The sequence below is a fragment of the Hoplias malabaricus genome, chromosome Y (assembly GCF_029633855.1).
Source record: "Hoplias malabaricus isolate fHopMal1 chromosome Y, fHopMal1.hap1, whole genome shotgun sequence".
NCBI lineage: Eukaryota > Metazoa > Chordata > Actinopteri > Characiformes > Erythrinidae > Hoplias > Hoplias malabaricus.
The window spans coordinates 18819183-18941078 of NC_089820.1; the positions used below are offsets into that span (position 1 = coordinate 18819183).

Sequence of the window (121896 nt, forward strand, 5' to 3'; positions counted from 1 at the left end):
GAGATCCAAACTATTACTTGGAATGTGTACCTCTCCACACTTCCTCCAGACTCTAGGACCTTGATTTCCAAATGAATCTGAAAACAGGATTTTGGACACTGAGCAACAGTCCAGTCCTTTATTCTCCTCAGGTAAGATGCTTCTGTTTTTGGGCCATGAGTGGCTTACCACAAGGAATGCGACAGTTGTAGCCCATGTCCTTGATACGTCTGTGTGGTGGCTCTTGAAGCACTGACTCCAGCAGCAGTCCACTCCTTGTGAATCTTCTCCAATTTTTTTAATGGCCTTTTCTTAACAACCCTTTCAAGGCTGCGGTTATCCCTATTGCTTTTTCTACCACACTTTTCCTTCCAATTGACTTTCCATTAATATGCTTGGATACAGGAGGGTGTCACTGACTGCCTTTTGGACATCTGTCAAATCAGTCTTCCCCATGATTGTGTGGCCTACTGAACATGACTAAGGGACCATTTAAAAGGCTTAGGAAAATTTGCAGGTGTTTTGTGTTGATTATTTAAATTTTCTGTGATAATGACTTTTGGGTTTTCATTGGCTGTAAGCCATAATCATCAACATTAAAAGAAATAAACACTTGAAATAAATTCCTCTGTTTGTAATTAATCTATATAATATATGAGCTTCACTTTTTGAATTGAATTACTAAAATAAATGAATTTTTTGATGATATTCTAATTTTTTGAGATTGCTGGTCAGACCAAGGATCTTTTACTTGGATAATCTTAGAAGTTAAAGAACAAATATTGTCATCTGTGAGATAAAGAATGGTTAAAAGTGAATTTCATCTGGTTTAAGCATATGAATATACAGAGGTGTACCTTATCAAAATTTTGCTTAGGGCCCCAGAAAAGTCTGGACTGGCTTTGGGTGTCATGAGTAGACCTGAGTAGAAAAATGACTATTTATACTTATAAATGAATTGCTCAATATAGGAATACAGCTATATTTCTGATGCATTTAATGTGCAGTTGATACATTTAGATTCATCAGAGTGATGCTAAAAACATTTTATTTTCATTTAAAAAGTAAATGTAGTGGTTTTATCTAAAGTTGTAATGAACCATTTATGAAAAAGTTATTTTTGGACCCAAGATTTTATTTTCTTTACTTTTTCTTTTGTGGCATCACACCAAATACACATCAAGCCATTTAGTAAAGAAAAAAACTATCACACCATGATAAAAAATGGGCATGACTAATCACCTCATGCTTCAGATTTTAGCGTGTGTAAAAATAACCCTCCACTGGTCAGGGTGCTGGGTCTACATTTACCAAAACATACCTGTAAACCTAAATTAAATATAGTGTCTCGGTGTTAAACCATCATGATGGGGCAAATCCAGTGCTAGCATTGTACACGGTGAGATACTGAAGTGCTACAATGCTCAGCATACCTTTAATGGTTATAAGGCCCTAAAAACACCTTCTTTAATTCTTTTAAACAGAACGTTAGCTGCTATGTTTCACACCTAGGCACATGGGATGTTTAGAGCCATAAATTCTTAGGGCCAGTTTCTCAGACCAACGTTAAATTCAGTGTGAGTTAGAGGATCTTATGCTGATTAGTATCCAGTTGCAGTGTGCAGTTTGTGGTGCCCACTTTTTCACTGTGAGATAACTCAGTGCTATAGGTCTGAAAAGATGTAGAGGCAAAAAGAACATTTGTAAATCAAACAAATTAATGTAGGTGTTCTTAGAACTAAGGACTGACTACCTCAGAGCCCAGCCACCATCACTCAATGTTTCTAAAATTACTTGTTTAATTTATTCATTTTCTGTGACTGCTTTCTGGCCATGGTTTGGTGGGTCCAGTACCTATATTGGGTGCAACACATTAACACACCCTGGACAGGGCACCAGTCCATTACAAGGTATCACACAATTACACACTCTCTCACACACTCACATCTGTGGACAAATAACCGTACCTACTGACGTGTTTTTGGACAGTGGTTGGAAGATTTATTTCAAAATTACATTAAAAGATAACAATCAAAAATTACCAAACTCCCCTCAAAAATACAAAAAAAAAATAAATTGTGCAATGGTCTCTTCAGGGCTGTAGTTCCTAAATTCCTTTTTTCATGTTTACAGACATTTTACAGCTTTTACATATGTTGAATTTATAATTCTCACTTTTCTATGATAATTTTTACAATCAAGGGCACCACAAACAGCTTAAATGCTGGATTAAACATGCTTTACATTTCTTTTTACTATTTCTTCTTAAAATATATATTAGCCCTTAAAATAATTTTTGAAAGAGAGCTTAGGAAATAAAGTTTAGGCTGCTTTACCCATCCATCTACAGAAACCAGATAGCCATGCGTTTCAGTGGTAAAATCATTTCATTAAACGTTTGCCACTGAATTACAGAGTCCTTTATAAATAAGATTACACACCAAAGCAGCCAGTGCTGAATAAACATCTGGAGGCAGCAGGGTTCATAAAGTCCAGCTGGAAACAAATGAATAGTGTAAAAGAGAACCAAACACTGGGGATTTTGTGATAGTTTGTGAAGCTTGTGAAACAAAGTCAACGTGTGTATTAGTGTGTATGATTTTGCTAAACCAGACCTTGGATTTCAAGGCCTTTCATGACCAGAATATTGCTGCTGGAGTACAGCCCACCTGAAACTGGTACAATGTCCCATTGTCACTCCATTGTAGCATTATAGCTTCCTTAGTGAATCAACAATTGATTTATGCATCCTGCCCTACCACCACCACCCACTACCCCCTACATTCATCACACAATGCCACAAAGTTTTTAGGACAAGGGAGAAAATTACATAAAATAAGTGTGTTACACTTACATAAATGCTAAAATGCTAAAAATACATAAATGCTAAAAATATGTGAAGGTGATTCTTTTAAATGATGACATAGAAAAACTACTGGAAAATTCTTATGAAGTTGAAAGTACATATTATTATGCATTGTTTCTAAGTTACTTGATTATTATATGAGCAGATTTACTATGTCTTTTTGACTGAGATATCTTTTTAAAAGAGTCATTCACCAAAATGTTTTTTGAGGCAGTGTTTCCCAAATCTTACAAATCTGGTTTATTGGTGCATCTCTAATGACAGGTTAAGAACAGCTTTTTTTGGCTCTATGAGGAACATTTAACTCTAGAAGCTATACTCAGTTCTTAACTAAACTGGGCCTTAACACCCTCACATTGACTTAAGACCCTCCCAACTGTTGTTTCAGCTAAGATTTTTTTTCTTCAAAATTATTCACTGTGCTTTAAGAAATCAGAAGTGTCTGTTTTATATCATCATTTCAAATACATGTGTCATTTCTTTAATTTGTAGGAGTGTAGCTTCAGCTCAATATGAACACTGACAGTATGAGTCAGCTCCTCTTAATTACGATAAAATATTTGTTTGCTGTCTGCTGCTAATTGCACACAAAAACACAGTCTTGTCTCATGTACGGTGAGTCCAGCTGCTTCCCAGCATTGTGATGCTCCACCTACAGAGTTGCAATGTGAGGAGAGACACTGGCGAGCTCCACTGTGTTCCAGCACTGCCATAACTGCAGGAGGACTTGGTAACTGGCTCCGTATTTGGCCTCAGAATCACAAACAGGAAGTCACTTTGGACCAAGTCACACAGAGACACTTCCCCCTTTTGTTTGGGGGGAGGTTGTGTGAAGGTTTGTAGCGGAGACCCCATGTCGCCCGGCTTCTCTTAACCCTGCCCCTGCTCTCAGCACACCCACTATGGCCACATGACATCCGCTGTGCCAAACCTGAGCCTCCCAGCTGGGTCTACAGCAGCCGTATGCCACCAGTAAACCTGCTGAATATTTTAATACTATAGGTCAGTGGTCACTGAGTTGCCCTGTCCTGTACAATCTGGTGTTCTCTACTCTAGTTGGTAGTGTTTACAATATTCAAAACCAATATTTGGGTAAATATGGTGCCATTTTATTCAAGGAATTATCGTAGTTACAGAAGGTCAATCAAAAACTAATAATTACTGTCTTTTAATCTGTAATGGGAATACTTTAATTTATATCCTGGAAAAGTTAAAGAATCTCATTAGTCACTACTTTATTTCTGTGTTATTCTCTAAAGCCCACCCAACAGAGAAGAGGGTTATCATTTATTTAGACATAAAAAGCCATTCAGAGTTCATATTTAAAGGCACTGATTGTTATGCTGACTAAAAGCTCAAACTGACGAAAATCGTAAAACTTGTCAGCAGAATAAGTTGAAAGATATTAAATATTTAAAAAAACTGTAAAGTTTAAAGAGCTGTTTCTGAGTGAAACATCATGCCCTGCCTTTGTAAGACTTCTTCAGCAGAGAAACATTTATTGATCATTTTCATATTAGAATGCTTAGATATTTCAGTTTATAGCATTTATGTCTACTTTGTTTTAGGAAACAGGAATCAAAGGAAAAGCAGGTACACTCTTGCAACAATAACATTACATTTTATGTAAAAATCACAGATTAATGCTCTCTATTTAAAGTAAAGCAGTCACTAAAGTGTTTCTTTCATACATTACACAGTATTTTATTCTGTGAATGTGCAAAACTCCTTCTAGAAAGAGGACGTGGCTTTTGTTATAGCATAACAGGTCTGTTCCCCTCCATGTGGTAGACTGGGGTATATTACACCCCACGGCAAAAACATCACATCATTACAGAAACAATCACTGGGCTAGACTCCTGATGCCACATTCACCCACCTCTGTAATAAAGTTGTATTTGAGGTAGTCTATTAAATTGGCATATTAAAGGTGATGTTTGTGATTTTACTCAATAAATCTTATTTTTTAAATAAAATTCAGAGAATGTTTCTTTACTAGCTATGAGCAGCACTCTGACTGCTTGCTTTCTGGTCTGTTTGCATGCTCGAAAAAGGTCCAGTGCTTATACGCAGCTCTGACACTATAAATGGGAAAGAAACTAATAACTCTGTCTGAAATCACTCAGGCTTTCTCTCTGTGTGTCTCTGGGTCAGGCAATACCCAGAAACGGAATATATAGACATTTGGACAGAGAGGAGACCTCAGAACAATTAAAATTATTAAAAGGGTTAAAGATATTGTTCTATTCCCATTTCATACCAATTCTCACCTTTCCATTAAAATAAACACAGACTTGAGTTATAGATGAGTTTCTGTGGTAATTTAAACAGTGGATAAAAGCATACAAACTTTAACTACGGACAGGGTACTGTTCTTACTAAACACACTGTTCCACCTTACACGAGTAGGAGTCTGTTTTTCTGTGAGAATAACAGAATCATCTACATTGTCTTCAAGTTTATTATAAGAAAACTTGCCACAATTCTCCTTTAAGTAGACTGCGAAAGTTATTATCATGCCTGAAAAAATAATTATATTTTGCTTGAATGTGTTTGCCACCAACTGTTTATCTTTAATTTAGAGCACTATTTGACAGTAATCTAATATATCCTTAAAGAGCACTGTTTTTGTCTTTTGGAACTACCTGAACAGTGATACTATGGTGGTCATTTCTTGGTATACTACACTTCTGACCAGCATTTGGTTTTTCTTATAAGACCATCCATAGTTTCCTGTAAACTATAAACAAATTACATCAGCAAAGAACATTCTGTATATTCTTTTCTTAGACTGGCCTAATTTATATTTTCCCTCTACAAATTCTGAACTCTCTCAGGAGTTTCAGCTGAGACTAATATATTTCCAACAAGCCTCTGTGAAATCACTGATAATGAAGCAGAAGGTGAAGTCAGGGAAAAGTCCCGTCATGACTGGGGTGTTTGGGAACTTTGTGGCCTTTTTCCATCCACAGATCTCTTGGGACACAGCAGCACCACTCAGTTCCCCAGTTTATCTTCGCCTCCTTGTCTTATGTTGCTTCAGCTTCAGATCAGAGTGGTCTGGCATGTATTTGGTTCCTCCCTGTCAGCTTGACACAAACGCAGCACTAAATCCTAAGTCACTATTGGGAATAAAATGCCAAACAAATGGTCAGCAGGCCCAGTCATCAGCATGGATGATGGAAGATAGCTAACTTTAGGTCAGGGCTGGTCAATCCTGGTCCTGGAGATTTACCACCCTGGAGATTTCAAACCTAACTCACCCAGCTCTAATATTCAAATGCCCCTCAAGGCCTTCATTACCTGGATGAGGTGTTTTTTTATTAAAGGTGGAGCTAAACTATGCAGGGTGGTAGATCTCCAGGAACGGACCAGGATTGGGTAGCCATGCTATAGGTTGACTACACATCTCTTTTTCACTGCTATGTCCTCTTATTGGAACCTAAACAATGTGTCAAACCAATTTGTAAATTGCTAAAAATGTCTGAGATTCCACCTGCCATGCACACCAACATGCACACGACCTTCACACTAACATTGCTCAGAAGGCATCTTAATAACCACAGCAAAAGCCAGACAACAGGCAGCCTCAGGACCATGAAAGGAAACAATACTCTGTAGTGTTAATACATTTTAAAAAATGTTTTCCTTAGTTGTTATTACTGTTTAGGGCCAAATGTTCAATGGAATGGAAGGGGGCAGCTTTGGCCTAACGGTTAGAGAACTGGGCTTGGTACCGGAAGGTTGCCGGTTTGATCCTTAGGATGAGCAGGAACATACATGGCTAAAGTGCCCTTGAGCCAGGCACTGAACCCCCAAACGCTTCTAGTGTGTTCCAGTGTGTGTGTGACAAATAATTGCACATTATATTACATTACAAAAAGATTGTAATACGATGTGAAATGTGGCCCTAGAGTATTGTACTGATTCAGAATGGTTTACAGTGGTGGTGATAAAAACTTTAATTTAAAGCATTGAAAACAAAATAACAGAAATTTGTTTAATTTGCCATCATAAATCATTTTTAAAAATGGCTATGTATGCAGTGTAAATTACATCAACTATGGTTCGTATCACAATCACTGCAAAGGGAGTCAGTAATTTTACATTTCATTGATTATAATGAAGGTTTCCTTTTTAATGTTTGTTTTTAAATCAGAATCTCTTTGAAGTTATTCTAGCTCTATAACATAATATTCCTCTAGCTCTCTTCTGTAGGAGGCCAAGGATCAGTGATCATAGGGGGAAAGTGTGGCTCCATGCTCTGTGGAAATAGCTGCAGTTCAGTCATGGGAAAGAAGCTCATGGTCTGCTCTCTCCTTTAGTTTAATGTTTCAAATGAGGTACATATGCTAGTCCTGTGTATCCTGTCACAAATTCCAAAGCAGTCGGTTGTTCGAAAATGTCTGAAGAAGGTGATGAAGGGGCTATACTTTTAAAAAATGCCAAAATGCTCAGTGTTAGGGGTATAAATTCCTCCATCATTGGGCTGTAGAGCAGTGGAAGTACTTTCTCTTGAGAGATGTAGCATACCTTTGGAATGAGCTGGTGTGGTGTTTAAGATTCCAAAATAATTATTCAATCTCATTAAATACAGTGCTGAATGCACAGTGTTGAATTCTTGCACCAATGTACATCTAGAATAAAGCTTTACTGCAGCTTTTTTCTATAATAACCCTTTTTTCTGAAGAAATGTTGGATTTATAAGTTTCCACTAAATTTAGGTGCATTTAAAAGACCATTGGAATTATAGCCTACTCTTTCATACTTTTAAATATTTAACTCCGCATGAGTTGTCATTGAAAATCATCACTGTTCAAATAAAAAAATATGTATGTGCATTTTTGTTGATTTTTAGTTTACTGCGTAATTTGAGTTCACATTGTGTGAAAATTCCATGATGGATGGACCAATAGAAAAGCTCCAAAATGACTTACGATAAAATCATTATAAATTGATATCTATTGAAAGTTAAGAAGGTTTAGCCTTTCTCCTGTAAATGTACTCTTTTGGAGATAGATGTTTTTCTTCGGACAGCGATGATATAATAAACAACGACTGGTGAAATTTTTCATATCCAAAGTGTTAAAAGTCTAAAAGTCTAGTTCTCTTCATTATTCAAGATGGTTTCCCTGAATGTGCCTCATGTCCAAAAACATGTTTGGAGTCCACAGGAAGTCAGTGCTTTTATTTCCATGACCACATTTCCACTCTTATCCCAGCCCAGAGCCTATTAGCACCACAGCCACATACAACAGTGTGAGAAGATCAAAAGTAGCCATGTCCTTCCTGGTTCATTGTATGGCTGAAGTAAACATATACAAGGTGTTTGAGATCATTTGTATGTTAAACACACTTTGAAGTCCATTTATCTGTTCAAAAGCACCCCTGATGTAATTCACAACATGCTTAATGTAAGTTACAATAAGTAAAGAGCCTCAAATCCACATTTAACAAAGCAGCCCAAAGCAGTAGGTGGTTTTAAAGTCTGAGAAATCAATAAGACTATGTTATGTGTTTTATATATCCACATGTAAGTGAACATCTCCCCTGGCTGCAGTGACAGACTCTACTCTTTGTGAAAGGCTTAACACTGGATGTTGGAAGATTTCTGTGAGGCTTGAGGAGCACTCAGCTACAAGTTTATTTGTGATATCAGCTACTTATGGTCACATCAGCTTGCTGTATACAAGTGTGCACAGAAGAAAGCCATAAATCCATGAGGTTCACAGGCTCCTTAAATGTCTGCAGTGACACTGGATGAACGATGACAGTTTAAGTGTTGGGTGGCTCAGGTATTTTCATGTTGAGCTGGGAGGTGTCAAATCTGGCCTGCTAAAATAACAGTTGGATAGGAAAGCACAAAGGAACAAATCCATAAGTAAGGGTGTGGTGGGAATTCAATACCTAAAAAAGAGACAAATAGCTAATTTATGTCCAATAGTTTATCTATGAGAGCTTCTAATTCCAAAGAGTGGTCTAGGTGCTAGAGTGGAGCATGAATATAGAGGTCCTTTAAACATAACATTTCACTTTTTTAGGGAACCAAAGTGCTTCTTCCATTGAACAAAACATTTCAGAACCTTATACATTGACACATTTTTTTGATTTTCAATTGTCCATTTCTTGTCCAAGGAATGTCTGTAGTTTTCCCAGTCAGAAATCTCCAGCAGAGACATAAACACCACAATGGCCCTCAAAAGACAATATGTGATGTCACACCCCATAAAAACTACAGGAAGCAGCCAAAAATTCACAGCAACTGAGCTGAGACGAAGCTTATCAAACTGCACCAGAGCGTCCAGCAGGACCAGGATATTCATCCCAAACAAACAAACATAGTCCTTATGTAAGAACAGTTGTACATAGACAACAGTGTGGGGTCATTTGAGAATGGGATATTACTCTGAAAGTGGACCGATCTATTTAATTATTTGTTTGTTTTTTCCAGTATGATGAAAATATAAACATCTGTAGTGCCATAGTGCTAAGCATAACTATCCAGAAATAACATAATTACTTTGTCTTATTAATAATAATTTTTCTAGGTTGTGTTGTAGTCACACAGATCCAGGGACCTGGAGGTTGTGGGTTCAAGTCCCGCTCCGGGTGACTGTTCTCCCGTGTGTGTTCTCCCCGTGTCCGCGTGGGTTTCTTCCGGGTGCTCTGGTTTCCTCCCACAGTCCAAAAACACACGTTGGTAGGTGGATTGGCGACTCAAAAGTGTCCGTAGGTGTGAGTGCGTGAGTGAATGTGTGTGTGTGTTACCCTGTGAAGGACTGGCACCAAATCTAAGGTGTGTTCCTGCCTTGCACCCAGTAATTCCTTGCACCGTGACCCTGAACTGGATAATGAATGAATGAATATTTCTAATAAATACATTGTCTATGTGTCATACATTCATTCATACATAAAAAAATTTGTACATAATGTAGGATTTGGTTAAAATTTTAATTTAATTCATTTGTGATCATTTTTGCGGTTGTGGTGGGTCTGGAGCCTACACCGAACCATTGGGTGCAAGAAAGGAATACACCCTGGAGTGGACAGTTTCATGGGGAGAACACACCAGACTCCTCACAGACAGTTACCCAGAGTGGGACTTGAACCCACAACCTCCAGGTCCCCGGAGTTGTGTGACTCCGACACTACCTGCTGCACCACAGTATAATCAATATGTAATTTTGGAGAGTATGGAGGCACTGAATCACCTGGAGGAACCTAACACTGACACAGAGAACACACCACACTCTTTGGAGACAGTGACCCAAGGCAAAGATTGAGCTAAGCACCCCCTGACCCTGGGGCTGTGTGGCAGTGACACTACCTGTTGTACCTCACTGTGCTACCCTCTTTTAATATAAGGACATTATTAATATAAATAAAGTCTCTTTTTAAAATTCTAATATTTTGCAACAAAGATCAGGTTTGCCATACTAATTTCACACGTTAATATTGTAGTAATGATGACTAAATGTTGAGTCAACGTGGGTTGCATTTTTGCATTCGTCAAACAAATTTGAAGTGAATAAACTGAGAAAGACTGAATGTGAAAAACAGAACTAATGGCCCTTATTTTTACAAAACTGCTCTGCATTTTCCCACTAAAACAACTGCTGACTTGACCATCTCTGGGTAAGTGTGAGTGAGTGTGTGTTCGTGTTTGAGCTTGTACTCAGATTTCCCTCACCTGTCACCTACCATTAAAACGGATCACAACAAACCTTAAGACAAAGTGAAAAAGCTCAAGGACATTTGGTGTCCAACATGATCTCTCAGCTCTCAGCTTTCACAGTTTCTGCAGCAGCAGCGTTCCTCCAGAGGCCTGGGAACAGAGCCGTCAGTGGAAAATGATAACTATCCACACATGTCTGTTTACAGTAAACACTCAGAGAAGCCTGGGATGTTCTTTGTTCAGATGCTTGTTTTGGTTATTGGTTAATGGTTGTTGTTGTTATTGTCATAGCTCAACAGACATTTGACAGACTTTATGTAAAACTGTGTTTGTTGTATAAATGAGCTGCTGTCATTCAGGAGCTTCATCCAATGCAAACACATGCAAAACCTACCGGAGAGAGTGTGAGACTGGAGGGGGGTTGAACTTCCCCAGGGCCTGAGATGGAAAATTAATCATTTTCTAAGCCTCCCCCTTGGGACGTCTCAGTGGTCCTGAACAAGCTCCAACAAAAAAACACAAACTAAACACAAGATATTTATAAAATTACATATCTTAGTTAACCATGTATGAGAGGGACATAATGTTTAATAGAACTTTACAGATACTAATGTAAGATTTGATCCTAAATAATTTGTCTGTTCGTTAAGGAAATCAAAATGTTTACAAAGACAGAAAACAGAAGATTTTTCAAAATTGGTTTTAGAGTTTGACCAAACTAAATGAACTGTTTATGCTTGAAGCTTTGTTCAGTAACTCTTTATAATACAGCCCACATCTTAACGTGTACTTTCCTGGCACTTACTACGTATCTTCAAACATTTTACGGTGTACGTTCCCATGTTTTAAATTGTATTTAACGGGTAATCTTCTCGCTTACATTGGAAGGAATCTTCTCGCATTTTAAAGTGTATTTACAGCGTACATCTAAAATATTTACCATCCCGTGTTTTTGTATGTACGTCCCTGACACTTACTGCATCGTCTCAGCATTTTAAAGGTGGATTTAACTGGTATTTACAGTGTACCTTCCCATAACAATCAGATTAAGATTTATATGAAACAGTATAAAATACTTACCTGTTCCTACTGGTAATTTAACAATTGGGGGCTTTGTGTTACGCTTTTATTCAGCAGGCAAGTTTCACTCACATTCCAGGGGCTTATTATGCTTCTAATTGTCTTGTACTTCATTGTATCGTTCTGAATAATGTGATGAGCATTGGCTCCATACTTTTGAAATGTCCTCCCAGGTCTGAAGGTCCAGTTCTACAACAGCTCATGACAGGAAAAGTAGAAAGAAGTTACCTCTCAAGTGCACAGCTATGGAAGGCTTGTCATTCAAAGACAAATATATATTTGTCACAATAATAAGAAATGCAAAGCATTATACACGTTTTTATACAATAATTATAAAGAAACGACAAATTAAGTGTTGTTCTCTTCTTCTTACACCATTAATAAAGGGGAACAACTGGGAGCGGGCTGGATTATGTAGTTGCCCACAGTTCTCTCTTTCTTACACTGTAAATACAGGGAAACAACGGGGTGTGGGCTGGATTATGTAGTTGCCCACAGTTCTCTCCTTCTTACACTGTAAGTACAGTGAAACAACGGGGAGCGGGCTGGATTACGTAGTTCCACATAGGTCTCTGCTTCTTACACCATAACTACAATGAAACAACTGGGAGCGGGCTGGATTATGTAGTTGCCCACAGTTCTCTCCTTCTTATACTGTAAATACAGGGAAACAACGGGGTGTGGGCTGGATTATGTAGTTGCCCACACTTCTCTCCTTCTTACACTGTAAGTACAGGGAAACAACAGGGTGTGGGCTGGATTATGTAGTTCCACATAGGTCTCTGCTTCTTACACCATAACTACAATGAAACAACGGAGAGCGGGCTGGATTATGTAGTGGACAACTGTTATCCCGGTTTACTCTGTAAATACACAAAAACAACAGGGAGTCAGTTTTACTTCTGCGATTTGTTCAAGATTTGCTCTGCCATTGGATTGAAGACACAAACATATCATAGCATTTATTTTCCTCGTCTACACAAAGTGCACAAAAGATGGTTAAACAATGTCAACAAGTACCAATTTAAGATAATTACTTAAAAAAACATAAAACAATGTTCTACGAATAATTCAACCCAGTCTCACACCTATTCGTGATATAGTCACATATATAGGGGACTGCAATTTGTGACATAGTCGGATATTTTCGACATTGCGACAATTTCAGGATCATAAGTGAATGGGTAATTACCATAGAAACCGTCATATCCGTGCGCCGTGTAATGCGACAGTAACACGACAATACTTCCTCATTAAGGCGCCATTACCATCCGTTAATACCACGGTCTTATTTTTATTTACGGAAAATATAAAGTTACTAATTAATTATTTGCTAAAATAAGTGAAAGAAATGTTCTCGTTAGAGTTAAAGCTAAAGTAGGACACCAATAATAAGCATTGCTTAGAAGAAATATTATAATAAAATACTTTATGCCTTTGTTGGAATATAAACCTATGTTATGTAATTCTTATTATGTCCTTTTCTATTTTATGAGTAATGACGCCTGTAATGAGGAAGAGTTTTCGTATTACTGTCGCATAGTGTTTCTATGGTAATTACCCATACATCTATGATCGTGATATTGTCGCATAAAATGTCAAAAATATGCGACTATGTCACGAACTGCAGTCCCCTATATATGTGAATATAACACGAATAGCCATGAGACCCGGTTGCAATAATTAGTACCTGTAGTCTCACTTAATAATATAAATTCCACCTTAAATGACATCTTAACTCACCTCAGACTGAAGTTATGGGAAGGTACACTGTAAGGACCGGGTAAATACATTTTAAATTGTGGAAAAATACACCACAAAACGCATGAGGGTACATTGTAAGTTCTGGGTAAGTACAGGTTAAGACGCCTGCTGTATTATGAAATGTTACTCTTTGTTCCTGATCCTCTCTGTCTTGCATTGTTTGCACTCTAGTAGGGTCTTGCATATCCTTATGTGTACACAGGGTTATGATTTACATGTCATTATTGTTGCGTGTGTACTCTTGTCTTTGCTGAGTATGTTTCCCAGTTTGCTGCTGTTCCTCCGGATGACCTCTTTGTGAATGAACACATTGTTCTCTTATTTGATAAGGTGGAAGTCACTGGATGATAGTGCACTTCCATTTAAATTTAAAACTGAGGACTGATGTTTTCCGTCAGTAAGCTGGGGCTCTCCAGCAGGATATCAGTACTGCTGGGTGGTGTGACAGCTCGGTCAGTCAATAGCAGGAAACCTAAAAGCAAAATAAAAAAATAAAGTAAACCTTTGCGAGAAATATTATTCATTCAATCATTAATTATCTGTACGCGCTTATCCAGTTCAGGGTCGTGGTGCGTCCAGAGCCTACCTGGAATCATTGGGCGCAAGGCGAGAATACACCCTGGAGGGGGCGCCAGTCCTTCACAGGGCAACAGACATACTCGCACATTCACTCACACCTACAGGCACTTTTTTGAGTCACTAATCCTCCTACCGCAGGGGTGTCAAATCAAATCCACGGAGGGCTGTGTGGGTGCAGGTGTTCTTTCCAACCACGCAAAAGCCCCACACTACTGAAAGTCAAGATCTATTGATTAGATCCAATGATTAAAAACAGGTGGAATGAGGTGTGGCTTCTGCGTGGTTGGAAAGAAAACCTGCACCCACACGGCCCTCCGTGGATTTGGTTTGACACCCCTGTCCTACCGTGTGTTTTTGGACTGTGGGAGGAAACCGGAGCACCCGGAGGAAACCCACGCGGACACGGGGAGAACACACCAACTCCTCACAGACAGTCACCCAGAGTGGAACTCGAACCCACAACCTCCAGATCCCTGGTTAATCTGAATTCTCATTTACTCCGATTAAGCATGAAGAACAAGCTAACCTGCCTCAAATGTCCACTGGGAATTCAGGCAGTTGAATGAGAGGTACCTTTTTCTACTATTGGAATATTTTAATTCTCAATTATATATCCTATTTACATTTACTAGAGGACTCTAAACAGCAAGCACCCACCCACAATTTTGTTTGTGAAACATTGTGTCTAACATTTGTCACCTGTTCACTGTTAATATTCTTTAACCTGTAGTTATACACTTCTTATCATATCAGCTGTCAGACAGTGTCTTTCAGTTTGACCTCACTGACGTTCTTATGCTTGCTCCTCTGAGGAGTCCCTGTGTCCCAACGAGCTGAAACATCATAAATATTACTTATTACACGTTAGAGACTTCTGTGGCTAAGCCAAGTGCCCAAAGTTCAGTCTAGGTAGATGTTTTTAAATTTATTTTAATTTATTGCTTATGTATCACAAAATTTATATATTTGCTAAAATGACAGCGGTTTCAGTAAAATATTTTTAAACTTCCTTTTTGTCTAGCCCTGCTAATTGTAAATGGAAAAAAACAAACCCGACCATCAAAACACTGTAATACTGGAAATGGGAGTCTGGAGTGGTAAGTGGACATAAATGTAGAGTCATACAGAGGTCAAGGCCATTGCGACAGATCAAAAGAGAATACTTGGTCCGCACCTTAAATGAGCTGAGGATATGACCACAGTTGGATAGGAGGTACAGAATTTTTGTGTCAGTGTCTGTGCAGAGGTCCACAGAGTATCCTTATATATAACTTAAGTTAAAGTACTTGAGTGAAATAATGAGGTGAATAAAATTAGAACATTTTAATAGCTTTGGAAAAAAAACAGCATCAATAAAAGTACTGAAATGTCAGGGCCAGAGATGAGTAGAGTGTCCTACATTCATATTTAACTTTTATTTCTTAAGCCAGGCTTACCCAGCTTGACCTTTACTATCCTAATCATATTTGAAAATGGGGAGAATCTCACACGTGCTGTCAATTTTATTTGTTCCTTTTTCTTGTCCTTTTTGTTAAGGTTGGGGTAGACTGGGTATCACACCCCCACACACACAGTGACTATCCTTGAGGAAAAAATGGAGTGGGATATGTTGCTTTTGGCAGAATACTTGTTTGAGAATATTTAACTACAGACAGGACACATAAATTCTATACGTTCTGAGTCATAAAATTTAAACAGGTTTGAAAACATCAAGACCTCAGATCACTCCAGTCACTCTACAAAATTACAAAAGCAGAAGTCAAAAAACCACTCAAGCACTGATAAATATTTAGAACAGCACTGTAGTTCTTTCAGCACTCAACAGGAACATATGAAGTATATTGTTTGTTTCTCTCTTTGACTCATTTTGGTGTGCTCTGGACTGGAAGTCCCAGTATCTTAAGGATGTGATCTTTTTTGCCTGAATTCCATCACATTCTCAAGTTCCAGTATCTAGTTTAAAGATTTTTTAGAAGAGGAGAGACACCAGTAAATTTCCACCAAAAGAAATGTTGGATGAAAAGTTTTTGAAAACAATTGAAACCTTTTGTGCATACGGTGTAATTCCCTCATAGAACATTATACATATGTACACATGACAGCAGAGATGTGACTGTTGTACAGGTGAATATAGACTGATGTTTTTAACAGAGCTCTATATTACAGGAAAAAACATTTTTTTTCACATAGTTCCATTTGGGCCTCACTTATGGAAGTGTGGTGCCATTTCGGCATGCATTGTTTCATTGTTGTATTTTGTCACATGTTCGTGAGAGAGCTTTTAAGGAGGCTGCACTAAGCGGAGTTGTGTGAAAGGAGTGAAACGTAGCGGTGCATTGTCAGCATTCAATAAGCCGAGTAAGTTCATCACCTTTTGAGTGTTAGCAGTGTTGTGATTACGCAGACGTTTCTAGGTCTTGTAGATTTCACACGCAGCGGCTTCCTGGGTGTCAAGCTAATGTAATTTTACCGAAGGGTAAACAACCCACAAACCACTGTCCTGCAGCCCATGAGGCTTTTGTAACAGGAAATGACCATTTGCTCACAACAGAGAAAAAAATGTTTTTTTTTCTCGTTTCTATTTTTTTTCATATCACATCCTCAATTAGATGTTTACACAAGAGCTATCGAGGGGCAGAGGCTGGGAAACAGAAACGAGATGTGAATGTGGGGGTGGGGTGTTTTGGAGAAGATAGGTTGGGGAGGGAGGGTTGTGTACAAGACAGTGTGAGAGAGTAAGTAAGAATGTACTATGGGAAAAGCAGAAACACTAGTGAATTATCTTGTATATGAGCCATACATCTCCTTCATACAAGACATTTTCAAAGTATATAATATAATACACAGAAGTGATGCAGGAGATTTTACACCCTGTGTCCACTCACGGTCCACACTATTAGACACTACCTCGTTGGTCCATCTCATAGATGTAAAGTCAGAGACATTAACTTATCTGCTTCTGCACAGTTTGTGTTAGCCATCCTGTTGTTGTTCATCAGTGGTCACAGGAAGATGCTGGCTGGATACTTTTGATTGGTGGCTTATAGCACAGACCCTGAGGGGGGCCTGTTTGTGACACATTTTCAGTTTCAACAACCATCCCAATAAATTTGAACACATACCGCAGGACAACGAAGCTCTGTTTTTTTTTCTAGTAAATGTGCATATTATCTCTCAGAAGTAGTTTTGATTGGCTTTGCTCCCATCATTCAGTAGCAACATAAATGAAGAGGAAGTGCTCTTTTCTTAATACATTGTATATATTACATATGTTATATATATTACAAAATGTATTTTATATACATTAAAATAATATTTCTATCAGAGCGGGTGGTTGCACCTATTATGTACAAGCTGCACCTGCTAAAGGGTTAAAAAAACTTCAGTAGTACTGCTTGATGTTTTGATCCACTCATACTAGCACAACATGAACTAACACACCACCACGTCACTTTCATGTCAGTGACACGAAAGCATCATGCAAGTAATACCAGCTGTGGTGTCCTTGACCACTGAAAAACAGGGCGAAAGAGGGCAAACAGGTATGCAGAGCAACATATGCAAAGGTCTGTAATTGAATTCATAGTGGACTGACAAAAATCTGGGACAGTTTGTTGTAAAGAGCCATTTATCTCGGCAGCAGTAAAAATACTAACATTAGAAGAGAGAGAGTGAGAGAGAGTAAAGTGTATGGGGTATGGGTCTGAACTGGAGGGAGGAGGGTGGTTCTCATGCTCTGGAGCCTCAGGGGAGTGGTAGTGGCAGATGTGGCGTCTAGGTCACCATGATGGAAAACATTTGAATCCATCACACACAGGACCAAAGAACTGGGGGGCAACAGTGGCACATTTACACACTCCCAAAAAATTTCATCTTATCATCCTTCAGCACAAAACAAGCAGAAAAAACACAGCTCTCAATTCAGAAGCACACAATCCTGGGAATTTATTGAATAAACATAGTCCTACTGTGACCACCAAACCCAAAAGGTCGAAAGTTGGGGTTAAAAGTATCAAAACTTTCCTTATGATTACAGATCACTGCCGTTCATGAGAAAATCTCCATGTCTATTTTTGACAGATGTGCTCTCGAATGCCTATTAGCATAGTTTATTGTTATATTGTACTCAAATAGTGGAAATCCCTAATATTTTATTCCTTACACTGTGAGAATCTATGAAAGACAAGAACAAAAATGGAAGAAATGGGAATGATTTACTCATAGATTTAAATATCTAAGAATCTGAAGCTACTGCAAAATGCAGACAGTGAATATGACATTAGAAAGACAGAGAGAAAGTGAGAGAGAGAGAGCAGTTCTCTGCTCTGTATTTTAATATTGTTTTTTTCTTCATTCCTTTTCATCACTCTAACCTCTGCAGTACTGATTCAATTATTACACAGGCATATTCCTAATCATTATTTATTTATTATATTAGTATTGCAATATATAGGATATTATTCAAATATAACACATTCAGGTGTTAAAACTGAAATGGCCTGACTCTGAATGCTAGCTCTTACTTTTACGGCTTACTGAAGAGAACTGAGAACAGGAGTATAAAAGAAAAATAAATTAATTAATAAAAAGGAAGGAAGGATAAAAATTATGAGGCAGAGCTTCCAAGAAACTACACAAAAGGAAGAGAAAAATGAGAAACTGAAGGACAGTAAGAACTAATTAATGACAAAAAGGCAAAATAAAAGACACAAATAAGGATAGGAAAAGGAAGAACCAAATGAAAGCCATGGGTGGGAGAGTAGAGGGACAGAGAAAATGAGAGACAGATTATAAAAGATGCAATGCAGAGAGTGAGAGAGAGACAGAGAGAGTTTTTCTGTTTAGCTGTCAGCATGCAGCAGCTGTAAGGAGCAAGCCTTTATCTGTTAATGCAGTGCATTACAGAGTCCTTGGAAAAAGCTCTGCTGGTGTGAGGGCAGATGAAAAAGATCCGGATGAGATCCAGCTTTAAAGGGATTAGAGCTAGAGCAGTCACACATCTGCACGCGCCTTTGAAGCTCCTCCAGTAGCTGTCGCCGGCCATCAGATTCCTTCAGGCCTCAGAACCAGGGGAGTCCAGTACTGAAGAACCCAAGAGCTGGCCTCCGCATGGTGATTTGTAAGAGTTTTATTTGACTGATCATGTATTACTGGACAGTCCTCACACTGGCTCAGGGAAAGTCCAGGGAAAGCATGAAAATCATAGGGGTCATGGGATGAATTACTGCTGGACACTAAGTGTCAAAAGGGAACTTCTATCTTTAAAAATCTAGAGTTAAAATGTTATTATGCTTTCATATATAGAATTAAAAACAGATCTAAATCAGTGCAACTGATGTATTTTTCGGACAAATGTGTCATTTTACTTTCTTTAAAGTGTTTTAACATACACGGAAATTTGACAATTATATGATATTTTAATCATAATGAAATAGCTTTTCTATAAACTGAATTAGGGCCTATAAATATTGATAGAATTACAGTATGTACCAGCTCCATAACACTGCAGAGCAAATTAAGGTGGAATGGCTGAATTTCACTTGCAAAAAGTAGCTTGTTTCATTTTCATCATCTTTTCCACCACAAAATTAGACTTAAGTCAGTGTAGTTTAAATGTTTGTGAGCAGAGGTACTTATCTTAACAACCTCCTAAAATACACTTTAGCATATTTTTAATATATATATATGTTTATAGATGCACTACTTCCTTTACAACAATAACATCAGGCAAGGTCTCAAACCCAACATGACTTTAGCCAACTTGCTAAAGTCTTGCTGCACAAGCGTTAACGGCCTGTCCTTGCGCATGCGCGTTTCGGGTTCATCAATCAATCAGTCATTATAAATAAACGAAAATTGCAGTTTGATATGGTTGTTTTACAGAGGTGGAAGGGCAGCAACGCGGTAGCTCAATCTAGTTTACGAACATTGAGAAACTTTCACTTGTATAATGCTGTGCAACAGAACCCCCTTTCAAAGTAAGAGTGCTGATAAACTGCGTTCAGAAGCGTTTGGTATAATTATGAGCTGAACCCACCCATCAGAAAATATGAACCATATCAGACCTGTAAGTTAGCAGCAGTTAAAAAAAGCGCTTACAATAATTCTAAAGTAGTCCACATGTGTAATCACCTGTTTATGCGGGTTACTCATTAACACTTTGGCAAGAGATAGTTTACTGTAATGGATAACCATTGTGGCATCTAAGGGGAACTCTTGCCTCTTTCATGTTTTTAAAAACCACTGAGGTTTTATTTTATAAAACAAATATTTTATTTTAATATGTGTAGTCATAAATCTGTTCGTACTTCCAAAAACAAGCTTAAATACGTATGTTTTCATTTAGGTTTTGATGTTATCTTTATAACATTATGATTATGCTATAAAATTGTCTTTATCATGAAACATTGTGCTGTTGCTGTGAACTTTCACTGATGATATTTTGAGAATATGGCTTGAATACTAAAAACACTTTGTACTTGAATCTGTTTCACAGCTACACATTTATGCTGTTTGTACCTTTAGCAACAATAATGTATCTCTGTTCTAATTTTTTCTGAGGCTGTAGGGAAATGTTGCCCATTATAAAAACAAGCCTTTTTCTTCTTTGTCCAAGAGACTAGGTTGAAAAATGTTGGAGTACATCCTTTAAAACAAAATTTTGTCCTTTTCCTTTAGGTTCAGTTTCCCCTTATCATGTTATACCCCAGACAATTATATTTTAGAATAAATGTATTATATAATTATTAATAGAGTACTTGAAAGGCTCAGGAGAATAAGTCTTTCCCGATAAGCATGGGGGCCTTTTCAGAAATAGTCTAGTGGTCAATAGATCAGCATTATGGTATTTTAGGTGGGTGTTATCCTTTTCTTTTGCGCTCCATTGGGACCAACACCCCTCAAAACAGCACTACAACAAAATAAAAGCTCTACAGGTATCCCTCTAAGCATTCTAAACAACACATCAATAGTGTCCGACACAAAAGTCACGTATATAATTGCTTTGGACGGCTGATCATAGAGTGTCAGGGCACACAGCTACATTGCACTTTTGTCTCTGGACACCCTTCACACCCAGCTGATGGACAAAGCACCATCTCCAGCAAGTCCATCTCCTTTCAGTTCACCTGCAGTGTTGGGTTTCTCCAACCCTTCTCTAATGGCAGACGAGAGAGAATAGAAAGCTCATGTTGCTAAAATGTAGTTTGTGCAATTGTCTCATTGGATCTGACTTAAGTGGTGATATTCTTTTGAGTCATAGTTTGGAAATGATTTTTGAAATGTTCTTCAGCAGAGAAAAGCAGCCGAGACAGTGATACAGAACAGTTACTGCAACACTGCGCCCTACTGGAGAACCATATATACATTAGCATTTGTATTTCTATCTTTGTGGGGCATTTTTTATTAACTCCTCTAGAGCTGTATATTTATTCAATACAATGGTAACATATACAAATCTGATTCATGGGGAACCTTTTCTATTATATTCTTGTACTAACCTTAAATTGATTCTACCTTAATGCATTAGTTATTCTTAAATGCCATTATTGCTAATAGAAATACAAATAAATATATTAACATATTTTGGATCTGGAGGCATATTCTAACAATATCATGCAGTCAAAAGTATGTGAACACCACTTTATTGTTAATCAATTAATGTTCTGAACAATTAATTATTGATTGTGGCTGAAATGTTGATGTATATTTAGTACCAAATGTCAGTAAGGTTTTTTTTTTTGGCTGAATGCAGCCAAATCCTCATATAAATGTACAAGCATCTAGTATAAACCATTCCTAGGAATGTATAGGGTGTTACTGCAGCAAAAGGAGAACAAGCTCCATATTAAAAGCCTTGATTTCAGAATTCTATCACATTTGAAAGACAGATGTTTTTTGCTACTATTCTGGAACTATAAAAATACAAAATACTTTCTCTCTCTCTCTCTCTCTCTCTCTCTCTCTCTCTCTCACACACACACACACACACACACACACACACACACACACACACACACACACACACAGACTGACAGATTGGATTTCACATTCACAATTATCTCACACAGTCCATGAGTGTAAGGGAAATCCCAGGCTGGGCTGCTATTATCTGAAGCAGCTCCTCATCCCTGGATGGTTCATCTTTCTACTGACTCAGCTTTCTGTTGAAAGTCTTCTGAGAGTCCACCGTAACACAGCAGCTCTCACAAATCACTCCATGCAGCAAAATACGACTCACAATAAGTATAATCTACATCAATAATGATACACAGTATTGAATGTGGTGTAAAATACACTCACAATTTTCCTGCTGACTCTGGTCGACTCTTTTTCTGATCATATGCCCATTTGTGAGATTGTGATTATTAAACAACCCATCCTCTCACCAACAGACTCTGATTAGGGTCATTGCAGGTCACCAGTTGGTCAGCAATCCTGAAAAATAAATAAACTATATAAAAAATTAAAACCAGTCCCAGAGGTGAAGTCAAAATAAATTTCCCATGCTAAATATTTCAACTGAAAATGATGGGAACACGCTTCACAGGATCACATTTCTAGCCTTATTTATTACTTTCCAGAAATAAGTTCACATTCAATTATCAGTGGGTTTAAAACTGGAAATATTTAGCGTTTGTGTCTTCCTCCGGTCCTCCTCCTTATTATGTGGTGTTGTTACAAATGACACTTTGTTATGCTAGCGTCGTCCTGCCTAGCTCCTGGAGATTCTGGGGTCAAAGGTCATGTCAATAAAGCAAGTGAAATTCAGCTCTCTTACTCAAAGCCCTTGGACCTTTGGCTTTTGTTACCCCTTCACATTATTCTCATGGTAAAAACGAATGGACCATTCAAAGGAAAACTGTCTAGGGTAATTTGGTACTCACAGTAATTAAGGATGAACACCATATATCTTTGATTTCACTGTGCTCTCACTTTACTTTCTCAACTAACAATCCCAAAGCAAAATATGAAACTGTTAAAATATCTTTCTTGTTTTGTTGAGTATGTCTTCAGAGATGGGGTGTATACCTGAGCCTGGTAATACAGTGTGTAAATGAAGACACACCATAATTCCAAATGCCCAGTATACATGCTGAATAGAGTCTGGAGGGTTCTAGACATTTCCAGAAGGGCTGGTAACATTTTGGGCATGTAAGCATATGGTGACCTGTAAAATCAGAGTTATTAACCAAAGGAGTAATAAAAAACTGGACTATGTCACAGATTATGACACACAAACTGGAATTTGTAGGGTCAATGTTTGCAGTGGTTGATTTTTTTCCAGATTGTCAAGCTGAGAATAAGACTGACTGCATTGCACCAAATGATCAAGACGACTGAGTGCACCAGTACTCTAGAAAAAGTCTGCAGTAACAGTAAATCCCTTGAAATGTTGGTGTATAGTTTATATTACACATCTAAAATTGAACACAGCTGTGATTTGATGTTGGTTTGTGTGTATTTTTGTAACAGGGCAAATACAGACTGGCTTAGTTCTAGCTCAGAGACATAAGCCTCTATTTTGAATCAATGGTTTGTCTGTCTACATTATGGCTTATGGTAAGTAACTACACAATAGAGATATAACAGATAGAGATCATGTTGATAAATGCTTGAGTATTCCTTCAAGATCTGCCACCTGCTGCTTTAGATGAGCTAAAGCTATGGCTCACTGGGAGCATGCCCCCACGGGCTGTAACGTGCGCCTGGTGTGTGCCGGAGACATGATGGTGGGTGATTAAATGCAGAGTGGCTGCTGCTGGCACATGCAGATGTTGATTGCAGTTAGTCACCCTCTCTGCAATTCTCCTCTCCCCTTTCCACTTAATAACCCTGAAGGGCTTGCTCCGCACCTGCTACACTCTTTACTCAAGACAAACATTTGCAGTGGAGGGAGGCCTGCAGGGGTTAGTGGAAGGGCAAGGAAGAAGAGACATGGCCAATGGGAACTCAATCAGAGCAAAGGGTACTTTCCCCATCGTCACACACCTGTTGGAACGAGCTGAAGTAGTATCTCAGATCTTTGCCATGGTGTGTTGGTGGTAACTGTAAATTATATTGCTTAGGGGTAACTAATATTTTTGGAGATAGATCATATAAATCACTATGCATTTATTTCCCATTCTTGTTAACTGTTTCATGCCAAGTGATACACAGTAAACATTAAAAAATTAACTAAACCTTTTAATTTTTAATATGGGTTAATACAAATTGTGGCGATTACAGCCCTCTGATGTTAAAAATCAGCATGAGAGCTGTGTTTAGTCAGATGAATTTTATTGTCATAGTAAAATGTGTTACTTTGCTGCCTGAGTAACTTACTCTGGGCATTTACTTTTTCACATGGGTGATGAAGGCCAGTTTCATTATTATGTTAGAAAACCCTGAGGGGTGCTCTCTAAGGGCTTATGTCAAACAGGATACAGCTTCAGGTTTCTTATGAACTCATTAATGTTGAGAAACATTTATAAAATATGTCAGTAAGTTGAATGAGTCAGAATATCTGAATGTCCATATACTGGCCTTTAGGGTTAGAGTTAGAGCCTGTTTAGGAATTAAAAATAAATCATTTTTAGTGCCTTTGACATATTTGCTTCTGTTTGATTTCTGTATTGACATCACTGTTATGGCAATGGTTGGAGTGTTGGTTTTTCCCTCTCCTGAGGCAGTAACATGCTCATACTCGACCAAACAGAGCGCTGTTAGCACATGTCTCCACAATGCTCTGACAAAGACATTTTTTATTCAGTCGATATATATTAATATACTTGAGAAAATCAAGATAGTGGAGCAAGAAATTAAGAGGGTTTGCCCCCTCTTTTATAACACAAGTAAGTTTTATATGATTTATTATGGAAATTAAGGAAATACAAACAAAAAATGTATTATTAATAGTGAGGCAGCCCCTTGAGATATTAAAAATTTATTCATTATCTGTAACCCTTATCCAGTTCAGGGTCGTGGTGGGTCCAGAGCCTACCTGGAATCATTGGGCGCAAGGCAGGAATACACCCTGGAGGGGGCGCCAGTCCTTCACAGGCCAACACAGACACACACACACACACACACTCACCTACAGACACTTTTGAGTCACCAATCCACCTACCAACGTGTGTTTTTGGACTGTGGGAGGAAACCGGAGTACCTGGAGGAAACCCATGCGGACACAGGGAGAACACACCAAACTCCTCACAGACAGTCACCCGGAGGAAACCCACGCGGACACAGGGAGAACACACCGAACTCCTCACAGACAAACACCCAGAGCAGGAATCGAACCCGCAACCTCCAGGTCCCTGGAGCTGTTTGACTGCACCACCGTGCTGCCTGCTATTAAAAATGTTGTGTTCTATTTATTTTTTCAAATTTTGTTTTATGCATTCTTACAGCATAACATACTTGAAAACAAGCAGGATGCTTTCCTTAATGAGACTGAAAATGAGTAAATAATGTTTTGAGAGTATTCCAAAAACTGAAATAATTAATTTCATTCTGTGTGGTTTCTTTTTTTTAATTGTATGTAATAGTATTACAGTATGTAAGAAAAACAGACCATAGGATGAATTTTAACTGGTATATTGAATGAACCAGTATACTGCCTGGCATTTTAATGACAATTCCTGACATTCAGACTGAAAAATATCTGCCCCGTTCCAATCTTACACTCTCAGGAAAAAAAGGTATGGTAAGGTACATATTTGGCCACTAATTGTACAGTGTAAATGTACCTTTAAAGGTACAACAGTGGTGTTAAAGTCTAGTCGTGTTCGCTAAAGCTACATTACATTCCCTTCTTAAGAAGAAGTAAATATTTGTAATTTTTCATTATAGAACTGTTTAAAATAAATGAACATATATGGAGGTGAAATGGGGCATATGAAATCAACTCAATTTTAATAGAATATGGTACAATTAAGCTCCCTAATTTAAGGCACTGTATATATACCCGTAAGGTAACCACCATAGAGTAACAGGGTACCACTACTGTATTAGTTAAAAAAGTTATTTAAGCTGCCTTTTTGAACTAGGCCTTACTTACAACTAGGGCTATGTTGGTTTACTCTCCAGACAGGTTTGGCTCTTGTCCTGGAGGTCCAGTGTCCAGCAGAACTTCAGTCATTTGCCCTGCTGAGACTGGCCCTGGTCGACTGACTACAGAAAAGGGGTATCTATGTATAAAAATTGTACAAGAATTCATTGTACTGTTTGTACAGTATTGTGTTTCATTTATGTCAAAGATGCAAGGATATTTCAAAAGAATATTGTAGTTCTATTATAGATATTTTGAGCATGTTAAATGATCAGTGAAAGAGAGTGTATTTCTACATAAATCTTTTCATCAAGGGTAATCAGCAAATACAGCATCTGACATATCGACACAGCCACACAGACAACACAACCCACAACACAACGCCTGCACTTTAATGAAATCAAATGAAGGGTGTTAATGTTGGGCTGTGTACAAAAGAAAAAGCCTTCCCCCCTAGGCGCATGATGAAATGATTGGTGTGCAGTGAAGCTAATTAGGCCTGTGTAGGTGAAATGAGGGGGTGATGTTGTAGATTTAGGCTGATATAAATCTGCCCTGTACTATCAGAATAAACAAAAGAAACAAGGGAGGAGGAAGCACTCTCAACCCATTAGGGAACCCCTAACTGAAAAATCCTCCTGTACACTTCTGAATGCTCCTCACATATAATTAAGACAGGGTATGTAGGGGGGGGGGGCTTACTCTGTGTCTCTCTCGCTCCTGGAAGATAAAAGAGAGGTGTACCTCGTTGAATTCTGGCCTGAGGGGTAAATATTAGCATTTTCAACACATAACATCACTGGTAGAATCCCAATATTCTTGGGATGGTTAGAATATATATATATATATATATATATATATATATATATATATATATATATATATATATATATATATATATATCCAGGCAGGTGCTAGAACAGTAAATTAATAGTAAATAAGCTTCTGATATTTTCAGACAATAAAGTAAAAGTCTTAGAAAGGAACACTATGTAAAATTTGGTGTTTTTACTCCTGGGCTCCCCCTACAGTTTCACAGAGTGCATTATTTTTACAGCACTTTCCTGAAGTCCTGAGGAGGAAGTGGTGTTGGTTTTTATATCCTGCACAAAGTACAGAGGCTCTGTTCTCCCTGCTAAATACATTCACAATGATTTTGAAGCTGGTTTTTACAGTATTGGGGTGGCGCAGCGGCGTAGCAGGTAGTGTCACAGTAACACAGCTCCAGGAACCTGGAGGTTGTGGGTTTGAGTCTCTTTGAGTGATGGATTCTGCATAGGCTCCAGACCAACTGTGACCCTGAACTGGATAAACGGTTACAGACCATGAATGAATTCATTTGTTTTACAGTAAAAAAAAATACCATCTAGTGTTTGGGAATCGTTGAATGTGTTTGGGAGTACTTGAACCATGACAATCCAAGACTGAACTTGGGTACTGTGTAAAAATAGTCCTGGAAATGTGATTAATAACCTCAAAGCATTTCTTCTTTTGAGGGCTGAAGCTGTTACAAAGGCAAAGGTGGACTCCTAGTTTCCATTACTTAGAAGCATTAGACAAGTGTCCATGTTCTGTTATTAGAGACATGACAAAGTACTAACATTAACTTTCACAAGGACTTTTAGTGTAAGAACCATGTCCTAGTCTTTCATGTTCCACAGAATGTCCTCTTCATTTAGGAGTAAAAGTGATCTTCCACAAGCGTTCGGAAGAAAGGACGAACAACTCATTGTTCTTACTCTATGACAAAACATAAACCTCTCACTATTTCACACAGAACATCCTTTTTCCACCATGGGCTGCTCCCAGTTGGCTGAGAGTCATTAAACATATGTCTTATATTCCATTTGAACCATCTAAGACCATACAGTAGACAAAAGAAATACATTTCAAACTAAACCCCAACTCATCTCAAAGCCTAATGAGCAGATCAAATTGAACTGACATGAGACAAAGACAAAAAATATCAGGACCCTGGTGAGAAATATTTAAGTGCAAGAACAATGGCGGGGGATGAAGTGAGTGTGCCTTCATGATGAAGGAGGAGTTGTGAATGAAGCAGGAGCTGTAATGAAGGCTTAGAAGAGGGATTAGGATTCTTTATTAAGATGCTCTTTATCCTCATTAGACTGCTTCTTATATCAGCAGATCAATTCCTTCACTCACAGATGAGCGAGAGAGTGGGAGAGAGAGAGAGTGGGAGAGAGAGAGAAAGAGAGAGAGAGAGAGAGAGAGAGAGAGAGAGAGAGAAGGAAAGACTGTTGCAAAATTGTTTTATATTGAAGTATACTTCTAACATTTTCGAGACATTCACACTGTAACATGGTATAGTAGTTTGGCACTGTGAAATTATAAAGATTGTTTTAACCAGACTGCATTTTACTGAGTATTTTTGTAGAGAAAAAAATGTATATGGGCTCTTAAAAATATACAAATTCATTATGGTCGGACAGTCAAGTAGGACAACTCTACAAATCCTTTTTGATATTTTAATTCATTTACTGTCTGTAATCACTTATCACACGGAATCACTGGGTGCAAGGCAGGAACACTTCCTGGAGGGGGCGCCAGTCCTTCACAGGGTGACACACACTCACACATTCACTCACACACTCACACTTGTGGACAATTTCTGAGTTGCCACTAACTGTTGTGCCACCATGCCACCCCTTTTTGATTTTATATATATATATATATAGGTGGCACTGTGGCGCAGCAGGTAGTGTCGCAGTCACACAGTTCCAGGGACCTGGAGGTTGTGGGTTTCATTCCCACTCCGGGTGACTGTCTGTGAGGAGTTGGTGTGTTCTCCCAGTGTCCGCGTGGGTTTCCTCCGGGTGCTCCGGTTTCCTCCCACAGTCCAAAAACACATGTTGGTAGGTTGATTGGCGACTCAAAAGTGACCGTAGGTGTGAGTGAATGTATGAGTGTGTGTGTTGCCCTGTGAAGGACTGGCGTCCCCTCCATGGTGTATTCCCAATGATTCCAGGTAGGCTCTGGACCCACCGTGACCCTGAATTGGATAAGCGGTTACAGATAATGGATGGATGGATGGATATATATATGGATAAATCATGTCTCTGAAAAGAGTGTGTATTGCCAGCTGGTGAAGTCTTCACTGAGCTGGGATTGTGGTTATCTCTGCTTACTCAGAGAAGGAAAAAGGAAATATGGTGACCAGGACAAAGACAGACCATTGATTCTCTAAAGTCAATATTTAGCCCCCTATTGCCCAAATAAACACTTGAGGTGTGAACACCATTACAGAGCAGATCTCAAACATTCCAGTGTTTAGATGAAACATGTACAAACCCTCCAGTACAGTCACAACAATAATAATACACATAATACAGTTTATTGCAGGAGACAAAGCACCTACCTGGCTTGACAAGGAACGTTTGGACATGTTGAAATCTGTGTTTACTCTTGGAGAGACAGTTATGTTTTCAGGCAGTTGGAGGCCGGTGGCTGGTTTGCATAGGTTTGCATATACAGCTGAGATGGTGTGATTGTGAGTTAGATTGACTGTTTAGATAGGAGATGTGTGCACTTGTTGATTCCCACTATAAATACGGGCTCATATTTGAAATAGGCCGTCTTACTGAGCACATCACCTGTCACCTCAAAAAATAAATTAGAATTCACATATTTATACCATTAACTTTTTATTCTGGTGAAATGTTTGAGCATCTGAATGATAGAGGCACATTTACACCTTAGAGCCAGGAGTGCACTGTCATTATTTTCAGTAATGCTTTTTGCGGGTATACACACTGGAGGGGACGCCAGTCCTTCACAGGGCAACACAGACACATTCACTCACACACTCACACCTACGGACACTTTCGAGTCGCCAATCCACCTGCAACGTGTGTTTTTTTGACTGTGGGAGGAAACCGTAGCACCCGGAGGAAACCCACGCGGACACGGGGAGAACACACCAACTCCTCACAGACAGTCACCTGGAGCGGGAATCGAACCCACAACCTCCAGGCCCCTGGAGCTGTGTGACTGCGACACCTACCTGCTGCACCACCGTGCCGCCCTATGATTATTATAATTGTTGAAATTAAACATACATTTTTTGTGTGTGTTTTCACTGTAATGGTTCAGTAAATACATGTTTGTGTATTTCTGAAACCACAAAGCTAATGTTGCAAACCCCAGGCAAAAAAGGACTAAAATATCTTCCCCAACATCTCCAAAATGTCATTTGTCTCTCTCATATCACATCCTCATCTTTATTATAGTAGCAGGGAATTATCAGTGTGTTTTAGGGTATATTTTGTCACACTGTGATCTATGAATACAAATTTGTAACTAAGGGCAAATTAGCTATGAATTGTGCTGTTAATATGTATTCATTGTTGTTGTATTTCATTATGTTACAAATTTTTATTATTTTTATTTTAAATTGAAAATACATTAAAAACGTTTGTGCTGGGAATTCCTAATTTTGTGTTGTGATGAAATTGCTAGCAAGGCATTGTTATTGTACTTGAGAAATTGCTTAGCAGAAGTAAATAGCTTTGTTCCATCTTGGGTTTAAGCAGTACCAGCCAGTTTGGTCCGCACCTCTGATTCTGAAGAGAACTTTACTTTTTGCCTGTGAGTTCTAGAATGAAAAACAACAGTGCTCCAATATTTGGGATCATTGGGTACAAGCAGGTACACACCCTGGACCAAGTGCCAGAAGACACCACACACTCACGCATTCACTCAGTGTTCCAAGGCGGGGTTGGAAGCCACACCCCTGCACCCTTGAGCTGTTTAACAGTGACATTACCTCTTATGCCATAGTGCCACACAAACGCAAGCATCATTACCTTAGAAAATTCATTTTAAAAGCAAAAATGTTAGCATTTATTCTCAGACAGCTTCAAATTCATGGCCTGTAATAGGAAAAAGAGAGCCTATTTTGATATGACACCAGCACTGCAGAAACTGCACTATGTAACATTTGGAGAAGGATAGGAAACCACACCCCCATTTTTCTCCCTCCCCCTTTATTTCTGCAAGAGCAGGATTTACTGATATTACTTTTTTTGCTAGTTTTATAATGGAACAATTTTAAGATCAAGATTCAAGTCAAATTTTATTGCAATTCAATGTTTATTGCAGGTAATATATATTATCATTATAATTCTGCCCTCACAAAGAAGAGAAGACCATTAACAGTGAGGCAAAAGTGGCAAGATGGTCTCAGTCACTTTCAGCAGCACAGGGTTCAGCATCAGGGATGGGTTTACACCGTTCCACCACAGCGTTAATCTCTCCAATTTTCACTCCGTCATATGTCCCAGTGACCGTTGTCCAGTGGGTGTCTCCATTGATGTATGTCCGACTCAGGCGGGCTGTGAAAGGAATGTCAGCAGTCATTCTTTTGGCATCCATCCTAACGGTACAGGAATGATTGGGAGGAACCAGGACCTGCACAGACATGGAGTGGCTGATGGTCTCGATCATCTTTGTGCCCTCAGAAAAGCTCACAGTCTGTTCCTTGGTGAAGTCCACATTGTCTGGGTTGATGATAGGGATTTTCCCTGTCATGATTGAGTTGGTTCCATTACGAGTTTCTCTACCAATGTTCCAGAACTTCTCCACTGTGCTGCTCTTCTCCAAGTGGACTGTCTTTTCAACACTGTTACACTCATAATTGGTAGCCTTGGCCATTTGGATGGTCTCCGGAGGATGATGGAACAGCTCAATCTGGTCAATGGCATACTCTACATGGGAGATATGCTGGCTATACGTGTCCCTGTTAATGGTCAGTACATCATATTTCTTGTACCAATACTCCTTGCCCTCCCAAGGCAGGAAAAAGGCTTCATGCTTTGCAACAACCTTGCCTAACCCATATTTGTTCTTGCCAACGTAGATATCGAGTTTGGAGCATGTCTTGACTGAATGTTTGGGCACAGAACCATAGGAATCTGCTTTCCACTCTAGGAACTCGAAGTTGTCTTCATTGACCAAGACCTCAAACTTAGGGGCAGGATACTCAGCATCTGCATAAGGGTAGTTGCAGTATGGACCTTTGCTAGGGGTGTAGAACCCAGCCTCACAGTTGAATTTACAGATGTAATCTAGACGCCCTGTGTAACCGTTGTAGATGCCTGCAGCCCCATTTGGGAGTGAGCCATTCCAGCTAACCCACTTTAGGCTAACGTTGTCCTCAAACATGAACGGTGAAGATTCTTCTTCAGAGACTAATTCTTGGGGGGTTTCAGAGTGTTCCACTGGAGTCCAGGCATCAAGAGGAGGGACTACATCCTCCAGGTCAGGGTTTAGATGGACCTCTGGATGAAGATACACATTTAATGCATTAATTACTGTTGCCTGGCAGTTGCCAGTCAGCCAGTGGTTAAACTATTAGCTGCTGGAGAAATTAAAAACCCGTAAAATTTAGGTTACAAATACACTCAGGGTTACAAACACGGTTGTAAATTTAACTTACTCTCGGCTGAACTGAAGACGGGGGTAGGGATTGAGAGCAGTGGTGATATACAAAGCTGCAGTAGCACTAACACTAAGGAAAGTGCCGCCCTCATCTGGTGGGAAAGGAGAAATACCATTTGAACGATTAAAAACAAGTCCGTAAGCTGTTCATTTTTAAATCACTTTGCCTTTTCTTAATCCATTTAATTCCACTTCATTTTCTAAATGAAATAAAACTCTGTATCAAATACAAGTCCAAATTCTGTAAGTAGAGAGACAGAATATTAAAAGTAAGTATTTCAAGTCCCAATTCATTTAATGTAAATTAAATCCCAATAAACATTTAGCCGTTGATTCATCGTTGAAATGACGTAATGACTGCCGTCTAATCAACGTTCTCTTAAGGTTGAAAATGAAAGTTGAAAAGACGTCCAAACACAGACTTTGAAAAGACGACTATTAGACGTATTGTGGACGTCCATTGACGTTATTAATTGGTCCCGAAATAAAATACTTGTATAAAACGCATTTTGGACGTCCACTGACGTTATCGATTGGTCACCACTTAACTAACTTATTAAGAATGATTTTGGACGTCCATTGACGTTTAAAATATGTCCTTGACGGACAGACTACTTTTAGACCTATTTTGAACGTCCAGGGACGTTCCTTGTTTACTGGGATGAGTCTATGGCTTAATATAAATATGCTAGTCTATAGTACACTGTAAAAATCACCCATTTAAATATTACTAGGTGAAATTTGTGTTATAAATTCCCCTACGCATGCACAATAGCAATATTCTAAATAATTGTCAATATTTAATATTAGTGAAATATTTGGTATTCTATGTTTGAATAACATCTTTTATTATAATTCATTGCTCAAAAAACAAAACAGCAAACTAAAATAGCCGTGTCTTTTACCTTGTTAGACTCCTTTTCGAGTGCTGATGTGCACAACTGCCAAAGAGCTCTTAAGCTCTTATTATTGCCCCTAATAAACCAGGGCTGGTGACCTCATCAACTGAGAATACAGTATTCACACTGCAATCCAAAGACACTGAATGATCACAGTGTAATGTTTGTGTAAAAGTCAATCTGGACTCATGGTAATGGAGGAGTTTCAGAATGTTGCATTTAAATAAAATTACAATTACTTTTTTCTTAATAATTCCGAGAATAAACAGTAATAGGGCATTAAAATGTTTTATCTGAGAATAATTTAAAAAACAATCCATGTACAGTGTACTTTTATTAAAAGCTTTAATTGTTTGTATTAAATACTAATACACTAATATAACCGGGACTACAGAATGGGTTTAATATGACACTGTGGGATGGGGGGAAAAAACTCATATGAAAGATATTTTATGTAATTCGATTAAAGTGAATGAATTAGATTAATAAAATATAATATAAAAGGTAATAAACTATTTTTACTGCAACAAACTTGACTTTTACCTCCATCATTGTTCAACTAATATAGAACTTATATTTACATTGTTGTTGTCACTTAACTACATATATATATATATATATATATATATATATAAAAATGTAGGCAGAACATAGCCTTTATACCCACTGAGCAAAGTACCATCCTTCATCAAGATACACACAATCTAAAGCCTGTTGTTTTTATACAGTCAGTTAATATTGGAACCTCTTTATCAGTGAAGGATGATCAGGCAAAAAAGGCCAGTGAATGTGTGATAAATGTGCAGTTTGCTATACGGTCAGGGTCAGTCTCCAGACAACAGATCATTGTCCTTTGCTGAATTATCAGAATTTATGACCTGAGTCTGATGACATGCTCTTGTTAACTGATAGGCCATTGATGATAATGTAGGCCACGACTGAAGGACTTTTGTTAAACTGATTTTGCTGAGATGATTTTACTTAGATACAGGTTGAGGAGCTGGTAAAATATATTATCAAATCTGTATTGCTCTTTTGCTCACATACGCCAAGAAATTAATATGTACATTTGTCTTTTGGAAATCAACAAATTGTTTATTAATGCATGGAAATTCGCATATTCAGTGGAGGTTTTGTTTATTTTCTCCCACAAATTTACCATTTGTATATTTTGCACTCACACACACACACACACACACACACACACACTTCGATGCTTCAGTGCAAAATATTAAGCGTTTATTTTAGAAATTAGCAAGAGTGAAACAAATAGATTACTTAGTAAATTCAATTTCTTTAATTTTGTTTCACATTGAAGCTTTGCATAAAGCTTTGCTTCACTGTCCTGATTGTTCATTAAAAACATAGCATTGCATTTGTGGTTTTTCAAAAAAGCTTAGACTTTTTTTTCAGAAGTGTCCAGAGCTTTCATTTTTTATTTATTTATTATTTTTGTTTTATATATTATCTGAGTCGCTGACGTATTGAGGCAGAAACGCTAAATATTGGGCTAGGCTGCTAAATTTGCTAGCTAAAGTTAGTCTTGATGTAAAAACAGTTACTCAAGATATGAGCTTTCATTTTTAAAGATCTTCATTTGTAAAGAGGCCACAACTTTCAGCCTCCTTTAAGTTCAATATAATAATATTGGAATTTCAGTCTTTAGATCACTGACTGCTGATGAGGTGAAATGACTACTTGAGATCTGATTAGGTTTTCATGCAAGCTCAAAGACTCTGCTGATAAAGATATTCTTTATTACCCTGATCACAGTCATTCAGAGGTGATAATGTTGCTTTTACTGATTAAATGAAGATGATTTTACTCAGTACACAAAGAACTGTTAAAATACAGTATATTATATTATGTTTATTAAATAACCGCGACCCTGAAATGGAGAAGCGGAGAAGAAAATGATGATGATGATGATGATGATGTTTATTAAATATGGACAAGACTCTTGATCCATTCTCTTAATAACCATACATGAACACCACTATTTTTTTCTAGAATGAGACATTCCTCATCAAAACACACTGCTTGGTAATTTCTACTTATTTGTTTAATATATTTGTGCAGAATATTTGAAAGATATTTCCCTTTGTGTTCTCAAACATGACAAAAACTGTTGTATTGTATTTAATCTTTATTATTTATATTGTAGCAGCAAAATAATTCTTTGACAACATGTCATACTGCTCAGACGTAATGTTTTTAAGCAAAGTCAGTTTGGTCAGGTGTGTATTTGGGAGATCTTTCTCAATTTTAATGCAATTGCAGTTATACGCAATCTTTGCTATTCTTGTGTAATCTATGCAGCTGATGGACATGGCTTGGCATCTGGAACTGGCTCACAGCGGTCCACAACTGCTCTGACCTCTCCAATCTGTACTCCATCGTAGATGCCGTTGATGGAGGTCCACTGGGTCTCTCCATTTGAGTACGTCCGGCTGAGTCTGGCCTTGAATGGTATGTCAGCAGTGATCTTGCGGCCCTCCATGCGGGCAGTGCAGACGTGGTTGGGAGGAACTGTGAGCTGCACTGAGACCTCATGGCTGAGTGATTCTACTAGGGTGGTACCTCGGTTAAACTGAAAGGTCTTCTCTCCGGTGAACTCCACTCCAGCAGTGCCAATCAGAGGGATCTTGGCAGTGATTCCCGCAGTGATTCCAAGCATGGTGGAGCGGCCGATGTTCCAGGTGGTCTCCACATCTGTGGTCTTAGAAATAGTCACTGTCTTAGTCACAGATTGGCAGTCGTTATTTGTGACGGTGGAGATCCTCATGGTCTCCGGTGGGTAATGGAACAGTTCTACTTCATCAATACCATACTCTACGTGGGAGATATGCTGGCTGTAGGCATTTCGGTTGATGGCCAGGACTTGATACTTCTTGTACCAGTACTCATCACCCTCCCATGGCAGGAAAAAGGCTTCGAACTGAGGGACAACCTTGCCAAGTCCATATTTGTTTTTGCCTACAAAGATGCCAACACCTCCACAGGTTCTAACAGCATGGTCGGGCACTGATCCATATGAGCCATCATGCCATTCCACAAATTCAAAATTATCTACATTGACAAGGACTTCAAACTCAGGGGCATGGTACTCTCTGTTACCATAAGGGTAGTTGCAGTATGGGCCTTTGCTAGGGGTGTAGAAACCCGCTTCACAGTTGTACTTGCAGATGTAGTCTGTGCGCTTGGTGTATCCATTGTAGATCCCAGCAGCACCATTGGGAAGGGATCCCTCCCACTTGGTCCAGTTAAGATTGACATTGTCACCAAACAGGTGCGAATAACTCACTGGCTCTTGTAGCTCTGGAGGTGTTATGGGGCCAACAGCTGGGGCATTATTGGAGAGAATTGGGACTTTACCCTCCAGAAGGGGGTTTAGAAGAGATGCTGTATTAAAAAAAGACAGCAAATCAGGGTTTTGGCATACAGGGGAAAAGTATGATTTTCATGGGACTTTGAATTAATATGTGAACGAGATTTAGAGTGAGGAACAAAACTAATTTGTACAAAAAAAGTATATAAAATCAGTACACTTACGTTTCGCAGCTTGTGCAGTTTTCTCCACAATTTTTTTCAAGTTGCTGGGTGCTTTCTTAGGTATCGCAACAGAAAGGGCACAGAGAACCCCCAGTTGAAGTAGGGCAATCACAGCAAGCAGCTTCATCTACCAGAAAAGATATGTATTTCTTTCAAAACTAAGAGTTAGCACACAATGATTCAGTATTGAATATATAAATGTTTGTTTATGATTCAAAGGATGAGATATAAAATAGCCCATTATTATATTAAAGAAGCCACATACCTTCAGAGTCCGACCCCTTGTCCAGATCTTCCTGTCTGGTAAGGCTTATATAGCACATTTATGATCCCTTAAGTCATAAACTTCAATCCTCCAATCACACTCTGAGGCCTCATTGTTACTGTGGAAACCAAACATAACACTGGTAAGGAAAAGCAAAATTTAAACCTCAAGATTCAACATTCAATAACATTCCTTAATCACTGCTGAGAACCAGAAAAAAAAGATCTATACTCTTTATAGCACTCTGCTAACATTCTCATCAGTTGTAGGCAATCGATTTGCTTGTGAAGCATAAACCTCCAGCTGAAGAACTATGTTTCCTGAAATGATGAAGCTTAACGTATACAAATTTTGGGGTGACTTGGAGTGGTGTTTGAGATATAGGAGTAATTATCCACTTATTTTTAATTTTTTATACTTATATTTGACCTAAATAATGCACTTGTGGCTGAATCAAATAAAAATTCTCACAACTATTTTTCAACATATTGTGTGAAGTTTTCTCACAATTTTAGAAGCTGCTACTGTAGCAAATGGGTGAAAATAATGTCCTTGATTCCAAAAGACATGAATTTTAAGTGCCTACCAAATTTTAGGCAGACATTATTAATGAAAACGATGTTACAGAGTACAAAACCATTCTACAGTACTGTGAATATACCCAGTCTATATGTTTGTTGTTGTTTGCCACAAAGGCTTTTCAGTGACTCTAACACAAGACGCATGGTTCTACTCTATGTCCGTTAAGAAAGGAATCATATCTGAATGGCTAAAAGTCAGTGAGGTCCATGGTTTCTGCAGTCTCTACTCCATGATGGAGATGCATGAGTGCTTTTTTGCCAAAAGGACACTGAATTTGCTGCACTTCTGAATGGATAAATAAAAGATGCTCTTACTCTTACTCTCCTCTGGCCTTCTCATCGCACTCAGATGAAATGCCCTAGTAAATTTTCCCTCATGTGGAATAATGGCAAAGGTGTGCTCAGTATCACCCTGTTATCTTTCTCTTCCAGGGTGGAAATACTCAGCGTTGCCAGTATTTAGGCTAATGCACCAGCCGTGAGGCTCATCTGAACTCATGCTTGCATTTTTACATGAAATGTTGCAGAGGAAATCTTTCAAATCACATCACAAATCACATGATGTTAGTCCTGGCTGGTGATGACAGTTACAGCGGGAGGGTGGTAGAGAAATAGTTATGAGGTCATAGTTTTTCTAGCCTTAATTGGCCTTCGAAAAAATGACTTGTAATTTGTCCTGATGATGTTTGTAAGCTGATGCATGACAAACATAATGTCCTTGTCCTGTGATGACTGTTGCATTAGGTGCATTTAGCCTTCAATTCAAGAGGGGTGTTAAGAACACTTTACTTTTTTTAAGGTAGGCTTAATGATCAGTGCTAAAAACAAATCATCTGAAAGGGTAATGAACAAAAGCTGACAATTTTAACATTCTGCTTGTTATTGCCAAATATTCACTGGTTATGGTGTGAAATACATGGCATTGCCATTGGGATTATTGACTGCATCTTATGTGCCACTGCAATGACTTTAATTAAATTTATTAGCTCATTCAAAGGCAAAACAACAACTGAATGCAAAAGTTAATTTAATCAAAAGAACATGCCCAGAAATCAATAGTACTTAAATACTTAATATTTCAAAACCATACCATTTATTATACAGGACAGCTGCAAAATATAAACACATTACACAATGGTTTTAAACAAATGCTTACAGCCTGTAAGCTTACGTCATCCTGATCAGGGTTGTAATGTTTTAAGGGCTTTGCAAACTAGACTTTAAACTCTCAGTATATTTGATCAATATTCATTTACGATATTCATACATACTGAACTGACTGTAGGGCGGCACGGTGGTTCAGCAGGTAGTGTCACAGTCACACAGCTCCAGGGGCCTAGAGGTTGTGGGTTCGATTCCCACTCCGGGTCTGTGAGGAGTTTGGTGTGTTCTCCCTGTGCCTGTGGGGGTTTGCTCCGGTTTCCTCCCACAGTCCAAACACACAGGTTGGTAGGTGGATTGGTGACTCAAAAGTGTGAGTGAATGTCTGTGTTGCCCTGTGAAGGACTGGTGCCCCCTCCAGGGTGTATTCCTGCCTTGCACCCAATGATTCCAGGTAGGCTCTGGACCCTGAGCTGGATAAGGGTTACAGATAATGAATGAATGAACTGACTGTGGGTAATTCAGCATTACTAATTTTTTTTCATTTGATCAAATTATGGCAGACTGGCTCATTTATAAAAATGTAAATACGTTTAATAAAACATCAGGTCTAAAAGCTGAGCATGAACCCCACAGTCAGTCAGTATTGCTTTCAGTGAAGGCGGGAGTTAATTCCACTCGCTCACTTTCCTCTCGCCCTTAAAACTCTGCTGCTCGGAGGAAGGAGTGATGAGGCAGCCTTGTAGTTTATCAAATATACATGGCTTTTTGTCTTCCAACACATTTGCATAGAACAGCTGCAAGGATACCTGCCTGCCCACATTTGTACATGTATGACATGCTGAAAAGTAACAGGTCACATCCTCTTTTAAGCAAAAATGAATGAAATGAGTAATTTCATCTCACATTCAGAAGAATTTTGTCCAAAATTAGAATAGAGTTGAATAACTTGATTTCTTATGCCAATCAATTCTGTAAGTTTCCACAACAGTTCTGTAAGTTCATCACAGCTTAAGTGTTTTTTGGGGCTGCTACCTTTGCAATTTAACTCTAGATGTTTTTAGGGTTTTTACATATTTTACTAAAGTAATCACTTAAACAAGTAAAAATACTTTTAACTATATTTGGATTACAATTGGGTGCGATGGTGGCGCAGCAGGTAGTGTCACAGACACACAGCTCCAGGGGCCTGGAAGTTGTGGGTTCGATTCCCGCTCCGGGTGACTGTCTGTGAGGAGTTGGTGTGTTGTCCGCATGGGCGACTCAAAAGTGTCCGTAGGTGTGAGTGAATGTGTCTTTGTTACCCTGTGAAAGGTTACTCCAGGGTGTATTCCTGCCTTGTGCCCAATGATTCCAGGTAGGCTCTAGACCCACCGCGACCCTGAACTGGATAAGCGCTTAAAAACTCATGAAATTAAAGAAACAAACATTTTCAATGAAAGACATTTTGTATTTCTTCTAGAACTTATTTCAACACAAATATTTTTTAATACTTTGATTAAACATTTCCACAAATAGAATGTGTTTTTGCTGTAATTATATCCAAGCTAATACATACATAAGGGTCCTTAAAAATAAGCAGGCAACATCAGTGCATTTCTGCAGTGTCTCTCTGAGGACCAACCTTGGGAGCACATTTTTGGATGACTAAGACATTTTTCAGAGCAGCTTGCCTCTGGCTCATTTGTCTAAGTTTAATTAGACAGTCTTGTAATAAATGCCACACAGCCAATGAAACAGCAAACTACTCTGATGAAGCGGACAATGAATAGAAACAAACCCTTGTACTCTGTTTATTTATTTATTTGTTTGTTTGTTTTTTGCATGATGCACAAACTTAAAAACAAGCTGTCACTTTGCATTTGAGATGCATTCAGGTTTGCCCCAGAGCTTGATATGAAACAACAGCAATGTTTTAGTTTGTTTTGCTGCAAACTTAGTGAGAAAGAGAATAGCTTTCTTATCTGACAGAAGGTGTTCGGCAGTCTTGATAGTGTTTGTGGGTATTGTGAATGGTCGTGGAAAGAAGTAAAGGATATTTCTGTTTGGTGATGAGAAAGAACAATACAGAAACTTGCAGGGAAAACTTTCTTAGATGTTCAAGAACAGTCATTCTGGCTTCTATAAAATTAGCAACTCCTTCAGACACTGAAGTGTGTGTGATTTAGTGAGGGGAAAACTACAACATGTAGGGCAGTGGCCCACCAGGACCACTGGGTTAAGGGCAGTGAGGCTTATATCTGGTTACTTTTAACCTTGGCAAAAGCATGAAAGATTTTTCCATCAAAATGAGCTGAGCTTAAACCAATGTGAAATTGTTATAACTGAACCGAGGGAAATGTGGTTCACTTGTGCTCTATTGGAACAAAAAAAATGTGTGGCCATTCTATTGGAAAGGATTCAAATAAAATATTATTGGAGAAATGAAGTGGGACAAACCTCTAAGATTGCAAAATCCAGTTGCGTTACACAACCTGATTTTTGTCGTTCCAATTTCCGTCTCTTCTGGAATGATGTCCCTATGCATCCACAATACACAAAGCAGCAATAGATGTTCTTCTTGCTGCAAAGGGAATAGTGAAAAATATGTAAATATGATGTGTTCTGGCATATGTCAATTTAGTAAAACTGTATTTACATCGGGGCGGCACGGTGGCGCAGCAGGTAGTGTCGGAGTCACACAGCTCCAGGGACCTGGGGGTTGTGGGTTTGATTCCTGCTCCGGGTGACTGTTTGTGTTCTCCCTGTGTCCGTGTGGGTTTCCTCCGGGTGCTCCGGTTTCCTCCCACAGTCCAAAAACACACGTTGGTAGGTGGGTTGGCGACTCAAAAGTGTCTGTAGGTGTGAATGTGTGTGTGTGTCTGTGTTGCCCTGTGAAGGACTGGCGCCTCCTCCAGGGTGTATTCCCGACTTGCGCCCAAAGATTCCAGGTAGGCTCTGGACCCACCGTGACCCTGAACTGGATAAGCGGTTACAGATAATGGATGGATGGATGGATAATGTAGCACATGTGTAGGTTTTCGGAGCCAGCATTGCAGGCTGTTTATCTCCACCTGTCTCTCTCAAACTTCTTCATTGCTTCATTTGGGCCCTGAAATTCACCCCATGCCAGGCAGCTGCTGCTGAGCCTGAGAGGTTCCTTTGGGGATTCTGAAAACAGTCATGGACAGAGGATGCAGGAGAGGAAAAATAACCACTCCATACCCTGCATCTCCATGCATGAATATTTCAGAGCTGCATCCGCACAATACATTGGAATCTCAGCCTCCTTTAATATTTGACAGTTTAATAATTCATGAAATAAAAATCTGTTTTTTCTCCACCCTCCTGTGTGATCTCCTTTTAGTGGTACTCAAAGTGCTGCTAGTAGCAGGACAGAGGTGGTGGCAAGTTAAAAGAAAGAAGAGACTTTAAAGTAAAAGAGTGTGTAGTTCTCTGTGTGTGTATGTCTGTGTTCATATGTGTAAGAGTGTGAGATATACAGAGTATACAGACCTGTCTATAACATATATTTACTTTTCTCTTGAAGGATTTGGTTGTGAATAAGTGGCCGTTGTTTGAGAGAAATCATAAAAGTTTTGTGCTTAAGTTAGAGACCAACATTTCAGATCAAACATCCATGAAGGTACTCATTAGTCAACAGACATTTCAGGAGAGATTCGATATAAAACAATAACAGACAACTGTGCAGAAGCTGTTATTTTGAAAATAAACATTAAATTTTGATCCACGAGGATTCCATTTTCAACACGTGGAATAATATCCCTACCACAGTACTTCTGAATATAAATAATAAAAGCTGTAATAAAGTTAAATGGTTGTCAATTTTGAAGTTGCATTGAGTTGTTGGGGCTTCAGTGTAATCTGCTGAATATAGATCTCCTACTTTTTCCCTAACACTTTAAATTTAATGAAAGATTTCACAGGAATTTACCTGTGTAAATATATCAGGTTTGTATATTATGTTTTTCACATATCAGCAATGGGGCGGCACAGTGGAGCAACAGGTAGTGTTGCTGTCGCACAGCTCCAAGCCCTGAGGATGTGAGATCAAGGCCAGCTCTGGGTGATTGTCTGTAAGTAGTTTGTTGTGGTCTCTCTGTGTCTGTGTGGGTTTCCTCCCACTGTCTAAAAACACATTGATAGGTAGATTGGCTACTCAAACGTGTCCAGTACTGTGAATGTGTGAGTGTGTTTCGCCCTCCAGTGTGTGTTCCCGCCTTGCGCCCAGTGATTCGAGGAAGACTTCGAACCCACCGTGACCCTGAACTGGACAGACAATGAACGAATGATAAGTATCCTGGCCCTGTACATGGCAGGGGACAGTTTAATGATAACATACAGTACAAAAAGTGTGCATACTGTAGAACAACCATGTACCAGTATAGTAAGTGACTGAAGTGATTTAATGAACAAAATTTGTAGACATAAGATGGGTATAGCTATAAGCCATTGGCCAGTAAATGTATATTTATATTTATTTGTACATATTTGAGTACTGCTCTTACGGGACATCATTAACAAACTCTTTTTAATTGCATTTTCTGCATGAGATGGTGTATGAAGCAATGAGTTGGTGTATGAATATAAAGCAATGGAAAAGTTGTGGCAATATGAAGAAAAGTGTGAATGAAAGATTGCGTATGATTTATGGTGGATTTGTAAATGAAACGGAGTAGTTCGGATAGATGACAGTGTCCAGAAGACTCTGCTTCAGTTCAGCATTAACTCCACCTCACAGGCTACAGCTCTCTCCAACAGCATCAGTGAAGCAGGACTCTTGAACACTCCAGAAAAAGAAAGAGCGCAGCTTTCAGGCGCAGGTAACTGATGCTCGTGATATTGTTTCCTCTTCGCTTCTTCACCGGTGTTTGTCTTGGACTGAGGGGAGATTATTCTGAAACACAAGAATCCATTCACACCTTATTTAATACGTTATTACAGTGGATGAATAGCCTTTTATTTTGAAGAAACCCTTTCTATCATAGCAACGGACTTCTAGACATGACCAGCTATAAATCTTTCGTCTCGAGCAGTATTGCGAATTACCTGAGGAAAGTTCAAGAAGAATCAGCTAAGTGTCTAAGCTCCGAACAAGGACGGCTAACGCTACCGTTGGACACATTTACTGGCTGCAGATATTAGCCACTTATTTGGAAGTATGTGTCGAAGAAGTCCAATTCAGGCTTTTTAATCACCCAGAAGTAAGTTACATCGGGACAAAAGTGGATTGATATCTTTTAGAGAGAGAGGGAGGGAGAGACAGAGAGTAACTCAACAGTTTTGAGGTTGGTTTCCTGCCTGAACCAACGGTTTTGGTGACGCCGAGTGGACAGTGAGAATTCACTACCAGGGCTTCATTCAGGTAACAACAGGCAAACCGCCTCATTAGCTAATACTTTTAGCACATATTTGTTTTCTGCTATTATGTAATCTGTAAGTAATATTAATATTGTACTTCCTCAGTGGGTATAACAAATTAACATTGCGCCACTAAATAATTTATTTTCAGACTCGTTTCAAAGAATCTGTTAAAGGGAAATAGCACCGAATTTTAGAAATGTCTACATGAAGTGTGCAAAATCTTTAGAGTAATTTAATACGACTTTTTTTTTTTATTTAGAAAAAAATGAACAATATAGTGATAAGAAACAGATTTCTGAAGAGTTCACAATAAGTTATAAGCAATTGTTCTGAATACATTGCTTTTTTATCTGATTAACCACTCTCTAAGCATTTTTAACATTAAAATAAAACAGAAACCTCTAAAACAATGTACGTGTTAATGCCACAAATGTTCAGAAATTTTGGAATTGGTGGAATTTTCCTTTAAGAGTTCAAATTACAAGGTCAAGGTCAACACTCCATCAGTCAACATACGTGGTACTGATACGTCTTATACAATAAATATGTTTTAATATTTTATGCAGGTATACCAAGTATAACGTATATGGCAAAACATTGTGCTACATAAATGTCTGCAGGATTCCTGTAACTCAGATTAGGCTTAGATTAAACTGCAGTGCCTATAGGTATCATCTTTAGAAATTCTTTTTTAGTCTAGGCTTAGTCTCAGTGTGTTTTCCCCTCAACGTGCTTCCTGGTTTTCTGGTGTTTAAATTGCTTAGTATATCTATTGAAAATGACATGGATTGTAAGTGCTTATCATGCCGACTTGTAGAAGTTTTGTGGATAGATTCAGAAATAGGTGAATTATACTTTTAATCCTTTAAAAGTGTTTCATTTTTTTTAAAATAAGTCTGTCCTCTTTGCCAACCTTAGAAATGAGTTATATAACATGGCCACCAATCTTCATACACTGACTTGCTTCTACATCCACAATCATGCAAACACACCACGTACAAACTCACACACAAACTCCCACAACAGTTCAAGTTTTCCTCATTTCGTCAGACAAGCCGTCGACCTTGTTCTAATGTCTGTTCCTGAAATATAAAATCATAGAAGCAAACATTTGGTCCAGTGCCATCTGCTTTTGTTTATTTCAAGAGCTGATCGTAATCAGACCTGAAGTTTAGTGCGAACAAAGCTTCAAAACGGATTGAGAGCAAACTCATCACTTAACATTAGAGTTTCTGAATGTTCTTATGTTGTTGACTTTTAATGACCCTTTATATCTGATAACATGAAGCTTTTTGCATAACAGTGATGACACTGTGTGGCCTGGGGTGAGTCTAAATACTGCCATTATTCCACTGAAATTTTTAACTGAAAACCCTAATAGAGGATGCACAGATGATTAGTCAGGCAGAAGAAGAAACATAGTGAGTTACATTTCATTTATTTCTGATGTAAACAGAATTAAAAAACATGTTGCATTATCCAAATTTATTCTGACAGATCTACAGTGGTCATATTCATAAGTCTGAATATAATACAAAGCTGGTGGTTTTCAGTAGATAATGACTTTTGACAAATGTCTGCTCCTAGAAAGACCATTGCCAAGATGTAGGAAAGTCAAATGAATCTTTTCATGTTGCTCCTCATTAAGATTGAAGCATCTCATGTCTCAAAGCAGATTCTATTTTAGGACTTTATTTTTGTCCCACTAATGCACAATCAGCTGCAGTACATCATGATTGTCTTACAGGGTGGCATATTTTTGGCAGCATTCACACTTGAATTTCTTCAGAAAAATGGCATAATGGGGATTTGATGTGTATGTCACTTGAAGGATAGCCATATCTTATAATACACCGTAGTGAGCATTTAGCTGTGAGGCAAAGTTGTAACAACGGTGTCATCATTAATCTTGTTTCATCACATCTGGTGAGTTACCTGGTTTATATAAACACAATACATATTTATTATGGTATTATTTTCTGCTACTTGTGCACATGTGCAGAGTGTTGATGGAGAGGATTTCGAATGACAGCCGGAACAGTGGTCATCTCAGGAGGAATCATAGCAGCAGTCATCTTACTGACGATTGTTACAGTGCTGTGTTACTGTAGATTGCAGGTAAACACTTTCAGCCACTGTATTTTTAGGGTTAGAATACACTTAATTTATTTATCAAAGTTTGGAAATTCATCAGTTTGGAAATATCTAAAATATAGTTGTGCCTATTCAGTATTCGAAATCTGTGAGTCACTGTGTTCTACATGAATATAAGATGTATCTCAACATGGATTTTAAGATGGATTGTCAACTAGCTGACATTTGGCCACCAGAGGATGCACTAGAGCACCAGCATATCATTCATTCATTCATTGTCTGGAACCCCTTATCCAGTTCAGGTTTGCGGTGGGTTCAGAGCCTACCCGTAATCACTGGACGCAGGGCAGGAACACATCCTGGAGGGGACGCAAGTCCTTCACAGCGCCACACACACTCACACATCTCGCCACTGTGCCACCAGAGCCAAACAAATACTTCTTATTCAGGGGGGCCCTTCTATTTATTCAGCACCCCCCACAGAGAAACTGTACAATTTTAATTTAGAGCATAATTTATAGAGGAATGGGAAATCTGATAAAACACAAGACTAAAGTTAGCTTTTTATTCACCAGCTGCATATTAGAATTTCCCTTTCAAACTTATATAGTGCTCTAAATTAAACTTGTACCATTGCTCTGTGTTCATTCATTCATTCATTATCTGTAACCCTTATCCAGTTCAGGGTCGTGGTGTGTCCAGAGCCTACCTGGAATCATTGGGCACTAGGCGGGAATACACCCTGGAGGGGGGGCAGTCCTTCACAGAGCAACATACACACATTCACTCACATGGACACTTTGGAGTCACCAATCCACCTACCAACATGTGTTTTTGGACCGTGGGAGGAAACCGGAGCACCCGGAGGAAACCCATGCAGACACAGGGAGAACACACCAACTCCTCACAGACAGTCACCCGGAGCGGGAATCGAACCCACAAGCTCCAGGTCCCTGGAGCTGTGTGACTGCGAGTGAGTGTGTCTGTGTTGCTCTGTGAAGGACTGCCCCCCCCAGGGTGTATTCCCACCTTGTTAATGAATGAATGAATTTGCTACTATATTAATCTTTAAAATGTCGACAGGTGCACTTTTAATGTCATAAGCAAAAGTAACCCCAGTTTAATAATATGAAAACATATTAAAATACTGACATTTTAAATGGTGAACTGTGACATTTTTGTATAGTATTATAAGACATTGCTGCCTTAAATCCAATGCTTTGTTGTTCTATTTCCTTTTCTTTCCATTCACAACATAATGAAACTTTGCTGATGCTAGTATTACTGCTGCAAAAGAGAGGGGTCAGAGAGGGAGGAGGAGGAGGAGGAGGAGGAAGAGGAGGAGGAGCCTGACTTTACCAAATCATCACCCAGTCCATCTCGCGAACCAAGCCCAAGCCCCCAGAGTCTTCCAAGTCCTCCGAGCCCACAGGGCTTTCACACACCTCCAAATTACTCTTCATCTAACCAGCTGCTCATGACTGCCGAGCCTTACGAGCCAAATGGACCATCCATCTACAACCGCTACAGCCCTGCGCTGCCCCGCAGGCCCATCCGCTCCTATAATTTCTGCCCCTCCTGCTCCGGCTACCTGCCCTTCTACCTGAACCCCCAGGAGGGGCTGCGGAATGGAGGGGGCAGGATCAGCTACAAGTCTCTGCAGCAGCAGGAGTTAGACCTGCCTGTGGTGCCTGTGGACATGCCCAACTTCAACAAGCTCAACCTCATCCACTCCGTCACTATGAGGGAGGTGGTTACTCACCACAGCGTCAGCACTGATGTGTAGTGCTTTTTGATGGAGAGGGGCACCTGGCTGAAACTTGATGAGGCTTGAAGCATTCCAGGGAATTCTGCTTTGACACTCCTAATAGACTGCTAGACTCTTAATAGAAAGCTAAAATGTAAGGTTTTTACTGCGTAAGGGCTCACAGCCTATCATAGATTAAACTTAGATATATGTTATAGTTGTTCTATACACATATATAAATGGATAGGAATTTTTCTAGAATTCTGTTTGCTTGCAAAAACAAGCAATATAATATATATAAATATACATATATATAATATATAATATAAGGGATATTCTTGACGAAATACATCAGATGGAAAGGGACAATATGGACACCTTCATCATAATGTTTTAACTAAGTAAGAGGGCTCACTCATGGCATGCAAACTTGAATAAGATCTGGACAGGATTATACTAGTTGTGTCATGTGTTCTGTAGTATCGTCACTAGATTACTGTAGTGAAGTATTAGACCATGAAAACATTTGCGTATTGTGTTTTTTTAAACTGTTGAACTGAGCTAACTATGACGTGCTGCTTGTTGGAGTGTTGATACACAGGAATTATGGGCTGTATGTGTGATTATCTGTATGTGAATTGCTGCAGACATGTTGTTGTGGCTTTGTGAGGCCTATTTTGAGATTTCACCCGTTTCTTAATGTTTTACATCTTGTGAATTTATTGAAGTAATTAAATTGTTTCACTAAATTAAGTAGTCATTAATTACTCTGCACAGTTCTGTTTGGTATTTTTGATGATCACGTTTATATATTTTGTGGTATACCAGCAAATTATTCATGGTTATTTTCTGTGATTGGACCAGCAGGTGGCATCAGTTCTTCCACTCATGAAGTCAGTTGTCAACTGATGGTCGATGTTAATATAGAAATATTTTTTAAAATGTGAAAGAAGATGGATCATGCTTAAATGCAACCACACTTGTCCCAACCTATTGGTTTCTGCAGTCTTTCATCATAACAGGAATATTCTTGATTTTTCTAGACTTAAATACAACACACACTGAATCATGAGTGATAGAATCTTATTTATCACATTTTGAGATGTAACATAATATGTGCAATTTTTTCTACAATAAAATTTTGATTGCCTTTTATACACTGAGGTAACAGCAGTGCTACATTACATTAGCTGGATTCTCTCACAAAGGAGCATAATAAATTGCATACAATTTCAAATATTACATGTTCAAGTGTCAGGACTCACTCAATGGCAGATAATAAGATGCAGGAGTATCAGTCGAACAGGTGTTCATTGCTTCCATGGTATAAAAAAAGAACAAAAAAAAAAACAGCTGTTTGTACGAAAAAAAAAGTCAAAACAGCAGGAAGATAATGCTTAAAAGAACACCTGTTCTGACCAATAAATAAACAATATAAAAGCTATGGTCCAGCAATATTTCAATAAGAATAAAAGAAAAAAAAACAGCTTCTGGACTGGCAGTGGATCAAGAGTCAACTTGTGTTTACACATACAGTACTAAGTCTTCCATCATTAGCCAGAGGTAACATTCAATACTGACCCCTCTCCCTGCCAGTTTAATGGATCATAAATACTTTCATGCATTGTAATTATGGTTCACTGAGCAATAATCAAAATAATTTAATGCTTCCTTAAGGAATCCCACAACTGCAGGACTTTGTCATAAAGTAAGTATTGTTACTATAATACTGACATCAATGGTGGTTTAATGTAGCTAGCTGGGGAAACAATGAAATATATCCAAAAGATAAAACCAAGATGGTTTAAAATAAACTGCACATTTTCAGTCTTTGGTCCATCACTCTGAATGGATATCTGATATTCAGGACTCTAGTATTTTTCACGAGTTACCCCACTGCACTGGTTAAGTGTGCAATGGTCTTCTTCTCATAAAAAGGCATTGCCTCTTGCCCATATGGTGTTTCATTGGTAAGGACTAGGAGGCTTGTAGATTCCGGCAGGAATGGCAGCAAGCCTTGCTGTAATACCAGTGACTGCACAGGTTGACTTTCAGAGCCAGAGTGCAGTTGGTGTTGGGACGGTCCTGGCAGTTCTCATCTGTATAGAAAAAGCAGGCATTGACAATTCCATTTAGCAATGACTTCATAAAGGAAATATAGTTATCTTCTATAATTATCATCTATTTATAGTAGCTGTTTCATGCAATATCCATCTGTTTTGAAAAAGGTCCTCCAAATGAGCTACGCAGTTTCCTTTCTTAGTTACATTAGAATATGTTTCAATAAAAATATATGTGACGTACAAAACTAGAAACAGAGGTGGCGCAGCGTGCAAGGAGCCTCAGAATCATCCCACGACGCTTGTTATTTCACACCTGGTGCTTTGTCGCGAGGCAACAGCAGTTTCTGTTTACCCTGCATTTTACCATGATGATACCATCATGTACACAAGTCTTTAATATCTGTATACTGCCTAAATAAACAACTATGTTGTCTAATTTTAAGCACAGCTTTTTGTTTGAAAAAGATCTAACAATTATATATTTGTTTCACTTCTTGTACAGGTTCAGGTTTACACTCTTGAAATGCAGCTTCAACAAACAGCTATATTTTAAATTGTAGCTGCAGTTCAAGAGTGTAAAACCTGAATTAGGTTTAGGTTCCTGATGCTAGGGTCAGGGTTAGGGTTAGGGTTAGGCAGACTGTACATTCAGCAGGAAATCTGAATTCTGTGCTGTTTCTTCATAAAAACTGCTAGGACGGCACATGCAAGTCAAAAATGGATCAAAAGCACATGCGTTACTGCCATGGTGCTACGTCACACTGTGAAAGGCTAAACTGGCACTTGTTGCAGTGTGTTGAGCATTTCTAGTGTGAAATTAGCTTAAAATTGTTTGTATGGTGCTCATATGAAATTGTTCACTGCTGCATTTTTTTTAAATAGAAGTACATTCTGTGTTCAGATGTGAATTGTTTTCAGATTGGGTTCTAACTACTCATATTCATCCCACATTGCTCTCTAGCAGCTCAACAGAGACACATCTTTTCACACATTGATATTATTTATCACACCTGATATTATATATTACAAGAATATTCATGCATTCATTCATTATCTGTAAGCGCTTATCCAATTCAGGGTCGCGGTGGGTCCAGAGCCTACCTGGAATCATTGGGCACAAGGCGGGAATACACCCTGGAGGGGGCGCCAGTCCTTCACAGGGCAACACATATACTCACACACACTCACACCTAAGGACACTTTTTTGAGTCGCCAATCCACCTGCATCGTGTGCTTTTGGGCTGTGGGAGGAAACCGGAGCACCCGGAGGAAACCCACGTGGACAAGGGGAGAACACACCAACTCCTCACAGACAGTCACCCGGAGCAGGAATCGAACACACAACCTCCCGGGAGCTGTGTGACTGCGACACTACCTGCTGCGCCACCGTGCCACATTATTACAAGAATATGCTTGCATAAAAATACACGCATTCATTTTCATATATTATCACTGGAACAGCCACAAGATGGTCAGTCATATAAGATTATACAAAACTCATTTTTTAAGCTGGAAAAGAACAGAACATTGCTATTTCGAATGTATTGAGAAATATCTGCATCTGTAAATGTCGAGTTTGTTTGATTTGACACCGAGGTTTACCTGGAGGTTCTGTTGGGCAAGCCTGAAGGGCACAGGTCTGTTTGTTAACAGGCTTGGTGAGTGGGTCACATCCTCGCACAAGCTCTCTTCCCTGATAACACTTCACGTCCCTCATTCTCACGCCCACGCCACAGGTCTTAGTGCACTGTCATTTGAGAAAAAGAAAAAGCTGTGGTCATGAATGGTCATTGACAGCACAATATACTTAAGCAGACACTCTGGATACACCATGTGCAACTGGACTAACAAAAACAAGCACACCTTTGATGGTAATGTGGTAATTAGTGGTGCTAAAACAACGCTATGAGTTCATTTCCTACCTCAGACCAAGGTGTTGTGTACCACTTGAAGCAAGGTCTCTCAAAACAGGTGTCATCATCGGCTGGTCTCTTGCTAGCATCACATTCCTCATCCTCATGAATGAGAAACTTGCCACCTGTGATGCCAGCACAAAGCACAGTCCTCCTCTTCACACCACGTCCACAAGTCGTGTTGCACTGAAATGAAAAAAATGCAGGACATTTATATTTCCCTCTTATTTGGGAACATAACTAAAACTACTGATTTTCTTCATGGTATTTCTTTACAGGCCAAATTGAGTGCTGGAATCTCAACACTACACAACATCTAGTTCTAGCCAAATATTAAAAAGGGAGCTGGTGAAAAGGCAAAACTGTAATATTTAAAAAAATATTATAAAAAATCTGTGATTTGGATACAATAATTTTGCACATTGCACCAAGTCAAGATGATGTAATTTATCACAGTACCAACAAATATCTATATTCCGGACCCATAAATTAAACCACAGCAGGACTTCAGCAGGAATCACACTTCATTTTCTGAGAATGTCTGTTGATTTCTCACCCTTTCCCAGTCCTGTGACAGCCAGTGCGGTGGACATTCTTTGTCTCCACAGGGATGAATGGCCAAGGGCTTGTTTTCAGGTGAACACTGGTATTCAGGCACCACCCGGCCCTCTGGAGTTTTGCAGTAAACATGCCGGACCATCTTGCCATGCCCACATGCACCTGAGCACTGAATAAGTTTGAAGAAAACAGAGAAAAATCAGATAAACACACACACACACGCAGAAAAATACACTGCCTCAAAATGAGAAAAGACAATGCAGTTCATGTGTGAACCCTTTTCTAGGAGTCATGGCATGTCTTACTGGACCCCACTCAGACACTGTCCACTGGCGCTCGCAAGGTGGGCCGGTACAGTTCTTGGCAGACGGAGGGCGGGTGGCCTCATCACACGTCATGATCTCATCTGAGCATCGGACTTCACGGCTCACTAAGCTCCGGCGACCACATTTTGCTGGGCACTGCACAAAGAACAGACGTATTTTATGTATTTTCTTACCTATACTAGAGATTATGTCCGTAACCACTTAAGGGTAGCAGTGGGTCTGGAGACTGCCTGGAACTACTAGGCACAAGGCAGGAACACACACTGGACAGGGCACCATTCCATCACAGGGCATTTTACACACACACCAATGGACACTTTTGACCAACGTGTTTTTTGACTGTGGGAGGAAACTGGAGCTCCCACACAGAACACACCAAACTCTTCTCACAATCAACCAAGACAGGGCTGAAACCCACAACCCTAGGACCCTGCAGCTGCGTGACAGTGATGCTATCTGTTACGCCATTGTGCTGCCCTGTTGGGATACTATACTGTATTTTGTATTGACCACGATGAGCTTCAAGCTATTCAAGGGATTCAGAATGTATTATAAAACAGAGACTAATTCAAGAAACTGGATTCAAGGATTACAGTGTTTCATAAAATTAGTCTTGGGCAGCACGATAACGCAGCAGGTAGTGTGGCAGTCACACAGCTTCAGGGACCTTGAAGTTGTGAGTTCCCACTCCGGGTGACTGTCTGTGAGGAGGTTGGTGTGTTCTCCTTGTGTCTGTGTGGGTTTCTTCCTAATGCTCGGGTTTGTCGCCCTGCAAAGGGCTGGCGCCCCCTCCAGGGTGTGTTCCTTCTTTGCGCCCAATGATTGCATGTAGGCTCCGGACTCACCGCGACCCTGAACTAAATAAGCGGTTACAGATAATGAATGAATGAATAAATTAGTCTCTGCTTCACATTCACATTTATATTTTCACATTTATGTTCACGTTTATATTTTTTAAAATTCATATTTTCCTTTTGCTATGCAGCTCATTTTATTCAAAACCATGTAATGTGGGTTTTGAAACTCAAACCATTCATTCATTCATTCATTCATTCATTCATTCATTCATTCTCTGTAAATGCTTTATCCTGTTCAGGGTCATGGCAACTCAAATCAAAATTAAATTAAATGTATTGTCATGTGTTCTCCCCGTGTCAGCGTGTGTTTCCTCCGGGTGCTCCGGTTTCCTCCCACAGTCCAAAAACACACGTTGGTAGGTGGATTGGCGACTCAAAAGTATCCGTAGGTGTGAGTGAGTGTGTGTGTGTTGCCCTGTGTAGAACTGGCGCCCCCTCCAGGGTGTATTTCCGCCTTGCGCCCAGTGATTCTGGGTAGGCTCTGGACCCATCGCGACCCTGAACTGGATAAGCAGTTACAGATAATGAATGAATGAATGAATGAATGAATGAACGAATTGTCATGCCACACTTACACAGGAGTAAGGTGAGTGAAAAATTTGAGTGCTTACTCCTCCCATTCTTCAGTATATATAAACTGAATTAATAAACCAAGCAATATGACAAATCAACTCCTCTTTGACCCACCTCTAACCACTCAGCTACCTCCCACTGCGGGCCACAGGTTGGGCTCTTACAGGCCCTGCGTTCTGGGGGGCGCTCTAGCTCAGCATCTATACACAGATCACTGTAGACAGAGCTGTCCAGGCCAGGAGCCAACATCTTCCAGCAACGCACCAGTCTAAACTGAAAACCTTCACCGCATGTGCGAGAGCACTCACTCCAGCTGCTGGCCTCCCACCTGCAGAAGAAGTGGATGCATGATTATTGTCAGTCAGATTGACACCAGTTTTTGAGTAAAGCAAATAAAAACATCCATTACTAGTGGCAAACATTTCTCCAGATTTTTTATCAGTATGATTTGTATACCTGGGCTGGCACTCCCTTCCAATACAGAAATCATGCACAGGTTCTGGTCGAGTCAAAGCATCACAGTAAGTGTCATCCACCTCAACACCATCATACCGCACACACATAGCAAATGATTTTGCGACACCTGTTACAGAGAGAAACATTAATAAAATAGTAAAAAAGTGAATCCTGAATAAGACTTATACAAGTGTTGAATAGGGGGTCTTGTCAGTACCTATTGAGCATGTCATGCTACATGGTTCCTGAGTAGACAGTTTCCACCGATACATATCTGCAGCACTCAGTTTGTTCTTCTGTAATAACCGTTGATGACTCCTACAGGAGAATACCTCACATTGTAATTACATTTCAGGTCCGATTAATGACCAACACTCTACATCATATACTACACAAAACAAACCGGCAATCGGACTTTTGGTTCTTCTATTTTTCCTGCATCCAAAACATCAAAGTCTGATTCTTCACTCTCTGCCTAATATATCCCACCCCTCCATAATTATTTTTTTTTCTTTTGGCAAATACGTCACACAATGTATTTTATAACTATTTTGTACTTAAATCACAAAATAACATAAACACAACAACCATTTTGAAACTTTGTATTTCAAAATGTTGTTCTAAAACTGTGACCAGAATGGGTTATATGTAACATAAGACATGGTACTAAAGCATTTGAATAGTTAAAAAAGGTTGGAAAACAACTTTTAAAACAAAAACATGCTTTTAAAATAAGGATTGCTATGGTTTTATGAACTAACCAATCACACAAATGTGGTTCATGTGGTCATGTGGTTGCATCCTGGATGTTAAGTAAATGCCTGGCAAATGTGCCATAAACAAACTCCTTATCAGCTTTATAAAACACATGTCACCTTGCACTCCTAGGCTGATCACTATATATGTATTTGTCAAAGCTGGGACACCAACTGGTACGTCAGTAATTAAACCACAATCTTTTTTGGAATTCCTGGTCACACTTATTAATTAATTAATGTCAGACATGGATAAGTGTGCAATGCTCCACTGCATGTCTTCCTGTGATTCCTGTAAATGTATCTAATGCGACAGGCGTAGCCTGTACCCGAGTGATCTATGGTGCATTTTTCCACAAATAACAAAAACACTATGAGTTATGCCTTTCCGAAAGGCCATCTTCCTCATGCTCAGTCTCTCCTTCTCTCGCTTTTTCTTGCCTGGAATCTCTCTTTTCCTTCAAATGCATGAAAGGGCGTGTCATGTGATGTGTTTTACGATCTCTGGCAGGGAGGCTGGTGAAGCAGTGTTTGGACACATTGCAGGGAAGCCAACATGAATTATAAATATGATGGAATGCAATCCCACCAGCCCTCTGCTTGGCCGTCTCTCCTCACCACTCTTTGAATGTCTCAGAGAGCGTAAAAAAAAATGTCCAAGGAGAGTCTGGAGCACATTCCATTCCCCACGAGCAGGGCTGTCCCAGCTGAGACCATCATGCACTTGGACATGTCTGTTTCAGAGGGCTAGGGGATGGCTCCTGCTTTATCTTAACAGCAGAAGCTGCACTTTGGTCTGAGAGAACAGGTGATGGAAATATGAATAAATTATTAGCTAGTGTTTCATGTGACTTTACCTGGTGCGATTGGTGCGGTTACTGCTCCTCAAGCCAGTGATCAAAGTCCTGTTCTGGAACAGGAGGTCTCCCGTGTCGTTCCGGCTTTGGCCCAAGGTAAACTCAAGTAATGAACCATTAAGGCTCCCTTGCTCCATGCTGCTGTAGTCAAACTCCATTGGGTCTTCTTCAGGGAAAAGTCCTGTTCCCTCACTAAAAAGCTGATTAGCTGAGATGTTAATGTGCATACGCTGCTTAAGAAGCATTCTCCATATGAGGTTCTCAGAGTCCTCCATCCCCTCTGCAGGTCTGCTGGCAGGCACAATTCCAGGAGCAACCACTTGACTTGGCCAGCTGCTATTGCCAGCTTTACACAAAAATAAAAAGGTTAGAAAGATGGACAAACTTATATTGCTTGTTTAAAATGATTTGAGAAGGACACATAAACTCACAGAAAGGTTTATCAGTTAAAGTTATTCGTGCATGAATACGTCAAGCACCTTTAAAATAAAAAATCAGATTTTCACACTATTTTAGACAGACTTAAAAGACATTCCACAGCATATTCTCAAAGCTGGCTCTGGCATCTAAAAAGACCACCTTAGCCACACTGACTGCCCTTTTTCCCATGTGGTTGTGGCGGCTGGCATGACGTATAGGAGAGAAACTGAGAGGGCAGGACAGTTGTCTACCATAGTCAGGAGGCAATAATGCGTTCCTGCCCTCCTGCACTGAAGCCATCCCACAACACAGGCACGGTCTCTTTCAGAACTCTAGCTCTCCACATAATGATCAAATTCAGGCCCAGAGAAGTCAGTGCAAAGCCATTACCACCCATGACGTTGATCCGGCATCTAATGGAAGAAAAATATCAGGGCTCTGTGAATTTTTCATCCTCCCTAGCTAATCTTTGTGTTGCTTCTCATGCATTATAAAGGACTTCAAAGGGCCAGCTAAGAGAGTCCTCTTTTAAAAAAACTGGCATTTTATCTCTTGTCCAACGATTGCCCAGTGAACCATATACAGCCTGCTTCTCTCTGCTTTACCAGATACTGTGAAAACATCCATATTTAGTGTCCAGAATGAGGGCTATGAATGAATTTTAAAAGCAGTGGATTAAAATCCATATATGGGTAATATTTTAACAATGAACATTTTGCGAGAGACTATCACAATCACATCCTATCACCACCTTAGCTGATATTATGGAACAATCCACTCTATGCCTGAAGATTTCTGCTCGCCTAGGTGTGTGGTGTTCCAAAAGGTCAGTGATAAAATGGATTAAAATAACACTCACAACCACGACCCTGAAATGGCATTTTAAAATCCTGGCCTGGAACCCAGATCCAGATTTGAAGACCTCTGAAGACCTGTGCACGGTATTTGAAAGAATAAACTCTGCTATACAGAGTCACTACCTACCTGGATACTTAGGTGGTACTGCAGAGTCTGTCTCACAATCTACAGCAGCTGTCTCTTCATACACCTCATTTGTCTCCTGGCCAGGCCCCTGTCTCTCTGCTGTACCTGGCTCTACACCTTGCGTCTGCACCTGGTTCCTCTCCATCTCTCCAGCTTTGTCAAATGCACTCTCATTGTGCGGCAACACACTTTCAATCTCTATGGAGCCATGGTGGCTGGATACCCTGCTTGAGCCAGTGTAAATGGGTGGCTGAGAGACTGGAGCAAGGGGGTCTCGCATCACTGTGTATTCGTAGGTTATGTAAGGGTTGTGGCCATTCTGGTTCCAGACCTTTGAAATCAGAAGATAAGAAACAGACCAATGGAACACAAGTAAGAACACAGATGCTGTAAACATGAACATGTTTAATTAATGAACAAGGCTTAGACACAACACATTCTCTGCTGTTTAAAATGGATCCATGCGGCAAACACTTGTACTAGAAGCCACATTTCAAGGTCCTCTATAATGCATCTTTGCTCATCATGGGGTCATTCCATGCACAAGCCAGTCACTCTGTGTCATTTCTTTAAGGGCAGTGGATCACAGTGCCTTAGTTGTATTCATTACGAGCCATGGCATCTGTGGCTTGCACTATGTCAAAGGCAGGGTCAGCCAGCCAGTGAGATTACCCAGGGGGCCTTGGCAGCGAGAGGAAGGACCGCAGCTACAGTACCAGAACATTGATGGGTTGATCGATGGGGCCTTTCGCCACGATATACTCAATCCCCGTCTCATAGACATCGGTAGGCCTCCTGTACTTGAAGATAGTGCCGGCCACGTGGAAGTTCTGAGGGCTGTCTGCTTTGTATGCACCATTGAAAAAGAAGTTCCCTGCCTGGTCAGTCACAGCTGCAGTAAAGCAAGAGGGGGAATTTAAAAGTACTTTATTTAATCTGCGCTCAGAGGAACAGTGACTCCACTTATGCATTACCTGATACTGTGATAAGTCATGCTAATTGCAAAAAAGATAAAGGATGTTGTTCTCCATGGCTAGATGTACTTTGAAAAATATATACTAAATTCTTTTAATAAAGTAGGAGAAGAACATGCTTCATCATCACTGCATGCTAGTGCTAAATCAGATATGACACACCACTAGAAAAGCTGTTAATTATCTTCAGTGTTACACTTCTTTTAATGTCTTTTAAGTGCTCAGATTTGAGTAACTGGTAAGGTCTACACACCTAGTATATCTGCAGACTTCTTCCTCTCAATGATTTGGATGTCCCATGAGCCCTCTGGAATCTGAGTAATGAAGGAATACCCTTCAAAGGGAAAGAAAGAAAGATATATAATAAAAACATCACATCTGCAGTGATGATGCTCGGTGAGGATGCACCAATAGAACAATATAAAAGTCCCTACCGAGGCTGGAGGCCCCACGGCGGAAGTTTCCAGTTACCCTGCTACAACTGCTCCCATCTCCTTGACACACACCACACTTGTCCAATGTATTGGGAGAGAAGAGGATGCCATCGCATCCAATAGGCTGCAGAGAGGAACACAAAACTGGGTCATATATTTTAGGAAGCCAATCAGCAGTTACTAAGCTGGAAGACCTTTAACAGAAAACAGTCTGGCACCTCCAGACTTTTGCATAAATATAAACAGTGCTTATTGGAATATGACCTACTCAAAGTTCATCTGCCTATTTTAGAACGACATCTAATTAATTTGTTGACCATAAATGTACCTCACACCTGCCGTTGACACAGACTCCCCTGTAATTGCTGTATTTGCAGGATGTTCCATCACGGGCTGGGACCATCAGCTGTCTCTGACCATCCGTTGTGGTGCAGTGAAGGTCACAGGGATTGCTGGAGATATGAACGTAGTCATCTACAGAATTACAAACAGAGTATCGGTGTTTGCCCTTAAGCATGTCTTGCGAATTGTAGATGTAGACTAGATTTATTCTAAGGACAGAATACCCGGGTAAAGGGGTTTCCAGTGGTAATATTTTCCATTGTACACCTGAGAGTTGAATGACCAGCACTGCTCCTCTCTGAAACTCCTCCCAGCTGAGGGACACTCCTGCAAGTCATGGACTACACTTAGAGAGTTGAGACACAGGACATTGTCAGTATCAGTGGCCTACTTGTCTGTTTGGTTTTCCCTTTATCAGTAATAGCAACAGTGTCTGATTTACTCACTGGTTATCAGAATGTATACCAAGTGAAAATAGTTTTAATCTACTTATAACTCTATTGTGCTGTCAAGTGTCACGCCTGGGTTGTATATCTCTGGAGGAATGAACAAATACATTGTGTTTTTGTGAGAGGAAAGGCACGTCTGATAGTGGGAACGAACCTGTGTGTTGCAGAGGTGGTACCTTTTTGCATTGCCTGTGCACGTCATGTTGTCCTTCCCAGTAGTGGCTTTCTTTCTTTAAATAAAAATACCTTGCATGATTATTTAAGTGCAAATTATTTCTGCAAATCTCAGATGGATCAATTCAAACTAAAGTATGATATTTGCAAGGCATCCACTGACCTCTGCTTTAGACAGTGCCTCTCCTGAGACTTGACCCCGCCTCCACAAGTGCGTGTGCAGGCTGTCCATTTAGCCCATTCTCCCCACCAATATGTAGTCACCTCCAGTCCATCTTCCAGACTATTAGAGGCAACACCTTCGTCCTGTAACAAAGTCCATTCCAGTCAAAATTGGAAACAGGCTATCCTGAATACTCCCTAGAGTCCTGCAATACTTATAAGTCAGAAACTTTATTTTGAAAGCTATGGTAATGTTACTGACCTGTCCTCTAGTTGAGATGTTGCTCAGAGAAAAAGCCAAGGTTACGAGACCCAGGAGGACCATACAGCGCTCCCCACACTGGGCCCTTGACCAAGTCCTCATCCTGAAGGGAAAACAACATGGTGTAAGGAAACTTTATTGCCTCTGAAAACACCATTTAAAATTGTTCTGTTAATAGTACTAAAGACAATCGGTTGGGGGGGGGGGGTGGTTAGGTTGCTTTTAAGCATGTTCACACCCAAAAACTTCTAATGCTTAATCTGATCCCTAAGATGTCCTCAAAGAACCAGCATTGGCTGAGTAGTATTTTAGGCTTGGCATTGAACAGCTGTGGGCTGATTAATTGCAGGCACCATAGACCAAATGATTTTGCAGCTGGCACACCTGAAACCTCTAGAACCGGCATAAGAAACTGAAAAAGGCTTTGCATTTGAATTGAAATCACCACACAATCTAAATCTCACATGAGGGCCATGGTTTTTCTGTCTTTACCTAACTGGCCAAGATATCAGGTATACTGGCAGAACTTGTTTAAATGAAAGACTTTAGATCACACTGCTTCCTTCAATGCATCTGGGGTTTCCTCATCAGACCCGCACCCCTAGTTAGGTTGGATCCTTAAAATAAGCAAACAGATCCTCAAGCTCTGTTTGCAGTCTGGCTTTTTCTGGCACTAAATATTGGTGACAGGTGTCTTAAACTACCCACAAGAGCACCTGGAGTTCATTATCCGGCCCAGACACAGCTGGAACGCCGCCAGCTCACCAAACACCCGTCTCCCACAGACCCAGCACTGCGAGCCCACTGCCGCTGAGACAGACCTTCCTCCTCTGAGCTTCCCAGGCCATGGAAGAGAGTAAACACAGGCTAACACCCCCCCCCTCCCCCCCCTGGGGCCTCTGCTCAGGGGAAAGGGGAGGGGAAAGGGAGGTGTTTTTCTTTCCCTGGCAGCAGACAGACAGCGGGGCCATTCCCCTGGGGTGGGTGGGTTTGGTGGAGAGGGGGTGGCTAGCCCTTGTTTGGTGGCTGGGAGCAGCAGACTCATCCTTCTCTAGAAAAGCTGCTTCTCACCAGACTTGGGGCTTCCTCAGTTCTCAGCAACCCACTCACGTTCACAGCCCAAAGTGGAAAATTGACGGGGCAGTCTTTTTAGGCTTGCTAGGAAGTTATAGTCTCTGAGGAAGAAAGAGAGTTTAACAGAGGTCATGCACAGCTCCCAGAACTTGGCTGCAGAGGAGCAACAAGTGTCTTGGATGATGTTAAAGTCATGCCTTTGCATGCTTTAATGCTCCTTTATTTCTAGTAAGGTGATTCCCAACCATGATTCTGGAGAACCCGTCTTGTATATTATGCTTTTACCTCGATTAGTGATTAAACATTTGGACCAAGATTGGAACCCAATTACCAAGCATAAATATGAATTGAGATTCAATTATAATATATCACAGTGCTACTTAAAATTTGCTACATGCTTACCTCATCCTCATCAAAAAATATGTTTTGTCAATGGATATACTTCACCTAAAGCTATATCCAAAGATCTGTTTAGCAACAGATTTCATATTTGATTGCATTGGATCTTGTCCACCAAAGATTGCTAACTGGTGTCTTATGGCTGCCCTCTGCTATTCCTCATCCTAACTGCTGTATTTAAGCAGCAGATTGGTAGCTTAATATCAGACTAGTTGCTTTCTTAATTTAAAAAAATTCAATCCACTCACTGTGTTTCATAAGGATGCAAAGTGCATCTTTCAACATTATGAATATTTTATTCAAACCCTTTAAGCACTTTGGTAGAGGAGGCATATGCATCAACATATTTGTTCAAGACCAGATATTTCAGCTAAAATTCTATATGCCACATAAATAATTTGCATTAGCCTTAAAATTTCCAAGTTAAAACCCCTAAATTTCATGATTTAAACATCATGGGCGATCAAGTATAAAACATCTTGTTACTTGTGTAAACACTTTGTATCCTTTAGGTGAATATATATTTTTGTATAAATTCCACTTAGCTATATCTTCTGTACATCATGGGCTAGCACTTTGTGCTATGATGCTAAAAGCATGTGGATGCAAATGGTTTTAAACTCCCCAAGATTGGTTTACCTTCTTCTGTTTAATGTGAAGTCTTAGTGTTTAGTGTTTTATTCCTGGAGTTTCACACTGTTCTTACATTATTAAAACTGGAAAGTGCCATAATGACATCCCTGCCACACCACCAAAATCTCCCAATAAATCCCAACTCCAGTTCAGTGCTTTACCTCAGCCCAGCAGTGTTCCAGACAAGTCAACGCTGTGTGCTTAAGTTTGTTTTGCCATTGAACAAGTGTCTAGTCTGTCTGGCTTAGTGGTCATTTTTCAGAAAGTTTCTATATTAACAAAATAGGACCCCCTCCCCACCCCTACACACACACATAAGCACATTAAATATTCATTAAATATTCACACACATCCTTACCTGCAGTCCTTAGGGGCTGTAGTGGAGCTGAGTGGTGGCTGGGCAGTGTGGGTGGTGGTGGCAGTGGTGGTCAGTAATGGTGTGCTCTGAGGATGTGTCTTGCAAGGAGGGTAAGGTGTACATCTGCATCCCTCCTCTCAACCCCCACCACCCCCTCATCCTTTCCTCCCTCCCTCCCTCCCACCCACCCATCCACCCTTTCCCTCTGCTTCTGGCCCAGCAGGAAGTGAGTGGCAGTGCTGGGGGAACGCCCACATGAAAACGCTCGGCGGGTGCCAAGCTTGAGGGCTGCTACTGCCGCCGTTGCTGCTGCTGCTGAGCTGTAGAGCAGAGTCTTCAGCCCCAGGAGTCCCAGCCAGACTGCTGTCGACTGGGCTCGGCTCGCAGACAGACAGGGAGGAAGTCGTCGTTTCCCACAGAGCCCCCCTCCCTCCCCTCCTCCTGCCTCTCCAGCACCTCTCTGCATCACAGTGGTCCCCCCTCCCATTTAGCCTCCTTCTTTGGCCTCACAATCACATATCAGGCTCTCCTCAGCCTCCTCAAAGTGCTTAGTATATTATCCTGTGTGGCTATCCCCCTTAAGAGAGACCCATTATTAACTCTTTAAACCAAAGTTCCTGTTTGGGGGACTCCACTTTGTCTCTCTTAAATTAGTTTTAATGTAGTTACTGAGAAATTTATTGTACTTGGTAGAGGTGGGCATGATGAACAGTTTAGGATTGTCATTGACAGGTTTTCCATTTCTGACATGGTGTGAAAAATACTGGTGTGTTTTAAATTGTGTGAAATTTTTTTTGGGTTAAAATCTGGTTACGTCAACATCCATTGAAAGTTAAACTTGTTTTTTCCTTTGCTTGCTAAGTTACCATTTCTGAGATTTATGTGAGCGATTTTTTCTCCCTTGAGACTGAATATTTCATTATTAAAAAAAGCACATGTTGGGATTTACTCTATTGCAGCTGAAATGCTAAAGAAAAATCATACAAATTTTATAACTGTTAAATTTCCCTGTGTCTAAATATTGTGAAACTTATAGTCTGTTTTTATATTATATTTTAGCTGTATTGACTCAGATATAAAGGCTTTAAGCCCAACCACAGGACTAGAGTGATGAAGGAATTCATCCATAACAGGAAAAAGACAACATAAGAGATGAAAGGAGACGAGAAAAATGAAAATAATTGACTTGAATAAATGAAATGTACAGAGAAATACCTACACAGGTTAATACAAAGAGCATGAGAGAGGGAGAGAAGGTTTGGCCGGCTGAGGCAGATAGCCGAGACCACCATGCCTGTGTGTGAGACGCGTGCATTTAAAGACCACATGTTCTCTCGGCTGCCCGTGCGTCTGCTCGGTGCATTAGGGACGCTCTGCTACACTAAAAGCTCAATCAAGCACCGCTCTCAGACCGCAGATCTGTATGGTGATAGACATAGTTCAGGAGATTTGCACAGTCTGCAAGTCTGGAGGAATGGCCACTCTTTAAAAACCCTCAAATTACGAGGCAGCAAACACTGGCAAACACTGTGTGAATGTGTGTGTGTGTGTGTGTATGTGTGTGTGTGAACTCAGTATGCTTTCGAAAGTGAGGTGTCGTGTGGGAAAAATACTCTCGAGACATTTTGTTGTAAACACAACCAAATTTTTTTTCCCCCCAAATCTGTGTGAGGGGTTACACCAAGAGTCTAAACTGGTTTAAGATTAAAATCTCAAACATTCAAACTAGTTAATATAACATTTTAATAAAGACAAAGAAAACCCCTTAGAGGTCCAAAATCCAATATCTTTCTAATTAAGATCATTGGTAAGGGCTGTTTGGTTCAGGGCTGTGTGGGTAAGAATCAGTGGGCCCTTTCTGACCTGCTGTTCTTATCCTGTCTAATGTACCACACATGAATGCATCCACTGCACTCCCAACCAAAACAACTCTTGCTCTCACATGAGAGAGTGTTGTGAGAAATTTAATTCTGCTGTGTCTGTTAGGACAACAGAACAGGCTCCCTAAGCTACCTGCCAGTGTATTCTTCAAATAAACAGCATTTGGATGTGAACACTATAAAGCATAGGTTTATAGAGATTTGTTTCCATTTGGCAGTATTAAAGAAAGGAGGATATGGTAAGTTCAGGCAACAGCTTTGAGCTTTTGGCAACAAATATAAATGTTCCTCCAGGAAAACCATCCAGGAAGTTTATTCTGGGACTAAAATATCAACAGCCAAACAAATATGTGGTAGTGTTTGGTCATTTGCCTTAGTCATCACGAGAGAATACAAAAATACACACCTTGGACCAGAAAAGCAAGAATTGTTTTTTTTTTAAAAATACTTACCAGAAAATAACTAAAAATATTCAACTCTTCTCAAACTTCAGTTCTGTGAATTTCCTCCTGTAGAGAACATTTCTGCTCCATTCCATAATAAAAATATACATAAAAACTGCATAACAATAAGTACTGATAAATAGTAATAAACTTAACGCTCTTCATGTTTTGATATCAGATATGAGACTGAAATTAATTTAAATAGTTTTCTTACTTTAATTAAAAATGATTGAGGAAATACAGAGAATGGTCTTCTAGAACATATGAAACACCTGGTACACCATTAAAAATGTTACCATTAATTTAAGCATTACTCAAAGCATTCATTTTTAAGAGAGGTGGAAATCAGGATTTGACTATGATTCAAATTTGAAGATCTATCAGTTTTTCCACTGAGAACTGAGGACCTCCAGAAGCGGAAAACACTAGACTGAACTTTGGATGTGTGGGAAAACATGAAAGCGAGTTATTGTGACTTCTGTATGGTTTTGGGTTAAAAAATCTGCTATCTGCTTTTGTCATAACCGTTTATCTTTACCTTATACTTAATGGCTTTGGTTTTGACTGGAAATAAAGCAAGTTAAGGCTGGTCACTGACTTTTGAACAGTACTGCATATTAATTGCTAATTACACTCATTTGGAAAACAATGACTGACAAAAATTGTCTCTGGGTGTTAAGGCATATAAGGACACTGTATTTTTCACAGATACTATGACTCCATGATATCCATTTCAGAACCAAGATAGCATATCTAGAACTTGTAAATAAGCCTATATAATTTAAAGTGTAAGACATAATTAAGCTACAGTTACCTTTGATTCCAAGCGTGTTTGTAAATGGCACAAACTGGAATGTAATTAACGACAGTGCATTTTCAGCATATCACCCAGGACCCCAGTCAACACAAGAAAGTGGCAGTAACTGGGCCAAACAGTGCAGTCCTGCATGCAGGCCACCAAACCAGGCCTGAGCTTGGCATTTTCTCTGCTTTCTCGAGGGATAGATTTACAAAGTCACTTAAGGAATGTCAGGCGTGGGCAGTCCAAACTCGCAACACTGCACTCTTTGTGTCCCAAAGGCAGGTGTGACAGCTGAGGGTAGAGGGCAACTGTGAGCAGCCTGTAGGCCCAAAGTTGGACTCTCACTCTTGCTTGAAAAAACAGAATAACCTTCATGCTGTTGGAAATTTAAATATGGCAACATTTGTGGGAAGAACTTAAATCATGAAAAAAATAAGAAATATGAAGGGAGTTTGCATTATCCACAAAATATTAAAACATAAATAATATAATTACTTCAATATTGCCTGGTCTCATTTGTTTATTTTCATCTGAAATTGCCTCTTGCACTTTGTTGTTAAATTGCCAATAATTATATTTATTTTACAGAGTCAATGGAAGCACATTAGTTAACTCATATCTGAGGAACCTTTCTGCAAGTAGAACCTGGGTTAGGAGTAAATTGCATAATTGCTGAATTTGTAGACAGGCTTTCATAGTGGCCACACAGGTCTGATGGAATGTATGCTGCAAGTATGGCATATTGAATTTATTTAACCACATAAAACCTGGACAAGACACAATGGACCTATACTGAACCTCACATCTCAGTTACAGTGGACACTGCCTTGTCTGTTGGTCCCCTGAAGTTCACAAAACTCTTTATGCTCACTGACAGTGCATCGCTACTGTCTTACTTCCCTAAACCAATCGCATTCTTTCAACCCTCCGAACCACATTAACGTCAAGAGGGCAGCAGTGACGCATACAGGTACAGCAGATTCCTCTCATATGGCCAACGTCAATAACCCGAAAGAGACAGTTGTTTCTACAGCCACTGCTGAGGATCGATTCACCCATAAGGAACAACATGGTTAAGACTCAACACAGCGTTGCCCAGACTGACCAACAAAGAAGAAAAAACATATTTCAAAGAATTCAATTTTGCAGTTCACACCCAACCATGAGGTAGCCTTGGAATACTTTGGCAGACAGTATGTGGGTACGCTTAACTGTGTTAAGATGAAAGTTATAACACTGTATTAAAATTCTGTTAAAAAAAAAAACAAAAACAAAAAAAAAACAAAGAATGTTACATGGACTTGTTTGGAGTCACTGCAGTGCACTTTGTAGAATCCCAAATATGTATTACAAGATGGTGACTACGCACCCTCTACAACTGCTGCATTCTGACAGCTGTTCTGCTGAACACAGGGCACATGCAGGCCCCCACTCCATGTTCCAGAGCCATTTAAACTTTAAAGGTCCTCCACGGGGCCAGCTGTAGGCCTGTGAGAAAGTATTCAGCAGGAGAACTCTTCACTTGCTCGGTTACATCTCCAAATCTTTTGGACTTGGGAAGGCAACACATATAGACCCTCCTCAGGGTTCGCTAGTACGTTCCAGGGATCTGCAAAATATCAACATTAGGGAACAATGGGAGCATTTATTGCTAAGATGTTGCTGCCTACCATTAGCAGTTTGGTTTTTCTGCCAGCAGCCAGTGTGGCCACCAAAAGAGGCTTCCACATGGAGGCAATGGTCTACTTTTTTACCATGTTCTTCACATCGGTAAGAGACATAGATGCCAATGTTACATGTATTCTTTATTGTTTAAATTTGATGCATGTCAACTTTAAATTTATTATCAGCCCAATAAATAAGTATTACTAGATATTCATTTAATAAGGGGTTGAGTGTTTACTAGGGGGATAATGGACTAAAAGAGACTAAATTTGAAAAATGTCAAAAAGGCATAGGATATGAATAGATGCTAAATATGATATTTCTAGCTCTTTCACTTGATATTTTACAGTAACATTTTCCTAAACAGCTGCTGGTGTATCTGTTTACTTAGAATAGGCAAGTGCAAGTTGCATCATTAAAATATATAAAATACAGTTTAGTGGGGCATAATTTGGGAATAATTGTGTTGTGCTGTGGATGTTCATATTTTAGATCTATCATGCATGTGATGGACCAGGTCTGTCTATTCTGTGCTTCATGAAGTATGAGATTTTGGAGTACTTCAGTGTGTATGGTACATCTATCTCCATATGGGTCACATTATTAGGTGAGTAAAAGTCCATTATGAGCTAAAATACTGCCCATATTATTTTAAAGATTTGTATATTAATGGAATAAACAGAAAATCTAATTCAGTGTAGAACTGAACTCTTCATTCCTACAGTAGTCCTGTACAAAAACTTCAAGATTTGTACAGTCCTCCAAAATGTAGCAAACCGTTGTTGTTGTAGAAGACAGTTGAATATTAATTTCTGAGAGTCATGCTAACAATATGACATCTGTTTATGTCTGGGATTCCAGCATGTCGTGTGAAGAGTGTATTCAATTTTTCCTGTTCTGCTCTCATCCAGCACTAGGGGATTTTGACGAGCCCAAGCGCTCCACACTCACCATGTTTGGAGTGCTCACCTCTGCTGTGAGGATATACCAGGACCGCTGGGGCTACGGGGTCTACTCCGGCCCCATCGGCACAGCTGTGTTGATGATCACAGTCAAATGGGTGAGAGACAGAGGAATAATTGCATATGCTGGCCTTGGATTCAGAAATACTATACCATGTGTTACAAATTAAAAGTGTGAGACTCTGTTTTTCCAGCCAGACTGAGAATGAGAACTGAATTTGATTGATCAGTGGAGGTTTTCAAGATTACATAAATAATTACATAAGTACATCTGCACTGAACTAAAGTTATTTGTTTACTTATTGTTTCAGTTACAGAAAATGAAAGAAAAAAAGGGCCTTTATCCAGAAAAAAGTGTGTACACACAACAAGTGGGACCTGGTTGCTGCTTTGGAGCCCTGGCTTTGATGCTTCGCTTCTATTTTGAGGTAATAAACACCACAGGCATTTGCTTTCTGTCTATCAAAGAACCCCTCCATGTAATCACTGTAAGAGTTTAGGGTAGTGACCTCCATTTGTCTCTGCAGGAGTGGGACTATGCTTATGTGCACAGCTTTTACCACCTGTCCTTGGCTGTGTCCTTTGTACTGCTGCTACCCAAGAAGAATCGTTATGCAGGGACAGGGCGCAACGCCGCCAAACTCAACTGCTACACCCTCTGCTGCTGTGTATGAAGTCCATTTAAGATGACACTCATTTCTTGTAGTGGTAGGGCCAGAATGCATGTTATATGCTGGAAAGTTGTGAGCAAGAGGGTTTTCATTAATTGAGCCTTGACTACTAAAATGTCATAACCTGTTTGTTGCTTGTTGGTTTGGTCACAGATTTCCAAAGTCCCAGGAAAAGAGAATGCTCGAACAATTTGGACAACAGCCCAAAAGCCTTGGATTCGAGCTTGCAATCCTGGACTACCACTGCACCACTCGCAGCCACGCACCATGTAGAGCAGGCCATGATGTCTGCTACCATAGATCCAACAATGAGGACAGTTATATGACCCTCAGTCGAGCCAAGTACGTGTGAGGCGATGCATGTACAGTCTATATAAACCATGTTATCCCCAACTTAATGCTGGAAGCCTGAGCTTGTAAAACAGACAAAGAAAAGGAACTGAAAGCTCTGTCTCCAAATGTGTGTTCAGGTTGAGCAGTCATGGTTGCATTATAACAGGTAATCATAGGGTTACTGAGACAGCTAACATCCAGCTGGAAAATTTGCAAGTTGCAAAACATTGCAGACATTTTATCTCTCCAGAATGAATAAATTGTCTTTTAAGATGTACCTCATGAGGGACTACGCGTCTACGTCTCTCCAAGAAGATGTGGCGTTAAATGAGGTTAGAAATGCAGAAAAATAGCAATAAAAAATGATGTTATTCTTGCCATCTGAGTGAAGCTAAAATGAACTAAAATGTTCCAACAGCAAGAAGCAAACAATCATTATGATGTGTATTGCAGCAGGTGGAAAATTGTGTGTTTTTGTTTGTTAATGTCCCCAAAAAGGATATATTTTTCTTTAATTTTCAAATCCAAAATGCTAGCAGTTCTGTGTAAATATATTTATTTATTATAAAAACACTACTATTTAAGGTTCTGCTTTCACATTCTGTCTTTTTTTCTCATTTTATACACAAAACGCACAATTTGAATTAAAAATGTTTTATTTGGAAAAAAAAATTCACTCAATTACTGCTCATAGTCGTTCTGTATAATCCACAAAACTCAGAGAAAAGAAACCTTACCAGTGATTTCCTTGACTCGCTATTCATTGAATGTCAACCTTCCATCCATTTAAGCTAGACCCATCAGCCCTCTGCTAACGCTATCCAAAAATTACAAATGCACGCGACATGTTTTAGACAAAACAGTCTCCTGCCAAACGTGAATGAAATTTTGGTCCGCAAAGCATTTTTTGTCAGGGGGCCAGGCCGCCGGCTCTTGTGCCCAGAGAAAGGTGTTTTTGTCTGGGGGGGAGGCTGCCAGCTCCTGTCTCTCCTGGCTGCATGTCCCAGGCCCTGCCAAAAAGAGTAACCTGACACTTTTATTACGCTCGTGTGAAGCACTTTTGAGCTCCTTTATGGCCTCTGTCTGTTCGAAACCACTTTGTTCGTGGTTTAGGCCCCCACACACATACCGTCTAAGGAAACTCCACCACCTCACCACCGCAGAGTTCAATCTGTGTCAAGCTTATTGAGACTGCTGGGTGGCACCAGGGTCTGGAGCTACTTGACAGTCTGCAACTGTCTTTATACCTTCAACTTACCTTCTTCAGTAAGTGCTAGACTTTCACTGGTGAACTCTGCTTTTAATTTATGTTTTTCATCACTTTTCCTTTTCTACATTTGGTGCAGCCACAGGTCACCCGAATAAAGCCGCTTGAGTCAGACATGCAAATGCTTAGCGATATTTTTTTCATACTCCCGTATTCCGAAATCTGACTTGAATTTGATGCCAAGTGACGGGTACACCTGCCCGAAGTGCGAGATGGAGACTAGAACTGGCAGACCAAGACCAGCGAAGAAGCAATGAACTGGAACAGCTCAGAAAATCTACAGACCTAAAGCCAGAGCTTTCATCCATGCTTTAAGTGACTTTCATACAAGATTACTCTAGTAAGGTGATAAAGTCGCGTCTTCCTCTCCATCCTTGGTTTTTTAAATGTACTGGACATTGCAGAAACCTGCACTCAAGCTAAGTCTATTATTACTGAGGCTATATTTATAGAGTTCTGACAATTAGGATGGAACAAATCCAAAATGATGCTTCACGCTATGTCTCCTAGGATTTATACTACTGTAGCTGCTGTGGTCAAAGTTTATAAGAGTGTTTTAACAAGCACTGACTCTTGACTCTACTGCACACAGCAGACAAATTAAGGTCTATGAAGTGTGTGGTTATTCTCCTGACAGCTGCACAATTGTTCAGTCCTTCTCGGTCAGCGACTGTGGACTGGACTGAATGGCCAATTACAGATTATAACCAATGTCTACATTTTCCAGGGAAGTATGCTATCATTTTGGACAAGGTCATTAAAAGTCAGAATTACAGACACCATATGATGTCTGATGTTCTATTGTTACTTTGCCAAAAAGTCTAGGACTTTCCTCTAGAGACTTAAAGTATGTGTTGTACTGTTTGAGAGAGGTTCTATGGAAATCTCTGACAGAGACTTGGGATCAGCTGTTGGGGTGTTTTCTAGACAGCATCACAGCTCTCTCTCTCTCTCTCTCTCTCTCTCTCTCTTGCACTTTCTCTCTCAGCTGCTCTCCCAGCTGCTGAAGAACAGCTGCTCTGAACAAAACAACCCGTCTTGCAATTGTACCGAGCCATGGATTTAATGCAATGAAGAAATTATCTTAGAAAATCTTGGATTATTTTTCTACATAACTATGCCTCCATTTGAAAAAAACATCCACAACACTCATGCAGTTAGTGAAGTCCTCATAATTCCAGTGGTGTTTATATAGCCCAGGTTTCCCAACAATAATGCTCAGTTAACTGCACTGGTAAATAGAGTAATTTCACTGTATACTGTGCAAAGTTGCAAGAATCATCTGGTTTGCATAATTCCATATTTATATTATGGGGTGTCACAATATCAGAATGATGGAAGTTAGTACAAAACAAGCATTTTATTCTCTTTTACCCACAGAATTAAGAAACAATGATGTTACGATGATTAAATGAATCATAACTTATAAGTAAAAACATTAAATGTTACAGGCCACTAATTAAAATATAATAACAAAAAGTGTGATTCTAGACAAAAACTAATTTTTAAATTCTACTGGTCAATCATGAAAACTAATAAAAAAAGACCTGTCTGAGGTCCTCTGGCTGCAAAATTTGAATGATTACCTACTTTATTTTAGTAATAATTTTTATGCATCTTGAAAAGAGAGCAAACATTACAGGTTTTGTCACTTTTCTTTTTCTTAAGTGCTCTTTGTTGTAACTCTCTCCAGTATCACTTTTAGTTGGCACTGTAACATTGTTTTGCTCTCAGGTTGATGGGCGTTCCAAAGTGTTTCCTCTGCATCTCAGACAGTAATGGGGATAACAACTTTTACACAGTTCTACCAAGACTTTGAGAAGATATTTTAAAGGTATTTTATGTTTGTTTTATTTAGGCAATGGGCTATTGATTCTATAACTTGTGTTTTAAAATCAGTATAGCCATATCCTGTTAAATAATAAGTAAAATTCTTGTTCAGAGAATTGATTTATCTGTAAATAAAACAGAATCTGTGGCTGTAAACTCTCAGTTCAAGCACAATGCAATATAAATTGCTGCATTGCTGCAATAATCTAACCTGGTTCCAGCAAACTCCACTCTAGTGATCCATCTTCTTTGAGTCAAAAACAAGACAACACTCTGCAGCTTGATTGATACAGACCCATTTTGAAAAGCTACTAGCAGTTAAGGCCAATGCCTCCAAAGTTTCTCCAGGAATAATGGCGCTTGGCATCACAGAGGGCAGGCTCTGACATTTTTGCAAGGCGAATTGGGGAAAGACGAGGCCCTGTATGATACAGAGACTGCCTCTGCTGAAGGACTGTCTTCACTGCCTGGATCATCTGATAAATAAAATGAGACAGTTACCTCTAAGTAAACCCCCACAAAGCAGGTATTATTATTGTGGTGGATCATTCTTAATGCTGCATTGACCCTGACATATTAACGGAATGTTTGTTGGTGCTGCTGGCGTTTTTAAACCCCTCAGAGTCACAAAATCTGACTATACATCTATACGGACCAACAAGGTAGGTGTGTTTAATAGTGTGAGTGGGCACAGTGTTTAAAAACTCAAAGCACTGCTGTTTAACCCACTTGTACCAGCCTAACACATGCTAACCTGCTCCACCTGGGTGGTCCTGTGAGTGTCTGGACCATGAAAGTCCAGGGTAAAAGGAGGCCAACAAAGTATGCAGAGCAACAGAAGGATTATAGTCTGTAACTGTAGAACTACTATGTTTATCTACATGGTAAATAGGGAAGATTAAATTAATTAACGTAGAAACAAAGAGGTATTGTTAGCATTTCACAAAATGTGAAACATGAAAATGGCCTGTTTAAAAATGAGGAATAAAGACATTGGAATGTCATTATGTAGTTATGAATTATGGTTTTTGATACCTACAACCATTGTGTACCTGTTCTTTGCTGCTGAGAATGTCTGGGACAGATACATGGGATTTTACTTGCGTTTCCACATCCTCCAAGCTCGATGAGCTTCGAGAGGCTGTTTCAGACTGGCCGTCTGTGTCATGCTGGAAGTCAATTCTCTCAAGCTGGTCACTGAGCCTAAAACATAGAAACAAATACGGATAACTAGACTGAATTATGTCCAAAAAACAATAACAACACTGTGAGTTATGAGTGAATAATTTGTGTGACGAAGGAAGTCTTTTTCCACCTTGACGCAGGAGAGTCTTCAAGTTTCCATGTCTGGGTCTGCTCCATCAACTGAGCTTTGAGTGTTTGAGCAGTGGCACTGGATATGACATCTGACAAAGAGCAGCCTGGGAACAGCCTCAGCAGCAGAGGAACCAGCTGACCACAAACAGTTGAATAAGACATATTACAGTATAATCCACTTGGTTCACAAATGACATGCATAAGGCATTCAGAGCACAAATTTAACAGAAAACACATATTTGTTACATCTTTGGGCTTCAAAACAACAAGCTCTACGTATTATGTGAAGGGACCATGTACATTCTGCACTGTGTTTTGTCAACTGGTCTTTTCACTTTATCCTAAAAAACTGACCTGACACTGCACTCATCTATATTACTTATTAGAGACAACATTACAGCATTAATATAAGCAATAACCACTTGGAGTGCTCCAAAATCACTTTTACCTTGATGATATGGCCTCCTATTAGTGGTATTGCATTACAGTTAATTGCATATGTCTACACAAAATGGGCTCATTTAACTGCAAGTGTTGAATAGAGAAATACATAGCAGACTTACAGATAGTAACCTCACTTGGAGCCATTTACAAACAAATTGTTCCAAACAACAGTTTGTAAATGCAAGTTACTTGGAGCAGAAGTCATTTTGCCAGTGTCTAAGAAAAAAATCTGTCACCCTCAGCTGAGATTTAACTGGTTTGGATGATCAGATGCAATCGAAGAACCAACAAGAAATTAGCATGTAGCATGAACCTGAAACTGCTAGAGCATCAGTGTCACTGTTCAGTCCAGTGAGTGGTAGCTGCTGCTCCTAAATCATACGTCCTGGTTGTAGCATCTAGTTCTGGCCCCACTGAAAAACTAATACCAGGTCCATTCTAGAAAACACAGCAAATGAAGACTGAACTCCACCAAATCTGTTCAAAAGTTCTGCCAGACAATGACTAGCATAAGTGTCTTATCAACATGTAACATGCTATTTGACATTTCAGTATTCATTCATTCATTCATTATCTGTAAGCGCTTATCTGGACCTGGTGGGTCCAGAGCCTACCTGGAATCATTGGGCGCAAGGCGGGAATACACCCTGGAGGGGGCGCCAGTCCTTCACAGGGCAACACACACAGTCAGACATTCACTCACACACTCACACCTACGGACACTTTGGAGTCGCCAATCCACCTACCAACGTGTGTTTTTGGACTGTGGGAGGAAACCGGATCACCCGGAGGAAACCCACGCGGACACAGGGAGAACACACCAACTCCTCACAGACAGTCACCTGGAGCGGGAATCAAACCCACAACCTCCAGGTCCCTGGAGCTGTGTGACTGCGACACTACCTGCTGCGCCACCATACACGCATACACATTTCAGTATAAGTGCGGAATATATAACAGTGTTGTTTTCAGGAAACCCATAACAAATTCAAATGTATGTAACAAATTTGTAGCTGGTTTGTGTAATAAAGGTGTATGGTGTCTAATCATTCTGTCTTTGAAAACAAACAGATGCAAAAATCATTGAAAGCTCCATACTGCCATAACACACCTTTCCATTATTAGTGTATGAAAACTGGTCCTACTGTTTTGCTCCACAATATAAGAACATTAAATAAATAAATCAATTGTAATTTTTATTTAGCATTTGAACTAAAGTTGACACTATGTATTTTAGTTTAATAAAAAGTGAACAGTATTAAAATATTAGATTAACTTGCCTCATCATTAGTTGGATCTAAGATGAAAGCACTGGTTGCATCCTGTTTGGCCTCCTCCATGTTGTGCAGTTTGATGTGAGCCTTAGCTCGATTTCCGTAATACTGAGCTACTCTGGGATTATACTTAATGGCCATGGAGAATTTGTCTGCTGCCTCCTGGAACTTCCTTTAGAATTTGAATTTCACAAGAAAATAGCTTGTGTCTTAAACAGATCTCAAAACAATTACAAAATTCAAATAATTAGGTTTGAGATGCTTTTTGATAAGTTAAACTTACAAACTGCCAAAACTCTGCAGACCCAGTTTGTTGTGAATGATGGCCAAACGAAACCAAACACTTCTGTTTTGGGGATCCAGCTCCTCAGCTTGTTGGTAGTCAGCCAGGGCAAAATGCCATTCCTCTTGCTTAAAAAAACAATCTGAAAACCAAGAGGCAAACATGTGGATGGGTATACAAACAGATATCTCCCAGACATAACAAATGACCTTTTTTGGTACAATTCTGCAATACTGGCAAATTAACTAATCAAGTTAAAGTCAAGTCCCTACACAGCTAATTCACCCGTGTTAAATCAGCACAATCATTGTTAAATTTAACACTTGTCAACACTGAGTGTAACACTAATATCGTTGATTTAACCTTTAAAAATCATTGAGCGCAAGGCGGGAATACACCCTGGAAGGGGCGCCAGTCCTTCACAGGGCGAAACACACACACACTCACACCTACGGACACTTTTGAGTCACCAATCCACCTACCAACGTGTGTTTTTGGACTGTGGGAGGAAACCGGAGCACCCGGAGGAAACCCACGCAGACACAAGGAGAACACACCACACTCCTCACAGACAGTCACCCGGAGGAAACCCACGCAGACACAGGGAGAACACACCACACTCCTCACAGACAGTCACCCGGAGGAAACCCACGCGGACACAGGGAGAACATACCGACTCCTTACAGACAGTCACCCGGAGGAAACCCACACAGACACAGGGAGAACACACCGCACTCCTCACAGAAATTCACCCCGAGGAAACCCACGCGGACACTGGGAGAAAAAACACCAAACTCCTCACAGACAGTCACCCGAAGAGGGAATCGAACCCACAACCTCCAGGTGGGAGTTTAATTTCGTAATAAATCTTCTTCTCTACAGCCAACGTATGTCTTAATCATATCATACATGGTAATATCTACTGAATTGTAAATTACACTTTTAAATTCTCTGCTCATACCTCCTCTGTTGATAAAGAGCCCACTTTCATCTCTCTGCTCATGGATGGCCTTAGTCAGAAGCACGGTGGCCTCGCTGTAGAAGCCCTGTGAGAAGCAGTGAACTGCAAAATCATTGTACGTGAGTACTAGTTGGGCTTGTGCATCTCCTTCGAGAGCCTTGAAGTCATTAGGCCTCCCTCTCTCAGGATATTTTTCACCAGCATCACTGAGTTCAACAGCAAGTGCCAAGTCCTCTATGGCAGCGATGAAATCTTTAAGTCTGCGGTAGAGTATGCCTCTGTGGAAATGAAGATCTGTAAGATTAATATAGGGTAGTGATGATATGGAGACAGATTATAATGCTATAAGGCTTACATAAATGTGCGTAAACAGCGACCCAGTTAGGCCCATATACCATACAGGCCCACTGAACTTGCACTTTAATTTATAATATTTAAAAAACTGAAGGATTTAAAAGCATGAATTTTTAACAAAGATAATTATTGTAGTTGTATAGTGTGGTATATGCAGAAAGACTTTCACAACACAAAGAGAACTTATCAAATTAATAATTACATTGCATTACAGCTCAAGCTTTTGGGATGATAATTTTGGCATAAGTGTTATTGTTAAGAGATATCTGACCATTTCAACTATTACCCAAAAAGAATCAGTTTGTTTGGTGCCCTGAAAAAAAGATTAAAGTTAAAGTATAAATAGTGGTTAACTAAACTAAAAGTTTCCAATTTCACAGGAAGGATAGTCTTAGAGACTACAGAAGGGCATTTGCCTTGTCGTATTCATTCATTCATTATCTGTAAGCGCTTATCCAGTTCAGGGTCGCGGTGGGTCCAGAGCCTACCTGGAATCATTGGGCGCAAGGCAGGAATACACCCTGGAGGGGGCGCCAGTCCTTCACAGGGCAACACAGACACACACACACACACATTCACTCACACACTTACGGACACTTTTGAGTCGCCAGTCCACCTACCAACGTGTGTTTTTGGACTGTGGGAGGAAACTGGAGCACCCGGAGGAAACCCACGCGGACACGGGGAGAACACACCAGCTCCTCACAGACAGTCACCTGGAGCAGGAATTGAACCTACAACCTCCAGGTCCCTGGAGCTGTGTGACTGCGACACTACCTGCTGTGCCACCGTGCCGCTTGTCGTGTTCAATATATACCTTCCATCCATCCATCCATTATCTGTAACCGCTTATCCAATTTAGGGTCGCGGGGGGTCCAGAGCCTACCTGGAATCATCGGGCGCAAGGCAGGAATACACCCTGGAGGGGACGCCAGTCCTTCACAGGGCAACACAGACACACACACATTCACTCACACACTCACACCTACGGACACTTTTGAGTCACCAATCCACCTGCAACGTGTGTTTTTGGACTGTGGGAGGAAACCGGAGCACCCGGAGGAAACCCACGCGGACACGGGGAGAACACACCAACTCCTCACAGACAGTCACCCGGAGCGGGAATCGAACCCACAACCTCCAGGCCCCTGGAGCTGTGTGACTGCGACTCAATATATACCTTTTTTATTAAAATTAATACTTAGCATATTATTTAACATAATCCTAAAAACTGTGCAATTACAGCATAGAGACTGGACTCTTTTAATCGAAATCAGGAAATTGATTAAGTTACTTTTCAATTCATCCTCTAAATCATCTATGTGGCCCATGTTTATTCAAAGAGATTTTACTGGAAACAACTTAAAGCCCCTTCTAACAATGACAGACCCTTTTCTCTGTCTTGGCTATGTATCAGACCTTTCAGTTCAGAAGTGTTTAAGATTTTGATTCAGAAACCAGAGACTGATCCTAGTGAGCAATCAAAACACAGACTTCTACAAATCTCCCTTTAATACTGAAGATTTTAGACACAGCTGTGGTGCAATGATTAAGAGCCTGCAGTAGCAAATGAATGATATATATATATATATATATATATTAAAAACTTCAGGATTTCAGTCAGGATTTAGGCTTTTTCAACCATCTGATCAAGGCTATGAATCTCTAGGTTTTACTTAATCTTTATTTGACAATTTTAGTTAAACTAATTTTTGTAGCACCCAGTCATCCAGAAACAAATATCAGAATTAAATAGTTTTACATGGCGTATCCCTGCCTTCCTACTGCACGACCAGCTTTAACCAAGAGGCGGCACCTATAAGCTCTACACAGCCTCCCGAAAAATCCCCTAGATTTACATAAAATTTAGCTGAAAAGCAACTCAATCTTTATATCCTTTTAATATTTATGATAACAAACTGAAAATAATATATGAGACACATGGAGTTAATTTAATTTCTACATAGTTTTTAAACTGCTCTAATAATCGAATGCTCCGGGTGCTCCGGTTTCCTCCCACAGTCCAAAAACACACGTTGGTAGATGGATTGGCGACTCGAAAGTGTCTGTAGGTGTGAGTGAGTGAGTGAATGTGTGTGTGTGTATGTGTGTGTGTGTGTGTGTGTTGCCCTGTAAAGGACTGACGCACCTTTCAGGGTGTATTCCCACCTTGTGCCCAATGATTCCAGGTAGGATCTGGACCCACCGTGACCCTGAACTGGATAAGCGCTTACAGATAATGAATGAATGAAAGGATAATAATTGAATAATGAGTAGCCTGTAGCTTTAGAGATGAACCCATTTAGGATATAGGATACTAGCATGCACCACTGAATTCTCACTTTTAGCAAAATGTTCATACCACAGATAGTCACCTAAAATAAAATAGTCTATCTCACCTAAATAGGTAATACTCAGCTTTCTCAGGGTTTTGCTCTACAGCTGTGCTGATCTTGCCCAACGCATCAGTGAGTTCTCCCTCCACTGCTTTAGACACAGCCTGCTGCTGAGCGCACTCAGCTGCCTCCTCCATCTCCCTCAGTAATGACAGTGCGTCTGTACAGGTCGGGTTTAGCCCCAGAGCTGCCTTTAGGTCATAGTAGCACAGCACTTTCTGAGGAGAAACACCAAATGAGATTTTCTCATTGAAAAGAAATGCTACTGTAATTAAAAAAGGTAATATATGCATGTTTGGAGTCTCTGAAAAAACCTGATTGAGTTGGTGATGCAAGCGCGCTCTGAGAATGAAGAGATCAGCTGATGGGGTGTCTGTCTTTAGCCAGTTAGTCACCAGCCGAATGCAGTCAGAATAATAACCGAGTGCTGTCAGAGTGGACAAGCTATGGAGAAAATAGAGTCCAAAATGGTTCAAATAATTTAAATACAAAAAACATATAAAATTGTGGTTTTAGTATATGTAAAAATGTTGTTTTATTAGTTTTAAGGCAGATTTGTTATTTTTTAGGTTCTATTTTCCAGAGAGAATGAATAAAATGGTACATTGTGTCTTTTTAGAGTCAGTGGACTACAAAGATAAAGATACTGCACCCTCTGCTGGTAGCTTGGATTTACACTATGATAAATTACAATTAACAATCTGTAAGCCAACATTTATTTTAACTTATAAATGGGATAATTACTTCTAAATCTAATGCAAAGTCATTGAGTCATAATAAGTAAAATAACAGCTGGTGTTTTGATGGCCTCTAAGCTTCTGATTTACCTTCTCATGCGATAAGGTTTAAATTTAGGCTTCAGTTCAGCTGCTTTGGCAAAAGACTCCAGGGCTTCCAGAAACATCCCCTGGTCACTGAGGCACTGCCCCTTGTTGGCATATAGAAATCATATAATGTATATAACAATCATGAACTTCTTTTTGTTAACATTCTTACAAAATCATTCTTAGAAAGTATGGTACTAGGACCAAATTATTTCTCTCAGTCTACACTGACTGTGACTGTATGTCCTGATGTAGTGTGCCCCTATATGTATGGATCACATTATCAGATCACTAACAGATCATAGTCACCTGCAAGTAATATATGAATGCAAGGCGATGACAATAGGCCATGGTTTGTGGTTTCAGGTAGCAAGCATGCTTGTAGTCTAGGGCTGCAGACTTGAAGTCACACAGCTGAAGATACACCTCTGCCCTCTCCACATAAAGCTGTGTCTGCAGAGAGAAGACACTTTCAATAGGATATTTGTTGAATTGCTTTATATAATTATCATCATTACATTAAATTTTCATTACGTTATCATGTAACCGCTTATCCAGTTCAGGGTCGCAGTGGGTCCAGAGCCTACCTGGAATCATTGGGCGCAAGGCGGGAATACACCCTGGAGGGGGCGCCAGTCCTTCACAGGGCAACACATACATACACACATTCACACCTATGAACGTGTGTTTTTGGAGGAAACCCACGCGGACACGGGGAGAACACACCAAACTCCTCACAGACAGGGAATCGAACCCACAACCTCCAGGTCCCTGGAGCTGTGTGACTGCGACACTACCTGCTGCGCCACCGTGCCGCCCAATTGCTTTATATAAATTTATAAAATAATTTTTATTACTATTGTAATTTCATGACAAATTACATTCATACCCTCCTAAATGTTTACTAAACCTTTCTACTAAATTACTTATATTATTAGCTTATTATTATTAAACTTTAAAATATATTTAAAAAGGTAGGAGATCTATTTTAATAAATTGCAATAGATATATAATTTAAATGTTTACAAAAGATCAAACCTACAGGCTTAAACAGTAATATATATCTTTCAGTAAAACAAGAGAATGATGATGTTGATAATTATTATTATTATCTACCTGCTTTGGCTGCAGTGTTATGGCTTTGGAGAAACAAATCACAGCTTTCTCAAATTTTAACTGCAACATAGCCTCCTTGCCTTCTTCATAACTGCAAAAACACATCATGACACACACACACACACACACACACACACAAACAGACATGTATAATAATATATATATATATATATATATATTAGAAAAAAAATATCTTGAAGATGAAACCAAAATCTTACTGTGTGTTTGCTTTATTCCTTATTATAAGTTCTCCCTTCAAATCTGGCCTGTTTTGCTTTAAGTCTGGATTCAAAAAAATGCTGCTGGAGCCAAATATTTTTTGTATAACAGAAGTGTCTTTTGGTCCTGATATGTAACCATCCACCTGGAGGAACAAAGGCATAAACAACTCCAATTCATTTCCTATAAACTAAGATATAAACCAAGTCGTTTAAAAACTGATCAGAGGTGAAATCTTTCTTTATATATAAACATAGGAACATAACGACTCGGTTTTTACAGGTTTTATCAGGATGCATCTGGAAATATAATCATTTAATTTACTAGCTTTACAGAACTACTAGATAGAGACCCTACACTTCTGCATGTTGATAAATCTTATCTGCATCCATAACTTTTTCATGTTGCCTGTTTCCGTGACTCATAAATAAGAATTATCCAGGATTTCTTTTTTTTTACAAACCTTAGAAAGGTTTTGTGCGCTCATGTTGACCACAGAGGATTTCTTATCATCATTGAGAAACATTTATGGAAACGTTTTCTTACACCAACAGCGACTGTGATTGTAGTCCCCAAAGTTACTATGGAAACGCTTACATTTATCAAAGCGGAAATTAAAAGCAGAGTGAAATTTCTTATTAACCAAGATATATTTGAAATATTCGTTTTTTTCTGCTTGCTTTTGAGGTTTAGAAAAACATAAGAGGGATATCTGCATGTGTTTTACATAGATACTACATAAATAGATTACTTTAGAATGTAGTAATTTTACGTGTCAAGCAACGTGACTTTTATTTTGAAAGCCGTGTCTTTATTGTTAACAGCATCTAAATCAGCTGACAACAATGCTAACTGTTCACGTCGGTTCAGTTCGTATCGGATCAGTTAAGTTGTGTTTAGTTGAATTAGGTTTTGTTTAGTTCTGTGCGCAGAAGTGTTTGTCTTCAGCACACGGGATGCTGTGGGATAACAACGAGGACAGCGCGGGTAAAGGTTCTCTAGGACTCTAGGAGTGGGCTAAGAAGATAAGGGGACTCGGGGTTGCTCGTCTTTATTTTTTGAGCGCTTTAAAAGAATCCTGAAATGAATCATGAAGAGGAGTCGAGACCACTGCTGGCAGAGAGTCAGAGATCAGAAGAAGAGGACAGATCAGAACAGGACGCTTATCTGGAGTAAGTCACACTGATGTGAACTGCTGTTTTGGACCCAGAACTGGTCATTCATTAACAGAATCAAAATATTTCACTGAAAACCTTTATAGGGAGAGAGTATGTAGTTCTTGAATGAACCAGTTTACACTCCAGGTACCCCACATGGGGTTGTTATGTTTAAAATAGGCTTAAGGACAGAACCTCTGATACATTAAAACCAACATACTACATTACAATAGCTGTCTCTTAATGTAAAAAAGAGTCATTGAAAAAATGTCTGACTATTCCTTTAAAAGACCTTTTCACTTTTTCCTCCTCAGCACCCCAAAACTATATTCCATGCTACATACTATTCTGATACACACTAAAACCTTTTATGGCCTTTTGTTCCTCAGCAAAGTAAAGAATGGGAAGTTGTACCTGGCCACCTTTGCAGCTGTTCTGGGTCCTCTCAGTTTTGGTTTTGTACTTGGCTTCAGCTCCCCTGCTATACCAGACCTACAGAGGACCACAGATCAGAGACTAAGGCTCACAGTTGAAGAGGCATCCTGGTTTGGGGTAGGAAGTGAAGCCACAGCTTGGATGTTTTGTACGATTTTCACAAGATTTTCAAGCTGTAATGAGGCATAAATCTCTACAAAGCAGAGTTGGCTGTCCACTGAAGAGAGTGTTTTCACACTGTGGTTTAAGTCAGATCATTTTCTGTAGTTTTATTTTCTATTGATTGCAGAGATAGCACTCTGAAATGATGACATTAGAATTAAATCATAATTGTGCTGAGCTAAAAAGCCCAAGTCTAAAGTTGGTAGTTCAGTGTTTTTTCAAGGAACCATAAACAATTTTCATGTCCAACACATTTCTTTTATTTCTAGTCTGTGGTGACAATTGGAGCAGGTCTTGGAGGTCTGTTTGGAGGATGGATTGTGGAAAAGATTGGACGGAAGCTGAGCCTCATGTTCTGTGCTTTACCCTTCATCTTTGGGTTCACCATCATCATTGCTGCCCAAAGCCACTGGATGCTGTACATGGGAAGGGTGCTCACTGGTTTGGCCAGTGGAGTGACCTCTCTTGTCGTTCCTGTAAGTTAGACAGTGCTGTTTTACTATCTGAATAATTGATTAGCTTGGCTGCAAGGCATTATATTGTGAGAGTCGTGGTTTTATCTCACTGCTAGCAACTTGACCTAGGTAAGAGTGGCACTAAAATCATATATATATATATATATATATATATATATATATATATATATATATATATATATATATATATATATATAATTTTTCTTTTTTCAGATTTGATTTTACAGCCTGTAGTTATGTAGACCTTTCTACAACTGCTGCAGTGTTGCTACATGATTTAATGCCATTCTTTCACGAGTGCTGCATTTTAGACTGGTGGCTTAAGTCCTTGCAAAACCTCTTTAAATTAAAATTCCATGGTTGTAACCTGGCATTCATATTTTAATGTGGAATGACAGCTAAAAGATTTGTTTAAAATGCCATTGAAATTGATCTTCAGTCTTGGCCACATTGATGTGTGTGGTATGCCTTTTAATGTTTTTCATTTGCTTTTTTTTTTTTGGTCTAGCTCTACATCTCAGAAATGGCTCATGAGCGTGTCAGAGGAACAATGGGGTCCTGTGTGCAGCTCATGGTAGTGACAGGAATCATGGGAGCCTACATAGCTGGTATCAGCCTTTTATACACTGCCTCTTTTATATATTTACTTACAGAAAAATCCTCTGGGTGATCTAAGTTGACAGGGTCACCTGATTTATTGTAGAAAGGATTTGTTGGCCTTTTACTGCTGTAAAGAGGTAGTCATATTTGATAAGATATACTAAGTTAACTTTTACATCATGAACACTTGACACATTAAGATAATTTGTACTGAAAGCTTCTTAATGCAATTCTAAACACATTGTATGATTTTAAGATTGGGGTTCCCCGTTGTCACTGGCATTGACATTTGATTGAATGCATACCTTTTTTAAACTGAGTGTTTTTGATTCAGTGGAGTGTGTTTCTAATAGACGCTCAACAATTGATGTATTTTAGGTCTGTTCTTGGATTGGCGCTGGTTGGCCATCACCTGCTCTATCCCCCCGACTCTGATGCTGGTGTTTATGTGCTTTATGCCAGAGACTCCTCGCTACCTCATCTCTCGGGGGAAGAGGAGAGAGGCTGAAGAGGCATTGCGCTTTCTTCGAGGACCCAATGCTCCAGCAGAGTGGGAGTGTGCCAAAATAGAGGAGGCTTCTCAAAATGAGGTATTCTTTGATGAAGCTGCATTAAAAGAGGACCCGTTTAAAAAGTACATCATTTATACAAGTACATTGGACATAAATTCACACTACATAACATGAAAATATTTCATCTGTTTAAACCCATCCATCCATTGTCTACTGCTTATCTGGGTCTGAATTGCGGGGGAGGCAGTCCGAATAAAGAAACCCAGACCTCCCTCTCTCTAGCCACTCCTTCCAGCCCTTCCGAGGAGATACCAAAGTGTTCCCAGGCCAGTGGAGACATATAATCTCTCCAGTGTGTTCTGGGTCCACTCCTTCCAGCTCTTCCGAGGAGATACCAAAGTGTTCCCAGGCCAGTAGAGACATATAATCTCTCCAGCATGTTCTGGGTCTTCCCCGGGGCATTGGACATGCCCAAAACACCTCACCACAAAGGAGGCATTTGGACCAGGTGCCTGAACCAACTCAGCTGGCTCCTCTAGACGCTCCTCTCTCCTCTGTCTCTAAGGGAGAGTCCAGACACCCTGCTGAGGAAACTCATCTCAGCCACTTGTACTAGCGATCTCATTCTTTCGGTCATTACCCAAAGCTCATGACCATAGATGATGGAACGGTAAATCGAGAGCTTTGTTTTTCGGCTCAGATTTCTCTTCACCACAATGGGCCGGTACAGAGTCTGCATTACTGCATTACAGAGTCCGCAACAATCGGACCTCATCCACCCCCAGGGCCCCACTGCCAAGGAGTACTGTCAATCTCTGCCACATTAATCGGAAAAACCACTGAGTGATTGATGAGCCATCTCCCGGTCCCCAAACTCTGCTTCCTCTGTAGAACAAATGCTGGTAGGGTTGAGAAGATCCTCAAAGTATTCCTTCCACTGTCTAATGATATCCCCAGTCGAGTTCAACAACTTCCCACCCCCACCATATACAGTGTTGGTGGAGAACTGCATTTCCCTCATGAGTCACCTGACAGTTTGCCAGAATCTTCTTGGAGCTGACCGAAAATAATTTTTTATGTCCTAACTGAACTCCTCCTCCCCCTTTGCTTCGGCAACAGCCGAATCCACAATTCACTTGGCACTTCGGCACCCGTCAGCTGCCTCCAGAGTCACTTGACTCTGCTTGACAGCCTCCCTTACCCGGGATGTCCACCACGAGTGCGGGGATTGCCACCACCAGGGGCACAGACTACTTTTCAGCCACAGCTCCGGTTAGCCTCCTCAACAATGGAGGTCCGGAAGATGGCCCATTCGGACTAAATGTCACCAACCTCCCCTGGGATGCAGTTGAAGCTCTGCCGGATGTCTGAGTTAAAGATCTTTCTGACAGGTTCCTTTGCCAAATGTTCCCAACCAACCCTCAGCACAACTGATCCAACTTACCACTAGGTGGTGATCAGTTGACAGCTCAGCACCTCTCTTCACCTGAGTGTCCAGAACATATGGCCTCTGGTCAGTTGATACGACTATAAAGTCGATCATCAAAATGCAGCCTAGGATAACCTGATGCAAGTTGTATTTGTGGACACCCTTGTGATCGAACATGGTGTTCATTATGGAAAGCGGTGACGGGCATAGAAATCCAATAACTGAACACCACTCAGGTTCTGATCGGAGAGGCGTTCCTCCCAGATTTAGTACTTTCCACTACCCCCTCTAGGGTCCCCAAGAAGGCCAGGTACTCTAAGCTGCTGTTCAGTCAGTGACGTTTCCCCAACCCAAACATACAGGCCCTGAGCCCGGGGGCTATGAGTAAGCTCACTTCTGCCCTATGCCTCTCACCCTGGGCAACTCCAGAGAGGAAGAGCATCCAGCCCTCTCGAAGAGATTGGTTCCAGAGCCGATACTGTGTGTCGAGGTAAGCCAGACTATTTGTACCTGGAACCTCTCAACCTCGCGCACCAGCTCAGGCTCCTTTCCCACCAGAGAGGTTACATTCCATGTTCCAAGAGCCAGTTTAATTAACCAAGAAACAAAACGCCAGGGTCTCGCCCTCGACTGCCACCTGATCCACATTGCACCAGACCCGGATATCTACCTCTTCCACAGGTGGTGGGCCCATGGGAGAGTGGACCCATCTTAATTTTCAGACTAAGCCCTGCCAGACCCCATGGGTAAAAGTCAGACCACCAGACACTTGCCGAGGAGCCCCTCCCCCAGGCCTGGCTCTAGGGTGGGGCCCAGGCAACCTTACTTCAGGCACGGGAAACTGCGTTATTGTTATTATTTCATCTGGGTCTTATGAATCACTCTTTGTCTAGGTTCATCGCCTAGGACCAATTTGCCATGGGAGACCCTACCAGGGGCTGTTGCTCCCAACAACATAGCTCCTAGGCTCACATTGGCACACAAACCCCTCCACCACGTTATGGTGGTGATCCAGGGAGTGGTGTTTCAACCACCTTGGATTAAAAGATCTAAGCAAATATGGCAAATACCAAGAAAGACACTTTTTGATAAATGTGAATTTCAGTATTGTAAAATATACACAATATATGAGCAACCACAGCTTTTTATATTAACATTTTTACAGGTATGTTTTCTTACTTTGTCCAAGGCAACAGTAAAAATCAAACCCTTGTCTTGTTTACAGTTGAAATGTTACACGTGATTAAAATACAGTTGTCTCTCAAAAACAAGTATTTTTCCATCCATCCATCCATTATCTGTAACCGCTTATCCAATTTAGGGTTACGGGGGGTCCAGAGCCTACCTGGAATCATCGAGCGCAAGGCGGGAATACACCCTGGAGGGGACGCCAGTCCTTTACAGGGCAACACAGACACACACACACATTCACTCACACACTCACACCTACGGACACTTTCGAGTCGCCAATCTACCTGTAACGTGTGTTTTTGGACTGTGGGAGGAAACCCACGCAGACACAGAGAACACCCCAACTCCTCACAGACAGTCACCCGGAGCGGGAATCGAACCCACAACCTCCAGGCCCCTGGAGCTGTGTGACTGCGACACTACCTGCTGCGCCACCGTGCCGCACAAGTATTTTTAATACAAAAAAAAGAAAATACTTAAATATATTTACATGTTAACATGTGCTCAAAAATATGCATGTATTTTAGGTTCCCAAACAGTTCATAATTGAGAGGTTATTTTTCAGTATGACCTATGTATGTTGAATGTTTTTTATTTTTTTTAACTTTGATAAACTGTCTATAAGTTTGAAAAAGGAACTATATAAATTGAACTTATGATGCATGTTCGTATGGTTGTTTTGTGTGCTAAATGCAGCATATGTAACTACAGGAAGCAAACTTCAGCTTGGCTGATCTTAAAGACCCTGGTGTCTATAAGCCCCTATGGATTGGCATAATGATGATGCTGTTGCAGCAGTTCACTGGCATCAATGCCATCATGTTCTATGCTGAGAATATATTTGAGCAAGCACACTTTGAGGTAAGACATTTAAATCATTATGGGTGATATTATATTTTTTTTTTTCCTACACTAGTACAGTTAACTGTGCCCCGATTAATACTCATAGTATGAGTTTAATGCCTATTTGAAGAATGTATATAACTACTGTTAATGTATACTCTGCAAAAACTAAAAATGCTGACAAAGACATTTGTTTTGGTGTGTCTTAGAATGGCAGTGTTGCCACAGTCATTGTGGCTGCCACTCAGGTTTTTTTCACAGCTGTTGCGGCTCTAATCATGGATCGAGCTGGAAGAAAGGTTCTCCTCATCTTGTCAGGTTAGAATTCCCTTTGTTACTTTACAGAAAATGCTTACAGGAGGGTCGTATTTACCACATATTCACATCTCCAGTTGTTACTAAGTCTCCTCACTTATTCTTCAGGTGCCGCCATGTGTTTGAGTGAAGCCCTTTTTGGAGTTTACTTTAAATTGTCTGTAATGAAGCAGACTAACTCCTCACAGGTGAGTGCCCTCATGGGAGCCCAAGGCACAGTCGGTGAAGAAGCACATCCAGATCTGGCTTGGCTTGCGCTTGCTAGCATGGGCATTTTCATAGCAGGTTTGTAAAATTTTGCTTGGTAACATATCTCACTTAAAAACAAACTACCTTGTGTGTGTCTGTAGCTGTTTTAGAAATTGGTATTGAATTGGGTTTTGGCCAGTAAACTTACACTAAAAAAGCCTTTTATATATAGGCCTCTTTTTCAGCCTATTCTAAAGACAATTCTTCATTTAATTTTCTTTCTAGCCTAAATATTTTTAAGATATATTTTTAAAGTGTTTAGATATATGTTCTATGTGCATAAATGAGGAAAAAGACCTGAAGTTGAATGAATTTGGTATCTGAGTGCATTTGTATTTTCTCAGGGTTTGCTTTGGGCTGGGGTCCTACGCCATGGCTGGTGATGTCTGAGATCTTTCCTACCAGAGTGCGAGGGCCAGGCAGTGCTGTCTGTGTCCTTACCAACTGGACCTGCGCATTTATCGTCACCAAGTCATTCCAGAGCCTCATGGTAAAGTTTTCAAGTGTTACCTTCACAAAGACACTAGTGATTATTATCAGCAGCAGTCCTAAATCTTTGCCTATGTATCCTGTATTCCCACAGGATCTCATAACCAGCGCAGGAACATTCTGGATGTTTTCAGTCCTATGTGCCTTGAATGTCATCTTCACTATCTTCTTTGTCCCAGAGACCAAAGGCAAAACACTGGAGGAAATTCAGGCGCATTTTAAAGGAACTCGCTCACGCTAAGCTAAAACTAACATTCATTCATAGCATTCATTGATCAAAATATTTCTTAGGAAAACGTTATACAAAGAAACATACACAAAAATTCACCAAGTAAAAAAATAATAACAATAATTGTTATATTTTTGGATGATTGATAATCAATGATTTATAATAAATTATTTGCAAAAGTGCACTGAGAATTATGTAATAAACTAGAATAAAAGAACCATGTGAAAGTCTAACCTCTAGCATGAGAATAACATTAAAATCAGAGAACAGGTAACTGATAGAAACCAAGAATTCTGAATAGATCTACACTATTAAGAGTGGATAGAAAAGGTGTGTTAATTAAATCCAAGTTTTCACTTACATTTCTAATAAAATAACAAATGGCTATTCCACAAAATGTTAGTTTCTTACTGTTTTATGCTGCTTGGATGTTTCAGTGCCATATGAGATTGACAGTGTTCACTGTTTGGGGATTTAGACAACAGAAATCGATTAGACCCCTGTATCTCAGACACATTCTCACATAAAGATCTAATAAGCTAAACCTGTACTATTCACTTAACTAAACGCGAGCAAGTTCATCAGTGCACACTGAAAGCGAAAAAACAATTTACTCTCTCATGAACTCTCTTATGAATTGAAATGGACTGTGTTTCATTCTTTTTCCGTTTATTTATTTCTGCTTTGTATTAGACTTGACTCTTGAATAAACAGATTTTTCAGCAGTTTTGCTGTGTATGCATGTGCTCAGAGATGTACATTTTTTTAAAAACAAAAATAGAAGGAAGTCATATGCTTAAGAAGATTAATATGTATTTTCTATAAAATAATATAAGTATTTTTCTGGGAATTAAAAGACTGTTATTTTTCTTTAAATTCCTGTTAAGTTGAGATTATAGGAAGTTGTGTAACTAAGCATCCCTTTCTAGTTAAAAACCATACACATTCTCACGAAAAAGATTCTGGTTAAAGCTTCTAAAAATAACGGTTGAGACTGAGAAAACACCTAAGCCTTATCAGTTCAACAAAAAGATTTTGACGCATTTTATTTTGCATTTTTCTGCAGAGATGCTGGTTTTGGACAGTTCTGAGTAAATTATCCATAGTGGTGGTTCCTCCTTTACAGTAATGCCACATTCCACTTATCTGATGTTTTGTTTGTATTGTTCATTTTCACTTCTCGAAAATCCGTTCCCGTGTGATGTTTTCCCATCTCAGCTAATCTGAAGAGAAACTGGATACTTCTAGAATTTTGCATAGTATGTCTATTAAAGCCAAGATGTTACCAAATGCTACTGGTTATTATCAAGTGATCAGAAATGATTATGAAAATTATTTCTAAGTTATAGCAATATTAGGGGTTGAGATGAAGGTGTTTCAGTTCCTTCTGGCCCCCTCCCACTACATGTACCAGTGATTGCCTTGCTAGGACTACTAGTAGTTACCCCACTGGAGGTGTCCAATTTCAGTACCGACTTGATGTCCAGCAGTGTTTGTTGGCTTCTTTGCTCTACCAATTAACTAAGTTGAGGTAGGTCTTCCTGGATGAAGAAACTACCCAAAGGCCCTTGATGATGAGTACACTCTTAAAAATAAAGGTGCTATAATAGTTTCTTTGAGGGATGCCATAAAAAAACCATTTTTGTTTCCATAAATAACCATTGTTGCTCATTTGCTTAAATGTGTTAAAACCTTAAGATGGAATGAAAGATTTTGAAACATTTAAAAGGTTCTTTACACTCAAATGTGTTTTTGTTCTTCTATGCTCAAAGAACACTGTGCTGCACCTTTTATATTTAAGTGTATATTCCATAATGGATGCAACTATGAATGGGAAATGTACTTTTTACAGTAAAAGCAATATCAGGGTTTGCGTTAGTTTCCTGGAAGGAGTTGTGTGAGATTGGTATCTGCGGCACTACTTGTCTAGACACATTTTTGGGAATGTGCTGTTACTCGAGTTTCACTTTTACAGTGGTGCGATCATGCTGGGGTTTGGGGGCTTGGTCTGCTCTGAGTTAAACACATAAAGCTCTTGAGTCCTTGGGACAGTGTGTTCACTCTAGCACCATCTCTGATTCACGGTGTCAGCTTTGAATTTACACACAGCCTCTTTACGAGAGTCCAAAATGTATCTGCTTGTGGTGATTTTGTGCAGCACCGTGCTCTGGGCACACTGTCTCCACTATACAGATGTTCAGCCACAGCAGGATTTCGATCTGGAACAGGTGAGTGAAATAAGCCACTGAGAATTGGCCAATCTAATAGATAGGTGTATGTCTCAGACAGAAAGATTAAAGTATTTAAGATTCAAAGTGTTACCTACATGTGCTAAGTTACAATTCCATAGACAGTTATGTACATAAAAGTGAATGTGCTTATTATATAGTGAAAAAAGCCAAATCTGGGTCAACTGATAAAGCCGCTGTCAAATTAATAAACAAACAGTGCTACGCTCATGTGATTGCAACATGCTGTAGACCAACAAAATAAAAGTATTAGCTGCACTAAGTTTTACTGATTCATTAAATTAACTAATAGATGTACGACTCTTTATGTAATTGATCTCTTTAGATGATGATGATTGTGTTAAACTTGAGTATTCTTATTTTAATATAAAACTATAATATTTTAGAAATATTTCACCAAATGAGGACAAAAATGCTATTGATGTGACAGAACCAATGATATATTTTAGTGTTAATGATGTCTCCATGTGGAGAATTTTCAACCTTTTATTTGATGTAAATATAAACTAAATAAATGTTTTGGATTTAATGTGTAAAAATAACCTACTTGAAAGACTTGTCTCTGCTTATCTGTCTCAATGTCACACTATTCTGTTATGTTCTTGTTAGTTTTCAGGTGAATGGTATCGTGTTGGCATGGCTTATGAATCTCCATCATTTATTAAATACAAAGGCAGAATGCTGATCTCCAGGGGGTTCCTGGTTTCCAGTGAAAATGGCAGTGCTAACCTCTCCATGTGGACCATGACGGGGTACAGTGTTTACTGCTCTGGAAATGAATAGATTTCATAGTTGGCTTAGAGATTTAGCACTATACCACACTTTATTAAAGTTAATGTCATTAAACCAGGAACATATGTTGCTGTTGTTGTCCAAACTGATTTATTTTACACATTAGGAGCCTTTACCATCATAAAATGTAATGATAAATGTAGCAATGGAAAGTTTATTTAAAATAAAGTCTTTTAACATTTATTTATGTTAAATATTTTACTTATTCACACATTTATACAGTGGGGGATATTTATTTCAAATACATCACCCAAATCAAGCTTGATCTTTGCATTTATTCTTATATTCAGGCCTAAGCTGTGCTCTCCTAGTTTTTACGAGTATGAGAAGACACAGGTTCCTGGACTGTTCACTTATTTCAGTCAAAGTAAGTCCCACAGCACAGATCAGAAAATCTCACTACACAGGAAAAGCCTCATTCTTATTGTTGAAATATGTGACACATTTAACGTGTGAAATATACATAATCTTCATTGAGTGTTACGTAGAGCAACAAATTGAGCATCTCTAGTCTAGACTGCATACTTACAAGAGCATTTTTAAGTGTTCAGATCCCTACAAAATACAAACGTCTACACATTTTAATGCACAATTATATTTATTTGCCACATTAAATATATTCATGGTAAACATTAAATTAATGGCACCTTGAATTTTAAAATGTTAAATTCAGCAAATACAAATTCAGAACAAAAATTTGCAGAAAAATGCTTCAATTCAAAGGAATTTTAAAAGGCATGAGACTCACTTGTCTGATTGCTTTTCTGCATTGTAAGGACACAAGATTATGAAAGACATTACAATAGTGGAGACCAACTACACTGAATATGGGTTGGTCCTAAAATACAAGAAGATGGAAAAAGAGTACACTCAGGTGGCTCTCTATGGTGAGTACATGATGCTTTAGCATTTATACCTTTGTTCTCTTTTGTTTTTATTTTTTTATTTAGTTTTTTATAAATGTGTATTTAGTAGATTTGTAAAGTATATTATTTTATTCTCTCTCTCTGTCTCTCAGTAATTACTTTTTAAATAATATGTGATATTATTATATTTGATACAATGATAGAATATATATTTAATACCCCTCACAATCAGTTATAATTTTAAGTGCACCCAGTAACATCTTGCGAGCTAAGTATCATTTTACATTTGTTTAATTTCTGTAGTTGTGAAGGACCTAAGAACAGTATGATACATTTTTTTTATATGTTAGCCCTTTCATACAATATTAGGAACAGCCATCACTGATTGTGCAACAGTTTGTTCAGCTTATTGATTTCAGGTGTACTTTGTAAGTAAACTTTACCTGACTTTACCTAATCTCGCTCTATATACTCTTTAGGCCGGTCCCCAACCCTCAGACCAGAGGTGGTTGAAAAATTCAGATCCTACTCTTTGTCTTTGGGCTTTTCCGCTGAGTCCATTGTAACACCAACTGTTCTGGGTAAGTCTGGAGATGTGTGGAAGAGAAAAACAAAGTAAATAAGACATTAGACATGGGTGTTGGGTGGGGGGTTGTAGGCCTTGTGATGTTTACAGTGCAAATATAATGACGTCCAGATTCAGCATAAACAGTTTTAGTGGGGGAGGAGATAAAAGGGGAAGTTGCCCCTTTAAGTTGATCTAAGCTTAGTTCTGCTGTTTGTTACATGGCTCTAATTTATTTATGTGGATATACAGACACTGACAGGTGACAACCTGTTTGAGCCTTAACCTGTGGGGGGCAGCAAAGAATTAAAAATGGTCACTCTTTATGGAAATCTATGTAGCAAATTATCAAATTATTTTTTCTTTGTTTTCTTTTGCAAAGATCCATGTCCCTTTCCAGAACCAAGGTAAGGACAGGACACACACATGTATTCAAAAACTAAATTATATTAATATTTTATGTGTAATTCAAAAGCCAAAAGAAATGTAATGATTCTGTTTTTTAAAACCTCTTGTCTTCAGAAACAAAACAGAAGCAGTAGCGTGACAAAGTCCACGTATAAGACTTGGAACAGCCTCGTCTCTTCATATCTAGATGTCTAGATATCCAGATGTCATCCAGATGCTTGGGAATTTCCTGTATTTTAATAATATATTGCTTTTTATCATCTTATTTCCCTGTAAAGTCTGTTAATCTGTGCCATGTTTAGTGAACGCTAAGGTAATAAAAGTTTTCCTACTGATATGTTACTCTTAATTGTATATTTTAATTTTTGTGTAGACTTTCTTACTGTAAACTACTGCTTTCACGTTGCAGTGTGCTACTCCCTCTTACCAACAGGTGTTGCTGTTGTTACACTCTGAGGAGGACGCTCATTTGTGTGTGTGTGTGTGTGTGTGTGTGTGTGTGTGTGTGTGTGTGTGTGAGTGAATATATATAAACTTAAATCTCAGATCTTTTGGTCATTGGCCATATTTTATTTACAGTAAGTCTTCAACACTCAATGAAATCTAGTCATACTTTGAAATTAAGTGAAACAGCTAGAGCTGTGAAGGAACATTTTATACCTAAACTCTCAGAAATAAGAATCATTCAGAAAACTTCATTTTCACAGTTCTGGGCAGAAACATTGGAAGAAAACAGGAGTTTCCCAAGCTGAATTTTGAAAAATGATTAAAACTGTCCTGTTTATTTAACAGTAAAGTTTTCATGATTTAGAGACAAGATCTTGTTTTAGAATTATGAACATACGAACGTGAAAAATAAGAACATTTGCACTAGATCACTTAAACTGGTCCCGGAAAAGTTTTGGAAAATTGTGATATTGTATTTGGAATGATTTGTATCTGGAGAAGCTCAAAATTCATTCATTCATTCATTATCTGTAAGCGCTTATCCAGTTCAGGGTTGCGGTGGGTCCAGAGCCTACCTGGAATCATTGGGCGCAAGGCAGGAAATACACCCTGGAGGGGGCACCAGCCCTTCACAGGGCAACACAGACATTCGGACACTTTTGAGTCGCCAATCCACCTGCAACGTGTGTTTTTGGACTGTGGGAGGAAACCGGAACACCCGGAGGAAATCCACGCAGACACAGGGAGAACACACCAACTCCTCACAGACAGTCACCCGGAGCGGGAATCGAACCCACAACCTCCAGGTCCCTGGAGCTGTGTGACTGCGACACTACCTGCTGCACCACTGCGCCGCCCAAAGCTTAAAATGCAAACAATAATTAAATAATTAGATAATTAGTCAATTAAAAAAAATTAAAAACTGAAACAATTCTAATAAGAATTGAAGATTAAATGAAAGCAGTGGGTGTGCTTGCAATAAATATTTTGTCCCTAAAATATTATTAATAGAAACATACATAAATGAAGGGAGGTTTCTGACGTTTACACAACACTTTTAATCTACACAGGTGAAAGGGAAGCTGTGAAATATGTATGTGGAGGGATGGATGGACAGATGGATGTGATGGTGGATTGGTGGATGGACAGGTGAATGGATGGATAGATGGGTTGATGATAGGTGAATAGGTGCCTGAAAAGGTGCATGAATGAATGGATGGATGTATATATGAATGGAAGAATGAATGAATGGATGGGTGGTTGAATAGATGATGGGTAAATTAATGGTTGGATAGGATGAGTGATGGATGGACAGATGAATGGACCAATGGAGAATTTGATGGATAGACAGATGGATAAATAGATATATAGACAGATGTATATTATGTGCTACATCAGCAGAAGAACAGGGAACGTTTTATACGTATATATTTATATAAAACTCTTAACCGGCCATAATGTGCATGAGCAATTAAAAGTGAAAGACTTTAACTTAAGATGGAGCCACATTAACCCACGAGAACTGGCAATGGCAAAGTATATGCATCTGAGTTTGGGACCGGGGAAGAAAGAAAACTGTCCCTGAGAAAGACAAACATTGTCTCAACAGATAATAAAATTGGCAATAAACCCCTTCTTTAAAAACACGTGCTTACATATGAGTCATGTGAAGTAGCGTGAGAACGCTGAGTCTAAAGACCACTTTGCTGAACACACCTTAACATGTATCATTCTCTAAAAGTAGCTTTTAGGTCACTTAAGCAAGAGGCCAATTACCCAACAGTTTTCACACAATACAGCAGTGTTATCTCAACATAAATACACACTGAAGCGAAGGGGCCAGTTTCTCTGCCTATTTCTTTAAATTCCCACCGAGGAGAGCCACAGCACTGCAGCTGCTGACATCACGATCCATGTTGCCTTTTCCTGGGGATATCCGCGCCAAACAGAGAGGCTGGGAATGGGAGGGGAACAGGAAAGTGTGCACACGGAGGAGGGTGGGCCCTGCTTACACCACTGGCATTTTAACCCATGTGCATTCAATGCCATACATGCAGCTTAATGATCTATTTTCACCATACAACAGCATGGCCTATGGGTCACACGGGTCCTCGCCTGGGTACGTAAGCTGTAAAAGCAATCCATGAACATAAAGTAAGTAAAGTAAGTCTCAGCCCAAGTTATTGATGTTTTACAATCTTGTAGGCTGCTGAAACACAAACAGTTGGACGTTAAATTCAAAAGAATACTTAAGGACCGTTTTTGATATTTATATATTTTTAAAATGTATTTATAATCATTTATTCATTGTCTATAATCGCTTATTCAATTCAGACTCATGGTGTATCCGGAGCCTACCTGGAATCACTAGGCGAACACACCCCTGGAGGCCAATCCTTCACAGGGTGACAAACACTCACACCTATGGACTCACAAGTTTGAGTCACCAATCCATCTAACAATGTGTGTTTTTGGACCGTGGGAGGAAGACGGAGCACCTGGAGGAAACCCACAGGGAGAATGCACCAAACTCCTGACAGATAGTCACCCAGAGCAGGGTTTGAACCCCAGGAACCTGGAGCTGTGTGACAGCGACACAACCTGTTGTGCCACCTAACAGTCTTTTAGCTGTGCAAATTATTTTTTACAACTTTGTCTCTGAGGGAAACAGAACTATTGAGTGGGAGTAATATGTTAGAGACATTTTTATATATGAAAATTTAACTGAATAGTGAATAGTGGGCATTTCAAAATAGTGGTTACTACTGGTTTAGAGGGAAAATATCACTTTATGATTTAGTTCAAGATTTTAAGCAACATACACTCAACATATTCTACTTAGTATGACTTAGGAAACAAACTTGATAGCAATTGATGTGGCGCACAATAGCACGCCCTTGTGAAGCAGTGCCTAAATGTGATTGAGAATGTTAGTATGTGAGAACTGTAAGTGACTATTTACGTCTGAGTGTGAGTGAGCTACAAGCCACTGCCATTTTGGTTTTAGCTTTAGTTTCGACTCTAAAGCCCTTTTCACATAGGCACCGTAACCTTGAACTTTTCCGGAGTTTATATGGAGGTGCTCTATGTGTGACCACAAACACCCTGAACTGTTTGTCCCAAACTTTACACAGACTTTATTCTGCTAGTGCCCTAGTACTCAGATAAATTCAGAGTGAGTGCATGTTCCAGAGACTCACACTTGTATCACTTGCACTTGATGCACAAGCTCTGTGCACCTCCTAAAGCACGCTGAACATTTCCAGCTGTGAGAACACTTCGGACACAAAAAAACTCCTGCTGGGCACTACATGAGTGAAATACTGGAATATCTCCAAACCTAATTTTCTGGAGTTAATTCAGAGTTCATAAGTGAAATGTATGAAACTTATAGTAAAAACTTATTATAGTTGTGTTTGCATCTCTTTCTCTCTCTCACTCTCCCTCCCTTTTTCTCGCTCTCACTCTCCCTCCCTCTTTCTCTCATATTCCTGACCTTATGTGTATGAGCTGTATCAGTGCTTGCTGTTGTGGTCTGAGGGCAGGAAGCAGCTTGGTTCCCACACAAAGGTATCAAACACTCTGACCGGTACAGACTCACTGGCTCACACACGCACACACACATTCTCTCTCTCTCTCTCTCTCTCTCTCTCTCTCTCTCTCTCTCTATTCCTCTCACACACACACACGCACAAATACATGCATTCTCCTTCTCTCTCTTTCTCTATTCCTCACACGCACAAACACAGACATTCTCTCTCTCTCTCTCTCTCTCTATCTCTCTCTCTCTCTCTCTCTCTCTCACACACACACACACACACACACACATACACACTCACCAGTAGAAATGCCAGCCATGTAAGCATAACACAGGGTACAGTGAACAAACACACACCAAGACAAACAGGACATTCCTGCTGTCTGACGCTAAAGGCACACAGAATTACTGCTCGTCTACTCACTATAATTTACCAAACCTTTTCAACCCAAAAACATCTGTATTAACATGCAAAACATCTGCCGTTCTCACAGCACCTGACATCTCCCTTCATGCTGAACAATATCCGGATGGATGAGTCAGACTGCAACTCTGTGGGTTTGACTTGTCACTTTTGTAACAAAATCTCGGGTCTCGGGAATGGTGACTTTATAGGAGAAGGAAAAAACAGTCATAAATTTTATTCTCAAGAATTCTGGGCTGTTCTGGTCTATTAGTCATAAAGTGTTAATTCATTGTTACGTAGAGTGAGCTAGTTTTGGAATGATGAAAAGAAAACAATGCAAATGTATGTGCAAATGTATGTGAAAACATAAGGTAATTGTACAAAATATTTTGTGTTTATCTATTTTTTTCCAGACGTGAAACTTGTCCATTTCCATCTAATATGTGTTAGTATGTCATGGTAAACACGTCAATTGTTCAAAGATGAATTCTAAAACATCACATCATATCAACACAAAATAAAGCATTTTTTATCTTTATGCAGCAACAAAATTAACATTCACCTGTTAAATTACTGTTATTGGGATGCGAGGTTTGTCCAGGGAATAAAGGTATAAAAATGATCATAAACATGACCATGTAATTTGCTTTTGTCCTCACTACCATGGTTATTATTTCTCATTCACGTTGGTGTTTTAATGCAGGCTTTTGGCGTTTTTATTAAGTCATCATAGCTACCCATGAGTCACGAGTGTAAAATCGCATAAATGGAATTATGACTCCAGTACACATGTTCAGGGGCCCATTTCTCCACAGGCTCCATGTTCCATGGGTCTCCTGCTCTACGTGTTCTGATTGTCACTCTTACACTGATGGGGTTTTTGGACACTACAAAAATACCCTGTGCTGTACTTTTTGTGCATAGTACACAATACATCCAACATTTTGTAGACAGATTTTATAAACAGTGATCTTTTTTTTTTGGCTCTATATTGCACTTGTTGTGGACACGTTCATTTGTCAACACTGTGCACAGTACGATCCCTATAGAAAAGGACAACATGAAATGAGACATGCTGAATCAATTGGAGTTGAGGCTATAGTCACCATTCTCAGTGCTGTGTGTCAGCTGGAGTGTTATAAAACCCACAAGAACTGCACTGTGGAGCAGTGGAACAGCATTTTCTGGAGTAATGGAACTCCATTCAATACCGTTGGGGTTAGCTGGAGTGTTGTTTGTGATCCAGAGCTAGTCCTTCATCTTCACTATCAAATATTCACAACAATGTTCCAAAGTCTAAAGCCTTTCCAGAGTAGAAGCCATTACAGCAACAAAACAAACCTCTCGTAATTTCAGAAAAAATGCTGGATGAGGAGTCAAGTATGTATTATTATGCATATATTTGCATACAGTGTTCATGTTATGTATGTTATTCTATGTTTTGTACTAACAGGACAGTGCAGTGGGTCTGTTGCTGTGAATTATATTTCAGGAAAGGTTAGGGCTCAACATTCTTATGGACATGGGCTGATAATATCAGTACCCTTTCCAAGCAGTCAGCTCCAGTCATTGTCCCAGGTAATTGAGTCTTGCTTCATGCTTGTTATCTGTTAAGCTTGGCCAGTCATGAGGCATTTGAGCTTGAAGAGGTGGGGGTGGGTATTTGAGCAGCAGGGGTCAGTTCCCATGCAAAATCAATAGGTCACAGTCAGGCAGTCTGGACCTAGACCCTTCACCTTTAACACACCCTGCCCATTCTGCAAATGCAATGCTGATTTCTCTTATACCTCATGTTTAAGGTAACATCAAATAGTATTTAATCTTTACATTGTCCTTACGCTGTATGAAGCTCCACATTCAGTTAAACACAGCTGAGGTAATTTGACATCAAACTGAATATGATGTCTACATATGTTCTGCCTGTTTGTCTACGTCCGGTTGTTTAAAGCAAATGACTTGGTTTATTCCTTGAAAAATAACAGCTAGACTCAGTGACACAACACTGTTTCTGTTTAACTATTTATAGTTCCTTTATATGAAACCAACTCTGACTTTTAAATGCAATTTAAATGTGTAAACTTGTGATGAGAACACTGTAACTGAAGAACAGAACCATGGGTCTATGCCTTGAGTTTTTTACTTTGTGAGCTTTTTGTGGAGCATATTGTCTTATATTTCTGTAGTACATGGTATAATGAAAATGAATTCTAGACTTAAAAATGAGAACACCCTGCCAATAAGAACATAACCCAGTAATAATTGAGTCATATGTTACAGACAATACAATGTTCTTAACAGGTCGTACCAATGTGTTAAAAACCTCACACTGCCATGTTTTCAATGCATTGTCATTAAGAATACCATCATAATACCATTACAAAATGGCATGTTATTATTAGCAGCCTGTCTGTGTTGGCGATTCTGTCTCTGTCTATGTTTCTGTTAACCAAGTCGAGGTTATCAAACCTCCACACAGTCTCTGGTATCCTTTACCACATGCCAACTTTCCACAGGCAACTGTTTTGAACCAAGATTTCTCTCTCTCACCCTCTCTCTCTCTCTCTCTCTCTCTCTCTCTCTCTCTCTCTCTCTCTCTCTCTCGCACTGTGCATACGCCTATGCTGGGAAGAAAGGCTCAACTCTTTCCCACGGTCCTAGAGCACGTGGTTTAAAATTGGATCCCGGCTGACCCACCCTCGCTATTGAAACGTCACTGAAACTCGACCACTGGGATCCTGTCACACCGCCAGAGATTTTTTAAGGCATTTGAATGAAGCCTATTGAAACAGGAGGGAAGAGAGCATGATACATTCAAAGAAAGCACAGAATCTGCAGACAAGTTTAGTCAAGTTTGAATTATCAAGGCCTGTTTAAACTTCTGTTTTTCTCACAGCAAAAAAAAAAAACATTTTAAAGACGTTATATTCACTGATAATGCATATCATCAATGATAAAATATGGCATTAAATAATATGAAATTTTAGGAAAACAAGTGAGATCCTTGTGCAAATTGGTGACAATTTTTGAAAAACTATTACTCAAATTAGTAAAAAGTAATCTGTATTCTTCTCAGTTGGAGAACAGGAAGAAATGCGTGTGTCTGAAAGGAACTGAGGAAAGCAAGTGCAACATTTAGAAAATTCTGAGTTTTAGAGTTTTGCCTAAAATGCAGACTGTTCAGAAGCAAATGAATACCCAAAAATGTATTTTATCATTATTAACATTAGATGTTAAAAATGTCTCAACAGACTTAGGGACTTTCATCTTGATTCTTTAATTCATCATTTGCAAATTTTGTCCCGACAGCACACGCACATATTGTGTGTATCATTAATGAATCAGTAGCCTCTTTAGGACTTCCACTAGCCTACTTTGAGCTGTAGTCATTGTGCCAAATTGTGTCTGTAGGCCAATACAGACCCAGCATGCAATAGCCCAGTTCCCATGACGACGCTGGATTCTGTGTCACTTTATGAGAGCTCCTACTGTTGCCAAAAGACATGGCCAGCAAATCTCTCTCTCATTTGCCACCAACGTTCAAAACAAATGGACTTACTGATGAACAAATGTTACGGATCCAGTCGTGTGAAACAGGCCAGAATCTTCCTTTTAAAAAGGGAAGCTCATATTTTCTTCTTATTTTTTTTTCTTCTATATTAGAAACCACGAATATAAAAGGGGAAATGGGTGTGTATGGAAACGTGAAACCTGCAAAATCTCAAACTGAAATGGAGCAATTGGCTCTGTGCAACAGCAACTGCTACAGCTCTGTCACAAAACTCACCTGCTGTTGAGAAACTAGTGACCCTGACGAAAAACAGTCCACTGTGTGAATCTGTACTTGTTCTGTTTCTTCCCTGAGATTTGTACCATGGCATACACATTTTATCAAACCAACATTCACAAAACTGCAGCCCTGAAGTAAGGCAAGGCAATGCAAGTTTATTTCTATAGCACCTCTCATACACCACGATAATTCAAAGTGCTTTACATAAAAATAAATTACATGAAATTAAAACCAAAGACATAAAGTACATTAAAACTATAAGCTAAAAAGATTACAAAACAAAAATAAACTACATTAAAAGGCAATAAGTAAAAAAAAACATGAAAGGATTTAAAAGTAAAATGAAAGTGCAGTAAAACAAAGTGCAGAATCAGCTCCATCAAAGGCACGGGAAAAGAGCAGAGTTTTTAACCTGGATTTAAACACTTCTATGCATTAAAAGCTTAATTTGCATCAAAAAGCTTAATAAATTTCGCTTGATTTTAACTGATGGGAGAGGATGCAAATTCATCAATAAATTTATTTATTGTAGTACCTTTTTAGAAAACATGTTTATTTTCTGTTGTATGAAACCTCAACATTTAAAATATAATAATAATATTATTAGGGCGGCACGGTGGCGCAGCAGGTTAGTGTCGCAGTCACACAGCTCCAGGGACCTGGAGGTTATGGGTTCGATTCCCGCTCCGGGTGACTGTCTGTGAGGAGTTGGTGTGTTGTCAGCGTGGGTTTCCTCCGGGTGCTCCGGTTTCCTCCCACAGTCCAAAAACACACGTTGCAGGTGGATTGGCGACTCGAAAGTGTCCGTATGTGTGTGTGTCTGTGTTGCCCTGTGAAGGACTGGCGTCCCCTCCAGGGTGTATTCCTGCCTTGCGCCCAATGATTCCAGGTAGGCTCTGGACCCCCCGCGACCCTAAATTGGATAAGCGGTTACAGATAATGGATGGAATTATTAGCTTTATTATTAGTTTTTTGACCCAATGTATAAAAATAAAATGTATCCTGGACAAAATGTTATATATTAACATATTATGTTAGTTTTGGGTGGTACCATGGCGCTACAGGTAGTGTTCCTCCCACACATGGTCCCATGGTCATTGATTCCTGGTTTTGTATGAGGTTGACTGAGGAGAAGGGATGGACTGTTAATTCCTTTTCCTTTTCCAATTCCAATTCCTTTTATTTCAACTGAATACTTCACTAATATTTCAGTAAGTCACTGTTATCTGCTGTTATTATACCTACTAATATATTTAACAACTTGCCAAGGATTTAACTAGAGGGTTTATTTAATTCAGTATTTATTTATTTCTTGACCAAATATAAACTTTTTGAGATTATAGAAAAAAAAATAATATATATATATATATATATTTTTTTTATTATTATTATTTTTAATACTGTCTATGAAAGCCACGCCCCTTTATTCCTTCCCATTGTTATTGAGCGGAGAGGAGTGGACTCCAGAGGAGGAGCAGAGCACCCAGCACACACCACTCGCACATACACACTGCAGTTTTCAGTGATTAGCAGCAGCTCGTGGGAAACACGAAGGTAAGTTTCTCTCTCACACATATAAAACTCGCTAAGGCTGCGTTTCAAACGGCATACTACCATTTGACATAACGTTAGTAAAAATTAAATATCAGAAGTTGTACATTCATTAGTAGGTTTATGTGTAGTGTAGGGTGACTGTAAGCGCAGCCAAAGTCGAGTCTCATGTCAGAAACTATACCCTTTACAAACTGAAACTCTTCTTGTGCTTTTTGTCTCTTACCTGAACAGCTCGATCCCGGGAAGGAGAGCACGTGAACGCGCACGCACGCGAGGACGGAAAACCACGAAGAGGCGCGTTTCAAGTTGGGGGAGTCAAAGAATTGGTTCTTCAATCGATCAGAATAAGCCTCTCCGTTCAGCAGAAAACTAGCTTTCCAAAGTGGATTATTCTCTTTTGGCAAATGTAAAAAGATTTACATAGCCCTCCATTTTAGCACTGTACCCTGTTGGTCCTGCTTGTGACCGTGGTGGTCCTACAGGTGATTGTGGTGTGTCTTGGCAGTGATCTTGCTGGTGCTCTGGAGGAGGAGGAGAAGGCTGAAGGCCTGCCATCCCACTACAGGCATGAATCAGACAGATGCCGGACAGAGGGTCTTCCAGGAGGCGCTGCGCAAAGGTGACACAGAAGGCCTTCGCTTGCTGCTGCAGGGCATGAGCAGCTGTGAGTTCAACGTGAACTCATTTGGGCCTGAGGGCCAGACAGCATTACACCAGTCTGTCATTGATGGCAACCTTGAGCTAGTCAAACTGCTGGTCAAATTTGGCGCTGATGTGCGCCTGGCCAACCGTGATGGCTGGAGTGCTCTACACATTGCAGCATTTGGTGGTCATCAGGACATTGCTCTCTACCTCATCACGAGGGCCAAGTACTCATCGAGTGCACTCTGACTCTTTGGGTGCTTGGACCCCTTGGTGTCAGACGCTCGGTGTGCCAAAGGGAGGGCTTGAGGGGGAAGGCTGGCTTTTTGGTGCACTGAAGATTAGAAGTGAATCAGCATCAAGCAGGACAGAGTGTTGGGTTGGTACAGTGTCAAAAGATGGTCAACAATCAAGGGTATATTTTTGAAGAAAACACTGCAGATAGCGTTGAGATGTTACACTGGCAACAGTTCTCCTCCTTTACCTTCTAAAGATGCTATGGATAATGTCGAATCAGATCAGTATCAATAGATTACCAACAAGTTTTAAGGTTGCCCAGGACTACCTTCCGAATATGGCACAGTGTCAAATTATGATTTGAATTGTCAGTGCCTGGTATTAAACTGCCTTCTAAATTTAACAAGAGTGTTACAAGAGTTATCCAACAATCAAAAATCTATATTGTTTCAGATTGCCCAAGATAACGTTCTGTATCATGAATCATAAACATTTGATATAATCATGAACTGATTATATCAAAATGGCCAGAGAATCTATTATTATTCATAAACGGATTGCACTGGAACTAGGACATGAATCTGACACCAATCTGTATGATGTGTGCTGTAAATTGTGCAAGACTACCTTTAGAATATGTTGCAGTTTTGTGGTGGTGAATGAATAGATTGCCAACAAACTAAATTGTGGATATGTTCGGTATATGATTGCAGACAGGTTGGAGATTACTTCCTGGAACTTCAAATAGATACTATTTTCAAATTTGATTATTGCCAGCAATCTATAAAGTCTACATTAGATTGTTCAAGGCTGGGGCAGGTATATCAGCAGATGGCTATCTTATGAAATATCATCACATCTGTTTTTTTGGATTGCCCTATATCACCTTCTGAACATGCACCAGAAGTGGTGTCAGAGTTCAGTATCTAAAGATGGCAAACAACCTCTAGAATCTTTACGATGAACATAATCAGTATATGGATGAAGATGACTTTCATTATCCACTGCAGCTGGTTGAAGATGCCTTTCTTTACACACAGCATTAATGGAGTCTTTACTTCTGAACATGCATCCAGGAGTATACTATAATGTCAAACTACAGAAGAGAAACTAGGTCTATTCTATACACTCATATGCATAATAGTCAGCTAACATAATAAACAGGCATATGTATGTATGTGGATCTGATGATTAAACTGATGCATTCAGGATGATGAACTGGATAGGATGCTTACCTCAAGGTTGATGTGAAAGCGTTCACATGTTCACAAATCAGGATCTCTAGTTGTTTATGCATTCATTCCAGCCATGTTTAAGAGCTGTACACAGCAAATGGATGTTTGATATAGAAAATCTTGTAGAAACACCATTAATTTGCCAGATACCACTGTCTGTTGCATTATTAGTTGATAAACTTCATTTTCTTTGAAACAATGTAAACATGATATTTTTATTTCAGCAGTTCTGAACTACTTTTGTGTCAAATAGGAATGTGGGTCACATTTGAACAGTTTGGGAAACAACGGATGTCTTTTATTTGGGAGGCCATGGCAGTTGCCATTGTTTGTAACCAGACTCATTTTAAATTTCAAGATGCTCATGCAATATCACATTCTATTTAATGATTGAAAGTTTAGCAGTTCCACAATATCATAATGTATTACAAATGTCTGTAAAATGCACTGCATAAGGATCTACATAGGCATGTATTTCCCCAGTTTCATTGCAAATGCTGTGGAAGGCTGTAATTGAACACTGATGGAGTATCATTCAAAGCCAGTGTAGAAATATGCATCATTTATACTTGAGAATGTTTTAAATATTGCACTGATGGCTGTTTTAAGAACAGTTGGTGTCAAACCAACTTTTAAAGATACTATTTTTTCTAAATGAAAAAAAAAACATTGTATGGAAGCTCCATGATTGGTTAGTCTTCTCTCATTTTCTGCAAAGGCATCTATATGTCTGTAAATGTAGACTATAAAAATTTGTAAACCTCTTTACTTGATGTTCCTCCATGCATAATGTTGTCACAAACACTGTTAAACTGTTGTCAGAGACAAGTGTAACGTTTTTATTAATCTCCATGCAACATTGACACTGAAATATGTTTCTGATTCTTTTCATGGGTGAACATTCAAGTAAAATGTTAAGAAAATCTTGGAGCACTTCCTCATAGAAGTCCCATCCTCCTCTTTTTAAGGGGGATGTTACAAGGTAAATTGAGTGTAACAAGCTGTTACACAATGCACAAGTCTTTACTTGATAATGCCATAACATTTATGACATGAGAGTAAAATACATTCTTTGGTTGAGATAAATGTCAAATGACTGTGATTTTTATTGGACCAGCTTTGAAATCTTATTTTCTTTAAAGAGATGTTCAAGAAAGAGGCTGAAATACTGGTCTCTCTTTGTAATTTTTTGTGAACTGTTGACATGTTATGTTTTATATTTGTTTTGCAGGTATTTTGTAATGTTTTAAATGTTGTAAATGATCATATTTTGAAAGATATTACATGCTGTATTTTGTATCTTTGTACAAAAGCCTTTTTAAATATTAAATTCTGCTGTTTTAAGAGAACAATGAGTTCAGGAAGTGAATGGATATTAAGTTTAGCCAAGGCCTAAGGCACATACTATGAAGCTAATTTAGTCATGTAATGGGTACCGTTTAAGTTACACAGTGAACACAGTAATCAGTAGTTCAGCTCATGTGGCCTTAGCTGATGCTAGACCCAAGTCAGCTTGCTAACCTCATTACAATTTACATTTGTAGCTTGCATCATGATATAAAAGATATTCATAACTTGCATCTGAGTAGCAGTAGCAGAAAGTTTGTCTGCAAACATACAGCCATAACAATGAACTGACTCTCCATGTTAATTAAGTGTCTTTATCATAAGGAATATCCAGCTCAGACACAAAATTCAAAACATCTCAAGAAACGTATTCTTCCGTTTGTGGGAATTGAAGCTGTAATCCTACAGCAGGCTTGAAGAAACATTTTCATTGATCTGACAACGAAACTGACTTATTAAAATTGTGCACTGGCAACAAACTAGACACATTAATAGATGAGGAAAAATGTTGATCATAATACAGAGAACAGTTCATATAACAAAGTGCAGGTCTTGTAACCCCGGTAGGCCTAGATTTCACCATTGCATATATATATATATATATATATATATATATATATATATATATATATATACACACACACACACACACAACTGGCATCTGTCTATGCTTGACTTGCTGTTGATTAGATTTGAAAAGAGATTGCCATGACACACCCTGGATCAAATTTTGAGAAAGAGATATTGCTAAATGTCCCATGAAACATTTCCTGGAATAAAATGATATTTATATCTGGGAATTACTGAGAAAAATAAGGCACACTTGAAAGTAAATTTACAAGACGGTTTTTTTTATCTTAATGAACATTCCAGTAGATGGTTCTTTAAAAACCTATTTTTATAAATACGAGTGTGTAGAGTTTTTATAGAAAATCTGAATAATGTAAGGGTACCAATTACCCAACACTGAGTGATTTAGCATTGAGTACTGTAGTGACTGAGATGTTTCATTGCTTTAAATGTTACTGAATGTGGTTCATTTCTCTGCCCAGGCAGCACACTATGCTACAAAAATGGGATCCTTAACCATACATTTGCATGTAACATGATTAAATTGTAAGTGATTTCTAATGAGAGACACTTTCTTTTGTCTTTATTTAAAATGAATCATATATTCAAGCCAATGATTATGTCGTTTAAATGGTGTATCTGCAAAGTCCTGGAAAGCAGTATCAGCAAATAGCAATTCTTCTAAATCAAGGTACCAAAAGTGTTCTTTAAAATGATGCTATGAAATAACTTCCGTTTAGATTTCTTTGAATAGCTGTTTTTGTAATCAAGATGTGAAAATGAACATCCACTTAATCCATATACCAAAAATCATGTAGTAAAGTTTATTTTTTATAGTGCAGGTTGAACACTGTACACTGTCATACAATGCAACGGATGTACCCTAACCTTTTTTCTAGGAAACATGTTCAACCCTGTAAATAGTTTGGAATGTATTTTGCTGTTTTAAAAGCCGAATAAAAAATTACATTCTATGGAATAAAAGTTAATTTCAGTAAGAACTTAAAAGAACATTTCAGTGGACAATAAGGAACTAAGTGAGTTGTGTAAGAATGAAAATAATGGAAAGACTTAAGTGTTTCCTGAATTGTGTGCCCAAACTAAAAATTCTTTACTGAATTAAATTTTAAATGTGTGAATCCAAACCTGAAATTTCGGTGGGCTACATTTCAATGCACAAACTTCTGACTACTTTTGCTTAAGTGATTCTTAGCACTGCGCTTTTTACCACAGCTGTTTTCCAACCTAGCAACAAAGACTTTTTGTATTTAACAGACACCACCCCCCCTCCCCACCGTCCACACCACACTCTCAAATCCCCCCTTACCAACATACAGTGCATTTAATACATTTTTTTTTTTTTACGCAAATCACTTTCTCTCATAACTCTAACCTTTGGTCCCCTGCATTGACAGAAGGGGCAAGAGACGGAGAGAGAGAGACAGGTGGCCAGGCCAATCCTCACATGCCCTCTGCTCCTCTTTTTTTTATGCTTCCTTTCTTTCACAATTTCTCTCCATTTTGCGTGCTCTAGCTCGCGGTGACAAGCCGCCCCATTCACTCCTTCATTCTCCTCCTCTCCTTCTCTTGCTTTTGTTCGGCCTCTCTGCTCTCCCTATTCACGCTCCAGACGGCCCACCATTGACGGGAGCCCCTGCCCAAGTCACACTGCCCTACCCTAACCCCCCTGTACACACACACACATACACACACACACAAACGCATACTAGCACATAGACAGCTCTGCAGCTGCTATGGTAATGAGAGAGGGAGACGAGAGAGAGGTAGAAGGCTGCAGAGGGAAGGGAAGAGAGGGGGGTATAGAGGAGAAAAAAGAAAGGGGGATCCTTCTCATGCAACTCAATAACTAGTGGCCCCAGATTTTTTTTTTTTTTTACAAATGGAAAATCCCTCTACCCCATGCACACCTCCTTTTCATTTCCCCTCCTGTCGCTTCCCACCCTTCTGCCCCTCCCCCTCCTCTCTCTCCGTCTCGCCTCCACACCTCCTCTGCTGACCTCCCCTTTCTCATTGAAATCCATTTTACACTGAACCCTGAAATAAAGCATGTTCAAAAGTGTGTAAAGTAACCCTGATGCAGCGTTCCCGGCCTGAGAAAATTACGTGTTTATGTGTTTACAGTTCATGCAAAGTCTACTTGGTGTTAATCCCATACAAGTCAAGGGTGCTAAAAGTGACCTCAAAATGACATCAACCATCTGTTAAAGTTTCATTTATTTATTTCAGTACTTTAAATCAATTTCAAATGTGTGTGTGTGTGTGTGTGTGTGTGTGTGTGTGTGTGCGTGCATTTTTGTTGATTGGTTCATGCATAGTTGACTTTTGTGCTAGACCTTGAGTGCCTAACGTGCTGAAAGTGACCTTGCTTTACCATCTATTATTTGTGTCGTGTTGATATTTTGTTTGTGAGAAACAAGGTTCATATGAATATCATGTATCTGGGAATTATGTGAATTATATGTGAGATTTTTGTTTTGGAACATTATTGGTCATCCTATATTCAATAGTCACACAGTGTAAAATGTGGCTTTCACCATGAACTCCATTGTCTATGTAATAAATTGATCATTTCTTGTAGTAAATAATCTAATTATGTCCTTTTAACTATGGCTTGCTATCACACATTTATCAGATCCTCTACCTTTCTCATTATAGTAAGTCCTTACTGTAAAGAGGTTTCATCTATGAGACACCTTCTAAGTCATAATTATGAGTTTCATAGTCATAATTATAAGACAGGAAGACATTATTTTTATAAACCAAATTATTATAAAGAGATAATAAGTCATAATTAAGGGATACTAAATTATCAATGGCTATATTTTTCAAATTAATAAAACAAACTTCCTTATCTAATTGAGTATTATTATATATAATTTTTAAAGTGCCAAAATCCTAGACCTTTAATGGGCGGAAACTAAAGTATGGATATGTGTGTGTGTGTGTGTGTGTGTGCTGGTGCGTGGGAGCTTGAGGAAGGGGGTGAAGCAGGGGTCTGTTCTGGCAGACGGAGCTGGGGGCCCCATGCGGTCTCCTCTGTGCAGCTATTCGTCTTACGTCTGTGCACAGTGACCTGCAGGATCATGTGACATCTGCCCGACTGCCACATCAGAAAAGAGATGCAGGAGTGTCCATATGGAGCCCCCCTCTACAAATACTGACACATAACTCGCTCTGTGTGTCTGTGTGAGTGTTTGCGTGCAAGTGTGTGTGTGTGCGCGCACGTTTGATTAATAAGTGCAGACACGTAGTGTGGAGTTAAACATCTGTGAGGTAACAGGTGGAAAGGTCATGACCTCAGAGACACGGAGGATGCTCCACACCACACAATTTTATGTCATTTTATTCTGCTTGCTTGAACTCACTCCAAGATTTCTGTCTCACATCATGTTAATATGTGAGTTAATATGTGTGGTAATTGTAATCTTGTACTTTGTTTTGATTTAGCTTTAAACTGAATATTCTTCTGTTTTTGTTTTTTTTTATTAAGGCTATAATGACAAAATCTAATATCATAAATTACATTCATGTGAAAATAATAGCTACAGGCATAGTTAATTTTCTTATTGTAAATCTTTAAATATCACATAAACCAGAACACACCACTTGAATTAGTAGACTTGTGAATAAATCAATGAGCAGCAAACTAATAAAAGCAACAGCCAAGTAGAAAGCTATGGTTCCCATCAAGAGCACTAGACTACAAAGACAAGTTTGAAGCACCGACAGCGTAAACATATATATATGGTTGTTGTCCAGTTGAATACATGTATTTCCATTTTTGCTGACTTTTAGTTACATCATCCAAACACAGCAGCTGTCCTTCACATTGTGCAAAAATTGCATGATGAATGAACCAATAGAAATGCTTCAAAATTATTTGGAATATTTTTTTTGAAAGACTGAACTATTGAAAGATAAGAAGAGTTTTTCCTTCTCCTGTAAAGTTACTATTTTGGGGGAAACGTTTTTAATTGGACATCGACTATATATACTCGCTGTTTAGAACCTGCAGTTAATGATTTACAGCTGTATTATTGTTTTAGGATGTCCAGTTGCTTTATGTATCACAGTGTAGTTTTAAAGCTGTCAACGTAGCTTTAATTTGAACTCGAGTAATGCTACATAAATTGAGTGCAATGAATGACTGCAATTTTAAATGGAAGCCATTTGCCGAATCAGAGACTGTATGTGCTGCAGCTTGTGCATGCATGTGTGTGTGAGTGTGTGTGTGTGTATGGCTGCTTGCTTGCACATGGACATATGTATGTATGTATATGGTAGCACATAATTATGGAGGATAAAGGCACAGTTGTACTATGTGAAACTTTGGGCTTTGGGAGTGCTTTTCTCTTTGGCTGTCTTGGCTGAATGGAGCCATTCACTGGGCCCTAACCGCATGCTTTCTTTATCTGCATTGTTATCCCCCCTCCCCTTTGTCCACTGCTGCATAATGGCACTCCGTAATGGGTGCAGGGTTTTGGGGGGATGAGGTGGAGGGGCAGCCTTGAGGGGAGGAGGGGGAGCAGAGAGAGTATTTGGGTGAAAGTGAAGAGTGGGGTGGGGCTGGAGGGAACACAAAAAAGGGGGCAGAGAAGGGGTATAGGATAGCCTAACAAACCAAAGGCCCCCCCCCCATTCACCAACCCATCCTTTGTTCCCTTCTACAGTACCAGTTAAAAGTTTGGACACACCTGACCGACTATCTAACTGAGTGTGTGTATGCCTCCGTAGCCTTAAAGATGTGCCCTAAAGGCCTTAGCTGTGGTGCTTGAATTTTGTGTTTGTTTTGTGCCCCATGTGGAACTTCTTCAAGTGTGTTGAAATGTCATCTCAAATGACTCCTTGTGAAGCTGCTTGAGGGAAAGTGTATGCAAAGCTGCATGCGGGCAAAGAGAGGCTACATGAAAAATCTAAGATACATTTGGAATAAATGTTACATTTTTTGTCTTACAGGAATTGGGTCTAGTCCTGGACTAAATTTTCCTTTTAAAAAACTGCTCCCTGGTGTGTGTTTGTGTGTTCAGTACCAAGGAAGGTTCCAAGAATCAGGAATGGAACCGGTTTAAGAACTAGAGTTTTGATACCAAAGAAAAACCAAATTTGATTCCATAAAGAACCATTTTTACTAATACATTTAAATGAGTAAAGAACATTAAAACAACTTTAAAACTGAGTGATGGATTTTTAAACCTCTAAAATGGTCTTCACACCCACACATCTCAAATATTATTATTTTGGAATAAAAAGGGGTTCTTCTACGGCATTGTTAAAAAATTATTATAAAAAAGTTATTTTCAAGAGTGCAGATGGGGCAGTTGCAAATAATGTGTCCAGCTGATGATATGCAGGGTAGTCCTGGCAAAGACTGGGGAAAAACAATCACATAAGCTGCATGTTACTTTTAAATACGCTTTCGCAAACCAACCTTCAAATGATGAAACCTATGCTGTCTTTGTACATGCTTTTTTCTAGTACATTTAAGACATCTTTGTTTGCTGATATATGGTTTTGCTTATTCTTTGATACTTTAACTTCACTGATTTGGGGGTAAATGGTGATAAGCATTGTTCTCTGACAACCGATTTGATCTCCCAATATCTTTAATAAAAATTTGGAGCAATAACATCTGAAGTAGTTCAGTTATGTAGAAAAGAGCAAGGCAGTAAAAATGCAGTCCCAAAGGCCTTACAAGGGTGATGCTATGGCCTGTATTACAGAAAAGATTGAGGGATATACCATATGTTTAATGTAGTTATATGTTTATGAGGGCTCTCAAATTGATTTGTATTAGCTGAGATATACATTCTGTCTGAAAACGTAGCATTTGTGTGAGTTGCTCTGTATAAGTGTGCTGTAAATATAAATGTGTCTTAATATATTATTAATGAAAATCATTCAAAGGGGCATGACTTTACATGACAGGAGGCATATACCATAAACATCTATAAAGGAATAACAAAGCTGCTTTTATGACATATAAACACTTGTTGGAGCCAGCTTTTAAAATGTTTAATGTAGATTTATGTCAACTGTCAGGCTTATGTAGGTAGCACATACTTTATAAACAGTGAAATACTGAAGTGCGGTTTTGGGAAAGTACTGCACAGAGTGGCCCTTGTTTTTAAGTACGGACATTAACTCCCTCTAGTGGTTAGACCCATTGATTCCCCAGTGATTGGTGGCACTACACTCACTCCTGAGGAATATTGCAAGGTGAGTGCACTCTAAAGTGTCAGACAACAGAACAACTAATACGGGTTTAATCTGTATTATTTGAGGAGAACTCATAATATTTCCTCAGGAACTTTGGAAAATTCACATTGTCTTACTATGAATGACAAAGTGCAGCCACTCGATACACAGTGCTGACTGTAGTAAGGTCTGCTGTTACAGGAATCAAATAAACTAACTGTCCTAAACTATAGTAGAAAAGAACTGCTTATAGTAGTATGAGCTGCTGTGGGTTAGCTGCATTCTTTTAATCAAATCCTGCCCAAACATATTACAAAGTATCTTTTTTAATGCATGTTCGAATCTGAATTTATAATTATAAATTATTTGAAATATAATTGCAAGTTAATTTATGATGAGGGCGGCACGGTGTCGCAGTCACACAACTCCAGGGACCTGGAGGTTGTGGGTTCGATTCCCGCTCCGGGTGACTGTCTGTGAGGAGTTGGTGTATTCTCCCCGTGTCCGCGTGGGTTTCCTCCGGGTGCTCCGTTTTCCTCCCAGGGTCCAAAAACACACGTTGGTAGGTGGTTTGGTGACTCTGAAGTGTCCGTAGGTATGAGTGTGTGAGTGAATGTGTGTGTGTGTCTGTGTTGCCCTGTGAAGGACTGGCGCCCCCTCCAGGGTGTATTCCCCGCCTTGCGCCCAATGATTCCAGGTAGGCTCTGGACCCATTGCGACCCTGAATTGGATAAGCGCTTACAGATAATGAATGAATGAATGAATTTATGATGACATGTCAGTGCATTTTCATAATTAATGTATATCTTTAGTATTTGTTTTAATGGTGTTCTTTGGGGTCCAGTGTTCGGAGTGAGTGTCACGCCCTCGTCCTGTCATGTCTGTTTTCCCGGCCATGTGCTCTCTCAGCACATGGCTCTGTTTGTTGTTGCCCATGTCCCGCCTTTGTTCTGCCTCCTTGTCCGCTGTCCTCGTTATCTGTCTCAGGTGTGTCTCGTCTGTGTTAAGTATTTAAGTCCCCCTGTATCACTTCTTCTTGTCGGTCATTTCTCCTTTGTACTGTGTCAAGTCGGTCATGTTATCTAGTCTGTCTGTTTCTGCAGTTTTTTCGCCATTGTTTTCCGCATCGTCGTTTCATGTTGTCGTTTCATTTCCTCTGTCGTTGTTTCATTATCTCTTTATATCGTATTTGCGGACGCACTCGCTAAAACACAGTACTTTTAACAAAAAATAACAAAACAAAGACTTTTACAGAAGTTGTTTTTTCTGTTGTTTTTTCTTTATCTCTTTAGTCTGTCAGTCCCGTTTGCCCTGTTTAGCTCCTCGTGTCCAGTTTAGCCTGCTTGGCTCCCTGTTTATTTTCCTTCTGTAAAAGTCTCTTTGTTTTGTTATTTTTTGTTAATAAAGTACTGTGTTTTAGCGAGTGCATCTGCATCCGTCAGTCTGCCTCGTGATTCCTGACAGAATGTCCGACCATTTACAGGACGCAGCTAGCACAAAGAATCTGTTTAACAGGGCTGTGAAATGGAGTAGCCGGCTACTACATACATGCCCGGCGCGGTTCCTTATCCCCTTCTAGAGGATTCGACTCATGTATCGAGTGATTACTCCAGCATGAATCATAGGAACCGGCGTAAGAAGCGTGCTGGAGTCACCCCCTCGCTGGTGGATTACCCCCTCAGGTTAAGGGTGGGGGCTGTTAGCCTCTGACTTCTGGACAAGGGAAGTGAGGCTAACAGGGGTGCACCTCTGGGGGATCCATGGTTAAAGAAATCCCTCAAGAGTGCGCCCATCAGACCCCCTAAACCCTTAACAGCGCCAGTGTAGGACTTCGTCGCAGGTCCCCCTGCCTCCGTGGACGTTGTCGCAGGTCCCCCTGCCTCCGTGGATGTCGTCACATTTCCCCCTGCCTCCGTGGTTGTCATCGCAGGTCCCCCTGCCTCCGTGGATGTCGTCGCAGGTCCCCCTGCCTCTGTGAATGTTGTTGCAGGTCCCCCCGCTTCCGAGGACGTCATTGCAGGACGGCTTACCGTTGCTGCTCCAATGTGCGCAGTGCCCCCAATCGCTTCTGTCCCTGAGAAGGTGGCTTCCTCAGCCGCTCCTGTCCTTGAGAAGGCAATTTCCTCAGCCACTCCTGTCCCTGTGAAGGCGACTTCCTCAGCCGCTCCTGTCCCTGTGAAGGCGACTTCCTCAGCCGCTCCTGTCCCTGCGAAGGCGGCTTCCTCAGCCGCTCCTGTCCTTGCGAAGGCAGCTTCCTCACCCGCCTCTGCACCCGTGACTGTGGTCCCGGCCGCTTCTGCACCCTTGACTGTGGCCCCGGCCGCTCCTGGTCGTGTCCGTAGGTCGGCCTCAGACTTCTCAACAGACTTTTGCCAGTCCTGGGCATTCCCCTGTTATTTTAGTTTCCCTGTCTGTTCCTGTCCTGGTTCCCGTCTCTGTCCTCGTCCCTGTACCTGTGTCTGCCTTTGTCTCTGTTCCCGTTCCTGTCACTGTGTTCGTGTCTGTCCCCATAAATGTCCTAGTCCCAGTTCCCCAGCCAAGTCCTGTCCAGTCCCCTCTTAATAATCCAGTCCAGTCCCTGTTTCGGTCTAGTGTCTTGTCACCAGTCTCTTCTTCTGTCTTGTCTCTAGTCCAGTCCCTGTTTCAACCCTCTGTCCAGTCTCCAGTCCAGTCCCCTTTTCAACCCTCTGTCCTGTCTCAAGTCCAGTCTCCTGTCCATTCCCAGCACCCAGTCCCATCACCTGTCCTGCCTCATGTCCAGTCCCCGTATCCATCCAGTGTTCAATCTAATGTCCTGTCCCCTGTTCAGTCACTTGTCTTATCTCCCTTCCGGTCCACTGTCTTGTCCCCTGTTCTGTCATCTTGTTGCCCATGTCCCGCCTTTGTTCCACCTCCTTGTACGCTGTCCTCGTTATCTGTCTCAGGTGTGTTTCGTCTGTGTTAAGTATTTAAGTCCCCCTGTATAACTTCCTCTTGTTGGACATTTCTTCTTTGTACGGTGTCAAGTCGGTCATGTTATCTAGTCTGTCTGTTTCTGCAATTTTTCCATCATTGTTTTCTGCGTCGTCATTTCATTTCCTCTGTCGTTGTTTCCAGAGGCGATTGCTCTAAGACTGCAAGTGAAGCTCAGCTTCCCCTAAAATGTCAAAAAATAAGTGATCAAATATATACTGTTGTGTGTACATGTCATTGAATAAATATGCACTACAACACACTCAACTTTTGTTCAAATTCAGGTTCTTATCACTGGTAAAGACACAGCTTTCCTCTCAATCATTCCCTTCATGGTGCTTTAAATGGTGTGGACACTGAGCGTCCACAGAGTTCAATAGTGAAGCAGCGAAGTGCAGTGAAACGAGACGAGTCATTGGATAAATGCTGGGCTTTGTCCCGCCCATCGGACGCTCAGCTTCTGCATGATGATTGGATGATCTGTCTGAGGCCGAATCCCTTTTTGATTGACAGCAAAATGAACGAATCAGCGATCCTTTGGTGTAAAGATCCGTGGGAGCGTTACATTTTCATTTTGTTCTGAGTTGAACTGGAGATTTTCTTAAAGCTCTTTTCTTTGTTAAAAACGACTAGCGACAAATCGAGCTTCTATTTCTGGTGGGTTTTTTGTAGCTTCTTGTGTTTGGAGACTGACTTCTATCACACTTTCTGACTTCTATCGCAGTTTCTGTCCAGCGGGTGCTGCTGAGCCCATCCAACATCACAAAGCACTCACAGGCGGACACACTTCACATGGGCCAAGGCCGTTTAATCAGCCTAGTTCTGCTGGCCATTGAGAGGACACCAGTCAAGTCCCTGGAAAAGACGCCTTGTTGGTACGACAGGGTCACAGATCATTTTCTTGAAAAGGAACGGAGGGTAGAATTTACGTATAAATAAAGCGACACATTTTATGATGTAGGCCGAAATTGAGCTTCCCCTCCTTGAAAGACCAGCATCCGCCACTGATTGTTTTGGTTGGCTCTTTAATCTGTCAGTCCCGTTTGCCCTGTTTAGCTCCCCGTGTCCAGTTTAGCCTGCTTGGCTCCCTGTTTATTTTCCTTCTGTAAAAGTCTCTTTTTTTGTTAATAAAGTACTGTGTTTTAGCGAGTGCGTCCGCATCCGTCAGTCCGCCTCGTGACTCCTGACAGTGAGGTACATTTGGGTACACATTAGACATGCTTGAAGTGCTTTCAATGGAATTTGGCACACTTTCATTCAAGCAACCTTGCTGGGAATTGCAAGAGCTCCTGTAAATGCTTCTTTCCATATTTATCAGATCCACACTCTCAACTCATAGGTAAGAATGATATGGAATGCAAAACCTTGGCAAAAGCTAAATAGCTATACATTTCCTAGTTAACAGTTTTATACAATATGCTGAATATTGACAATGAAGATTTTTTCACCTGCAGTCATTTGTTTGACAAATGTCCAATCTCTATGATTGTCTGAGTCAGAATTTGAAAGCAGTCACCTTTTTCGTAATCACATGTGTACGTTTCTGTGACGGATTCTGACATGCATTTTGTGGGGAAAAAATGTCCATGTGATATAAGATTTAGAATATAGATTGAAAAAATGTATTTAAACAAAGCACTGTATCAAATCTAATTGGCAACAAAAAGGAAATCAACCCCATTGTCCCCTCTGATTTCTGTTGCAATGACTTTATGAAGTTTTTTAATGATAAAATTGATTGCATTCAACTCAAAATCCAAAATCAGTCCAAAGTCACATCGGCTTTTGTTGATGAACCCCCCGCCAGCTCTGAGGTGCACTTGGACTACTTGAATTATGTCGATGAAAATGACTTGCTTAGTTTAATTAGCTCATCTAAATCAACTTCATGTTTACTGGATCCTGTACCAACGCAATTATTTAAACAAATTTTACCTAAAGTCATTAGACCATTGCTCACAATAATAAACTCATCCCTCAACATTGGATATGTACCAAAACCTCTGAAACTAGTGGTAATCAAACCAATTATTAAAAAACCCAATCTTGACCCTCTTGTACTCACAAACTACAGGCCAATATCAAACCTCCCTTTTATTGCTAAGATTCTAGAAAAATTCGTGTCACAGCAGTTGTGCTCTTATCTACAAAACAATGACATTCATGACATTTTTCAGTCTGGATTTAGACCAAATCACAGCACAGAAACAGCTCTAACAAGAGTAACTAATGACTTACTCCTTTCACATGATAAGGGCTATATCTCTATTCTGGTGCTGCTTGACCTTAGTGCAGCGTTTGATACCATAGATCATGTGATGCTTCTTGATAGGCTGGAAAATCTGGTAGGAATAAAAGGATCTGCCCTCTCTTGGTTCAGATCTTATTTATCTGATCGTTATGAATTTGTTTCTCTGAATAATAAATCCTCTAATCATACTTTAGTTAAATATGGTGTTCCACAAGGATCAGTGCTTGGCCCTGTATTGTTCACACTCTACATGCTGCCACTGGGTAGACTAATCCGTAAGCATGGGATTCAATTCCACTGTTATGCTGATGACACACAACTGTATATATCAGCCAAACCTAATGATGTTGCTTGTCTACGTAAAATAACAGAATGTCTAACTGAAATTAAAGACTGGATGATGCAAAATTTTCTCATGTTAAATTCTGATAAAACTGAAGTCTTGTTACTAGGTACAGATACTCAGATACATTCACTCAGAAATGCTGCTATTAATCTTGATAATTCAACAGTAAAACACAATACTATCATTAAAAACTTAAGGGTAAGCCTTTGATTTGACTCTCACATTTGATACCCACATATCCAATACAGTCACAACCGCCTTCTTCCACCTACGCAATATTGCCAAAATTCGTCATATTTTATCTATAAAAGACGCAGAGAAACTAGTACATGCTTTTATAACTTCACGTCTAGACTACTGCAATGCGCTCCTGGCAGGAAGTTCGTGCAAAGCGTTACACAGGCTTCAGTTAGTTCAAAATGCAGCAGCCAGGGTGCTCACTAGATCTAGAAAATTCGAACATATCACCCCAGTTCTCTCGTCCCTACACTGGCTGCCTGTAAAATTTCGCATTGACTATAAAATACTCCTCTTAGCTTATAAATCTCTAAATGGTTTAGGCCCGCAGTATCTTATACACTTTGTTCACAGGATGCCCATCTACTCTTTGTTCCTCGCTTTAAGAAAAATACTGTAGGAGGAAGAGCCTTTTCTCACAAAGCTCCTCAACTCTGGAATAGCCTTCCGGTTACTGTTCAGGGCTCAGACACACTCTCAATCTTTAAATCTAGATTAAAAACCTACCTTTTCAACAAGCTTTTGGTTAATCATTCACTTTCAGGTTACTCCTTCTCTATTAGTGTTTTTGAGCTGGTTTTCATATTATCACTGTTCTGTATTAACCCTGTCATACTACCATAGCCACAGCTTTTTTAGTTAGCTTTCTAGTAACCGCCAACACGCTGTCTGTCGCTGGGTTCTCTTGCCTGACCCGTGGAAGCTTTTTTCGCAGGACAAATTTGCCCGTTCTTTACCATGACCCTAACCTCTGTATTTTTATTTGTTCCCTTTGTCTGGTTTTCTTTCTCCTGTCTCTCTCATGCTTTGAGATGTCCTGCTTCTCTCCAGGTGTTGCCCTGATCCAACCCCTGTGTATCCTGTACAAGATCCTGGCCTTGTCTCATCTACAATATCATGCTTGGCCATGCTGTTTTATCTCAGATTAACTCTTCACCTACTTTTAACTCACACAGAATCCCTGATCACCTTCTCCTTCCTCAGACTCATACATCACTAATATACTACATTCATATTACTATAACCCCTTCATCTGTCATCATTTCACTTTTACTTCTGTTCTG

The 121896-nt window shown here is 39.7% G+C and overlaps 9 protein-coding genes across 9 annotated transcripts; 5 read left to right on the forward strand and 4 right to left on the reverse strand.

Moving 5' to 3' along the window:
* Nucleotides 1-31105: 31105 nt before the first annotated feature.
* On the reverse strand, nucleotides 31106-32530 carry LOC136679544 (natterin-3-like). The gene is made up of 2 exons (XM_066658138.1): nucleotides 32432-32530; nucleotides 31106-32273 (listed from the first exon to the last, which is right to left on the reverse strand). The coding sequence occupies exons 1-2, from the start codon at nucleotides 32523-32525 to the stop codon at nucleotides 31177-31179; spliced, it is 1191 nt and encodes a 396-aa protein (XP_066514235.1). The 5' UTR covers nucleotides 32526-32530; the 3' UTR covers nucleotides 31106-31176.
* Nucleotides 32531-35643: 3113 nt separating this feature from the next.
* Nucleotides 35644-37011, reverse strand: LOC136679268 (natterin-3-like). Its single transcript, XM_066657703.1, has 2 exons — nucleotides 36885-37011; nucleotides 35644-36734 (listed from the first exon to the last, which is right to left on the reverse strand). The coding sequence occupies exons 1-2, from the start codon at nucleotides 37009-37011 to the stop codon at nucleotides 35644-35646; spliced, it is 1218 nt and encodes a 405-aa protein (XP_066513800.1).
* Nucleotides 37012-44059: 7048 nt separating this feature from the next.
* On the forward strand, nucleotides 44060-49008 carry LOC136679269 (protein FAM163B-like). The gene is made up of 3 exons (XM_066657704.1): nucleotides 44060-44196; nucleotides 46198-46313; nucleotides 47569-49008. Exons 2-3 carry the CDS (start codon nucleotides 46221-46223, stop codon nucleotides 48073-48075), a joined length of 600 nt encoding a protein of 199 aa, XP_066513801.1. The 5' UTR covers nucleotides 44060-44196; nucleotides 46198-46220; the 3' UTR covers nucleotides 48076-49008.
* Nucleotides 49009-49781: 773 nt separating this feature from the next.
* On the reverse strand, nucleotides 49782-63188 carry LOC136679446 (ADAMTS-like protein 2). The gene is given in 20 exon segments (XM_066657963.1): nucleotides 49782-50135; nucleotides 51702-51846; nucleotides 52022-52198; nucleotides 52569-52739; nucleotides 52876-53031; nucleotides 54441-54654; nucleotides 54783-54909; nucleotides 55000-55100; nucleotides 56395-56740; nucleotides 57799-58129; nucleotides 58515-58690; nucleotides 59026-59106; nucleotides 59207-59330; nucleotides 59535-59680; nucleotides 59773-59875; nucleotides 60152-60227; nucleotides 60335-60477; nucleotides 60596-60698; nucleotides 63060-63073; nucleotides 63075-63188. Coding segments are annotated over 20 exon segments (2970 nt in total). The 3' UTR covers nucleotides 49782-50013.
* A 4631-nt stretch (nucleotides 63189-67819) lies between these two features.
* Nucleotides 67820-69485, forward strand: LOC136677623 (protein myomaker). The gene is made up of 5 exons (XM_066655197.1): nucleotides 67820-67954; nucleotides 68342-68456; nucleotides 68761-68909; nucleotides 69123-69239; nucleotides 69339-69485. Exons 1-5 carry the CDS (start codon nucleotides 67820-67822, stop codon nucleotides 69483-69485), a joined length of 663 nt encoding a protein of 220 aa, XP_066511294.1.
* A 3057-nt stretch (nucleotides 69486-72542) lies between these two features.
* On the reverse strand, nucleotides 72543-82684 carry LOC136679550 (tetratricopeptide repeat protein 16-like). Its single transcript, XM_066658146.1, has 13 exons — nucleotides 82564-82684; nucleotides 82100-82245; nucleotides 81882-81972; nucleotides 81075-81218; nucleotides 80769-80869; nucleotides 80256-80385; nucleotides 79945-80159; nucleotides 77192-77469; nucleotides 76231-76372; nucleotides 75954-76119; nucleotides 74228-74364; nucleotides 73965-74115; nucleotides 72543-73388 (listed from the first exon to the last, which is right to left on the reverse strand). The coding sequence occupies exons 1-13, from the start codon at nucleotides 82624-82626 to the stop codon at nucleotides 73224-73226; spliced, it is 1929 nt and encodes a 642-aa protein (XP_066514243.1). The 5' UTR covers nucleotides 82627-82684; the 3' UTR covers nucleotides 72543-73223.
* Nucleotides 82685-82935: 251 nt separating this feature from the next.
* LOC136677601 (solute carrier family 2, facilitated glucose transporter member 8-like) lies at nucleotides 82936-90904 on the forward strand. The gene is made up of 10 exons (XM_066655166.1): nucleotides 82936-83272; nucleotides 83647-83809; nucleotides 84124-84330; nucleotides 84839-84938; nucleotides 85309-85520; nucleotides 88774-88923; nucleotides 89115-89223; nucleotides 89329-89505; nucleotides 89814-89959; nucleotides 90053-90904. The coding sequence occupies exons 1-10, from the start codon at nucleotides 83184-83186 to the stop codon at nucleotides 90197-90199; spliced, it is 1500 nt and encodes a 499-aa protein (XP_066511263.1). The 5' UTR covers nucleotides 82936-83183; the 3' UTR covers nucleotides 90200-90904.
* Nucleotides 90905-92211: 1307 nt separating this feature from the next.
* Nucleotides 92212-95394, forward strand: LOC136679624 (lipocalin-like). The gene is made up of 7 exons (XM_066658260.1): nucleotides 92212-92415; nucleotides 93046-93188; nucleotides 93519-93595; nucleotides 94005-94115; nucleotides 94574-94675; nucleotides 95042-95066; nucleotides 95182-95394. Exons 1-7 carry the CDS (start codon nucleotides 92317-92319, stop codon nucleotides 95204-95206), a joined length of 582 nt encoding a protein of 193 aa, XP_066514357.1. The 5' UTR covers nucleotides 92212-92316; the 3' UTR covers nucleotides 95207-95394.
* A 9356-nt stretch (nucleotides 95395-104750) lies between these two features.
* On the forward strand, nucleotides 104751-108702 carry LOC136679275 (notch-regulated ankyrin repeat-containing protein B-like). The gene is made up of 3 exons (XM_066657712.1): nucleotides 104751-104799; nucleotides 105031-105205; nucleotides 105305-108702. The coding sequence occupies exon 3, from the start codon at nucleotides 105367-105369 to the stop codon at nucleotides 105688-105690; it is 324 nt and encodes a 107-aa protein (XP_066513809.1). The 5' UTR covers nucleotides 104751-104799; nucleotides 105031-105205; nucleotides 105305-105366; the 3' UTR covers nucleotides 105691-108702.
* The last annotated feature ends 13194 nt before the right edge of the window (nucleotides 108703-121896 follow it).

Bases quoted from the DNA above. Each gene is read 5' to 3' on its own strand.
- LOC136679544 (XM_066658138.1), bottom strand. From the start codon at position 32,525: ATGAGGGCGGCACTTTCCTTAGTGTTAGTGCTACTGCAGCTTTGTATA. The intron at 32,274-32,431 runs GTAAGTTAAATT...ATCTTCATCCAG, and splicing joins CGTCTTCAGTTCAGCCGAGA to AGGTCCATCTAAACCCTGAC.
- LOC136679268 (XM_066657703.1), bottom strand. From the start codon at position 37,011: ATGAAGCTGCTTGCTGTGATTGCCCTACTTCAACTGGGGGTTCTCTGT. The intron at 36,735-36,884 runs GTAAGTGTACTG...TTTTTAATACAG, and splicing joins AACTGCACAAGCTGCGAAAC to CATCTCTTCTAAACCCCCTT.
- LOC136679269 (XM_066657704.1), top strand. From the start codon at position 46,221: ATGACAGCCGGAACAGTGGTCATCTCAGGAGGAATCATAGCAGCAGTC. The intron at 46,314-47,568 runs GTAAACACTTTC...TGCTGATGCTAG, and splicing joins TGTGTTACTGTAGATTGCAG to TATTACTGCTGCAAAAGAGA.
- LOC136677623 (XM_066655197.1), top strand. From the start codon at position 67,820: ATGGGAGCATTTATTGCTAAGATGTTGCTGCCTACCATTAGCAGTTTG. The intron at 67,955-68,341 runs GTAAGAGACATA...TTCATATTTTAG, and splicing joins TTACCATGTTCTTCACATCG to ATCTATCATGCATGTGATGG. The intron at 68,457-68,760 runs GTGAGTAAAAGT...GCTCTCATCCAG, and splicing joins CATATGGGTCACATTATTAG to CACTAGGGGATTTTGACGAG.
- LOC136679550 (XM_066658146.1), bottom strand. From the start codon at position 82,626: ATGTTTCTCAATGATGATAAGAAATCCTCTGTGGTCAACATGAGCGCA. The intron at 81,973-82,099 runs GTAAGATTTTGG...GTGTTTTTGCAG, and splicing joins AGGAATAAAGCAAACACACA to TTATGAAGAAGGCAAGGAGG. The intron at 76,120-76,230 runs GTAAGTTTAACT...CAAATTCTAAAG, and splicing joins CTGCAGAGTTTTGGCAGTTT to GAAGTTCCAGGAGGCAGCAG.
- LOC136677601 (XM_066655166.1), top strand. From the start codon at position 83,184: ATGAATCATGAAGAGGAGTCGAGACCACTGCTGGCAGAGAGTCAGAGA. The intron at 83,810-84,123 runs GTAGGAAGTGAA...TTTTATTTCTAG, and splicing joins AAGAGGCATCCTGGTTTGGG to TCTGTGGTGACAATTGGAGC. The intron at 85,521-88,773 runs GTATTCTTTGAT...ATGTAACTACAG, and splicing joins AGGAGGCTTCTCAAAATGAG to GAAGCAAACTTCAGCTTGGC.
- LOC136679624 (XM_066658260.1), top strand. From the start codon at position 92,317: ATGTATCTGCTTGTGGTGATTTTGTGCAGCACCGTGCTCTGGGCACAC. The intron at 93,189-93,518 runs GTACAGTGTTTA...TCTTATATTCAG, and splicing joins TCCATGTGGACCATGACGGG to GCCTAAGCTGTGCTCTCCTA. The intron at 95,067-95,181 runs GTAAGGACAGGA...TCTTGTCTTCAG, and splicing joins TGTCCCTTTCCAGAACCAAG to AAACAAAACAGAAGCAGTAG.
- LOC136679275 (XM_066657712.1), top strand. From the start codon at position 105,367: ATGAATCAGACAGATGCCGGACAGAGGGTCTTCCAGGAGGCGCTGCGC.